This window comes from Sturnira hondurensis, unplaced genomic scaffold (assembly GCF_014824575.4).
Source record: "Sturnira hondurensis isolate 20B ecotype Veracruz unplaced genomic scaffold, ASM1482457v3 Scaffold0024400, whole genome shotgun sequence".
In the NCBI taxonomy this organism is placed as follows: Eukaryota; Metazoa; Chordata; class Mammalia; order Chiroptera; family Phyllostomidae; genus Sturnira; species Sturnira hondurensis.
Genome location: NW_028097031.1, coordinates 4,035,096 through 4,179,274, shown reverse-complemented (window position 1 = coordinate 4,179,274; position 144,179 = coordinate 4,035,096). Strand labels below are relative to the sequence as shown.

The following is a 144,179-nucleotide window of genomic DNA, read 5'->3' as shown; positions in this document are numbered from 1 at the left end:
CCTTGCAGGTACATCGGTCTGTTCATAAACCAGGACCAGGTGGCGCACTCACCGGCTCCAGCCCCAGGTGTTCTTACCGGAACAGAAAAGCGGCTTTCTGCCCTGATGAGAACTTGAGTGTCATTCCCTCTGTGGGAGTGCCCGCTTTTCTCTAGGGTTGCTAATTAACCCGGAAGTGTCCCTAATCTGCGGCAGTGCCCTGAGTGATTCTCAGCGAGGCGGGGCAGCGTCAGACTTGGTAAGGAATGGGCTGCCCGCCCCCTGGGTTTCCACAGCTTTGGGGCCCCGCAGCCGAGGCTTCGCACTGGGCCACTCTCTGCATTGGGACTCCTGAGCATGTGAAGGGTGGCCCTGACTGTGAGCACCTTTCGGTTTGCAGGCGAGACCCACCTCTTGTCTCCCCCAAACACATTTGGGAAGATCGTGACAAATGAAAAGACTCATGGGAAGCTGAGTGACAGGCCTCAAGGGAAAGGAGATTAAGTTTACACGGCTAACCACGAGCTGAACTGCCGCGTCCAGAGGGTGTTAGGGGGACGACACGTAGGTTCCTTATGTTTGGAAGACGGTGGCCTAGACACGCTTGTGGGCAGGTGGGCACCCTTCGCCGGGGAGTGTTGCGTTCCCATGAGCACGGCCGCTCTATACCCTTCAAAAGAAGCCTGGTGTAGATCTCAGGGCCAAGTCCAAAGTGAGTCGGCGGCAGACTGGGCGCACCCCATGGGAAGTTTCTCTGGAAAGCACCCTCAGCATCCCTGCCCTGGGCGACACCCATGAGCACATAGCTGGTCTAAGGCTGCCCCGCTTCTGCCAAGAGATACTCAGGCCACAGCTTTTAAACATGTGATGGAAGACACGTATGTGGCAAGTCCCCACTTACAACTCGAGTGCTTGGGTTCAGGGGATAAAGGAAGAGAAAACACAGGAGCCCTAACATGGGGCCCGTTTACACTGATGCATCGGGCGGGTCTCTGCCCCTCCTAACTGACCCACTGGATGCCAGGTCAGTTAACCTCAGGGGGCTCCAGGTCACCTCAAACCTGAGGACAGGGTTGCCTTCTGTAATTAATTATACAGAACATTGCAGACCTCCAGTTTTCTGCACCGTTCGTGGAACTCACGATCCCCTTTTGAGTTTTCAATGTTAGGGAATTAATTCTTGTGAAACTTACTCCTATGGGCTTTGAGGATGCTTCTAGGAATGCTAACTATTGCAAAAACCGAAGCTCACCATAGGGTTTGCCCATTTTCCAAAGAAGGGCCAGAGTAGGAGAGAGACAGAAACCCAAGTGTAATTCGCCTGTGGTGCCAGGGGGCACCCCGGCTTCCCCAGGTTGTGTGAAAGGGGAGAACAGTTGTGAGTGAAGAGCTGGTTTTACCGGACTCGGCTGCAGTTCCCAGGAGAACCCAAGCCCGCCCACCCTTGCCCAGCCTCCGTTTCAGGCCAAGACAATGCCAGGGGTCCTCTGATTCGCAGTGTTTCCCCGGAACTAGGCTGGGCTGTCTTCTCTTCAGTGACTTCTTAAAACTCTGCCCCTTCTCCGGGTCACCATCGTTTCTTCTCCCATTAGTTTCTAGACCCTTTTACTGGAAACTGTTCGGCACAGTGTCTCCCATTTTGGTCGGAGTAGCTCAGAGTCCCCACACTGATGCCCTGGCTGAGCCACAGCGAGTGGCTTCTCCTCGAACGTCACTGCGCTCCTGAGCTATGACGTCTGGTGAGCCCTGTCCTGTGGGTGCCGCAGAAACAATCAGGGCGACTTCACCAGGGACCCTGGCTCAGGGGCTGGCTGTAGCGCCAGGCGGGGAAAAGCCCGGTGCACTGGGGAGCACGCCTGCCTGCAGGTTGCTGGGTTGCTGCGGTGTTGTCCTTGTCACTCTTCCCGAGGGTCAGTGACGATTTGCAGCCCCGGTTCTGACCTCCAAGGGCTCTGAGCAACATGCCGCTGCCCAGGAGTCTCCCCTGGAGCTCCCACCTGGGCCCCGAGGAGGGCCTTTCCCGCATGGGAAGGTGAATCCTCACTCCTCAGCCCTTCCCCATGGAGGAGCTGGGGCGGAGACCTGGACGCATGCCCTGCAGCCCCTATCTTCCTCACCTTCTGAGAAGCTCTTCCAGACTAGAGGCTGCTCTGTTCTCCAGAAGTTCCCGGGGACTGAACCCTGCAGATCCCAGGCCTGTGGTTCCAGGCAGGAACCATCAGGCGAGGGCGTGAGGACTTAGAAGCTGCTGGGGCCACCCCCGGTTACACTCTGGCTTTATCAGGAGCAGAGGGGACAGATGCTCTTGTCTTCAGGTCCTTTGTCTACGTTTCAAAGGCTTTCGAGCTTGGAGGGGAAAAGAAGGGGAGTAATGGGCGGTCACTCTCCAGCTCCAGCCCTGCCCTTGGGAGTGAGGAGGGGCAGACGGGTGTGGGACAGCCCAGAGGACCCCGGGCACCCAGCAGCCAGCAAAGGCAGCGGGAAGGGAACTGAGGGCCAGCAGGAAGCCTGGGGAGAGAAGCAGCAGGACACAGGTGAGTGGGGCCCATCTTCCTTCCGGGGGGCTCAGACAGCAAGGCCAGGAGATAAGCGGGACGGGGCTGCTCTTGGAGTGATTAAACAACGGTGCTGCCCAGGATTCCAGGCACAGACGCTGGACAAGAACCACCTGTCCGCTCTGGTCACGGCGTGGCGTCATCCAGTCCAGGTGCTTATGATCCCCAGTCCCAGCACAAATGAGAGGCAACCAATTGATGACTCTCTGTTGCATGGATGTTTCTCTTCCCCTCTGTCTAAAAGCAATGAAATCATGTCCTCAGGTGAGGATGAAAAAGGAAACAGAATCACCTCCATCGCTCAGCACCCTCAGGCCCCTGTTATGTCTTTTGCAGGGCACCTGCCCAGCAGCTGCGGCTGATTCGCGCACGGTCTGTGGGGCTGGCAGGGCGGTGGCACTCGAGGTGGAATCGGGGATTTACCCCAAGTCCCCCAGACCCAGGGATCGGCCCTGCAGGGGGAATGAGAGGGGTGTTGGTGGTAGAGGGAGCCGGGGGCACCCCTCCTGATCGGAAGAGCTCACCCTAGGCTGGGGGTTCAGGGGAACTGCCACCCAAGTCACTTTCCACGATGGGCCAGGGTATTGGACCATCAGACACCCCACCCAGACAGGTCTGGGGGCAGCTGGGACTGCAGGAGGGTTCTGGGGAGCAGAGCCGCAGTCATCCTGGCCCAGCCACAGGGGTGGGGCGCTGCACTCTCCCCCGGTGAATTTGAAGCTCTGTCACTCAAAAGGCAGCCCTGGACCAGCGGCATCGGCACTACCTGGGACCTCGCTCCCCAAGCTTCTCGGGCCCCAGCCTAGACCTAGACCTACCGAATCAGAACTGCGTGGGAAAATATTCCTTCAAGTTTAACGTGCATAGGAAACACCTGGGATGCTGTGGGACACAGGTTCCAGTTTAGGGAGTCGGTGACAGTCCAAGATCCCGCTGTTCTAAGAAGCTCCCGGGGGGGCCCCAGGGATGCTGAGCAGGGTCCACACCCTGAGTAGCAAGACAGGAGAGGAGTCGACTAGCTACGCGTGGAAGCTGCTCCGAGAGCGGCGCCCCAGCTTCGAAGTGCTCTGTGGAAATGGTGCGGAGAAAGTTGCATAGGGCATCTTCTGGACATAAAAAACGTGGGGGTCCATGGGAGTGGCTGCCATTCACGGGACAGCCCACTAGTGACTGCCGCCCTCGGGAACCCCAGCTTCCGGTCGGAGCTTGGCACCCAGGGCACCTTCAAGGGGGAGAGTCTAACGAGCAGCCCACGGAGCGAGTGGGAACTAGCCCAAGCCTCACCTGAGACTGATTGGGAACGAGAACCAGTCTCTCCACTCGCTGAAATTAGAAATAACTTCCCACTGGGATCCCTCGGGGGCTAGTGGGTCCCTTCACTCCACAGATATTTACTGGCCTTCCACGGGGCGGCAGGCACTGTGCCGACCGAGATCTCAAAGTCTAGAAACCAGGTGGGGCCCTGCCCTCAGGGGACACCCAGTGTCCCGACCCTGACACCACAGGGGAGGGCACAGGGGTCGGCACCAGACTGTGCCCGCAGGCGCCTCAGTGGCCACGTGGCCCCAGGCCGCACATCCCTGGTTGTCATTTTGGAAATCCGACCATACAGGATCCCCTGGGAGCCGGGCTCGGGTAAAGCTGTTGCTGTCAGCGGAAGGGGGGCAGCCCGGGCCGCGCTGGGTGTGGGGTCAGGAGATGGAGATGGCAGCGGGGGAGATGCTGTGTGACGTCATGGGGCTGTCACACCAGCACCCACGTGAGAGATTGGAAAAGGTCCAGCTCTGGACAGGGACGTGAGCGGGGGTTGACCGCTGCGCTGTAGCCCTCCTGCCCCCACCTCCAGAAAGGCACTGCCTGTGTCCTCTGGAATGTCCCTCCCAGTCACACCCTTTGTCCACGTGCTCTGGGAAGGCGTGCCTGGCCTCGCCACCCGTATACGAGGGTCCTCGTGACCGGCATCAGGCCATGAGCTTCCTCTTGGAAGAGGTGCGCCCCCTGTTGTCAAGGCAGAAAGAGTTCTGTCCACATGGACTCCAGGGGCCCGGGGGCAGGACCACATTGAACAGCACCACTGGGGAGGACCTTGCACACCTCGGCAGGGCTGGGAGCACAGGACGCTCATTATTACCACAGCAGCCAGGAGGCTTATGGGGAAGCCACCATGTTGGGTTGGCCAAAAAGTCCGCTCTGTTTCCCCTATGATGGCCCTGTAGCACTCAGTTGTCTTTAACTCAGTCAAAGCAACGTTGTTAGACTGTATTGTGACAGCTGTCATATCAGCCTGCATTTAAAAAGTTATCAAAAGTGGTGAATTTTTGTGCAGCCAATTTAATATTGAAGATGGAAGAAAACACACATTTTCAGCATATTATGCTTTATTATCTCAAGAAAAGTAAAAATGCAACCGCAATGCAAAAACGGACTTGTGCAGTGCACGGAGAAGGTGCTGTGACTGATCAAACGTGTCCGAGGTGCTTTGTGAAGCTTCGTGCTGGAGCTTCTTGCGCTGGGGATTTCTCGCTGGACGATGCGCCATGGTCAGGTGGGCCAGGTGAAGCTGAGAGGAATCAAACGGAGACATTAATTGAGAACAAACAACTTTCTACCACATGGGAGAGTGCCGACACACTCAAAATACCTATCAATAAATGTTATTGGTGAAATGAGAAATGTGTCTTTTATTTTATGGAAGAAAACTGTAGAAATTTTGTGGCCAGCCCAGTCGTTTCCCCCTTGCAAAGACATGATGGAGACCATGGCTCACTGATGTTAAGCGACTTTATAAAGCTACAGGGTAGAAGATATCAGTGGAGAAGACCACGGTTTTCTGACGTCACACACCAAAGCCTGGTGGGAGGACGGTGAGAAGCAACAAAGAAATAGAGAAACTACAGAAAGAAAACAACCTATCCTTGTACAGCAGAGCTCAGCGACACTGAGGCTGGGTCCCAGACCATCACCATAAAGCGAGCGTCGCCATAAAGCGAGTTGTCATCTCTTTGCTGGTGAAGGGTCTTGTCTTCAGTGTGCTCTGGCCACGGGCTTCCTCTTGGGAAGAACTCAACATCGGAGAGGCAAAATAAAACGAGGTGCAATACCTGAGGTGTGCCTGTCATTGGGGGGGGTGTGAAACAGGAAACAGGTAATCGTCTCCATTGGGGCACACACATTGGGGCACTCCAGCCTCTTGTGCGGGGCACACACGACAGACCGAGAAGTTACAAAAGAAGGAAGGGAGGGCTGGATTCCTGTGGTCAAAGGAGAGAGCAGCATCGCTGCGGAAGCAGGACAAATGCAATGCACAGATGTCATCACACGGTAGCATCAGGCCGAAATCTACACCTGAGTGATGACAGCCATGTGAGGGGCCAGGCAGCAGGGAGGTGGGAAGCAGGTGTGAGGGCACTAAAAGAACTTACTAGAGAGCCTCGGGGTTCACAGCCACCAGAGAGAGGCACTGCCACCGAGGCAGCTTCAGGCAAGCTCGCTGGGGGCTGGATCGAGGCCTGCAGGCGCTCTGAGGTCCAGGACTGGAGGGGTGGAGAGTGGAGTTCTCTCAGGCGCATGGGGTTGGAAGGAGAAGAGGAGGGGTAAGGGAAAGCTCCACTGTAATGCGCAAAGAGAAAGGAAAAGAAAGACGTGAAAGAAAACCATGTGGACTTCCTGTCAAGATGGAGGTGTAGACAGACATGCTTCCCCTCCTTGGGCAAACACAGAGAGAGTTACAACTATACCTCAAAACAAGGAACAACCAGAACCACCAGCAAATCGAGCTGTATGGAAGTCCGACAACCAAGGAGTCACGGAAGCCACATTCATCCAGACGGGCAGGCGGGGAGGAGTGGCGGAGAGGCTGAGAGGTGCGGAGACATGATGTGGCCTGGAGAAGCAGTGGTGGCGGTGAAACAGGTGGTCCCACATTCGTGGGTGGTGGGCACAGATCAGAGGGTTGCCTTGGGAGCCGCTGACCCCAGCCCCAGGCTGGACCTCACAGCTCAGAGTTCCATCAGCAGCAAAACAAATCCCCGAGCCTCTGGCTGTAAAAACCGGTGGGTGTTGGGGCGGCAGAAGAAACTGCCAGACGTTCAGGGAGTTCGTTTACAGGCCTGTACAGACTTAGAACGTCCACAAACCCACCGGCTCTGGGTCTCAGCACCAGGGCAGCAGCTGGAAGGGCGCCAGTCACACACAGGAAGTGGGGGAAGTGACTGGAAGTGACTGGAAGTGGGGCGAGTGCAGCCAAACCTCCAGAAGCCAGGCAGCCGCACCGCCCCTTCTCCAAGCCCCCCCCCGCCCNCCCCCCCCCCCCCCCCCGCCACCAGAGCCACAGAGCATGAAGCAGGCTGCCCCACCCCGGGGCATACCTAAGGCACCACCCTACATAATTTACAGGTGCCTTTTATAGGGAGTCAAAGCAGCTCTACCTAGTATACAGAAACAAACACAGGGAGGCTGCCAAATTGAAGAGATAAAGAAATATGCCCAAATTTAAAAAAAAAAAAAAAAACAGAAAAAGAACTAAAGAAAACAGAGACAGCCAACCTGTCAGAAGCAAATTTCAAAACACTGGTGACCAGGATGCTCTGAGGACTCACTGAGAATGGCAACACAAAGGAAGAAATGAAGGTCACACTCAGTGAAATAGAGAAAAGTCTACGGGGAGCCAACTGTGGAGGGGAGAAAGCTGAGAATCAAACCAATGATGTGGAACACAAGGAAGGAAAAAGCATTCAATCCAAACCGCAGGAAGAAAAAAGAATTTTTTAGAAAATGAGGAGAGGCTTATGGGACAACTTTAAACGTTCCAACATCCGAATCATAGGGACGCCAGAAGGAGAAGAGGAAGAGCAAGATATTGAAAATTATTTGAAAAAATAATGAAAGGAAATTCCCCCAATTCGGTGAAGGAAATAAGTCCAGGAAGCACAGAGAGTCCCAAACAAGATGGACCCAAACAGGACCACACCAAGATACATCACGATTAAAATGCCAAAGGTTAAAGATAAAGAGAGAATCTTAAAAGCAGCACAGAAAAGGAGACAGTTACCTACAAAGAAGTTCCCGTTAGACTCTCAGCTGATTTCTCAAAAGAAACCTCACAGGGAAGAAGGGCTGGAAAGAAGTATTCCGAGTCAGGAAAGGTAAGGACCTACATCCAAGATGACTCTATCCAGCAAAGCTCTATCATTTAGAATGGAAGGGCAGATAAAGTGCTTCCCAGATAAGGCCAAATTAAAGAAGTTCATCATCACCAAGCCCTTATTATACCAAATGTTGAAGGGAATTACATAAGAAAAAGATCAAAACTGAACACCTAAAGGACAACAAAATCATAATTATCAACAGCCGAACATAGAAAACAAGCCAATCAAACAAGAACAGGAACAGAATCACAGAAGTGGAGATCACACGGAGGGTTAACGGCAGGGAGGCGGTGGGGGGAGAACGGGGAGAAAGGTACAGGGAGTAAATAGCATAAGTGGTAGGTAGAAAACAGACAGGAGAACGTCCAGAACAGTGTAGGAGACGGAGAAGCCAAAGACGTACATGCATGGCCCGTGGACAGGAGCTCAGCGGGGAAATTGCTGGAGGGAGGGGGTGTGCAGGCAGACGGAGCAAAGGGGGAAAGAACTGGGACAACGAAGAGCTGCATCAACAAAATATATTTTAAAAAAGAAAACCATGCACGCACTGGAGCACAGTTGGCTGAGCTGAGTGACATCCCTTTCCTTTGGTTTCTCCCGGGGGGTTCGTGCTAAGATTTCCCGTTCGGTTCAGTGTGCTCTCTGGCCAGTGGCAACTGCCCCTCTTCTCTTCCCACTCGACAGAGACCCCTGTGCAGCCTAAAGGGGGGATGACAATGCACAGGAACTGAACGGCGGACTGCTGGAAGCTGAGGGGGGTTCCTCACATGGCTGATGGATCACGTGGAGGAGGAGAGTCTAGCAAGGGGTCCATGTGCTGCTTCTACCGCGAGGCAGCCCCGCACCTGAGAGGAAGGGGGAGACCCCATGCACTGTCCTCTACTTTGTTTGGGTGCACAGGCGTGAGCATCTGCTGAGCAGGGAAGGCCTGCTCCTGGAACAGAGGTGGGCTCCCTCCCACTGCGGCCCGTATTCCTTCAGGCAGAGGTGTGACGGTTTAGGTCCCTTCCGTAAAGCGCTGTCAGTGGGCGGAGACACACAGCCCCGGTGGCACACCTGCAGGTGGGAGAACCAAAGTTCCACCACCCCCAAGCTGCCTGTATAGGGTCGTTGATTTTAAGCTGCTTATTAAGGAACAAAAGACTCAGAAAGGACAGGGAGGGCCCCCTTTCTGTCCAAGACAGAAAAACCTGCACAGGAAATCTTAGGAGGGAGGTACCTGTTACCCACAAATACTCTGTCCTGTTCTGCCACGTGTGTTCTGCTCTTCCTCCCCAACCTGCAAGTTGTCTGTCCTTATAACAGTGGGAATTGTCACGGGGGGGTTGTCACAGTGGGGTTGTCACCCACCCACCTCTTCTGACTGTTTTTCTGGGAGTGCCGACTTGGACCTGTCTGTAGCTCGTAGAGGAACAGCAGGTGCGTGTAAGAATCCTGGGACCTAACTTCAGAAGATCCGGGCCCGACCTTCAGGCATCCCAGCTCCGGGAGATTTGCTGACCTTCAGCCGTGGATCCGGGATGGCATGAAACCGGGATGGCCAACCAGGATGACATACACCGGACCGTCACTTGCCTCACCGAAGTGGACTGTGCTCGTTGGCACGTAGGGAACCTTCAACCCCTTCCCTAGATCTCTTTGTTCTGTCCCCCTCCCCCTCCTTATAGAAACCTCTGCCTCCTCTGAGAGGGGAGATGGGCTCTGAAATGTGAGGCCCCACCTTCCAGGTGGCCAGCATCTGAACGAACCGCTTCCCTGCCCATCAGCACCTGCCTCTCCAGCACTGGCTTTCATAGCAGCCGGCAGCCACACCTGCGCTTGGCTACATTCTCACTTCCGAAATCTCAGACCCCACGCCCCCAACCCCCCAGCTTGCTCCTTTGTCCAAAGTGCCTTGTGTGCCCACCGCTGCCCCACTGTCTTTGGAATTGCCTGCGTGAACGCCCTGAGTGATGTGCACGCACTCGGCGTGGATCCCCTCCGTGAATCTGTCTCTGCTAATCTGATTGCCAGTCCAGTCCAGAGGAGCAGAGGACATGGGGGGAGAAGGGTTCGTGTCTTTAGCCTCCGTACAAGGGCCAGAGATTTTAACATCATCACTCAGTTCAGCGCGTCAGAGAGCAGGGTCCTGGTGGCAGGAGGAAAACGCATGCCGATTTCCAAGGCAGCCAATGTAGCCCACATCTGTGAGCCCAAGGGGCATATCCATGTCCTTTCTCGTCACAGGCTGCAGGTGACAGCACCCGGGCCACCACCATAGTTCGGGAGGAGACAGACACCCACCCCACCGGTTCCCCTGACAAGTCTGAGACCTGGAGAACTACTGACCGAGAGGCACCCACCAGAGCAGCAGCTCGCTGCAAAAACACATTTTCAGAAAACGTCGGCACCCTCAGCAACCCGCAGCCTCCATGCAGTCAGACCGAGTCTGCAGGTGCGCCCGACCACAGGTGCGCACGTCGGAAGGGCTCACAGGACACAGCTGCATCACGTGCTGCAGCGTAAAATGGAGGCGTTGGGAAGAAGGGGTTGCTGGGGGTGGTCAAACGAAACAGCAGCAGCAGCAAGGCTGCAGGACACAGTGCTTGCCCAGCGACACTGAAGTCCGTGTCCCGGGAGCAGACAGCAGAGCAGGCAGGCTAGCGTGTAAGCCCCCACTCATGCACAGGGTGGCGGAGCACCTCCGCGGGGAGAGAGAGATAAGGAGTAAAAACTATTCTAACGGGACTACAGGTGGTGGGTAAGAAGTTACTGTCATTCAGAGAATTTTTTTGTCCTGACCGAAGGACAAGTTCATTGCTTTGAGAGAGAGAGGGAGGGAGAAGCATAGATCAGTTGCCTCTTGCACATGCCCTGACTGGGGATCGAACCTGCAACCTTTCAGAGTACATGACTACGTTCCAGCCAATGGAGCCACCCCGGCCAGGGCTCCTTCAGAGAATTCTCCAGGAGTGGGTGGAGAGGTCGATTTTAACATGAACTCTCTCGACTTCTAAGTGGTGGCAACTCGCTCGTGTCCGGGTGCCGTTTCCACAGGCCCAGCCCAGCAGGAGCAAGGCAGCTTGCGTCCCCGGGCTCCACTGGGCAGCCCCCCTCACATTCACCCCGAGAAGCCGCCCACCTGCCCAGTGAAGGAGCGCAGACTGTTTTGTTTCAGGTGTGGGAGCTGCCAGGAACGGGACTGAGCAGGCCAGCAGGGTGTCCCCTGGGGAGGCGGTGGAGCAGCTGGGAGCCGACCTTCGATGCCCTGCATCCTGGGGTCCTGCGTCCTCACCAGAGCAGCAGAAAGACCTTCCCACGGACCAGTGGATGTGCCTTCGGCTCCAGGCTGGTTGCAGAGTCTAGGCCGAGAGCTCCTGCCCCCCACAGGAGCCAAAACACTCGTGGAGCAAACTCTGCGTTGTCTGGACAAAAGTACCATGTCCTCCCATGTATCATGTGCAGGTTTCTGCCCAGATTTTTGAGGGAAAAATAAGGGTGCACATTATACTTGGGTAGTACCTGAAATACCTTGGATCTGTTCTTGTGTTTTGTGACTGTTTGTCACATAAAATTTCTTGAACCATAATATGTTCAAAAATGAATGCTGAAGTTCCTTTTAATACAGAAAACAAGTATCTACTATAAATAAACAATCGAATTAAAAATTTTAAATGAAAGATTTTTTTCTGGAAGTCTGGGCCAACAAAACCATGGGTGCGTCGAACACACGGGAGTGCATTACAGGCAGCAAAAGCGGCGGACAGGAAGGCAGAGGCCAGGGAGGTGGGCAAGCCCAGCCCCGGGGAGGGAAGGGCGGGTGGGGGGGGAAGCAGAGTGCAGAAGGTGGTGGGGACCGTGGAGCCAGCCACCCAGCCACCTGGAGCCCTCATTCGGCAGACGCCTGCTCGGTTAGCACCTGCTATGTGCCTGGCGCAGCTCTGCACGCTGACAACACGGTGGTGAAACACACCAGCCCGTCCCCGCACTGGTGGCACCGATGCCGCTTTTTGAGGCCCACGCCTCCCGTCCTTGCCCTTCTGCACGTCACGGCCAGCAGGCCTCTTTCAAACCAGAGCTCCCATGCGGTCACATCGCGCGCCACTCCCACCTCAGCCAGCCAGACCCCGGGGTCCCTCCCTGCACACTGTGGTCTTCGCAGGAGTGCAGGAAGTTCCGAGGCCCTCACCCCACCGCCGTCCTCATCGCAGGTGCATGTCCTGCTGGGGACTCACCTGCACCGCCCGGGACCCGTGTTTGCTTCAGGTTCTGTGCCCAGTAAAGCCGGCCCACTTCTCCCGAAGTGGAATTGCCAAGAGGGGTTTCGCTGCAAGTCTCCCCCAGCTACGATTTTGAAATTTAACTGAAATGTTCTCGGAGCAGATGTGCCACCTCGAGCCCTGGAGCTTCTCGGCGGGAGGTCTCCTGCCCCAGGATCCCAGCCGGGACGTGGTCACATGGAAGGTGAGGTCCTACCTGTGTGGACGCGCCAGCCTATTAGGAAGGACGACAGCGCTTCCCAGGAGGACGGGCAGAACACGCAGCGTGTGAGATACACTCCGGGTGAGTGCACGTCCTTTAGCAGGACAGAGTGTGAAGAGAAGCAGCTTGTGGGTGCGGGCCCGCAGCCTCGGCAAATCCCGCCGTTTACAGCTGCCGGGGAAAGTCTCTCCCACCGCGCGGCTGGGTGCGATGGCAGGTAATGGTGGGTAGATGTCGCCCAGGTATCGGCAGCAGTAAACTGTCTACCTCACATGCTGGGGGCGGGGGGAAGGGCGGTTAGTAACAGACATGGCTGCTCTTCCCCAGGGATTCGCTTTCTTTTTCCCTGTAGTACAATTTTCTCAAATTACTTTTAACCATAGCAACAATGACAAAATTCTACCTTGCCTGCTGAGTCCCCAAAAGCCCAGGAAATACGGGCTCACAGAGTGGGCACAGTGGCCTCACAGGGTTTGTGTTGCCCTCGCCGTACAGGTGAGTGGGCGGGTGCAGGCCTCCCATCCCACGCCCCACCTGGCCGGCCACCGCTCACTCCCCGCTGGAGCCCGCCCACTCCCCTCCACCCCTCATTGGCTTCTTGGCCTCTCCCCAGGCTCTCTAGGACAGAGGTTATTCCAAAAAATGTGACCTGTGCTGGGGGGGGGGGGCAGCAGAGTTTGGGGCCCCAACGATAGTTGCAAGACAGGGCAGAGCTGCTGGCCTTGCCCGCTGACCAGAACCACAGAACCAGGGACTGAAACAAGGCACGTGCCCCACCATTTACCCCAGCCCAGTTCCTCGAGAGCTCAGGGGACAGCCAAAGGACCATGTTCTGTCTCTGTCTATCCATGGGTTGCAGACTGGCCTTGCTCACTGACTGGGCAGCTGGAAGCCCACTGTCTGGACAGGCTGGGACACACTGACTCTCATGACAGTGGCCCCAGCAGAGCTGGGAAGACTCTGGGGCCCAAGACTGTCTCTCTGGTCCCGGGCTTGGCTCAGCAGCCCTGTATGGGGCCCCACGGGCGCTGTCACTAACCAACGGTTCCCCCCCACCCGCCCATCCACTCGCAAAGCCTGTGGGACTGTCAGGCATCTGTCCCTCTGTGCGATACAGAAGCAGATCTGGCAAGTCACCCATTTGAAGCTTCACAGGCCATGCCTTCCTTCTAGGAGCTCTTGTTTCTGAAGAGGAAGAAAAAATATTAAGTAAGCAAAGCTGTCATTTTTTAAAGAACGAGACAGCTGCCACCGGGACTGACAGGTGTCTCCTGTGTCAGCGCATCTGTCCTTCCAGGAAGTGCACGTGGTACTGTCCCCAGGTTTTCCTTGTGAATAGAACCCACAGGCCCATGGGCCCCTGTGCTTCAAGACAGCTGGGCCACCCTTAGTCTCTCCCGGTGACCCCGCCTCCTTGCCAACAATTGGCTTAGAGCAGGGCCTGGGAACCGGCCCAGCCAACCAGACGGGGAGGAAGTGTTTGGGGGGCGTGGGCAGGGCTCAGGAAAGCTGTCCTGCTCACACAGCGTGGAGGTCCCCGAGGCGGCCTTGACGTTTTGTCGAGTGGGGATGCTGTGGTGGGACTCCTGCTACCATCCTCTGCCCCAAAGGGGCAAGCCAACCCCCCCCCCCCCCCCCCCCCCCCCCCCCCGGGCACGGAANCCCCCCCCCCCCCCCCGCCACCGCCCCGAGGATGGCAGAACTGTGCGAAGACCCTGGCCCTTCATGACATCCAGCCACTGAACAAATCAACCCAGACGGCCGCCCCTCTGGCCACTCCTTCTCTGGGAAGATCAGACCCTGTGGTTTTCAGCCAGTTTCGGTGAAATCTCTGTTACTTGCGGCTGGAGAGCCCCAGGCAGGAAAGCCAGCCCTGGCCAGAAGGCCGCCCTGGTGTGAAGGAGAGAGTGAGGTGAGCTGGCCGCGCTCCGGCCGGGCCGGGAGCCCTGTGTCCGGTCATTTGTGTCCCTGCAGGAGCCTGGGCCCTGGGAGGGAGATGCAGCCAAGTTTAAACTGTCTTTTGGGGAACTGAGGAATCTTGAGGTGGATTTAAGCCCTGAGAGCTAAGGAATTTCTCCCAGGCTTCTACACTGGCCGTCCGTTGGGGGCTCTTGGTTCTGTCCAGAGGTGCCTTGGTCTGGGTTCTGACTCACCCGTCCTCCCAGCCCCCCAGGCTGGCGGGTGTGGGGTGGGTGCGGGGGCGGGGGGTGGCACAGGCAGGCAGGGAGCAGCTCCGACCCCACACCACTCCACCTGCCCTGGACCACCAGCCCGGGACTCTACTCGCACGAGGAAGCTTCCTTGGGGACAAATAGGGTTTCTCCTCTGCTCCCTGACCAAATGTCCTTTACATTGGCCACACTGTGTGTCAGAGTCGGATCGCTGCTGCAGTGGAGTGTGGTGATGTCAGACGCACCGTCTGTGGTTAGGGTGGGCTCCGTGTGTCTGACCTGAGGCCCAGGACGGCTGTGAATGTGGCCCAGAAGAAAACGTAAATTTGCTTAAAACGTGATGATGAGATTTTTGGTGATTTCATGTTGCAATGTATGTACTGTGCGGCCCAAGACAATTCCTCTTCCCCTGTGGCCCAAAGACGCCCAAAGGTCAGACGCCCCTGCTGGCGCACCCCCCACCAGCCTTTGCCGGTGGGTCCCAGCTAAGACAGGACCAGGCAGGGGACAGGCAGCGGCTCCCCTGCTGGGGCAGGGGCGGGAGCCTCCCGTTGGCTGCACTGGGGGCATGCCGCGCCTGGAGAAGGAGATCCCCAAGCTCTGTGTCGAGCACGAACAGGGACAGGCTTCAAAAGACACAGAAGGGTCCCCAGGTTGACACTCCCATGCAGGCAAAGTAAAGAAGGGTCCCTCGGAGGGTGTGCTGGTCTCTGATAGAAACGGACACAGAGAGGCCGAAGCCCCCACCGGAGGCCAGTCACTAGTTTGGGGACGGCCCGAGCGAGAGCCTTTTACCTGCCCATCCCATTTCAGGTGGGGGGCAGAGGTGTCTCAGACAGAGGGGTCACTGCTCAGGTCTGAGGTTCAAAACGGCACTCTAAGTCCACGGAAGGGATAGGAGCCCAAACACCAGGGTGCTTTGCTGTTTGGTCGTCAGGAGGCGGTCCAAAAGCCGGCTTTCTCTCTGAGAGCAAAGGTATGGAGGGGATTGCGGAGCTCACAGGTTACACTCAGAGTGGGACGGGCGCGTGCTGACTGCAGCCCAGGTGTCTGGGGGGCACGAGGGGAGACCCGGCAGCAGGGGGAGGGCGGGGAGGGCGGGGCCACCGGATGCATCGGGTTAAAGCTGCTCCATGTCCACCACCGGGTCCAACGAATGCACCCAGGACGAAACTCTGGGGCCGGGGGCCGGAAACTGCGGTCGGTGGCGGGTTCCCCTGATTCCCGCGGCTGACAACCGCTGCCCGCCTGCCTCCGCAGGGCCTGGCGCTGCGCCGGGGGCTTGAACGACGTCAGGGAACAGAACACAGGCCTGCCCTCCTGGAGCTCCCAATCTGAGCCGGAGGACAGATGAAACCGCTAACCACGCTCAATAGATTGTGTGCCTGATCTGGTGACGAGAGACAGAGGAGAGGAAGGCGAGGATTCACAGCCTGATGGAAATCCAGACCCGCACTCGTACCCGCTGCTCGGCCGTTCTCCATCAGAGCGGCTTGTGGTGTGGGAACCCTACAAAGAGCCTCTTTCCATTAGTGGCAATAAGCAATCATTTCCTGGGGCGAGGGAGACACATGTGTGACAGGCCCTGAACTTAATGAGAATCACCCTGAAAACACAAAGAGATGGGGAGCGGGCCCCCGGGAGGCCACGCCTCAGCAGAGCATCCAGGCCCTGAAACTTCCTCCCTGTTCTGAACTCTGCTTCTTTAGAAAAGAAGACACCCACAAATTAAGCCCGAGGCGCTGACCAACTTGGCCCGATGAGCGGGCAGAGGTGATGTTGGGTTCTCACCCACATGCTAGGGCACAGCCCCATCCGGCGGGGTCCGGCCCTCCCACCTCAAGGGAAAGCCCGCACGGGCCCCTTCCCGGCAGCCGCCACCTCCCTCGACGGCCGCTTCCCGAAACAGTCGCTGGGTTTCATTGTTCTCCTGTCTAAACTCACAACCAAGAGCCCATTCAATAAGTAAAATTACCCGCGACCATAATTTTATCCACATTTCTCGCAAAGGTTGTCTCCTCCAGTCTTCCACAGCCGGTGGAATCCCATCAGGAAGACATTACCGTTGTTAGGGATGTGTAAACAGTTGATTATACGAGCTGCTCATTAGCCTTAGCGTCTGGCAGGCTCCCCGCGTGCCTGAGGGTCCACGTGCACGCGCTGCATACACATGTGTGCACTCACGCACACGTGTGCACACACAGAATGTGGGGTGAGTAGATAAGCAGGCACTTTGGGCGCTCATTGGCGACACAAATGCAGAACTGACATGTAAATGTCTTCGCCACACTGTTTAGTCTAGAGGGTGACCTCCCCCCCTGGGGAGAGGGGATGACAGCCTGTGGAGGGTGTGTTGGTTCTGGGGGACGGATCCTCTCTTCACCCCAGACAATGACTGGTTCAGGTCTGACCAGTCATTGCCCTGCCATCTCCCTGTCACATGACTGTCCTGGGCCAATGGGAGCCGTGCTCAGGACTGGGGTCAGCAACGCCTGCCTGGAGGGGAGCCGTTCCTCCACTGGGGCTGCCAACCTGGGGGAGGGTGAGGCTGGCGCTGCCCTGGCCTCGATGGCCCGGAGGGATGTGGCAGGGGAGGGATGTGGGTCCTGAATGCTCTCTCGGGTCCCTGGCTGTTGTTCCAGAAGCTCCATGGACTTCCCAGGGATGCGAATCAATACAGGGCCTTCTCTGCTTCAGCAGCATTAAACCGGGTTTTGTCTCTTGCAACCAAATCAGCGCCGGTCCACACAAGGTCGTAAAGATAATTGTCACTCTCCACACTGGCCAGGAGCCAGACACAGTTGCGGGTGCTTCAGGCGCTGCCCTTCATGGTCCGACGTTCCTCTGTCGCCAACAGGAATGGAAGGACAGAACCTGAAGCCCAGGCAGGCTGTGCAAAGCGCAGGCTTAGCTAGTGCCTGGGGCGGGGAGCGAGTGCGGGACACTGGGCCCCTGCCCTTCCTGTCCTGTCTGCCCCAAGGCACCGACAGACTCTGAAAGTCACTCATCAGGGGTAAGTGATGATGCCACACGAAGTAAAACATATGACTAGGATTGCTGACTCTAAGTCTGTACCAATATTCTTTTTGTTAAAAGCAAATTTACCAATTTTTGATAAATTTATCAGTTTCAGCAGGTGTGTCACGCACACGCCCACCCCTTAGAGGCACCTCTTTCGCAGATAGTCCCAGCGCCCCAGGTGCCAGGCGCGGCGCTCCCGGCTGGGTGTCCGAGGCCGTGCCGTGAAGACCAGTTATGACAGTGCCGCCGCGGCGGGGGGCCTCGCGGATGAGCCCGTTGGGTGTCTAAGCCCGGTGTGTGAGGGCTTATCTACCAGCAGCAAGTCTTAGAGTTTGGGGTGCCCAGGGTGGAACGTCCCCACCTGACGGCAGGCCCCTGTCCCTGGATGGAGTTTGTTTCCCAGCTTTTCCCACCTTCCTTGATGACAGCAGTGTTCTGGTTTGTTATTTTTCCTCACTTGTTGTATGTGTAGGACTCATTCCTCTAGTTTGGGGCTTGTTTCTCCTAGAGGAAGTCATCCCACACACGGCCGTGGACGAGGATGCTGCGTGTCTGTGGGCGGCAGTGAGTTCAGGGTTGGCCGGCACCGCCACGTGGGGCCCGGACTTCCACATCAGTGTGTCCCCAAGGTCCCCCCACTGACACACGCGCCAGCACTTCCTTCCCTTCTCACGTCAGTAACTCTTGGCCTCTTTGGGAATTGAGGGGTCCTTCAAAAATCTCCCCGAATCTAAGCTTCCCTCTCCCTGCAAACATAATCACGTGACAGTTTCCCAGCATAGCCAGGTCCCTAAGTCCCACCCAGGGACCCCAGTGCACCTGTGTGTGTAAGTATTCATCGCGGAAACGTCAGACAAGACTTTAAATGACACTTCTTTCCAGTGACCTGTCCTTCCCACACACAGGTAACTCTGACGAAAATCAAACCTATGAGAGCATTTTCCATAAGGGGATGGATGGCTTTCCTGGGAACCTGCGCAGAGGGCAACTCAACCGCAGTAACGGCGGTGGGGGCTCGCTGGGCACGCGTCACCACCGCCAGTGACAGCTGCACGGGGTCTCTCAGGACTGTGTGCAGAGTATGAAGTAAGAACTATGTGCTGTTTACTGTGTAGTCAACTTAAACATGTACAGCCTGTTTATATAATAGACTATACATGATACAGGGAGGGCCCTGGTCAGAGTTTCCCGTCCCCGAGGAAACCTTACCCAGTGCGGCTGAGAAGACGGTCTTTCTTCTGGACCAGTCGTGTTGGGGTGCACAGTCTTGGTTGTCCACACTGTCCCCAAGCCCAGCAGTCTGCATGTGGACTGTGGCTTCTGCCCACCAGGACGCTGGGTGTGGGGGAGAGACTTCTTATCCTGTAATTAGGGTTAGGGCTTATCACAGGGTTGAAGATGGGCTTAAGATAAGAGATCCCTTTGACACACATTAATTATCTGTAGCTGACAGCAGGAAAAGGAAATGTATGTTACGTACATCCATTTAACATTTTATTTTTACTTAAAACATGTACCAGGTTCAGATAAGCATATGCAATACTGAGAGTCAACTATTTCTGACATGGAAATAGTACAATGAAAACAGTGCTTCCCTCGGATACAACCTAAAACAGGTACTCCTTTGAATGTAGTTCTTCTGACCAGGGCTGCAAATCACTTCTCCCGGCGTCAGCTGCCCCTATAATGTGTCACCTACAATTTCCGGTTTTGTTTGATGGAAGCAGAACAGCGCTGAAAGGAATGTGCTCTGGAAGAGAGCACAGGATGCGTCGGTAGGGTTTTCCTCTCCAGTCCTCTATCGCCGTGCCGCCCAGAATTCGACAGTGAGGTTTTTTCACACTCAGGTGTTGTGAAGCCCATCTGAGCTCCCAAGCTGACTTTCAGAAGAACAGCTCCCATCTTGCTCTCATGTTTTACTTGCATAATATTCCACTAAATTACATTATTACCGTAACGAGGACAAGATGCAGGCTCAGTTTATAAAACGTACTCCTAGTGAGCAGCGCTACTGGAGGCCCAGAGGTGGAGAGACGTGTGCAGGGGGCCTGCGAACTGCTGGTGTAGGAGAGAGGACAGACTACGTATGAAGATGTGCATGGAACATATGTGACCCATTACACGCAGTACAGTCACATCCAGGGCTTTGCCTTTTATCCGAATGTGTGGCTGCTCTGTGGGCTGGGTACCAGGTTTCTGCCGGGCTGCACGGAGGCTGAAGTCAGCCAGTCACTACATATTCAGAACACACACAAGCTCCCCTTTGGAGGAAATCTTTGCAGAGCCCTCTTCTGCGAGAACCGAGTTCCTTGTGGCAGAACCATGAGAACATTCACGTACGGATTTTCTGAAGCAAATGCCTAGGACCAGTTTCAGGCAACATCCCGGAGAGGGTCAGAGTTGTCTGTGGGGCATTTCTTTTCCACTGTCCCCCGCATTGTCCCCCCATCGTCCCCCTCATCGCCCGGTGCCCGCCCATCTAGGGTGGGATGGGATCCTCTCGAAGCTCCCAGCCTGCCTCCGCCCTGACTCCAGGCCTAAGGTAGCTTCACTGTGAACCAGTTTGCAGGTGCCAGGGCACTTCCACTCCTCTCCGATCTTGCTGCCACCACCACCTTGGTCCCACTGGCCACTGTGCCCCACTCGGACTTCTGCTGCGGCTCCTTACCGGTTCCCTGGAGCCCGCTGTGACGCGGCCCGAAGCTTTCGCAACAGAGCGGTCGCAGTGGGTCCTCCTGGAGGGCAGGGCTGCTGTCCCTTCTGTCAGAATGGAGACCAGACTTTGCAGAAGTGTCCTTGACGCCCCATGGGCCCTCGCCCTGGGTACCCTCGCTCCTAGGCCCCTGCCCCCTCTTCCCTGGCCTCTGTGTTCCAGGCATTCCACCTTCTCCCAGTCCTTTGAGCCTGCCATGCTCTTCCCGCCCAGGTTTCCTGGTCCCCGCCCCGACGTCGCCAGCATCGTCACTCAGCTGGGCCCAGGGGGCCCTGCTCTGACCCTGGTCTCAAAGTCCAAAGCCCCCTGTAGCTCCCTCATTGTGTTGTTCTTTGGACTTACTGTCCCAAGTCCAATATCTGACACCTGTAAAGACTGTGGGGTCCACGAGGGCAGGAGCCGTGTCTGCTGGGGTCATCGCTCTGTCTCCAAACTTTAGTGGATGCTACAGGTTATTTGTTGGAAAAAATGACTGCATACGGCACCCTTCTCAGAGTCACTTGGTTTTGGGGACTCAGGGTGACACAGAATCGTAACTCCAAGGCATGCCGGCAGGCCCACGGGTGAGGCATGAATGGGGAGGGACGTCTTTCACGTGCCGCCTTCAGTGTTTGTGTGTTTAGGTCTCTGGGCTCCTCGTAAGTGCGGGACCCCCACCATTCATTCAAAAGGCGCCGGAGAGAGGACCTGGGCTGCAGCAGCTCCGGCTCTGACGTGTGGCTCTCCCGTTGCGCAGGCTCACCTGGTTCTTGTCCGTCACTAAGCACGTTCCCTGGGAGACAGCGGGCACTGTTTCAGGTGCCGTGGACAAAGAGGCAGAGAGTGTCCAATAGCCAGAAAAATGACCTCTTCTGTCTATTTGGGAATTGTGTATCCCATTTCCATTCTGTGTTTAACATACGAACTTTCTTCCTTCTCTTTTACTTCCTGCTGTTCTTGAAACCTGTACCCAGTACCCTTCTGCCCCTCTGGCCAACAATGTCCCAGGCCCCGAGAGCACAGGGCGCTGGGAGGAGGAAAGGGGCATTGGTCTCGCGTCTCCCTGCCTCGCCGAGCGGCCTCAGGCCCCTGCTCGCTCCTTCATCTCCGACACCATGTGAGGCTGTGTCTTTGAAAGAGAGAGAGACGCAGAGAGTTTAACCTCATATGTTAAGACGGTTGCTGAAATGAGGTTGCTTTGGTGTATGGACGGCGTTTTCCACTTCATTTTCCATTTTAGGTCTCGTCGGTAAGTTTCTGCATCTTTTTTTAAAGCAGGCATCCTTGGCCAGAGAGGAACTGCTGGCGATTTAAAAATAGCCAGCTATCTGGTGATATTTCAAAGGCGTAATGGAGGGCCGTGACACGCTGCCGCGGCGCTGGGCTCCGCTTACGTCTTCCATCTTCCTCGGGCGGACAGAAGAATTAGTCTGGTTTACGATGAGTTTTGTGTGTGTTTATTGGAAAGTGCTCTGCTTCAAAGAGACCTTTCACCCCGGCCAAACGCACATCACAGGGAAGACACTCGGCACAGGCCTGCGTGTGCTTGCAGCGCGTAAATCTCAGACGTGGGCGTTCCGTTCCTTCCCCGGTGCCGGGGTGAAGGCAATTAATTCACTGTCTGTCGGCTGAGGTCGGCTCTGGCTGCTCACCGCTTACTCCTGATGATACACTCGCCGCACTCATGACTTTAAACAGTCAGAACACGACGATTCTAGGGGGAAAGGGCAAATCACCTGAAACCCGGCAGCCGAGGTGCGGTTCTGGCTGGAGCTATTGTTTAGGTTCATGCCGGTGCCTCATAAACCACACAGTCAGCGTTCAGTGCGTGGGAGCCGCGCGGAGGCTCCCCGTGGCTGACCTAGCCGGGCTCACAGTTGCGCCGCACGGTTCCCACAGAGACACTCCTGTCTCGGGCGCGTAAGGGGCCAGCCCAGGGCACCCTCCCCGGCAGACACAGCGGCATTGTTTCCGCATTCCCCTTGGGTGCCCGGCGCACCACCTGAAAGGCTCCTTTCATGGGCTCGGGCTGACGAGACAGGAGGCAGAGGGCGCCCCTTGGTTTTAGGCCTCCATCCCTGGGCACCTGGTTTAGATCCGAAATGACAGTTCACCCCTCTCGGTCTGGGACAGGCGAGCAGGTGCCCTGGCACGGGCCCTGTGTCCCTCTCCGTCTTCCCTGCGTGGGTCGGGGGCTGTGCTGCGCTTCCGCAGGGACCCTCGCTCAGCCCCCCTCTGATCGGGCAGGCGGCGTGGTTTGCTGGTGGCGAGGAAGCCCACGTGGGGAAGTGGCCCCGCGAGGCCGTCCTGGGCAGGTCACTGGGTAGGGTGAGAGAGGCTGCCGGCCAGGGAGGGCCTGGCCCTGAGAGGGTGTGGCAGGACATCACTGCAGGATGCCCGCGTGTCCAAGGGGCCTCTGGTGCCTGCGAGTCGGAAAGTGCCTGGCGAAGGCTCACGGGAGAAATTCAACGCTGTCGCCTTTGATCTGCCTCTCCGACTGATGTCTCTACCGAGCAGGCGGGGCTCCTCCAACACGCCAGTCCCATTCAGATACACGAGATTGAGTAGCTAGTGACCTTCCAGACCCATCGGCCCACCCAGGAGGCCTGAATGGAGTGGAAAAGCCATCAGCTTCCCCCCTTCCCTGTCGGTCTGAATGCCCTGCAGTGGTGCCAGAGGGGGTCCCTCAACCCTGTCCACCTCACCAAGGGCCCAGGTCAGTGACCCCTTCACTCCACGCCAGTTCCCAGGTCAGAAAGAGGTCCTCACAAGCCCCTTACTGTGGGGCCCTGGGGGAGCTGGAAGCCAGGAGGGGATCGTCATCCCAGGCCTGCCTGGCTGGTGGCTCACAGACTGTGGTCCTTGGTCTCCCAGGGGAGGCGTCTAGGGGTCACTGTGCAAGGGTGGAGGAAGCAGGGGTCCCTCTGTAGTCTGGGCGCTTTGCCCACTGGCCACAGAGTGTGTGGAGGGCAGAGGGAAAGAACACGGAGAAAGGGGGAGAGGGGGGAAGAGGTGCAAATGCAGGGAAAGGAGGCCTGGTTCGGAGGCGCCTTCCCCCTGCCACACTTCAGAACCCTTTGGAGGCAGGTGACATCGGGCAAGAGGTCCCCGGGAGAAGCAGAGGGACCCGTCTGCTATACCTGGGCACAGGTGCCTGCTGAGTCAGGGTTTCCGAGCGCCGCTGGCTGGTGAGGGCTGGCTGCCTGTGCAGGGGACAGAAGACACGGAGGGGGTGAGGGTTAGGAGGATGCCTTTGAACGAGGCTCTCCGACTACCGTGGTGGAGGGGGCCAGAGTCCGCTTATCGTTTCTGCCCCAGAGCCTGTTCTGTGGTGGTTCTGTCCCGGGCAGTGCCGTCTGTGCGCATAGGTGTCTGGGAGAGCTGGGCCCGGCGCCTCCCCGTGGTGACCCAGGCCAGTTCGTGGCCAGCTGTCCCAGGTCAGCTCTGCCACTGGCCTTCAATGAGGTCTGCTGCAGCTCGCACAGTCTCACCACACGCACAGTCTCGGTCACAGAAACCCCTTTCCTGAGTGGCGCAGGCACAGGCCACTCCCTGGATGGCTACTTGGTTCCGAACACTAGAAGGTGTGTGCCTCCCCTGGCGCCTACGCTGGCCGGGCGGCCAGCGGCAGCCAGGCCCAGCCTGTTCCCACGACCGGTGATCATAAACCAGACCACGAGTGACTCGCTTCAAGGCCACTCTCCGCACAGCCCCCGGGTGCATTTAAATGACTCTTACCTCAGAGAACCCACCCTGTGCATCAGCCCTGGCAAGCCAGGCCGTCACCCGGCATTAATAGCATCTCTTAATTAGACAAAGATGTTAATGAGCATGCAACTATGCTAAGGTAGACTGATCGGTCTCACCTACACTAGAGAGAACAGATGTGCCATTGTATACGAACATCCCTTCTCACAGGAATATTAATCTCGGTGGAAACAAATCACAGGGGTAATTATATCCAGGCGCGTAGCACATACATTGAATACAACCTTTGTCGGCATCGTGCAATCCATCGATCCTAATTGACCATAATTAAATATTTTGATAAAGAAACACCCACCAATAAAGAGAGTGGCCAGCAGAGGACCACAAACAAACTGATGCTCCGCACTGTTAGGGTTTCTCGAGTGCATGTTCCAACGAACACGTTCCGTGTACAAAGCACTTTGGTATTTAAACGGAATGCAAATTTCTACGCCAGTTTGATCCACCCTCTAAGGTTACAGTTAAGGAAAAGATAAGGACTGCCAGGAAGGGAGCCTAAGCCCCGGGGGCAGGGGTTGTGTCTAGTTTAACAGACAGGCTTTGTGTGGCTGGAGCCTTGGCCGGCACTTGCGATGGTATCACCTGTCCTGCCGGGTCGGCCTGCGTGGCTGGGCTGGCAGCTCCGGCTTTTGGCCACCCTCCTCACAGCTGCCACCCTCTGAGGGTGCAGGAGGTCCCGCTCAAGGGACGGTGACTGCATGAATGGGTGGGTTGGACGGCAGGCTCGCGGTGGCGGAGACCTGCATGCTAGGTCCTTCTGGGCGGCCTCGTGTGCTCCCTGCTTTCTCTCCAAGGGCCGGCCCGTCCTTGCACCCATAGACCCTCAGGAGGGGGTCAGCACGGCAGGGAGAGGCAGGGGGCCTGACGACTCCTCGGGGGCCCGCCCAGGGGGACGGAGGGCCTGCTGTCTGCGGGTGCACAGGACCGCCCCCGCCTGCCCAGTCACGGGTGCCCTTGCCGTCACCATACGTACTCACGTTTTTTAATTTCTTGTAATAAGAACTTTTAAAATCTGCTTAGCTACTTTCAAATATACAATACAGTCTTTTTAAATGTAATTTCTATGCTGTACATTCTACCCCCAGAACTTACTTATTTTATTAACTGAAATTTCGTACCTTTTGCCCCCTTCCCCCACCCATTTCATCCATTCCCAACCCCTACCTTCTGGAAACCACCAATCTGTTCTCTGTACCTATGAGAGGTTTTCGTTCGTTTGCTTGTTTAGATTCTACATATAGACAAGACCATTCAGTATTTGTCTTCCTCTGTCGGACTTATTTCACTTGGCATAATACCCTCTAGGTCCACCCCTGTTGTCGCAAATGGCAAGATTTCCTTCTGTTTATGGCCAAGTAATATTCCGTTGTGTATATATTATACCACATTTTCCTTCTCCATTTATCCATCGATGGACACGTAGGTTGGGTCCCTACCATGATGCTGTAAATGATGAGGCAGGAAATGTGAGGGTGCAGACATCTTTTTGAATTAGTGTTTTGGGGGTGTTTTTCAAATACATACCCAGAGTGGAATTGCTAGATCCTATGGTAGCTCTGTTGCTGATTTTTTCAGGAAACTGCATACTGCTTTCCACAGTGGCCAAACCGCTTCACATTCCCATCAACAATGCACCAGGGCTCCCTCTTCTCTGCCAACCATTGGTACCTCCTGCCTGTTGCTGGCAGCCACTCTAGGTGTGAGGTGACATCTCTCTGTGGTCTCCATGCACATTTCCCCGATGACCGATGACGTCGAGCACCTTTGCATGTACTTGGTTGGACATCTGTGTGTCTCCTTTGGAAAAATGTCCGTTCAGATCCTCTGCCCATTTTTTTAACTGAATTGTTTGGGTTTCACTATTGAGGTTTTTATGTATTTAGGATGTTAATGCCTTATCAGATGTGGGATTTGCAAATACTTTCTCTCATCTGATAAATCGCCTTTTCATTGTGTTAATGGTTTCCTTTGCTGCGCACAAGCCTTTTGGTTAGATGTGGTCCCACTTGTTCATTTTTGCCTTTATTGTCTTTGCTTTTGGTGTCAAATCCAAAAATTCATCTCCGCCATCAGTGTTAACATCTCTGCCTATGTTTTCTCCTAGGAGTTCCATGGTTTCAGGTCTCATGGTCAAGTGTTTAACCCATTCCGAGTTATTTTTTGTGCATGCTGTAAGACAGTGGTCTGGTCCCATCCTTTTGCACGTGGCTGTCCCACTTAATCAACACATTTTATTGAAGAGACTGTCTTTTCCTCATTGTACATCTTTGGCTCCTTCGTCATGAATTAACTGATGGTATGCATTCGGGTTTATCTCTGGGCTCTCCATTCTGTTCTAATGATCCATGTGTCTGTTTCTATGCCAATGTCATACTCTCCTAATTACTATAGCTTTGTAATATATTTAGGAATTAGGAAGCATAATGCCTTCAGCATTGTTCTTTCCAAGACTGCTTTGGCTTTTCAGTGTCTTCTGTGGTGGTATACAAATTTCAAGACTGCTCTATTCCTGAGTAGGATAAATATTTTAAAAATACGCTCCCAGTTCATGAGCATGAAATGACTTTTTATGTATTTGCAGCTTCTATTTCTTTTACCACTGTCTAATAGTTTTCAGTGTACTGGTCTTTCACCTCCTTGGTTAAAAACATTTAATGTAATAATTCTTTTTTAGACAATTGTAACTGGGATTGTTTTCTTATTTTTCCTTCTTTTGTATGAACTTTTGAAGATTATTGACTGGGGTGGCGTTGGTTAATAAGATCATGTAGGTTTCAAGTGTACATTTCTGTGATACGTCGTCTGTATGTTGCACTATGTGTTCACCACCCAAAGTCTAGTCTCCTTCTGTCACATATATTTGACCCCTTGACCCTCCTTACCTTCTCCCCACACCCCTTTCCCTCTGGTAACCACCATACAGTTGTCTGTGTCTTGGAGGTTTTTTTGCTTGTTTCTTCATTTGTTGCTTTCTGTTTTATATCCCACGTAGGAGGGAAATCATGTGTTTCTTGTGCTTTACCATCTTGCTTATTTCACTTATGTATGATATTCTCCAGGTCCATCCACGTTGTCACAAATGGCAGTGTTCCACCTTTTCTCACAGACGAGTAGTGCTCCGTTGCATACGTGCACCACATCGTCTCTATCCAGTCCTCTCTCACAGGGCACCGTGGGTGTCTCCATGTCTCAGCCACCGTGCATAAGCTGCAGTGGACATAGGAGTACATGTATCTTCACAAATGAATGTTTTTTCAAAATTTTTGGCTAGTACCAAGGAAAGAGATTACTGGGTCATGTGGCAGCTCTAGTCTTAATTTTTTGAGGAGTGTCCATACTGTTTTCCACATCTTCGTCAACACTTTGTTTCTTGTCTCGTTGATCACAGCCATTCTAACTGTGTGGTAGCATCTCACTGTGGTTTTGGCTTGCATTTCTCCTGCAGTTAATGAAGTTGGGCACCTTTTCATTTATCTGTCGGCCACTGCATGTTTTCTTCAAAAAAAGTGTTCTGGTCCTCTGCCCATTTTTTAAAACTGGATGGTTTGGGTTTTTATTGTGAGTTGTATGAGTTCTTCATATATTTTGGAAATTAACCCCTTACTGGAGGCATGGTTTGCAAATATCTTCTCTTCGGTTGGTTGCCTTTTTTGTTTTGTTGTTGGTTTCTGTTTGCTTTTAGTTTGATGTAGTCCCATTTATTTATTTCTCCTTAAGTACTGATGTTTTCTTCCATGTCTTTTATTGTTTCAGGCCTTATATTTTGGTTCTTGATCCATTTGAATTATCTTTTTTTTTAAATTATCTTTTTCTATATGGTGTGAAACAGCAGTCTCGTTTCATTCTTTTGCATGTGGCTTTCCAATTTTCCCAACACCATTTATCAAAGAGACTTCCTTTTCTCAATATGTTTTTGGCTTCTTTGTCAAAAATTAGTTGCCCGTATGCATATGGGTTTATTTATGGGCTCTCAGTCCTGTTTCATTAGTCTGTGTCTGTTTTTCTGCCAATACCATACTGCTTTGATTATTGTAGCTTTGTAGTATAACTTCAAATTAGGGAGAGTGAGACCTCCAGTTTTGGTGGTTTTTTTTCTCCCCAGAATTGCTATGGCTGTTAGGGGTCTTTTATTGTTCCATACAAATTTGATGACTTTCTGTTCTATTTCTTTGAAAACTGCCATTGGGATTTTGATGGGGAGTACATTAAAGCTGTGTATTGCATTATATTACCATATAGGTAATACAGCCATTTTAACTATTTTGATTTTTCTAATCCATGAACACACCATATCTTTCCATTTATTTGTGTCTTCTTCAATGTTTCCCAATAATATCTTGGAATTTTCAGTGTATAGGTCCTTTACATCCCTTGTCAAGTTTATTCCCAGATATGTTATTCTTTTTGTTACAACTGCAAATGGAATTGTTTCTTTTTCATTTCTTTTTCTGAAATTTCATTACTAGTATATACAAATGCGATGAAATGGGTTCATTGATTTTTGTATCCTGCAACTTTACTGTATTTGTTTAATGTTTCCAAGAGCTTTTTGGGGTAGTCTTTAGAGTTTTTAGTACAAAAAAATCATGCCATCTGCAAAAAGTGACAATTCTACTTCTTCATGGCTAATCTGGATGCCTTTTATTTCTTTCTCTTGCCTCACTCCTCTGGCCAGGACTCCAGAACTGTGCTGAGCAACACTGCCGAGAGTGGACATCCTTGTCTTCTCCTGGATCTTGGAGGAAGGGGATCCAGTTTTTCCCCATTGAGGAGGATGTTAGCTGAGGGTTGATCACGTCTGACCTTTATTATGTTAAGGTGTTTTCCTTCTATGCACATTTCATCGAGTGTTTTCACTATAAGTGGATGTTGTAGCTTCTCAAGTGTTTTTCTGCATCTGTGGATATGATCGTAGGACTTTCATCCTTCACGTTAATATGGCGCATCACACTAATTGATTTGCGTATCTTGAACCAGCCTTGCACCTCTGGAGTAAACCCCACTTGACTGTGATGTATTGTCTTTTCAATGCATTATTATATGTAGTTTGCTAGTATTTTGGTTTTTTAAATATTTATTTATTTATTTTATTTTTAGAGAGTGGGGAAGGGAAGCAGAAAGAGAGGGAGAGAAACATCAATGCGTGGCCACCTCCCACATGGTCCCCATTGGGGACTGGGCCCACAACCCAAGAATGTGCCCTGACTGGGAATCGAACTGTGACCCTCCGGTTCGCAGCCCCCGCCCAATCCACTGAGCCACACCAGCCAGGGCTTGTTCAGGACTTCTGCATCTATATTCATCATTCATATTGGTCTGCCATTTTTGTGTGTGTGCTGTCTTTGCCAGGTTTGGGTACCAGAGTTATGTTGGCCTTATCATATGTGCTAGGGAGTGTGCCTCTTCTTCAGTTTTTTGGAAGAGTTTGAGAAAAATAGGTATAAGATCCTCTTGAATATTCGGTGGAATTCACTAGTAAAGCCAATGGTCCTGTACATTTCTTTTGGGGAGGTTTTTGACGACTGTTACAATTTCCTTACTGTAGATCAGTCTGTTTAGGTTTTCCAGCTCTTTGTGATTCAGTCTGGAAGAGTTATGTATTTCCAGGAACCTAGCCATTTGTCCCACGCTATTGAATCTGGTGGCATATCGTCTTTCATAGTATTCTAGTATGATCCTTTGTATTTTTGTGATGTCTGTGGTGACTTCTCTTTCATTTCTGATTTTGTTTATTCAAATCTTTTCTAATTTTTCCTTAGTGAGTCAGAGATTTGTCAACGTTACTCATGTTTTCAAGGAAGCAGCCTTTGTTGTGTTATTTTTTCTATTGTCTTTTTGTTCTCTATTTTGTTTAATTCTACCATAATTTTTATGTTTCTTTCTTTACTGGCTTCGTTTGTCCTTTTCTAGTTCTTTAAGGTGACATGTTGGGCCACTTGAGGTTTTTCTTGTTTTTCTGAGATTGGTTCGTACCGATACCGACGTCCCTCTTCCCACGGCCTGTGCCGAACCCCAGCCCTTCTGACGGGTCGTCTGGCCGTTCGTGTTCGTCGTCGTTCTCAGTCCTCCTGTCTTCCTGTTGTTTAGTTGCCACATAGTTGTGGTTTTTCCCGCTTTCCTTTTGCGTTGGTTTCCCGTTTCAAAGCACTGTGGTCAGAGAATATGCTGATTTAGCACAATTTCATTCTTCTTAAATTTGTGGAGGCTCGTTTGTGCCCCAACATATGGGTCATCCTTGAGAATGTTCCATGCGCACTGGAGAAGAGTGTGGGTTGTGGTGCGCTGGGCCAAAACGCTCTGTAAATGTCCTCTATGTCCTTTGGTCTGATGCGCCATTCAAGGCCAATATTTCCTTACTGCCTTTTCATTTAGATGATCTGTCCACAGCTGTCAGCGGGGTGTGTAGGCCCTCTTCCTCTTCTCCGCACCTTAGACCCTCCCCACATTCGGTCCCGAGCAGGGAGAGGCCCAGTGCAGTCAGGTCGAGAACTGCCTGTCCCCTCTATCCTATTGGCCCCTTCACTTTACATGTTATTCTATCTGAGTCGCTACCCAGTGGCTCTTTGTACCTTTTTCTCATCACGAGTAGAAGGTGATCACTGTCAGAAAGAAAAAGGATGTTTAAGTTTTCACTACATTGAAACAGGCAATAACCTCCAGTTGGCAAACCCTCAACAAATCTCTATCAGGAGTCAGTTTCTGGGACACTCAGCTTTCCCAGGGGGCTCATCAGAGCAGCAGAGTCTTCAACGTAAAGTGTGCTGGGGCTTTAAGAAGACATCCCCGCCCTCGGCACCTCCGTGATTCATCGTGTTCAAGTCAGGAGTTTCGAAGGATGACCCACTGGAATAGGGACAGACCTGGCTTCCAGGAAAAAGGCCTGGGCCAGCCCGGAGGCCGCGGCCCGGGTGCCCTGTGGGGCCGCCGATGCAGACTAGATCCTTCCGGCCCCAGGGAGCACCCCCTTTGGGGTGCTCTGGTATGGCCCACAGACCAGCGTCTGCAGCCCGGATCACAGCCCGCATGGTGTCTGAGAAGTCTTCTGAAGGCACTGCACCGAGTCAGGGTGAGGCAAGGATACGCTGGTGGGACCGTTTAATGCTGTTTCAACATTTCAGAAAGTGCATTGGAAGTGAAACAATCGTTTGCGATGAGGCTGCCCGGGCCATTAGTCAATAAAAGCGTGTGTGCCTTCACCCGGTGAGTTTTTTTCAAGCTAATGGACTCAGGTGGGATCTAGTGACTCTGACTCGAGGAGCCTGTGAGCACCATCCCTGCGTTAGCACCTTGACCCCACACCCTTGGGTCCTGTTTCTCCCGGGGAGTCACCTTTATAGGACTGGGCGTTCAGAGCAGCAGCTGGTGTGGAAGAAGACCCTATAAGGTGGCCAGCACGCTCTCTGCTCACGCACATGTGCATGCGTCAGCACCGCCAGCGACGTTTCTTACTGTCTCCGCCACACAGGCCGATGACACATCTCAGGTTCAGTTCATTTCAGGGGCAAAAGAAAGAAAAAAAGTGCCTCGTCCTGTGGACTGATTGTTAATCTTCCGCCTGGTAGAGGGCGAGAACTCCATGGCCCACGGGTTGTCCGCGGGCTTGCACTGCCTAGTGTCTAAGACCAAGAGCCGGGCCCCGTTTCTGTGACCTTGCTTACGCCAGAGCTGTGGCTTGGGGTGGGATTTTCCCCCATTAAACTGGCTATGCGCTTTGCCCAGTGCTTATAGTTTGGGGTTTTATTATGCCTACGCTTTGATGCTAAGCCACCTCAAATCCTTTCAGAAAGCAGACGAGTAAAGAGTTAGGTGAAACAGCCCGATGGCTCTTTGGCTCGGGGCTCTGGGGCAACGACAGCGCCCTGGTGTGCCCCTTCCAGCCCTGGCGGTGACCTCACCGCAGAGACTTCCTGCTGTTCTTGTGTCTGGAGGGTCAATGGGAGGAGGCACTTGGATGGAAACTGCAGCATTTAAAACCACTTCTTTAGTTTTAAATGCCCCGATTCCCCTCCAAAAATCCTGAACAATGTGCACCTCTCCTGTGGGCCCCGGCAGACCCAGGGACCACCCAGGGGCCCCAGCCTGGAAGCCTTTGTCGTGGTGGCCGGAACTGCTGCCGTGGTCACCTCTGCTGGCCATGCTGCTGCTTTGACTCGCTTCCTGACCCGGACCGAGGCTCAGAAAGGGGTTCCTCTCCCCTGGTGCCTCCCAGCGGGCTGCTCTGCAGCCTGCCTGTCTGAGGACGCGGGGTTTTGTGATTTGCCGCCGCCCAGGGCGTCTCTGAGACAGTGAGGCCGCCCACTGCCTCCCGCCAGCAGCTGTCATCCCAAGGACACAGCCAGACAGGCCGTCTCTGCCGAGAGCATCCGTCCATTCAGTGTCGAAGGCTGGCCGCGCTCCAGGACGTGGGCAGACAGATACAAGAGGACAAGCAGGGGGACCGGCTGTCGGCAGGGGGCTGGCAGCCACACAGAGCCCTTCTCAGTGACGGTCCCGGACAGGCGACTGGAACCTCTTCCCCCTCCACCGATGACCTGTGAACCCTCAGTCTCTGGAAGAGCTTTGACATCAGGGGACCTTTGTGACAGTGCCCTCCAGAGACACGCGTCTTCTTCAAGGGCCAGTTGTTTGCAGGCTCAGAAATGTTTCTGCTCTCGCATCAGCCGTGGCTCCTGGCAACCTGGCCCCAGCCCCAGGATATTCCAAACCCGGCGACTGTGGAACGAAGTGAGCAAAGAAGCTGCCAGAGACATCGCCGACAGCCTGTGGCGCGTGTGGCGCGTGTTCCGAGTCAGGGACGTGGAGAGCAGAGGGAAAAGATGAGAGCTGAAGCCTTCCTGGCCTGTCTGTCAGGGTGAACTGAGAGGGCTGACATTTCTTTCTGTGCAAAGCTGGCACGAGGGACACTTTGGCCAGGAGACGAGAAGCCATGTCACAGACCCTGGGCCAAGGCACCAGTGCTGACGCTGAAGATGGAGCTCAGAACCTGTCACCTGGCCGCCCCACAGGCCGGAGGGGATAGGCCGCACTGCGGCGTATTTGCAGAAGTCGGGACTGAGGGGCAGAACCGGGAAGGGCAAGGCACATCTCAGTGATGTTTATGGGTGTTTGGAGGTCCAGTGTGGGGGCCACTTTTCTGTGCTGGAGACACTCCCTTCCTCAGGCCTGGGAACCCCTTTACCAGCCCCCCTTGCAGCCCGAGTCTGGCACGTGACTCGGCTGCATCACCCAGCATTTGCACAGGAAGCCGGAGCCACAGGAAGCAGAAGCCGCACCCCTGGGTGTCGGTGGCAGCGATCCCACTGGAGCGGCAGTCCTCACCACTGGGTGTCTGCTCCGGCCGGCTCTCCGAGGGCAGGCTCAGGAGGAGTTCTGGAGCTACCGAGTGCCCACTGAAACCAGGTCCTTTCTGCGTAAGCCAGCTGTCATTTCTGTGGCTGGAAAGTGAGGCTCCAGGCCAGGTGACACCACAGTCCCCTCCCCCGCAACATACCCAGCAGTTTGCATCAAATTCAGATTTAAAACATCAGACTCTTGATGCCCAGGCCTTTGCTCAAGGCCACAGCCGGGTCTGTCTATAGGAAGGGACCCAATGAAGGAAGAGGAGAAGCAGCGAGGAGGAGGGCATGGCAGGGACACACGGTCTGGGCAGGGGGCAAGAGCAAGCAGGTGACTGCACTCCTCAGAGTGAGACCTGGGGGTGGGGCGCGTGAGCAGGGAGAGGGGCTGTTTTTGACTGTCAGACTCAGGGGGTTGGGGGCGAGGGACTTGCCCTCCGAGGCCCAAACTGGTGGGGCGGGCCAGCCCTGAGTTACCAGAGAGCGGCAGGCTTTTCCAGGCGAGAAGAGCAGTGTGCTGACGTCCTGTGCATTGACATATCTGCCAGCGAGAGGCTGAGCTCTGTGCAACGATACATTCTCCTCTTCCCTGCGCTTCCAGGGCTGAAACTGGCCACCAGGGTCCTGCATGTTAGAGCAGGAGCCATACCAGCCCCTGCGGGAGAATGAACGCACCCAGGCCCTCCTCCGCCCGAGCTACATGGCACCCATAGGAGGGCCAAGGCATCTCCCAAGGAGGCAAACTCCCCAGAAGGTCCTCCAAAGGCATTCGACCTCTCTCCAGTCGGGCTGAAAGTCGGACAAATTCTCTGGGAGCGGCAGGGGCGAGGCAGGCAGGGCTGTGTCTGCACTGGGAACAGGCTCAGGTCTGAGCCCAGGCTGCAGCGAGGCCCCTCTCGGAGGAGTTGGGTCCCAGGTGGTGGGCGGCAGCTCCCAGCAGCTGGAATTAGCACTCTGGCTCCCGAGTCGGCAGCCCAGAGTCAGGGGCGTGGCTCAGGCCCTAGGGACAGCATGACAGGGACCTGGGGCGTCACTGTTCCATGGGAGGGTAGAGGAGCCCGTGCATCCCTTCACCGCTCATCTGCTCATCCGACGGGTAAGCGCTCTGGGGCTCAGGCTCGGTGCGGGCCTTTCTTGCTGTGCTCGTTGAGGTAATTCTCTTATTTAATCCGGAGACTGGGCCAACCGCAAGCCCGTCTTACAGGCAGAGAAGTTGAGGCAGCTCATCCACACTGAGGATGGTAAGACCCATGGGTGCTGCTGCTGCCCCTCTGGGGGAGCTCTCCGCCTCACTGGGAGAGCAAGATGGACGGAAAAGTAGGGCCCTCCCCAGCTTCCCTGGCAGTCACGGGGCTGGGTTTTGCTTTTGTGCTCCTAAGAAGTCACACACAGTTCTTGAATCGTTCCAAAGACGCTGCCTGGCAAGTCCAAGAGGAGACGTGGGGCTATGAGGAGTTTATGGCCCAGTGATCTTTGCCAAAGAGTCGGACTACTCTAGCTCAGGGATCCGTCCACATAGCCATCGGCACCGGTCCCCACTCTCTGAGCGGGGGAAACAGATAAACAAAACTTTTTGGATGTTCTTAACTGAAATAAGTGGTACAAAACAGGAGATGTGTACGAGTGTTTTCTTAGCCAGTGAAGCGCTTGAGAAATATTTTGTCTCTATTTAAAATAGTTCTAGAGATATGTGCTGGTGGAGTTATTTTCCCCTCTCTCCCTTTCCCTCTCTCCCTCCCTATTTCTTTCCTTTCCTTTCTTTTCTTTTCTTCCTCCCTCTCTCCCTCCCTCCCTCTCTCTCTCTCCCTCTGTCTGGACAAATGCCATTATGAATTCTAGTTGTGCCCTCCAACATCCTGGCTCCTGGAAAATGGTGCGTCTAGGGCTGCTGTGGGATCCGTCTTCCCCCGAACCCACGTTTCCGCGGTCCCTGCAATTACAGTTTCTCTGTGCTGCCCATGCAGGGATAGGGAGCGGAGCTCTTTTTGGAACTGGTGTAAGCGATGGACCTTGACCCAGCAAAATCCACAGTTATATGTCCTGCACTTTGTCCTGCAGGAAAGAAGGCAGTGGGTCCCCATGTGGCAGCCATTGTCTTGGGGACCCCGAGATTCCTTCCCGAAAGAGCAGGAGCCCCAGGGACAAAGCCCTTTGGCCCGTTCGATTTCACTTCCTGTGTGAGGCCCTGTTCGATTTCACTTTCTGTGTGAGGCCCTGTTCGATTTCACTTCCTGTGTGAGGCCCTGCTACGTAGTACAGCAACCAGCGGATCTGAGACTGGAAATACATTTCTCATGTAATCTTCAGATTTTCAGAGCGTAACTTTCACCTGGTATTTTCCCCAACTTTTCTTCTTGGAAATGTACTCTGGTCGGTCCTTCCCAACGAACTGGGCCGACCGAGTCCCCTGGCTCTTTAAAGAAGCGTGCATTGCAATGACAGGCGTCCCACCTTCCCTTCTGCCGCTGAGGGGACCAACAGCACAGAGTGTAGGTAAAGTCCCCACACGATTTTTAAAAATTAACTGCTGACTCGGGGGCCATTTTAGCTTTACAGGACAGCTGCGGGGATGGTACCGAGTGTCTGCCCACCTTCACCCAGCGTCCCGGAGTTGACACCTCTCATGCGCACGGCCCTGACTCCACGGGCAGGAGACAAATGCAGGCGCTCTCTACTCAGCTCTCACGTCTTTCCGCCGACATTCATGTCTCGGTCCGTTCAGGCCGATGTAAAAGGTGACTGTAGGCCGGGGGCTCATGAACAACAGAAGTGTATTTCACACAGTTCTGGAGGCTGGAAGTTCAAGGTCAAGGTGCTGACAGAGTTGGTGTCTGGGGAGACCCACTTCCTGGTACAAAGGCAGCTCTTCCCAAGCTCCCAGGGCAGAAGGATTCTCGGGGGTGGGGGGCACCCACGAATGTTCAGTCTATGGCAGTCCAAATTGACTTCCAAGGTCTAGTCAGGACACCACTTTGTATTTAGCTCAGATAACTTAAAACCTACTGTACCTGCCTGTCTGTTTTTTTTTCATTTCTGGTAATGTTTATTTATACTTCAGTTCTCTATCAACTTCACCAGAGGTTTGTATATGGCAGAGAGACAGACAGACGTGCACACAGTTCAATCCCTTGATTGTGTCATTCAAGTATTTTAGAGCTTTATCCAGTTCTTAGACCGCTTGATCCAGGAGTTTCTGAGAAAGGGACACTGAATTCTCCCCCGTGATTGCAGGTCTGTGCGCTGCTCTTCCGCTTCCGCTTCCTTGGCTTCGTGCCTTTGGAGGTTCTGCTCATGTGACTCACAGGGCCTGCTCCAGCACACAGAGCCCGGGAGGGTGGGCAATCGAGTCCGGTCCCCGGAGCTCAAACCCCAGGTTCACAGGGGACCTAGAGCCGAGACCGCTCTGCCCAGCAACTGTGTTGTTTAGAATCAAAGGGCGGAGAAAGTGCTTCCCAGACAAAGTGAAACCAAAGGAGTCATCACCCCCAAACCATGATTATGTGACATGTTAAAGGGACTTACTCAAGAAAAAGATCAAAACTGTGAACAATAAAATGGCAAAAACACAAATCTGTTAACGATGGAATCTAAAAAATAGACTAAGCAAACGAGAAGAACTGACAGAATCATGGATACAGAGAGTGTGTCAAAGATGGTTGTCAGATGGGAGGGGGGCGTGGGGAGTGGGTGAGGATGGGGGATTGAGAAGCGCAGACAGGGAGTCACAGAACAGCCGTGGGGGTGCAGAGTACAGCGCAGGAAATGCAGCAGCCAAAGAACTTGCACATGTGCCCCGTGGGCATGGACCACGGTGGGGGGATTGCCTGAGGGAGTGGGGGATGCTGGGTGGAGGGGAACAAAGGGGGAAATATCGGGGTAATTGTAATAGTGTAATCAATGAAGTATAATTAAAAAAATAAAATAAGATCACCTGATGAAAGGGAAGAGATTTCAGACCATCAGTGAGATTCTGGAAAATACAATGAGGCAGCTGATGGCGACTTGGGAGAACTGTGTGAGGTCCCAAGGTCCGGAAGAAGGGTACTATGTCCCCTACTCTGAAAGGGACTGAGGTGTCGTTGTCCTATGTACAGTGTCTCTTGTATCTTGTATCTCCTTCCGTAAATGTCTGTTTTCCATATTATGTGGCTGGATGCCTTCTGGACAGGCCTTGTATGTGATTATTTTTATATATGTAAAGAGTCTGCTTTTCTTCTTTTTGCTGCTAATTGGATTCACGAAGTGTTCCTAATTTTCCTTTTCTCTCTCTGCTTCTTTGGAGGTAATATCTCTCTCTCCTTTCTTATGATATTGTTCAGTTTCTGAAAGGCTTACGTGTTTTCCCAGAGTGGGAAGTCAACCAGAATCACCACCCTCCTCCTGAGAACCAAGACCCGTCGCCGAGGCTCCTGAGTACTGTCTACGCTCCTCTGTACGGTCTACGCTCCTGTGTGCGGTCTACACTCCTGAATGCCATCCACCCTCCTGAGTGCCGTCTACAATCCTGTGCACGGTCCACGCTCCTGAGGACCGTCCACGATCCCGAGTTCCGTCCACGCACCTGTGTGCGGCCTACGCTCCTGAGTGCCGTCTACGCTCCTGAGTACCGTCAACGCTCCTGTGTGCGGTCTACGCTCCTGAGTGCCGTATACACTCCTGTGTACGGTCTACGATCCTGAGTTCCGTCCACGCTCCTGTGTGCGGTCTACGCTCCTGAGTGCTGTCCACGCTCCTGAGTACCGTCTACGCTCCTGTGTACGGTCCACGCTCCTGAGGACCGTCCACGATCCTGAGTTCCGTCCACGCTCCTGTGTGCGGTCTACGCACCTGAGTATGGTCTACGCTCCTGTGTACGGTCCACGTTCATGTGTACAGTCCACACTCCTGAGTACCATCCACGCTCCTGAGATCCATCCACGCTCCTGATTGCCGTCTACGCTCCTGAGTGCCGACTACAATCCTGTGTACGGTCCACGCTCCTGAGTTCCATCCACGCTCCTGAGTGCCGTCCACGCTCCTGTGTGCGGTCTACGCTCCTGAGTACCGTCTACCCTCCTGTGTACACTCTACGCTCCTGTGTACGGTCTACACTCCTGTGTACGGTCCACGCTCCTGAGTACCGTCCAAGCTCCTGAATTCCGTCCACGCTCCTGATTGCCTTCTACGCTCCTGAGTACCATCTACGCTCCTGTGTGCGGTCTACGCTCCTGAGTGCCGTCTACGCTCCTGTGTACGGTCCACGATCCTGAGTACCGTCCACGCTCCTGAGTACGGTCTACGCTCCTGTGTACGATCCACGCTCCTGAGTACCGTCCACGCTCCTCAGTACGTTCCACGCTCCTGAGTTCCGTCCACGCTCCTGTGTGCGGTCTACGCTCCTGAGTGCCGTCTACGCTCCTGTGTACGGTCCACGATCCTGAGTACCGTCCACGCTCCTGAGTTCCGTCCACGCTCCTGAGTACCGTCTACTCTCCTGAATACCGTCTACGCTCCTGAGCACGGTCCACGCTCCTGTGTACGGTCCACGCTCCTGTGAACGGTCCACACTCCTGAGTACGTTTCATGCTCCTGAGTACCGTCCACACTCCTGTGTGCGCTCTACGCTCCTGTGTACGATCCATGCTCCTGAGTACCGTCCACGCTCCTGAGTACGTTCCACACTCCTGAGTTCCGTCCACGCTCCTGTGTGCGGTCTACGCTCCTGAGCGCCGTCTACGCTCCTGTGTACGGTCCACGCTCCTGATTGCCGTCTACGCTCCTGAGTACTGTCTACGCTCCTGAGTACCGTCTACTCTCCTGAGTACCGTCTACACTCCTGAGCATGGTCCACGCTCCTGTGTACGGTCCACACTCCTGAGTTCCGTCCACGCTCCTGAGTACCATCTACTCTCCTGTGTACGGCCCACGCTCCTGAGGACCGTCCACGATCCTGAGTTCCGTCCACGCTCCTGAGTATCGTCTACGCTCTTGAGTACCGTCCACGCTCCAGTGTGTGGTCTACTCTCCTGAGTACCGTCTATGCTCCTGTGTACGGTCCACGGACTTGTGTACGGTCCACGCTCCTGACTACGGTGTACGCTCCTGAGTTCCGTCCACGCTCCTAATTGCCTTCTACGCTCCTGAGTACCGTCTACGCTCCTGAGTACGGTCTACGCTCCTGAGTACCGTCTACGCTCCTGAGTACGGTCTACGCTCCTGTGTACGCTCTACGCTCCTGTGTATGGTCCACGCTCCTGAGTACGTTCCACGCTCCTCAGTACCGTCCACGCTCCTGTGTGCGGTCTACGCTCCTGTGTACGATCCACGCTCCTGAGTACTGTCCACGCTCCTCAGTACGTTCCACGCTCCTGAGTTCCGTCCACGCTCCTGTGTGCGGTCCACCCTCCTGAGTGCCGTCTACGCTCCTGTATACGGTCCACGATCCTGAGTACCGTCCACGCTCCTGAGTTCCGTCTACTCTCCTGAATACCGTCTACGCTCCTGAGCACGGTCCATGCTCCTGTGTACGGTCCACACTCCTGTGAACGGTCCACACTCCTGAGTACGTTTCATGCTCCTGAGTACCGTCCACACTCCTGTGTGCGCTCTACGCTCCTGTGTACGATCCACGCTACTGAGTACCGTCCACACTCCTGAGTACGTTCCACGCTCCTGAGTTCCGTCCACACTCCTGTGTGCGGTCTATGCTCCTGAGTGCCGTCTATGCTCCTGTGTACGTTCCACGCTCCTGTGTGCGATCTACGCTCCTGAGTACCGTCTATGCTCCTGTGTACGGTCCACGTTCTTGTGTACGGTCCACGCTCCTGACTACGGTGTACGTTCCTGAGTTCCGTTCACGCTCCTAATTGCCGTCTACGCTCCTGAGTACCGTCTACGCTCCTGAGTATGGTCCACGCTCCTGTGTACCGTCTACGCTCCTGAGTACGGTCTACGCTCCTGTGTACGGTCTACGCTCCTGTGTATGGTCCACGCTCCTGAGTACCGTCCACGCTCCTGTGTGCGGTGTACGTTCCTGATTACCTTCTACGTTCCTGAGTACGGTCTACGCTCTTGAGTACCGTCTACGCTCCTGAGTGCCGTTTACGCTTCTATGTACGACCTACCCTCCTGAGTACGGTCTACGCTCCTGTGTACGGTCCACGCTCCTGAGTGCTGTCCATGCTCCTGAGTACCGTCCACGCTCCTGTGTGCGGTCTACGCTCCTGAGGACCGTCCACGATCCTGAGTTCCATCCACGCTCCTGAGTACGTTCCACGCTCCTGAGTTCCGTCCACGCTCCTGTGTGCGGTCTACGCTCCTGAGTGCCGTCTAAGCTCCTGTGTACGGTCCACGCTCCTGAGTACCGTCTACGCTCCTGTGTACGGCCCACTCTCCTGAGTACCGTCCACGCTCCTGAGTTCCGTCAACGCTCCTGATTGCCGTCTACGCTCCTGAGTACCGTCTAAGCTCCTGAGTACGGTCTACGCTCCTGTGTACGGTCTACGCTCCTGTGTATGGTCCACGCTCCTGAGTACCGTCCACGCTCCTGTGTGCGGTCTACGCACCTGAGTATGGTCTACGCTCCTGTGTACGGTCCACGTTCCTGTGTATGGTCCACGCTCCTGAGTACCATCCACGCTCCTGAGTTCCATCCACGCTCCTGAGTGCCGTCTACGCTCCTGAGTGCCGTCTACGCTCCTGTGTATGGTCCACGCTCCTGAGTTCCATCCACGCTCCTGAGTGCTGTCCACGCTCCTGTGTGCGGTCTTCGCTCCTGTGTACGGTCTACGCTCCTGTGTACGGTCCATGCTCCTGAGTTCCGTCCATGCTCTTGAGTACCGTCCATGGTCCTGTGTGCGGTCTACGCTCCTGAGTACCGTCTACGCTCCTGTGTATGGTCTACGCTCCTGTGTATGGTCTACGCTCCTGAGTGCCGTTTACGCTCCTATGTACAGTCTACCCTCCTGAGTACCGTCCACGCTCCTGAGTACGTTCCACGCTCCTGAGTACCGTCCACGCTCCTGTGTGCGGTCTACGCTCCTGTGTACGATCCACGCTCCTAAGTACCGTCCACGCTCCTGAGTACGTTCCACGCTCCTGAGTTCCGTCCACGCTCCTGTGTGCGGTCTACGCTCCTGAGTGCCTTCTACGCTCCTGTGTACGGTCCACGATCCTGAGTACCGTCCATGCTCCTGTGTGCGGTCTACGCTCCTGAGTACCGTCTACGCTCCTGTGTACGGTCTACGCTCCTGAGTACCGTCTACGCTCCTGAGTACGGTCTACGCTCCTGAGTACCGTCTACGCTCCTGTGTACGGTCCATGCTCCTGAGTTCCATCCATGCTCCTGAGTGCCGTCCACGCTCCTGTGTGCGGTCTACGCTCCTGAGTACCGTCTACGCTCCTGTGTACGGTCTACGCTCCTGAGTACGGTCTACGCTCCTGTGTACGGTCCACGCTCCTGAGTTCCATCCACACTCCTGAGTGCCGTCCACGCTCCTGTGTGTGGTCTACGCTCCTGAGTACTGTCTACGCTCCTGTGTACGGTCCACACTCCTGAGTTCCGTCCACGCTCCTGAGTACCATCTACTCTCCTGTGTACGGTCCACGCTCCTGAGGACCGCCCACGATCCTGAGTTCCGTCCACGCTCCTGAGTATCGTCTACGCTCCTGAGTACCGTCCACGCTCCAGTGTGTGGTCTACGCTCCTGAGTACCGTCTATGCTCCTGTGTACGGTCCACGTTCTTGTGTACGGTCCACGCTCCTGAGTACGGTGTACGCTCCTGAGTTCCGTCCACGCTCCTAATTGCCGTCTACGCTCCTGAGCACCGTCTACGCTCCTGAGTACGGTCTACGCTCCTGAGTACCGTACGCTCCTGAGTACGGTCTACGCTCCTGTGTACAGTCTACGCTCCTGTGTATGGTCCACGCTCCTGAGTACCGTCTACGCTCCTGAGTACGGTCTACGCTCCTGTGTACGGTCTACGCTCCTGTGTATGGTCCATGCTCCTGAGTACTGTCCACCCTCCTGTGTGCGGTCTACGTTCCTGATTACTTTCTACGTTCCTGAGTACGGTCTACGCTCCTGAGTACCGTCTACGCTCCTGAGTGCCGTTTACGCTCCTATGTACGGTCTACCCTCCTGAGTACGGTCTACGCTCCTGTGTACGGTCCACCCTCCTGAGTACCGTCCACGCTCCTGAGTACGTTCCATGCTCCTGAGTACCGTCTACGCTCCTGTGTACGGTCTACGCTCCTGAGTACCGTCTACGCTCTTCAGTACGGTCTACGCTCCTGTGTACGGTCCACGCTCCTGAGTCCCATCCATGCTCCTGAGTACCGTCCATGCTCCTGTGTGCGGTCTACGCTCCTGTGTACGGTCCACGCTCCTGAGTACCGTCCACGCTCCTGAGTACGTTCCACGCTCCTGAGTACTGTCTACGCTCCTATGTACGGTCTACGCTCCTGAGTACCGTCTACGCTCCTGTGTACGGTCTACGCTCCTGAGTACTGTCTACGCTCCTGTGTACGGTCTACGCTCCTGAGTATCTTCTACGCTCCTGGGTACCCCCTATGCTCCTGAGTACTGTCTACGCTCCTCTGCATGGTCTACGTTCCTGTGTGCGGTCTGCGCTCCTGTGTACGGTCTACGCAGGCATCGGGCTGCGTTTTCAGCCCTGATCCCACTCCTTGCACCGTTTGTCTCCCACTGCCAATGCCTGGGCGGCTGTATGAATGTTTACACATTTACTTGTTCGTCTTTACCTCTGGCTCCTACCTGTTTGGTTCGATTTCCTTTTAGAGGAGGTCAGCTTTGCTGAAAAGCGTATTTATTGCTCTTTGCTCTTGAATGATAAGGATTTGGGGTAGGAGTGTTTTATCAGCAGTCTAGAGACCTGGTTACATTACCTCCTGGCCTCCGATGTTGCTGATAGGAAATCTGCCTATTTTAATGACTGTTTTTAGGTAGATGATCCAAATTTTTTCCTCTCTGGTGTTTTTAAGATATTCTTTGCTGTTTCCCATGTTTAGGTGTGAATTTATTCTTATTTATTCCACTCAAAACCTGTGCTGCTCCTAAGTGAAGCGATATATACTCACAGATCTTTCATCATTCTGGAAAATTCTCACACATGCTCTTCCCAGATACTCTGTTTCCTCTCTCCCCCGACCTCTGATCTGTTCCATGCTCACTGGGTCTGCCCCTCTTCCTTTTCCCTCGACGTGTCCAGTCTCTCCCTCCGCTTCATTCTGGGTGATGTCCTTGGGCCTTCCCACCAGCTCACCAATCACCCCTCCGGCTGCGCTAACCTTTAACCTGTGGTCTGACCTTCCTGTCAAGGTGTCTTGTTTGAAAGTCTCCATTTTTCACCGAGGCAGTTACAGCGGGTTCTTCTCACATCTTCCTATTTGCACAGAGCACCCTTCTTTGGCGTTTCTCTTCTTTGTTTCTCTAATCACCTGACTGACTTTCAACAGAGTCATTTTACAGTGTATTCCAGAATCTTCTCTCATTTCAGGACATTTCATACTACTCATGATTTGTGTGTGCGAGCTTCTGCCGTCTGCCTCGTGGGGGGCCGTGCGCTCCACCAGCACCATTCCCCTCGTTACGAACACATCTCCACCGGGGACCTGGGTATGTGTGCAAATCCCACGCCCCTGCACTGCACAAGCTTCAGCTCGCCTACCCGGCCTGGGGTTTCTCTCGAACAAGACCTTCTCCCGGAAGCTCTCCTCTCAGGGTGCCCGCTGCTTCTATGGGCTAAGGGCAGCCCCTCCCATTGTCCTACCACGGAGGCGGCCATCTCTCAGGTGGGGTTTCAGAGATGCTGAAGGGGTTTCTCTTCTGCATCTCTGTCACCTGTAGGCCCTCGGCCCCACGGGCTCCCCGACGGGCACGGCCCCTCCTTCTGCCTCCCGGGCCCCAGCCGCAGCCCATGGCCCTTGCTGTAAGCGCCCCCTGCCCTTCTGGCCACAGCTCCATTTTCTCCTTTTCACTCCACTATGTGGTTAGTAATTTTTATGTAGTTACTATTTTTTGGCTTGGGTTCTTTTTTCTGGCCCGTCTCTATGGGTGTAGCTGGACAGGGGTCTCCATCTGTCCGGAACTTCCAGAATTGCATTTGTGCTGGTCTTATCTCTCCCCCGTCGCTAGTGCCCACTCCCTGAAAGCCCTAAATCGCTGCGAGGCCTTCCCAGGCTGCTCAACAGGGAGCTGGATGAGTCGCTAATGCCGGGTGCGCCCTCGGTCCTGGGCCCCGGTTCATGGATCCCTCACACGGCTCCGCCAGTTCGCTGGCGTTACTGCCACCCCGTTTCCCAGATGCGGACAGTGAGGCGCTGGGGGGACGGACTCCTGTTCCAGAGTCACACCGCGGCTGGGTGTCGGAGCTGGGACTCACACCGGTCTGTGACGCCAGAGCTCAGGGTCTTAACCAGGGGCACGTGTTGCTGGGACCCTGTCCCAGCCTGGGTAGTTCAGTCACAGCTTCTCTTCCTTCTCACGCTGCCAACCACTCTTGCTCATGCGCCCTATGGTCCCACGTCCCCCACAGTCCTGTGTCCCCCATGGTCCTGTAAGCACTGTTCTGCTCCATCACCTCCACAGAAGAGATTCCCAGCCTGCTTTTGTGATTTTTTTTCTGGTTAGTAAAACTGAGAAAATGAGACATGACTGTTCAGGTTCTTTCCAATGCTGACACTCTGTATTGTAGTTTATTACCCATCTCTCTGCCCACTTGTTCTCAGTGTAATTGCTCTTTGTGTTTGCTTCTTGGGCTATAAACTTATAAAACACTGGGATAATGACAGGGGACACCTGCTGAGAGGGCTCCACATTCGTGGGGACATGATACCCAGGGCTGAGTGACGCCGCAAAGGCCGTGGGTGAGACAGATATGGACTGAAAGTTCAGTCCCAAGTCCATTAACCTACCTCAGCCCCGAGAGTCCTAAGCAAAGGCATGTACTTTTTATGGGTGGGGTGGAAGACAAAGATGAGAGCAGAAGAGACTTCAAAGAACATTGTCAACTTCTAAGCCCTTATTTCCAGTAAATGTTTAGGCAAAACACAGAAGGCAACTTAGCAAGTCTTGGGAAACAATAGACTTATGGGAAAAATAATTTGCAAATTACTTTTCATGTGTTAAAAACCATACCACCCATGCACTAGACACTCCACTCTGGTTTTACTTGGTTGCACTCTGACCTCAGGCACTCAGAGGAAGCGCTCCAGGCAAACCACCGTAGCCTGTGTGGCTGTCCACGCCGTGAGGCCGGACCTGAAGTCTGCAGTGCGCGGAGAGCTGGGAGCAGGGACGCTGTGCACCATGCCTCTGTCTGCAGTGACGAACACGTGCAGTGGGCAGAAAGCCACACAGAGTCTCAGCGAGGCTTTCAGAGAAGAAATTGCTGCGTGCTGTTCTCACACCCTGGGCATCTTCCTGTTCAGCTAAGGCAACTTTGCTTTTTCCCTGGATAATGGACAGCACTCTCCTATTCAAGCTTTTGAATTAAGATCCAGACATAGTTTCACAAAAGCAAAGCAGCGGGGGCAGCGAGCATCTCCAGCCAGCTCTGCGTCCGCTGTAAAGCCCAGAACTCTAGTTGCTATGGCCCAGCCAGGAGCTGAGCAGTGTGCGCCCCACCCCCACCTGCCGCGACTAGACTTCAAGCCCTTAATCCTGCGTGACTGCGTCAGCGGTCGTGAGGAGGTGACGGTGGTGAACTGAGGTCCTAAAGGGGCACCCCCGTCCTTACAAAGAGAGAGGCCCCAGAGCGCGCACACAAATAACAGGCCTACGAGAAGGAGGAGAAAGAGCTCATCCCGAAGCCCAAGAGAGCTCTTGCCAGCTGCCACCCCACAGCCACCTTGACCTTGGACTTCCAGCCTCCAGAACTGTGAGAAAATGCGTCTCTGCTATGCCATTCAGTCTGTACTATTTTATTGTGGCCACTCTACCTGATGAACACAGACTCCTTCCCTTTTATTGCAAAGTATTGTAGCAGCTAATGTGCAATATTTCATCTAACTAAACAAAACACAATTCAACCAAGCGAACACCAAACGCGAGCTGCCCCACCAGTTAGCCCGAACGGCACGCACCGCGAGGACCTTTATTGTAAGGTGGCGCAGATAGATCAACCGCGCAGCTGGGCGTGTTTAAAAGCACAGCAATTATTTCTCTCCTTCCAAAGCTGCGTGGACAGCTTTCTTCACAGAGAAACCGCTACTTATTTAAAGGGGCAAGAAAGTTGAACACTTTTTAACCTTCGTAGAAGGGAAGAACAATTATTAAGTCACTGAAAATCACTGAACTAATTTAAATCCTCATGAACTTGAGCGGGTGCGTGCACTTTGAAGAGCAACTATTCCAGCAAGAACCGGACCCGTGAGTAGTCCTTGCCCCTAACCATCTGGTCTAACAGACGTATGGACGTTTAAGTTCCCTCTGCAAGCCAGAGGGACCAAGAGTCTCTTCAACTGACCACAAAGGAGGTCTTTTGAAATATTAGATCGACACATCTCTGTTATACAGAATGCTGAGTTGCCCCCTTTTCCTACCCCAAAGAATGATGGGATTTGCTTTCTACTAAGTAGCCAGGAAACTAGACATTCCCATGTCTTAGTCCTAAGGCTGAAGTGGAAGCTGGTACTGGCCTGTGCCCGGAGCACGCAGCACCTCTCAGCAGCTCAGTCAGCACATCCTCTGGGGGGAGGTGCTTCCAAGCGGCGACAGCCTGTGTCCCAAAGGAAGGCCTGGTTTTATTTCTGTAAAGAACGATGCTCCCATCTCAGTCGGGAGTTGTCTAAGATTGAGTTTGCTCTTTCCCATTTGCTCTCCTTGCTGGCTGGTTCTCGGCACCGGCTGGGGGAGGTGCCACTGACCCGCCGCCTTAAACCCTCGCCCACGTGGCCCCAGTGGTGCCCACTGTGCCCGCCCTTCCCGGGGCTGCCCCTGCGCTTCCTCCTTGGGGGCTGGCGCTCGAAACTCTGTCCTGCCTCTCGTCATGGCTGCAGGACACCAGCAAGATGCTCCAAGAACTTACATGACCCAGTGACATGGTCCTTGGTCCTCTGGGGCCAAGGATGGCTTGTGCCTAGGTTCCTTCAGGACCTGGGCCAGCAGGAGAACAAGGCACATTTCTGACCTTCCAGGAGGGTTTACTCCCTCCAGGGCTGCCGTCTGGCTCCTTCCCCTCTGACCAGCTCACCGTGCAACGGTGCAACGCTGGCCGGGGGGCGGCTGTCCCTTTGGGAACAGCAGGGAAGGTTCTTCACCTGGGGTTGCGGTGCCAGGCCAAAGGGGTGTGCCCGCCCGGTCGGGGGCAGTACACACAAGTCCTACACAACCGTGGTTACACAACAAGCAGAAACTAGACTTTCTATCACCGTTCACGAATCATGAGGCGGGCAGGTGGCGTGTTTTGAAAATCTCCCCAAACAAACATCTAAACCCCCGGATGTGCTGCCCCACAACCCCAGGGCCTGAACTCTGCATGAGCGGTCAGCGTGGGGAGCGGGCTGGACCCCAGAGTCCGGTAGGTAGGGTGGCGGGGCCTGGGGTGCGATGGGAGGGGGCCGGACGGATGCTCTGTGTGTGCGGCGGGAGGGGCTGGAGGAGGTGCGTGTGGCCAGGGACAGGGGTAGGTAGTGAGCGGGAAGGGCTGGACCGTGGCCCGTCAGAGGCCTGAGCACTAGGGGCATTTCTCTGTGATACACGGACGTGCAGACGCTGAAATTACACGGACCGCTTCCTCTGCTGCCTGACGGTTAACACTCGGATCAGAACCGGAGCTACACTTTTCTTGTTCTCTCCGGTCTTCACTCCCGTGCCCCGAGGGGGCTGGGTCTGCCTGTCCATGACCCGCGGGTTGAAGGCCCGTCTCAGGCTGATGGAGAAGGACCGTGCCAACCAGAGCACTGTCAGGGGGCCGAACCCTGGACGCCCAGGGCGCTTGTTAAAGACAGATTCCTACAGCCCCAGACAGCGTGGGGTGGGGGCAGGAGAGCTGGAATTTCTACCTAAAACTAAGAATTGCAGTTAATTCTTGAGCACCCTGGCAAAACACACCCTCCACCTTGAAGGGGGGGACTGTCTGCTGCATCTGCCCTGTCTGGAAAGAGACCCCAGGTGAGGGGGGCCGGAGCTGGGGGTCGGGTTGCAGGGGCACCCTGGCAGAACTCCCCCAGAGCGTTGGGCATTCCGGTGTACAGACCAGAGGAAGCAGAAAGCCCCAGGTAGGACACATAGCGGGGGTCAGCGTCCGGGGGTCAGCGTCCGGGGGTCAGCGTCCGGGGGTCAGCGTCCGGGGGTCAGCGTCCGGGGTCAGCGTCCGCATGCAGCAGCAGCCCCAACCAGCCCCGACCAGCTGTGTGCTCGAGTTACACGCAGAAAATGTTCTGCACAAGGTTTCTTGCCTGTTCGATGAGGGCAAAGGTCAGAATGCATCTTCCAGACCTTGACCTAAACCATCTCTTTTTGTAAGTTACGGGGGTAAAAAACCCAGATTTCATAAATCCTTGGAAACAATATGGTTTGAAACTCAGAACTTGTTGTTCTCAACCATAATTCGAAGCTCAGATCAGATATTACATAGTGCCCTCACGGGGTCTAAGGCGACCCCATTCAGGCAAATATGTGAACTGCCCTGGAGCAAAAGCCGTGACCAGCTGGACTGGAGGGATAAATACACTGTAAGGAGTCTCAAGTCAAGTTTTGCTGCCAAATAAGATTTCTCTAACACGCCCCACACTCTAGAGGCTGCAGAGCTCTCTGAATTTCGGAGATTTGGGACGAGGAGAGTGAGCTGGCAGGAGCGCCCGTTTGTGTGAGTGGAAGCCCACACCTTCAGTGCAGAGAGCGCCTCTGACCTCGGACGCCAGATCACGAAAGAGAATCCAGCGCCAAGGGCGCCACAGCATCCCGTGAAGAAAAGGGCACTGGGGCTCAAGGTCGCCAGCCCAGCCCTGGGCTCCCCAGTGCTGACCTTGTGCGAAGGAAGCACCCTCTGCGTGCCTCACTGCCCAGCGGTGAGTCACAGGGCTGCGGTGAGGACGAAGGGAGTGACCACATTTTCAGCATCTATGACGCTGCTTGGAACATCCTTGGAATTGCGCTAAGCCTCCCCACTTCCCTTGCCTGTTTCTGCCGGGGGGTGGCCCTGGAACAGGCACCGAGAGGCTGCAGCTTGGCAGAGGGCCCTGGTCATTCTGCTTTTGTCACCCTGGTGTCTGTTCCCTGGTCCTGCCCCAGGAGTGGCACCCCCACCCCTTCCCCTCTGTGCTTGAATGTCCCCAACCATAAAACCAGGCCTGTCCTACCTGCTGATAAGATAATGTAAATAAAAGCAGATTAAACTTTTCAAAAAGCGGCTTTGTATTATTTTCCTGTAATGCAAGCTTATTTCTGTCACTAATTGTAGCCTAAGTGGATTAATGAGAAAACTTAGGGAAATCAGTGTGGGGAGGGTGCGGGGGTCTCCCTTTGCACTGAAACCGAGCGGCTGCGGCCCACCACGCATCCAGATTAAAGAAACTGCAAAACGACACAGAAACCCTGGGTTTCCAGGGCCTCACTCACCTCCCTCTGGGCCAGGAGCTTCTGCTGACCTTTGGAAGACCGCGGACTGGCGGCCTGCCTCCCCTCCGGCCCCGCAGTTCCATCCGGCCTGTGGCTTCGAATCAAATCACTGGTTCTGGAGTGGAACTTCAGTCAAAGCGAACACTTCAGCTCCCAGCAGGGCTCTAGGCTGGGGGCGGCGGGGCTCTGGGCTGACCTGTGAGCCGCCCTTTAACCGTGAAGGCCGGGCACCTTTTCTGTCTGAGACGGGGTCTCCCTTCCATCTGGTGGTCATGTGATGAAAGTCTTTCTTTTCTCCTTGCAGACATGCAGCTACCTGTCCAGTTAATCAGCAGCGCCAGGTGTCTGCGTGTCTATATGCACCTCCCAGGCCCCATGAGACAAGACTGGCGTCTCCCCGGCCATCGCGGAAAGGACTCGAGGGCATGGGTATCGTTCCACCAGGGAAGTAAGGGTGGGTGCGGGGGGGGGGGAGGCTGGAACGAGGGCGTTCTTGTCGTCTTTTCGGTAGAAATTCCAAAGAATACACTCACCATCACCCCATGGCCAGACATGACAAGGCTTCTAAAATAGAAAAAATTTTTCTGTGGTTTCAGCTCAGCCATTTTTAACCCTCCATCGCTGACTAGCGTAAATCGATTTTCCTTTTAAAAGCTGCTCTGGGCTAAAAATGTGGACACCAGCGTTCAGCCGCGAGCACATCTCCGATGTGCAGCGAAGAGAAAATGCCTGGAATCTTAACTGTACCGACGCTACCGGGAAACACTCAGTGTCTGGCCCTCTTCCGTTTGCCACAGTCCTGGCTTTGATTTATAGCTGTTTTAGCAAAGGCCATTAACTCAGAACCTTGCGCACATCCCACACAGAAAAGAAAACTGAGGTCATAACATAGGTGAGACTATTCATTCAGTGATTCTAAAACACTATGAATAAATTACAAACATTTACATTTCTCAATGTATCCATCAATGAAAGACATTTGAAAGATATTTCCTAATAAAGTAGAAAATCAGCAAACTACCATTTTTTAAGGATACGTGGGCAGGGTAATAATGACAGATAACAGTAATTTTAATTTTGAAAATCAGTATTTGCTTTGGAAAAAAATGGCCACAGCTGAGCAGACGCGCCACCACACCCCTCGGGCAACGGCAGGTCTGGGGGGCAGACCCGCCGGCTCAGGCCCCTTTTCTGCAGGTGCCATGCAGGTTGGGGGGGACGGGGGACGGCCAACCGTGCCCGCAGCTCCGACTCGGGGAAGGGGGCCCGGCTCCCGAAGGAGGGAAAGCTGCTCTGTAGATCCCACTCGCGGCTGGAACCACACTAAACCCTTTAAGGAAGAGGAGGCTTTGCCTCGTTTTGTGGGAGTAATTTCGGTGGTGTCATCGTGGTGTGTTCTTGGCCAAGATGCCGAGCCAGAGTCTCACCAGAACCGAGGACCAAGCTCTGTTTCAGCAAACGGGGGCCCCGAGGACGGGGGACCGACGGCAACAGCTGGAGGCAATGAGACAAGCCCGAGCGCACGGCGGCTGGAGGACGGGTCTGGCCTCCTCGCTAGTTCACGAGAGCCAAGAAATGGCTAGACCTCTTTTTTTATTTTTATTATTCATGTTCATACAAATGAACTGGAACAACATTGGGAAAATTTGAATATGAACTAGGTTTTAGAGTATAATGGTGAAATGGCATAAAATCTGAAATTTGTTTTCAACTACTCAAACAACACGCTGCCCAATATGTCCAAATGATACCAGTTGAATCTAACTAGAGCACCTAGGGGTCTACGGTGCTCTTCTCTCTACTTCTACTGTTGAGAATTTTCATAACAAAAACAAACAACATGAAAGAAAACTCTATAGCCTTCTTCAGAGATGTGCTCTGGGTCCTTTACACTCGAAGGCACTTGGACCCTAAATTTCATACCCGTTCCATCTTACCCTGCTTTCCATGGAGACAGATGCAGAGCACGCGTCATCGTAGCCTGTGGTTCTCAGAAGGAGTGGGCTGCGGACCCCTGCATTTCCTGGAGTCCTGCTCAGGAAATCCGTGAGGGCGAAACGTTTCACAGGGAAGGTGAGACGAGTTGTCTTTTCCCCGTGCGGTGGGCATCCAGGACCCCAAAATGGTGGGAAATCAAGGCGGGGGCACCGCCCATGCCGTTCGTCAGTGGGGCCTTCGTGAACGGTCAGTCAGGAAGAAGCCGATCATTCCCCTCGAAGATGTCTTTGATGGAGCTGTGAAAATGAACTTGACTGACATAGAAGCCTTGAGTGCATGTCTTTCAACACTGTGCATGATGAAGTGGGAAACACATTTGTTGCCAAGGGAAGGCGGATGGTCGCCTGCTGTCTCCTTTTTCATCTGTAGGGTCGTTAGTTTGGGTCAGTTTGGGTCCTCTCTTTTTTCCTTCGTTAGTGCGGCTAGAGATTTGTCAGTTTTATCTTTCCCATGAACCAGCTGTTACGTTTACCTTTCCTTTTGGTTTCCTGTTCTCTGTTTTATTTATTTGGGCTCTAATCTTTATTATTTCCTTCCTTCTGCTAATTTTGGGCTCGGCATGTTCTTTTTTTTTTTTAGGTCCTTAGGAAATAGAGGTTGTTTTTTAGTTCTGCTCACTACTATCTCACAGACCTTTGAGACCGTCCATGGTCTTCCCACTCAGCTCTTCCACCTGGATCTTCGCTATTGACCCTCTGCCAGCCACAATCTATGGCCAGATCCCTCCAATGAGCTTTCACTTCAGTTACTGTACTTCTTAACTCCAGTGTTTCTGCCTAGTTCCTTTTAAAAAATAAATCTATCTCTTTAACCATCTTCTCAAAGTGGTGACTATCGTTAGTATACTTTCCTTAATGCAAGACCTGAACCTCTATACAAATTGATCATATTGAATTTATAAATAAACTTACAGAAAACTGACATCTTTATGATGTTAAGCTGCTCTATCAAAGAACGAAGATAGTGTCTCATACGTTCAAGTCTATTTTGTGTCTTTCATGAATATTTTAAGATTGCCTTCAAACAGGTTTTGGACAGTTCTTATTAAATTTATTCCTAAACACTTTATCTTTTATATTCTTTGCGAATGAAATTCCCTCTCTCATCTAGTTTAACTTCCAATGGGCTACTCTACAGATGAACGCCACTGGTTGTTACTGTGGCGAAAAACACATAACGTAGAATCTGCCATCCTAAGCCTGTCCGACTGTGTGTCCTGCCGTGTAACGCATGTTAACGTCACCATGAGACAGAAACAGGCCCCTGACTTGTCATCAGGTGAGTCAAAACCTGTGTGTCCATTAAACAACCACGAGCAACCCCCATTCTACCCACCGGCTCTGCGAGTCTGGCCGTAGTAGGTACTTCGAATAAGTGGCATCACGCAGAGTCTGTCTTTCCGTCGTGGGCTTATTTTGCTTGGCAGGGTGTCATGAGGCTCATCCACGCCATGGTGGGTGACAGGACTTCCTTCCCTTCTGATTGACTAATGGCCCGCCGTGAGCTGGCACCACGTGGTTCATTGGTTCATCTGCCCTCGTGCCCTTGGGCTGCTTCCACCCTCGGGACACTGGGGACGGTGTTGCTGTGAACACAGGCCCACAAATCTCTCTTCAAGCTTCTTCTGCTTTCAATTCTCTTGGCCACATACCCAGAAGTGGGATGGCTGAGTGATACGGGGGCTCTCCTTGTAACGTCTGAGGAGCTGCTACACTGGTTTTCGTAGCAGAAGAACCATTCTACAGCCCCACCATCAATGCACAAGGGTTTCTCCTGCCATCTGGACGGGAGAAACAACTTACACGCTCTTTACATGGTCCACCTAAACTGAAGTCCCTCAGAACTTTCACAACTGCCAGATGTCCTGAGCCCTAAACACGGCTCCGATCTGCCGTTGGGCTCCAGTGGACGGGGTGGCATCTCTGGACAAGCTCTAGAGCCCCGGACAATGTCGCACCCGCAGTCAGTGCCAATGTATCGCACACTTACCATTCGTCCAGAAGACAGACCTCACGTTAACTGTTCTCACCAAAACATCTTCTTTAGTGAAAAGATGGAAGGAGTAAACTGCTTCAGAGCCACTGCAGCAGGAAGATCCCACCATGCTGAGGCATCACTGCACATGTAGCGCTTTGGACAAAGTCTTTCTGGGTCAGATTCTCTGGCAGAAGGAGACTCAGGCCACACCCCACGCTTGCAGAGATCTGACTGCTGTCTCGTGTATTCCCGATGGCTGTCCCAGGACCATTCTTCTGCGAGAACTGACAACTGAAGAAACATCACTTTTTGGTCTGAGGATAACTCTCAAATTTACAAGGGGCCTCAATTTTATTCCTAGTTTGCTTATTATTTTTTCTCAAGGTATAACTGATATATAACATTAGATTAGTTTCAAGAATACAATATAATGATCCATTATTTGGGTATACTGTGAAATGATCACCTCAGTAAGACTAGTTAACCCCATCACCATGCACAGTAACACATATTTCTTGTCTTGTGATGAGGCCTGTAGCATGTACCACCTTAGCAATGTTCAGATGTGCAATACAACGTTACTAACCACAGGCACCCTGCCATTCATTACCGCCCCAGGACTTGCTTGCTTTATAACTGGAAGTTTGCACCCTTTGACCCTCATCATCCATTCTGCCCACCCAACATGCAATTCTGGTGACCACCAGTCTGTTCTATCTATAAACCCAGTTTTTTGTGTGTGTTTTTCTATAGACTGCCACATACAAGTGTGTGCGTACCGTATTTGTATTTCCCGTCTGACTTGCGCCACTTAGCACAAAGACCTCAAGATCCATCATGTTGTTGCAACTGGCAAGACTTCCCTCCCTTGTGGCTGAACCATATTTCTGTGTGGGTGCATGTGTATCTCACATACTCTTCATCCATTCATTAGTTGATGGACACTTAGGTTGTTTCTTTATCTTGGTTATTATAAGTAACACTATAATGAACTTGGAGGTGCATACATCTTTTTGAGTCACTGTCTTCGCCTTCTCTAAATAATCACCCAGAAGTGGAATTCCTGGATCACGCAGCAGTTCTAGCTGTCATTTTTGGGTAAACCTCCATACTGTTTTGCATGGTGGCTGTACTGACGTACGTTCCCACTGACAGTAAACAATGGTTTCCTTTTCTCCATACCCTCACCGGCGTTCATTAACTCTTGCATTTTTAATGCCGATACTCCAACAGAGGTGAGGTGACATCTCACTGTGGTTTTGAGTTGCGTTTCCCTGATGATTAGTGATGTCGAGCATCTTTTTACGTACTTGTCGGCCATCGGTATGTTTTCTTGCGGAAAATGTGTGTTCAGATCCACTGTTTCTTGCTGTTGAGTTGTGTGAGTTCTTTATGTATTTTGAATACGAGCCTCTTACCAGGCACATGGTCTGCAAATGTTGTCTCCCACTTGGTTACGTTGCTTCTTCATCTGGTGGATGCTTTTCTTTTTTACTTTACAGCTTTCGATTTTTCGTAGTCGTACTTGTGTTTGTTGCCTTTGCTTTTCATACCAAATCCAAAATAACAGCAAGACCAATGTCTAAGAGGTTAGTATGTTTTCCTCTATGAGTTTTATGGTTTCAGGTCTTAAGAAGTATCTACTTCATTCTGAGTCAATTTTTGTGTAGAAGGTAGTGGTTTGGTTCTTTTGCATTTGGTGTCCAGATGTCCCAACACCTTTTATTGAAGAGACTGTCCTTTCCCCACTGTATGCTCTTGGCTCATTGGTAATATATTAATGGACCCTGTATGTGTAGGTTATTTGTGGGCTCTCTATGCTGTTCCATTGACTTATGTCTGTTTTGATGGCAATACCACATTGCTTTAATTATTATAGCTTTGAAATATAGTTTGACATCACGGAGCCTGATGCTTGTAGCTTTGTTCTTCATTCTCAAGACTGCTTTGCCTGTTGAAGGTTTTTCTTTGTGGTTCCACACAAGTTTCAGAATCATTTGATCTATCTCTGTGGAAAATGCTATTGGAATTCTGATACGGACCCATTGACTCTCTAGATTGCTTTGGGCAGCATGAACTTTTTAACAACACTGTGTTAATTCTTCTAGCCCATGAGCATGGAATACCTTTTCACTTACCATGTCTCCTTCCATTTCTTCCAGCAATGTCTTAGTCTTCGATGTATGGGTCTTTTACATCCCTGATCAAATTTATCTCTAGGTATTTTATTCCTTTTGGTGTGGTTGTAAATAGGATCATTTCTTAATTTACATTTCTAATAGTTTGTTGCTGGAATACATACATACACACACACACACACACACACACATATGGTTTCTACATATAATATCACATCATCAAAAAGAGTGACAATTTTACTTCCTCCTTCCCAATTTGGATGACTTTTATTTCTTGCTCTTGCCTAACTGCTCTGGCTAGGACTTCCAGTGCCACACTGAACAGAAGTGGTGCCAGTGGGCATCCTAGTCTCGTCCCGAACTTAGAGGAAACGCTTGCAGCTTTTCACCACTGACTATGATGTCAGCTATGGGATTTCCATATATGACCTTTGTTATGTTGAAATATGTTTCCTATATGTCCACTCAGTTGAGAGCTTTTAAAACCAAAAATCAGTGTTGAATTTTATCAACTCTGCTTTCTGACTCTATTGAGATGATCATGTGAGTGTTATCCCTAATTTTGTTACTGTGGTGCATCACATTAAAGATTCGCAGTTGCCGAATCATCTTTGTGTTCCTGGAATAAACCATATTTGACCAGCACATGTGGTTCTTTACTGTATTGTTGAATTGGGTTTGCTAGTACTTTGTTAGGGACTCACATCTGTGTTCATCAGAGACATCGGCCTGCACTTTTCCTTCCTTGTGGTGTGCTTGTCTGGTGTTTGTGTTAGGGTGATCCTGACCTTGTCAGATGAGTGTGCAAGTGTTCTCAGCTCTTCTGTGTTTTTGGAAGAGTTTGAGAGGATTAGCATTAGTTTTTCTTGAGTGTCGGGTGGAATTCACCAGAGAAGACCCTGGTCCTTGACTTTTGTTTGTTGGAGTCTTTTGTTTCCTGATTCAGCCTCCTCAGAAATCGTTCCATCTGTATTTTCTGTTTCTTCGCAATTCAGTCTTGGTAGGTTTTGTTTGAGAATTGATCTATTTCTTCCAGGCTGTCCAATTAATTGGTGTATAGTTTATTCATAATATTGTCTTATGATCCTTTCTTTATATGTCTGTGGCATTAGTTGAAAAATGTCTTCCTCCATTTTTGTCTTATTTATTCGAGCCCTTTCTTATCTTTTCTTGGTGAATCTATAATGATTTGTCAATTCTGTCTATCTCCTCAAAAGAACTGTTTGTTTCATTGATCTATTCTATTCTATTTTTAGTCTCTCATTTATTTCTGCTCTGAACTTTGCTATTTACTGCCTTCTACTACCTTTGGTCTTTGTCTGTTTTTCTTTTTCTAGTACTGTGTGAAATTAGGTTAATTGAGATTTTTCTTGATGTGGGTATTCACAGCTATGAACTTCCTTCTTAGAATTGCATTTGCTGCATCCCATTAGTTTTGGTATGTTGTATTTACATTTTCATTAGTCTCACGGTATTTTTTCAGTTCTTTTGATTTTTTTCCCTGACCCATTGGCTGTTCAGTAGCATGTTGCGTAATATCCACATGTTTATGAATTTTCCAGTTTTCTTCTTGTAATTGATTCCTAGTTTCATAGCATTGTTGTTGAAAAGATGCATGATATGATGTCAACTGCTTCAATTTATTGACATTTTGTGGCCTCACATCTGATCTGCCCTGGGGAATCTTCCATACGCACTTATGAGGATGTGGATTCTTCTTTCTTGGAAGAGAATGTTGGACCCCGCTGGTCGAATGTAACTTTAAGGCTGACGCTTCCTTATTAGTTTTTGTGTGGGTGATCTGCCTATGGATGAAAGTGGAAAATATTAAAGTCCCCACTACCATTTCACTGCTGTCTGTTTCTCCCTTTATTTTTGTTAATATTTGCTTTCTGTACTTAGGTGCTTCTATTTTGGTTGTATAAATCTTTACAAATAATGTGTTCTCTTGTTGGACTGACCCCTTTACCACTGTGTAATACCCTTCTTCTTCCCTATTACTTTCTTTGTTTTAAAGTGTATCTTGTCTCCTGTAACTACAGCTGCCCCGATGTTGTTGTTGTTTGTTTCCGTTTGCATGGAATGTCTTTTCCCACCACCTTGTTTCCGTCGGCCGGGGCTATAACACCTGAAGGCAGAATTCTGTGGGCAGCAAATAGGGGAGTCTTGTTTTTAATCCGTTCAGCTACTATGTGTAATTCTATTGCAATGTTGAGTCCACTGACGTTTAAACTGATTATTAGTAGGTTTGTCCTTACTGTCATTTTGCTGACTACTTTCCAGCTGTTTTCCAGTTCCTCTATTCCTTTGTTGTCTTGCTTTATGCCTTAACTTTCTTTAGTGGTATGTGTGGACCTCTTTCTGTTGATTGTTATAATACGTATTCTAGGTTTCTGCATTCTGATACCATGAGGCTTACATACAACAACTTCTAGTTAGTAGTCTGTTTTACAGGCATAACTTAAGCGTGGATGCCTAAGCTGTAACGCCATTTCACGCCCCCAACACTGTTTGGGATGCCACACTTTGCATCTTCTAATGTGTGTCCCTTGACTGATCATTGTACTGACAGTCGACTGACTCACGTGGTTTTCTAACCTTCACGCTCCCTCTGCTTGAGACTCATCCCCCACCTTCTCCACATTCTCACCTTCGCCAGAGCAGTTCTGCTTCCCCGTTTTCCTAAAACGAACTGGCACCCTTTCTTCTTCGCTCAAAGACCTCCCTCTACCATTTTTGTCAGGCGGTGTAATGGTGATGAACCTTTAGCTCACGCCTGTCTGGGAAACTGTCTCTCCTTTAATACTTTTCTAGAAGTTACCTTTTCATTACAGTTGACATACGATGCTGCAGTGGTTTCAGGCAAACCACACGTGGTTGGACACCGGTGCAGCTCATGAAGCGGTCGCACCGCAAGTCCAGTGCCCACCTGGCCATACAGTCATTGCAACATGGACGATATCCCTGTGCAATACTGTACATCCCCACAACTATTTTTGTAACTGCCATACATTACTTTTGAGTCACTTGCAAACTGCCCTTTTTGATAATCATTTGATAGTTTTCACATTTTCAAAATGTTTCCCCTACTTAAAGAATTGTAAGCTGATGGTAAGAACTGTTTGGTTTGTTTTTCCTATTTGTGGGGTTTAGTTGCCACAGCACGAACAGTTGTTTAGACTGCCTGGGTCGTGTTTTTGTCAACTGCTCTCATAATCACATGAAAATAATCTGTGTAAGAAGCTACCCCACCACAGGCTGAGTTTGTGGGCACGGGAGCTAGCACTGGGCCCCCCTTGCAGGGCGCTGGAGGACTGACCTCAGCCATGGGGACTGTAGCCCGGGCACAGCCTCTGCGGAGGGCCAAGGTAGGTGGGGCACCCCAGGGGGTGCCAGAGGGGAGACATCACACCAGAGAGGGCCAAACTTGAGTCTGAAGGGTTAATGTTGTCTGCCCTTTGAAGTTATGCACATACCTGGGAACCATTAGCCCTTCCACCTGCCCTGTGTCCCTCCTGGAACGCAAACGTCTGCCCTGCTCACACACCACCAATGTGCTTGGGAGTTGTTTGGTTTCTCACTGGTCGCTCATAGCTGGAGAGGAATTCGCCTCCGGATCAAGCAGCCGTGTCCAGGCCTCAGTCGGATGATCTGGATTTCAGATGGACCTTGGACTTTAGGGTTGAGGCTGGGGCAACTGAAGACCTTGAGGGCTGTCGGGATGAAATGCACGTATTCTGCATTCAAGAAGGGGATGAATTTTGGGGGGCCAGAGGTGGAATATCATGAACTGGATATTTGTGTCCCCCCCAAACTTGGATGTTGACATTCTAACTCCCGAGGTGCTGTACGAGGAAGTGGACCTTTGGAAGGTGATTAGGCCAGGATCCTAATCTCAAGATCCCCAAGAAGGGGATTCGTACCCTTGGAAAGAGCTCAGAGAATGCCGGCCGTCCCCTCTGCAGGTGGAGACACAGCAAACGATGCTTATGAACTAAGAGTAGGCGCGCACCAGGACCCGACCACGGGACTCCCGATCTGAGCTTCGTGGACTCCCGAACTGTGAGGGATAAACGCTTCCTGTTTGTACGCCACTGCGCTTGTGGCGGTTCATCAGCGACCAAACTGACAAAGACAGGCACGCGCGGTACACACCACTGACGGCAAGTGATCGGAGCCCAGGATGCAGCCATTCGCACGTTCTGGCTCAGAAAACCAAACAAGGCGCACCTCCTGGAGAGAGAACTGCTCGTTACAAGCTAAGCTCCACGGTGTGTCTCCTCTTTTACTTCAAATCAATGTAATTTCCTTCATTCGTGCCTATGTTATCATTTTAAGAATTATAAAATTTTCAAACCCAAAGAACTGATACTTATTTACTGATACTGAAAAAATATCAGCAGGTATACACTGTAACCTATCATTGTTGGAGATTTTCTTTAAATTTCATTTAAGAGTAAATTTGAGTTAGATATTAAGTAAATTAACTAGATCATGTTAATGACACACATTCATTGCTTCCGTTGCTTACCCATAAACCATGGATTAATTCACATATTCACAGCACATCAGTTAAGTACTATTTATTCTCAATTATAAACACAACTTTAAAAGTTAAAGTCCAGGGGTGTCAAACTAATTTTCACCGGGGGCCACATCAGCCTCACGGTTGCCTTCAAAGGGCCAAATGTAATTTTAGGACTGTGTGCACGCAACTTCTCCTTAACAGTTAAGCGAGAGCTCAGTGAGAGCCGGATAAAACAAGGTAGAGGGCCGGATTCGGCCGGAGGGCCTTGTTTGCTGCCTGTGAGTTAAACTGCCTATTACTTTACCTGCACCCTCTCACAACTGTAGGCGATTTTAAACATTCCAACATATGAATCATAGGGGTTCCAGAAGGGGAAGAGGAAGAAGAAGAAATTGAAAACTTATTTAAAAACATAATGAAGAAGAGCTTCCTAATCTGGCAAAGGAAATAGACTTTCAGGAAGTCCAGGAAGCTCAGAGAGTCTCAAAGAAGCTAGACCCAAGGAAGCACACACCAAGGCACATCATAACTACATTACCCAAGATTAAAGAATCTTAAAAGCAACAAGAAGAAAGGAGAGAGTTACCTACAAAGGAGTGCCTGTAAGACTATCTGCTGATTTCCCAAAAGAAACCTTGCAGGCAAAAAGGGGCTGAAAAGAAGTATTCAAAGTCATGAAAGGCAAGGACCTACAGCCAAGATTACTCTACCCAGCAAAGGTATTATTTAGAATGGAAGGGCAGATAAAGTGCTCCCCAGATAAAATCAAGTTAAAGGAGTTCATCATCATCAAGCCCTTACTATATGAAATGTTAAAAGAACATATCTAAGAAAAAGAAAATAAAAACTATGAACAGTAAAATGACAACAAACTCAGAACTATCAACAATCGAACCTAAAAAAACAAAGACAAAAACAAACTAAGCGAATAACTAGAACAGGAAGATTCACAAAAATGGAGATCACATGTAGGGTTATCACTGGGAAGAGGGAGGGGGAAGAATTTGGGAAAAGGTACAGAGAATGAGAAGCATAAATGGTAGGTAGAAAATAAGACAGGGAGGAGGTTAAGAATGGTATAGGAAATGGAGAAGCCAAAGAACTTACATGTACGACCCATGGACATGAACTAAGGTGGGAGAATGATGGTCAGGGGGGCGGAATACAAGGTGGAGGGGGATGAAGGGGAGAGAAAATGAGACAACTATAATAGCATAATAAAATATATTAAAATTTAAAAAAACACTTCTTGTCTCAAGCAGGCCTAAACTTCACCAGTCAGGTCAGAATGCACGTGGGACCATTTTAGGGAACGACTCAAAAGGGCAGAGTAGAAGGCCTCATTGTAATAGAAAGCTGACTCTGCGAGCCTTGAGCAAGTTCCTCCCTGCTCCGCAACTTGAATTAAGATCTGTCATCTCTGACCATCTAAAATGTCATCAGTCCTTCACAGAAATCCTGATGACTATAAACCACCAAACAAACCTCACAGATAACTCGACAGTTTGCAGTGAGGGGGTTCTGGGCCCTTTTCCTGGCTTTATTTTTCCCTCGTTTGGATTATCTGGGAGCAGTCACTGGAGTCACAAGTGTCCTGCCCAGTGAGAGGCAGCGGGGACTCGGACCTGAGGGGAGGACAGTCACCACAGGACTAAGGCAAGATGCTATCGGCTTTGAACGTGGAGGACGAAGCTACAGGTCAAGGAAGGCAAGAGATGCAGCTCCAGGATCCGGCAAAGGCGAGGGCACAGTTTCTCCCCAGACCCTCTGGATGAGGGCCCTGCCAACGCCTTGATCTTGGCCCTCCAACATTGACTTTGAAGGTTTGAACTCCAAAGGTGTAGAATACATGCATGTGGTTTTAAGCCACAAGTTTGTGGTGATCTGTTCCAATGACCATACAAAACTAATAGAAACTAGGAAGCCTGGGGCTTATAGGAGAATCACCTCTCTAATGGAAATTGCATCTGGTTTCATTCAATTTCCATTTCTGATATTCCAGTCACCTTGATCCCAAGCACCAAGCTACCCACAAGGAGGTATGTGGCCTTCGAGCTTAAAAATCACCCTTTTCATGTAAAAAAATCCTTTACTGGCATCCTCTATTCCTTGTTTACTCTCTCTTCCTCTTCACCAAAAATATCTTTCCCAAGAAACTGGCCTTGACCTCTCCTCTCTCTGATCTTGTACTTGGACTGTGTTCACTGCCATAGTGTTAGCTATTGGCCCCCGGCTCTGTTCTCGGCCTGCAGGCCACTGCCGACAGCCTGCCTCGGCCTGCAGCCGGGTGGCTCTCCGGCACCTGGCGTCAGTATGACTCGGGGCAAATTCATCTCCCCGCACATAAACACAACACCACATCGCACCAGAGTGAATGCTCCCCCAAATCAGGTATGTTAAGAATTTTGTTGTGTTTTCTTTTACACAATAATGGAAAACGAGAGAAGTGTCTTATTTTTTTTTGGTTTTTTAGAAATGTCACTTGTGAGTAATGTTTCTTTCCAACATTTCTTCACGTTGCCTTGTTCCACATGGACCATCCTATTGACAATGCAAATGAACACAGGAATGGAAAATCTGACTTTCGGACCACTTTGTATATGAATTCTAACAACACAATCTTGTCAACCAAGACTCAGAAATATCATAGCTGTTTATCTGTCTGTCCACTATAAGGCACAACAAATGCTCTTTAATCATGTATATCGTAAGTGTCGCTCTGACAGAACACTGAGGTTTTTTAAATGTCCCCATCAATTTTTTGACATAACTTCCATACACTAACATGCACAAATTAAAATTTTTTTAACTTTTCAATCACAACTGGTACATACGCGAAATCCTATGGTATTTGTCTTTTTCTCTCTTATTTCACTTAGTATAATACCCTCAAGATCCATCCATGTTGTCACAAATGGCAAGACTCACTCCTTTTTAACACCCAAGTCATATTCCACTGTACATGCACACTACCACTTTCTCCATTTTTCTGTAGCACGATGAGCTGCTTCCACATCTTGGCTGTTACACATGCTGCAGTGAACGCAGGGTGCACACATCTTCTCGAGTTGGTGTTCTGGATTTCTCCGGGTAGAGACTGGTACGTGGAACTGCTGAGCCGTGGGGCAGTTCTCCTTGTCACCTTCTGAGGCATCTCCATAACTGGTTTCCACAGTGACGGTGCCAACTGGCGTTCCCATCAGCAGGGCACGAGGCGTGCCCCTCCTCCGCACCCTCACCAGCACGCACCGACCTGCTGCAGCCATTCTGACAGGTGCCCGCGGTGTCTCACTGGGGCTTTAGTCTGCCCTTCCCCGATCGCCCACGTTGAGCATCCTTCCATGCATCCGCTGGCCATCTGGGTGTCCTCTCTGGAGCAGTGCCTAGGTCCTCAGCCCATCTTTAGCTGACTTTTTTTGGTGTTAAGTTGTATGAATTCATTATACATTGTGGGTATTTTCCCCTATCAAATGCACCATTGGAGGATTATCTCCCACCATTCATCCCTTTTATATAAGTTGGTGGTCTAGTTCCCTTTTTTATGCATCTGTCCAGTTTTCCCGACACTGTTGACTGAAGACTGCCTTTATCCCACCATATAGTGTCGCCTCCTCTGTCACAAACGAACTGGCCACGCAGGTGTGGACTCATTTCTGGGTTCTTTATTCTGCTCCATTAATCTACGAGTATTTGTGCTAGTACAACACTGTTTTAAATACAGCCTGGTGGTATAGTTCAGTATCAATTTACCTACAACATTGTTCTTTCTCAAGATGATTTGAGAAACACCCCTCAGTGATTTAGGGTGTTTTGTGGTTCCATGTACATTTTAGAATTATTTGTTCTATTTCTGTGAAAAATGCCATTGGTATTTTGATAAGGAAAGCATCGAATCTGTGGGTTTCTTTAGGTGGGACAGACATTTAGATATGTTAATTCTCTCTCTCCACTAGCACGTTGTAGCTTTCCACAGATTTGTCTCTTCTTCAAAATCTTCCAGTTTTCTAAGTACAGGTCTTTCCCTTCCGTGGTCAAATTTATTCTTAGGTATTTTACTCTTTTTGATGCAACTGCAACTGAGATCACTGTTAGTTTCTCTGTGTGATAGTTTGTTACTGGTGTATAAAAATGTAACCAATTTCTGAATATTAATTTTGTATCCTACTTTACTAAATTCCTTTATTAGTTCAATAGCTTTTCTTTTGGGTTACCTCTATATTGTATCATATCAGCAGCAAATAATGACACTTTTACTTTACTTCCTGCTCGAATACTGTTTCATTTTCTTCTCTGATTGCTGTTGCTAAGACTTTTAATACTACGTTGAGCAAAAGTAATGAAATCAGACATCCTGTCTTGGTGCTGATTCTAAAGAAAAAGCCGTTTTTCACTGTTGAGTGTATCAGCAGTGGGTCTCTGTCATACGTGGCCTTTATTATTTTGAAGTATGTTCACCATATTCCTACTTTGATGATAATTTCTAATGAAAAATGGATGTTGGACTTTGTCAAATGTGTTTCCTACAACCTATCAATATCATGATCTTTATCCTTCATTTTTATAATGTGGAGTATCAGATTAACTGATTTGCCAATATTGAACTAGCTTTATACCCAGGAATAAATCCCACTTGATACTGGTGTATGATCTTTTTAAGTATTGCTTAATCGGGTTTACTAATATTTGAAGGACTTTTATATCTATGTCCATCAGCGACATTAATGCCTGGCTCATTACATGGGTTTTGGAGCCTCCCCCTCTTTAATTTTTTGAGGAGAGTAGTAATTACTCTTTGAACGTTGGTAAAATTCATGTGTGAATCCATCTAACTGGTCCAGGGCTTTTGTTTGTTGGAAGTTATGATTACTGTTTTGATTTTATTAGTAATTATTGGTCTGTTCAGACTGTTTGATCCTGATTCAGTTTTGGAAGACTCTGTATTTCTAGGAATTGCTTGCTCTCTCCCAGGATGTCCCATTTGTTGGCATTTATTGTTTGTAGTATTTCCTGATCATTCTTTTATTTCTGTGGAGTCAGCTGTCTCTCCTCCTCCTGGAGTTCCATGTGCACTTGAGAAAAGTAAGTCCCCCTGGTCTAATGTGGCATCTGAGGCCGCTGTCTCCTTGCTGACTTTGTCTGGATGACCTGACCTGCCCATTGATGCCAATGTGGTGCGAGAGCCCCTTCTGCCACTGTGTTGCTCTCGGTCTCTCCCTTCACGCCAGTCCCGGTTTGCTCTACACACTTAGGTGCTCCTATGCTTGGTGACAGGTGGTCACCAGAATCACGCCCTCTTGACGGACTGACCCTTGTACGATTACGGAACACCCTTCTTTGCCGCCTGTCATCGCCGCTGCATTCAGGCCTGTTTTGTCTGATATAAGTATTTGCTGGCACAGCTTTACTTCTGTTTCCACTGACATGCAGTTCTTCCATCCCTTTACTTTCCATTCAGTGTGTGTCTTTCAATCTGAAGTGACCTTCTCGTAGGCAGCATATCTACAGGTCTTTCTATTTATTCATTCAGCCGCTCCATGCCTTTTCATTGGAGCATTTAGTCCAAAGTAATTACTGATAGGTATGTAGATTGTTGCCATTTTATTAATTGGTCTTTGATTGTTTTTGTAGTTTTTCTCTGTTGGTATTCTCATTCTCTTGTATGTTGATGACTTCATTTTGTGGATTCCTTTTTTTAATCTATTGTAGATTGTTTCAGGCTCCAAGTAGCTTAGGGAATATAAAGTTCTAATTAAAGAGAACCCCAACAAGACTTGGGTTTAGTTTTATCAGACTGCAATGTAAGCATGAATTTCTCTAACCATGATAAAACAAAAGAGTTTCTAAGACATGTTTTAATAATGGTAGCAAGTAGTTCATGAACTTGAGAATGGCTACAAAAAGTGCATGACTTCAGGCCTCCAGCTGCATTCTTTGTTAATGGATTTTAAATACTGACACTTCCTAGAGGTGTCACACCTCACATCTCCTCTCTGTGTCAGGAATTGTAACATGTTCAACTTGACACATCAAAACACATTTAAAACAAACACCACAAAATGTATCTGCAGTTGAAAGGTCAGATTTATTAGGAGACGCAGAGATGCATTATACACGGACTATAAATACGGCCCAGCTGACTTGACTCACAGAGACTGAGTCGGTGCCCATCTATTTTGTGGATACTCTTGTTCTTTTGTTCCAAGAGAAGTTTGCGCCATAAGACTTGGACTTGGGTTTCGGAACCTTCCTCTCCTCAATGTCATAGCTCCACCCTAGAAAACAAACACAGACTTACAGGAACAGAATTAAGGAGTACCCCTGAGAACCCGGCGAGCAGAGGCTCGTGTCCATTTATCATCAGGGCATGTCAGCACATCTGAAATAGAAATACTCTCTCAGTAATCCCTTCCCTTAATATCCTGTGTGACCAGCGGGTTCAAAACATTGCCTGAAGATGATTGCCCATGTCTTAAAGGGGTAACCCATCACGTGATTTCCTCTTGTTGATATTCTTTGTTCAGTCAGCGATGGCGAGATAAGAAAATCTCCACTCCTTCCTCTGGTTCCCTCACTATGTGACTTCCCTAATAGCTGCCTAGAGGGCCCTGACCAAGACAAGCCCCTGTCTCTGAATCAGGTGCCTTACAACAGCCGGAAGCTCACTCAAAGGCACCGCACACGCACGCACACGCTCGTCTGGGTAGGTCACAGTTGGAACAGACCGCGGGGGTCACTCTGTGCAGCCCTGGGCTTTGAGAGGCTCCTGGTGAAACTCAGAACGCTTCTCAACAGTTGTTGCAAGGCCGTCTGCAGCAGCATCCCATGGAGGTGCCTGATAATGCACTTTCCTGGCCCAACCAAAGGCCCACTGGGCCAGACGCGCTGGCAGGAGCCTGGGCGCCCGCACCCCGCGGCTGACCCGCGAGACCGCCGTGCACAGAGGTTGGGGAAGCACCGTCCACAGCGTCCGTCCTCTCCTGAGGGAGGCCCTCGCAGCTGCTGAGGCCTGGATCTACGTCTGGGTCTCCTGCTCACGCCCAGTCCCTCGGCTTCCTCACAACACAGAGAACCACCACATGCACACCCTCCTCCTCACGGACCACCAAGTCCCTCCTCTATTCCTAGTCTGCGCGACCTCTGTACCCTTCGCTTTTCCTCCCAAGACCCACTACCCGTCCCTGCAACTCATCACCCTCGCTCTCAGGACATCCTCACACAACTCATCTTGACACGGCCGGTCCAGGGCTGAGCCTCGCCCCCATGTCCAGAACGTCCAGAACGAGTGCTGCGCAGCCTCACCGAGGACGCCCCTGACCTTGGGCGGCGTCCTGAGCCCTGTGCTTCCTGGTGTCTCGTGCCCCTCAAAACCCCATGCCGCCCATTAGTGCAGCCCCTGCAACGCAGGCTGTCGGAGGACCCCGCCCCTGCCGCCACGGCGCCCTGCAGCAAGAGGCGGTGACGAATGGCCAACCCCACTGCCGGCACACCTCTCCGCTCACCACAAGACGCGAAGCAGCGGAAAAGCCAATGACACACCAGGACCCAGGAGAGGAAACCCTGACCCGACCCACTTGGCTAACGCAGCCCTCCCTGTAGAGGAGAGGGCGCTCTGAGCGCCCCCGCCCGCGGACGGCCCCACACCAAGGACACTGCAAAGCTCCGGCTCTGTGCGGGGCAGCCTGGCACGTGGCTACCGCACTTCAAAACCTGACCGAAGGGCACCCATACCTGCCCACTCCACAGCCTGTCCTGGGGATTAAACAAGCTAATGCCTGCCAGGTGCTTAGACAGCATCTGATCCTCAGTACGTTACCGAGTCACACGAGAAAGGTGCTTTTCTGAAACCTTGGTCTGTTCGAGGAAACTGAGGCACAGAGGGCTGGGTGAACAGTGCGAGGCTGCACCCTCACCACCCCGTCCCCTGTGGCACACAGCAGGCACTGGACAGATGGCAGCCCACGCTTTCCCCTCAAATTCGATTTGTAACTTACACCTTCCATGTGATGTATTAGTGTAAATAAAGTTCTATCACATTGGAACCCATAATTCTGAATCTGTAGTGCTCTGGACCTAGTTAGGTATAATTTGGCCTGGTCAGTAACTACAGAGAGGAGCTCTGGTAAGCAAACCACTACTGAGACCTGGGCATGATACTGAAGTAACTGTAACATCATGAACTTCTCGGGTACTGCCTTCATTAATCAACGAACAATGATGGTAACTGTCAGAAATACTCACTCAGTAGAGTAGGTGAACAATGGTAACATTTAATGAGCATTTACCATTCACTTACTAAATGGTACTGACTGCCTACTCGGGGACCGCTTAGAGGCCAGAGGTAAAGCAGTGAGTAAACAAGGACTCTCCAACTCCGCGGCAGCAGAGGCGGAGAAGTCAGCAAGGGGGTGCATTACCCAGATGCCGGGACAGCAACACCGACGGTTAGACACGTGCCTCACGCGCTCACGTGCACTAAGGAGCACACACTGAGTGCAGGCAGCCCGCCGAGGTCACACGGGAGCGAGGACCTGCAGCGAGAGGGCAGAGCCCGGGTCCCGCAGTGTCTGGGCCCAGGACTCTCAAGCAATGACATCGGGTACGCGGGCCTTGAGGCAGAAATGCCTGCTGTTCTGCGCCCCGTGTCCTCTGCCCCAAGTGCCTTAAATGTCTTGTTACTGAGTTGTAAAATTCAGTTCATAGGTTGTGTGGCTCATGAGGTAGGCACTATGTGACTCCAATTTTATATTTAATTATGAGAAAACAAAGTGTAGAGAAGATAGGCAGCCCACAGCCACCTGGCTACTAAGTGACAATGCCAGGACTTTAGCCAGGTTGACTTTAAAGCTATGCACGTAACCGCCTCACAAATAAAACCACTTCTACAAAAACGTCCTGTAATGGCAGTTTTTATCCACGCCACCCATTCATTTCCATCTCGGTGACTTCGTAGCTCTGTTCCCTTTCACCTTTGTAAGTGCTCCTGTCCACTGCCCACCAGCTGGGGAGAAAGGAGGCAAGGGTTTCTGTGCAGGCAACGAGAGGGCAGTAGGCGGCCCCAGGCCTCCCGGGCCCATCCTCGTCAAACACTGGGCAGAGCACGCAGGCTCCCTGCCAGCACGCACCCTCCAGCCCTGCTGGGAGGAGCAGGGCCCGAGGAGGCCCTGTGCTCCGATGCAGCCGGGATGGCGCCCCCCACACACCTGGTCATTGCTCTTCTGCTCTGATGGCCTGGCTCCCTGCCGCACTGGGGAGGGGGCGCTGATGCTCCCCTGCGTCAGGACACAGGCCCAGCTCTAGTCCCAGGTCTGTGCGTGAGTCGGAAAAGCCACGAGGGTCCCTGGGAGGCGAGAGGCTGGGCTTTAGCCGACAGAACCACAGGCTGGGCCCCTGCTGCCCCGGGGCGAGCTGGCTCGCAGGCACGGTGGACGGTGGCCAGACTGCGGCTGCCCTGACGGTGAAAACAACGGTGAACAGTGTCATGGCGGAGCCCCTGCAAGAACCACCAGACAGATGGACATGGGGAGACCCGCGCTTGCCAACAGCACCCACCTCCAGGCTCAGCTTGTCACAGCCGCCCTAACCGCCGGGGGTGGGGGGGGGTGCATGGTGTTTCTTTCCCTTGCACTTTTCTGTGAAAACGACAGTGTTCCCAAAGCCACACAAGCCACTCCGCCTCCCGGGTGCAGCTGAGGCAAAGGTGGGCACGGGGACGCGTAATGACAGTTCAGGGCAGAGACAAACTCCGGTCCCTGTCCAATGCACCCCCCTTTGGGTTTCTGAGCGGGCACACTCAGAAAACGTGCCCACCGTAGGACTGCCATCATAATAACCGCCGCCCCTCTTCTGACCCCGCCGAGCACCCGAGCGCGTTTCCGAGCCTCCTCTCCCAGGTGCCCGCGGGAACAAGCGCAGACACGTCCCGCTCTGCCCGCAGCCCACCCCTCCCAGACCGCGGTCGCCACAGCCCAGCACAGGCTCCAGAGTGAGCGCGCCTGGCGGGTGGGACAGACTGCGCTGGCTGTTGGATTCCAGCACCCAAAGACACGCTAAACGTCTGTCCCGAGTGGGGCACACTACCTGGACTGGACTTCCCCTTCCTACTTCCCACCTGAACTTGTTACTGGAAAGAAAGAGCATGATATGAATGGCAAGCAATACCATGCAGAAATTTTACAGTGGACCTTCATGAAATGTTTAGGTTTCTATGAGAACTTCTTTTCGGCTGCCCTTGTTGTCAAAGCAGCATGCTTATGGTAAAACCTCTGGTAAACTTAAAATGAGATCTGTAAAATGCTATACTCCATCCCCCCACCCAGAAATACACCCACTGGTTTTGTCAGTCTCCACACTGTGGCTGGGATATTCTGCTTTCTAGAAGAACATTTGCCATATTCTTTTCAAATGCCACCAAAACTAATAAACTAAACATAAAACCTCTGAGCAAACCAGACCACAACATTTAACTTGTGAATTCCATGTGTGAGACAGAAAAAGAAAATCAATTCCATTTATTTTAATTCACAGAACCATCTTCTACTTGGCCCAGTAACACGAAGACACAGAGACACTGGTTAGGGCTTTACTGCTGGGCAGTGCGTCACCCCTGGTGACCCGGAGCGCACCCTCTCCTCTAGCAACTCAACCCCAAGCCCCAGCCTTGGTTCGGGAGCAAGCGGTGCGATGACTGGTGTCCTGCTGCCCGTCTGTGTGGCCTGGATGGACAGGGCCCTGCGGTCAGAACAGCAAAGGGTAGGGGGCCAGGGTGAGGCGTGCTGGTGCCTGGGGGGCTTGAGGATTCCTCGCCAGGCGATGCACCCACAGCGTGCCCGGGCGAGGTGGAGCGTCAACTAAAAACGCAAGTTAAAGGGGGAGGTGGCTTTTTAGGAAGTTCACTTCACAAGTCCCTCTGCTTTGAGACTCCCAGGTTTCTGCTCCTTGGGGTGGGGAGAGTGGGGGTTTCAGAACAATGTACAAGTGTCTTAGGTCCTCTTCTAGAAAATGAAATGGAGGACAAGTGTTTTGGATACACTGGCAAGGCGATTCTTTCCACGGAAACTACATGAAATGATTTATACTAGCAAGTAAGGGGGCCATGGCAAGCCCGAGACCTGAGAGCAGCAGCCCCCACTCAGCCACAGCTGCAGCCCCCCAAAGAGCCCCGCCTGCGGCGGCACAGGCAGCTCCACCTTCAGTTTGGTCTTCCCACACTCACTTGCCGTCCAGTATGGTTCAAATACACCCAAAGCAGTGGTAGAACCACGTCGCTCAGAATCTGACACAAAACAAACTGGTTCGTGTTCCAGAAGTACCTTTGAAACTCAGTTACTAGAAATTTAAGACACATTTTCTACAGAAAAGTCTGTACAACAACGTGGATGTCCAAAAAGCACGCTCAGAGGCTGGTCTGGGTGGAGTGAGCACACAGGGACCCCCAGAGCCCTGGGAACCTCGCCACGCTACGTGGAGAGAAGGACCGCTACGGGAGGTCACTGCAGACTTCCAGCGGCGAATCTCGGAATTCACCTCCCCGAGGGGCCCTGGTGGGCAAGCTGAACGTTCCCCAGCCTGGAGACTGGGGAGGGGGAGGAGGAGTCGTCAGGAGTCAGTGCAGGAGACGGGTTCCCGCGGAGAACTGTGCAGCCGGCAGATGTGGACCTGAGCCCTGTGCACCGCCTGCGAGCCAACTGCGCCTCTGCCGGGGGTAGGTGCTGGTGATGCTCATTATTCGCAACAGTCCCTGTGAACTCCCTGGCTCACTGACACGTGTGTGTGAGCCCAGACATTTACAGCGCTCCCCTGGCGTTCACGACACGCTCAGAGCAGTGACACATCTGTCACCCCGCCCGAGCATGTTCCCAGCTGAGGTCGTGCACAGCAACGCCCTGCCTTCTGGAGTCACCTCTTGTGCTGTGAACAAGTGTCCTTTCCACGGTCTACTTACAGACACATTCTCTCCTTCTGTGCTCCTTGGTGGTGATGTCGCCGTTTAAACTAGGCCCCGAGGGCAGCGCGCACCAGCTCCCCAAATGCCAGAGGGCACCTCGCTCGGGCAGGGGTCACAGGGTTCATGGGTCAACCGTGCACAGGTAGACAGAAACCCTCGTGAGGACAAAGTGTGGGCAGGAGGCTCACAGGAAGCTGATGCCGCTTGTCCCTGGGAGCAGGACTACGGCAGCGGCCCCTTCAGTGGGCATGGTGACTTCGCAGAACACAGCTGCCCTGACCAGCAGGGACCAACTCTAACCGGCAGATGTCTACATTCTGTCCCGTCTGGTCACTGCCCTCCTCCCACCCCACCCCCCAGACCAGTGCGTCTCCATGCGCGACTCACCTCAACACTCCATCTCTAAATCTGAGCTGCGCTGGCTCTTCTGTGAACTCATGGTAAGACTTGCCTGGCTCCCTATGTCACAAGTAACATAAATTCTCCAACATATGCTCATTTATAATCATAAGTCATCATTTTATCTCAGAAAACATTCTTTTATAACAATTTTGATGGTTCTGCTGAGATGCCTAATAGAGTCACCGCCCGAAGCCAGGCCATCCTCACCAGTGGTGGTCCTGTACTTTTTCTAAATCCTCACCTGAGAGGTTCGTGGATCTCAGAGAGTGAGGGAGTGTGGGAGCCCGCCAGGCCGCAGGGGACCAAGGACAGAGCCCCCACTGTGAAAACGGTGGCGGGACTTGGTTTCTGGTCCCTGGAGCCGGCGGGTATCTTGACATCTTCCGGACCTTCTCCTTCTCAGCCTTGAAGGAAAGAACAAGGTCTTGGCATGTGCGTCATGTTCCAAAGAAGTGATAGTCATGAGGACACTGTTATCTGTGGGCCAATGTTCTCAGGATGTGAGAACATCTTGCCCTCTTGATAGCCTTCGGGAGTGTACAAACTTTTGTAAAACAGCATTGTTCTCAGGCCACTGCAGTTCTGCATATAAGCCAGCAGTTCCTTGAATAAAGTTGCCATTTGCCAGCTGAGCACTTGGACCTCTCCATTCTTTTAATTAAGTTAAGTCCATCGCCTCACCTCGCGACCACCCTTGCTGCCGCGGGCGGCGGCAAGGGAGGGGTGGAGGGAAGGAAACACCGATGTGAGAGACCCTGGTGGACCCCCCCCACGCGCCCCCCACCGGGGATCGAGCCCACGACCTTTTGTTGCACAGGGTGATGCTCCAGCCACGCGAGCCGCCTTATTCCTCAGCCCAGGCACGTCTTCTCTGGGCTCCGACAGGTGAACACAAGACAGTTTGCTGGCTGGTTTTCCACTTTTAATCTTGTTCTTACTATTCTTAGGAACTGGTTTTCCAATCTGATCATTTGATGATTCCTATACACAGATTAACGGTTTGTTTTAGAGACCTATTCTCTGCGGTGTGAGGGGAAAAACCCCCAGAAAATACGGTTTGTGAGTCTTTCCTGTCTGAGTGCAAATAAATGAAGAATTTGTACACACCGAGAGGCAAACAGATCCTTAATATGAACCACTGAATTTCATAATTCTGCATTTACTCATTAACCAATGGCTAAAATTTTAGAATCAAAGCTCTAAGCTCTCTATGTGACTGTGTGTCTAGCCCCAGGTCTATCAATCCGCGTGTTTTTCTACCTTCAAGTGCTGTCAATCAATTATATTATACAATCTCTTTCGGGGGCTCTGTTCTGTGCTTAAATAGATTACTCCTGAAATTCTCAAAAAAAAGAAGGAAATTAAACCTTGAATACTTTTGATGGGCTACATTTAAAAAGTATTCTCACAGGACCTAACACACATTTAAGAGTTCAAGTTCAGATAACACAGGTCCATCTCTGGCAAACAAACTCAATCATGTCGGCTTAAACAAAGAGCTCTGGCCTCCCGACTCACCAGCTGAAACACGGCACAAGCCCCGGCCTCACGCCGCTCCCCTACGTGAACTCACTAACGCGCACGGTCACTGGTCAAGGAACCGGTGCCACTCGGGCAGCATCAGCAGTCCCGAAAAATCCAAGTTTGTGTTCACCCAAAATGACTCGTTGTTCTGACAACTTTATTTCAACAGAACTATGTCTTGTAGTGTGTCGCTAAAAAAGTAATTTCCAAGATTTGGGGTAACTTAGAACCTTGGATATTAATGAATATTATTAGATACCTAGAGCATTTATAAGACTACCAAATGTTGATTACTAAGCAAAACTAAGTTTATATACCTTTGCTTCTTGTTTTTATATACTTCAGAGAGGATCTTTGGGTTTCTTTTTTTAAATCCCCACCTAAATGTGTGTACTGATTTTGGAGAGAGAGAGACATCAGTTGGTCGCCCCCATGTGCATCCCGACTGGGGACCGAACCCGCAACCTTTGGTGCATGGGCTGGTGCTCCAACCACCTGAGCCACTGGCCAGAGCTCCCTGAGCTTCTTAATGGACATATTCATTTTTGCCAGTTGGAGAAGTGGGACTCTAAAGGATACACGTGATTGTAGAAAGTTGTGTTCTGTGAACTTAATGAGTTTTGTTAGCCTTTTAAAATGCTGGTGTGTAAGTTTTCAATTACTTATGTTTTCTCTACGAAGTGAAAATAACTTTGGTTAAAAGATCTAACTAAGTAACCCATACAAATGAAACTCTGCCAGGAGCCAACAGTGCCAGGGGGCACAGCTCGGCAGGTCAAGTAATGGGACGGGGTCTGTCGACCCAGGGAAGAACGGTGAGGCCCCACAGGAAAAGACTGAATCCTCCAGGAGAGAAAGACGCATGAGAGACACGCCCGAGTGGACACAGAAGTCACGTGCGGCCCTGGCCGGGTAGCGCGGCTGGTCAGAGCGCTGTCCAGATTCACCGAGACTGCGGTTTTGAGCCCTGCTCGGGGCACACACAGGCACTGCCCAACGATGTCTAAGTGAGTGGAATCAGTGCTCCCCCTTTCTCTCGGTAAACTCAGTAACTTTTTAGAAAGTTACATATCATGGCCCTGACTGGCGTGGCTCAGTGGGTTGGCATCACCCCGCAAACCAAAAGGTCACCAGTTCGATGTACCGGGGGGGGGTGCACGGCGCACCGATGTTCTCTCACACATTAATGTTCCTCTCCTTCCCTTCCCCTCTCTCTAGAAATAAACAAATAAATATCTTTTTTAAAGTTTTATATTATTTACAAAGAGGAAATTTTGTTTAATAGTATGGCCAGACATTCTGAACAGCTACGAAATGTGCTTCGCCCCAAGCAAAGTCAGCTCAGGTCCGATGGGCGAGTGTCCCGGGGCACTGCTCGGTGCCTGTGCTCACCACGCGTGGGACACGCTTTCCATCTGCTCTGCCTGGACAGTACACGTGCGGGGGCTGCCGGAGAGCCTCCGTGCTGTGCGCTCGCCCTCAGCGGTCCCGACACCTTCCCCGTTCACGTCTGTGACTTCTGCTGTCGCTGTGAGATGAGCTGCCCAATGCTGTTCCCTGGACCCCCACGATCCTGTTCGCACCCCAAGAGCTGAAAGGTTCGGAGAGAGACTGGTTTCTGCCTCCCCCAAATCACATCCGAAAAGTAACAAAGGAAAACCTGAGGCATCTCTCTGAGATCCCACAGGGGCCTCTGGGAGAGCACCAGGACGTGTGCTTCCAACCTCATGCGGCCTGGCGCCGGAAATGACCAGGCCGACTCGCGACATCGCTCCCGATGAGCTGCCCAGAACAGCTGTGGCGGCAGAAGCTTCGCCGCCCTGAGGTCCCGCCTGCAGGGCAAACTGGTCCCTGCCTGTCCTTGGCTGGGCCGCAGCATGTGTCAGAGCCCTGAAGCTGCTCTGCCTGAGACGAGACATCAGTCTAGCCTTTACTCCTTTCGTCTGGGTCTTGTGTCTTCTAGGCCAGTACATGTCAATCGGGAACAAATATCACCTAGTGATGGGGCTTTACCTTTATTCATATATTTTTAAGCATAGTTAGTATACAATATTAGTTATATTAGTTTCAGGTATGCAATGTTGTGATTTATAACTTTTAAACCCTAAACTATGACCACCCACTCATTCTAGTGGTCCTCCATCACCACCCAAACTTATACAATACTACTGACTACATCCCCTTTACCTTTTTACCCACCCCGCAGGATGTCTCCCTGCTGGCAGCCATCCCTCTGGCCTCTATGAGTTGGTTTTTGTTCGTTTGTTTTGTTCTTAAGATTCCACATATAAGTGAAATACATCATTGTCTTTCTCTGACTTATTTCACTTAGCATAATATCCTCTAGGTCCATTCATGTTGTCTCAAATGGCAAGATTCCATCCTTTGTTACTGCTGCATAATATTCCATGGTATATCCGTACCACACACTCATCTACTGAGTCTCTTAATGGACACACTCAGAAACCGAGGCCACTCCCATATCTTGGCTGTTACTAACACACTGCAACGGACACCAGGGAGTGCACGTCTTTCCAACCTCAGGTCGTCGTCTCTCCAGGTAACGCCCAGAGCGAGGCAGACCCAGCTCTCTGAGCAATGGCCACACAGGCTGGTCCGACGAGTGTTCCCCCCGACACTGCACACTGGCTGTTTGACACCCGCCATTCGGACCAGGGCAAGGGTGTGGAGTTTCATCAACACACAGGTATCTAGGGCCCACTCCACACTGAGTTAGTCTCTTCTCCTAGTGTTCCTGAAAGGTATTGGAGTGTTCATATTGTACGTTTGGCACATTCATGGTATATTCTGTCTCAAGATCATTACGTCGTATCTCAGTATGTGAAGATTATGATGTCATTCTCTGTAAAAATTACGTTCCTCCACTTTATAAGTTAGTGAACATTCAATGTTTTCTTTGAAAATAGATTTAAATGACTGTTTGTAGATACTGTGTCTATAACATTTTTGGGATGACTTCTAACTGGCATTCTTCTTATCATGAACTCCTGTCCTACAGTTCTGAAGTCGATCATGCATGTTCACATGGGCACCACGCCTCTTATAACATATGCACAGATTTCCTTCTCTCCCCAAGGCTCTTCTGAGAGCTCGCCGGCAGGCCAGAAGGCTCTTTGTCTCAGCAGGAGGAGCCCCGGAGCCCCAAGGAGGGGGACCTCAGGAAGGATTTCTGGGACAGGCTTCTCAGGCCAGGGGATGGGGCAGGGTTCAGAACTTTGGTTGAAAAGCACACGAAGATGTTCAGTGAGGCAAGAATTAATGACACAGAAATGAAGGATGATGAGAGAGGATTGTAGTTCTTGTTTGCAATATTTTTTATATTGCTTTAATGTTCTGTTTTCTGGACGTATAAGAAAGTCCTTTATGTTTCTTCTTGGGGTATGTGTAAGTCATTACAATGTAGCAGACTCTGCTTTGTAAACTAAAGTCTGTATCATTTGTGAAGGACGCCTCACTCCCCCTGCACGACAGCCACACAACTCAGGACCTCCTGCTGAGTATTGTCAAGTTCACACTTGTGCAGTTATTCGTATGAGATGAACGCCAGTATGCTGCCTTTTTTTAGAACACAACTGGAAATAGTGGTTGTACAAGCAAAGCCTTCACTGGAATTGTGTGAGGATGGTGCTCACTCAATCAGACAGGACCAGACATGCTTCAGGAACCAGAGTTGACCTCACACTGCCAATGCGTGCGGAGTCCTTCTAGGAAAAGCGTCCCGGCCCAGGGTTCTCAGTTCCCTAAGGCGGTAAGGAGCCTGAGGGCATTCTGAGGGCCTCAGTGTATTTGGGGGACCTTAAGATGGAAGGAATGTGCTCAAATTAACATGGACCACAGGAAAAATCTGATGGCAAATTACTGGTTTGGTTTCCTAGTCTCGAGAGGCTTTGAAAAGAACAATTTGAGATTCCTTATGAAAATTTCCATCCAAGCGAATGTAAGAAAACTTATGTGCTAAAAGGGAGCAGAATGTCACCCCAAAAGATGCCCCTTTGGCATAAGAATGCCTTATACTGCTTACTTTTGACACAGTAAATACAGAAAACTCTGAAAACAGAGCCAAAGCCGCCCTTTCGTGAGAGACAGTTGCGGTGGCCTCCTGCTCTGAATCGGAAGAGGAGGACTCGGCCTCTAGAAACCCGCATCACTGGAAAGGCTGGGAACCAAGTCTGCCTCCAGAAACTCTCCACCCGCTCCGCCTCCTTCTGCGTCAGGCTGGAGGCAAACCTTCAAGGGGAGACTGGGCCATTTTGGGGAGACTCGGATTTCCCAAGTCTCTTTATGTAAACAGGAGGTGCACACACCATTAAACTTCTGTTTTCCCAGGTTCTTCTCTGTGTTACGGGGAGTCTCAGCAAAGAACGTGCAATGACAGATGGGAAATTCTTTCCCCTCCCCTACGGTGGTGTGGGGAGGTCAAGTTTTCCCTCTCTTTGGTTCCCTGCCTGGCCTAAGAGTTAAATCAACACAAGACAGATTAACAGGGGAAAACGGCTTCAGATGAGCAAAGTAGAGGCTAGGGTGCTGGGGTCTGTTCTGGAGGGGCCCGGAGGGGCCCCGGACACCAGGGCGCAGTTGCGGCACAGGTTTAAGTCTGTGCCTTCTGCACTGACAGCAGTTTCGGGGACAAGGCGCACACCCCCTTCCAGGCCCAGGTCCCGGTGGGTATGTCTTTACAAAGGGCCACTTCTCCTGGGCATGCAGCGCTTCCCCCACGACTGGTGTTCCTTCAAGTTAACCAGCCTGCAGTAATTCTTCTGGCGCAACCCATTTCGAGGTGACAAAGTGCAGTGGAAAATTAACAGTCCTGCCACTTGGCTTGATGATTAACCTATGTAAATCACCAGGCCAAATAGTAGCCCCATCTCATTTTAGGATCATAAATTTTGGAGATTTTTTTTAAATCAAAATGTGGGAAGGACACAGAAATGAACTGTGTTTCAATGTAAAAAAAAACTGTTATCGTCTATAGCGTGTCCTCACTGGTTCTCAGATTTCAGCTCAATTCTTTCTTTCGGCCTAACTTTTAAAATTGTGTACGACCGACAGATATGCAAATCACGCCGTGTCCTACTGGGAGCGACTCCACTGCCTGCCCTCTCGCCCCCAGTTCTGTCTCACATGCACCCCCTTTCCTCCGCCCCAGCTTCCCTCTTCCCAGTTCCTGCTGCTCTGACTCTCACTGTGAAGTGCTAACACCACCTGCCTAGCTCCTTGGTAACAGAATAAATTCTTTAACACATTTTATGTCTGTATGAGGGTCATAACTCGTGTTTAAAAGTCGTCTCTTAACAGATCCGTGGCTGTGAGGTGGAGCCCCCTCGTTAGAAAGGTCAAGTCGCTGCTGGTGTCTGCTTCCGGCCCGATCTCCAGTTACACGCGAGCTTCTGGGCCCCGGACCCAGCACTCTGCTTCCGCCTGTGGCCACTGGTCACTGGCCACTGCAGCAGTGGCCTCCTTCCCCAAAGACCCTCTGGGAGCAGACTGCGGTTCCCAGCCTGCCCTCTGCCCTCTGCCCTTCTGTTCTTGAAAGAGATGCTCTACTTTGAGAATTCTGAAAACTTGTTATAGCTGGCAACAATGAGAAAACACCCCGGGGGTGGGGCTGAACCCACACCCCCGAGGACAGTCACCCCAGGACAGTCACCCAGCAGGGAGGCCCTGCGAGTCCATCAGCAGGGAAATGGTGGGCGTCCCCTCAGCTCTACTGCCCTTTTCTACAACTGCCCTCCACACCCTCTCAGACCCTTCTCCTCCCGCCCTGAGCCCTTCTCCAAAAGCAGACAAAGCCACGCCAGTGAGGAAGGTGGGTCTTTTCAACACACAAAGAAGGAGAGTCAGACTCATCTGCATTTCAGAGGGGACTCCAGATACCCTTCCTTTATAACCAGAGAAAGGCAGCTTCCTGGGAGAGTTTCTCAGGTCAGTCTGCCAGGGCCACAGGGAGACAGACCTTCAGGGCTAGGGCGGGGTTCCAGCCAAAGACACAGGAGCACCTCTATTTCCTCTGGGGGGCTGGGGACAAGTGGGAAGTGGGGCCAGGGAGGGTGCGGAGCAGGAGGCAAGGAAGCCAGCGGAGGGCGCTCTGTTCTTCCCTCCCACTGCCAGGCTCCCAGAACGGGCCTTCCCCAGAGCGAGGTCCGGGAGGGAGGCCACAGCAGGAGGGTTGGAAGCAAGGGTAAGCTGGAGGAATCGGCAGTATCAAGAGGAACAGAGATGAGCGCATTCTTATACAAAAAGATGGACCTGCACAGTACCTTACTTATTTGGGGAAGAAACTGAAAATAGGTGATGAATGGGGATTATGTGATATAACAGGGGTGGGTCTCCTTTAGCTCTTTTATTTTGTTACTGCATGCAATATGAGTTTCCACTTTGGGCCGTACTCAGTGCCTGAAGAACAGATCTATTTCTTCAGTGTAACACTGCTGTTTCCTAAGTTGGATGGGTTTTCTTTCCTATTTTTACAGTGACCACAGGATGTCACAATGAAACACTTAGAATGCACGCGTTTTGTGCGCTGCTCGGCACTCCAGACCGGCACTGCCCGACGGGATGCCCCACGGAAGCGCAAGCGCACCACGCGCACAAGACAGGCTCTCTGCACAGCTGCGCTGAACAAGGACTAGAAGGAAACAGACAAAACTCATTTTAATGGTTTCCCTAACCCAATATATCCAAAATATCATCATTTCAAGATGTAATCGATATAAAAATCACTAGACACCCTGTACGCTTCTTACTGCTGTCTTGGAAACCCAGCATGCGTTTCACGGTCGCAGCACACCCCAAGTCAGACCAGACACGTCCACAAGCTGCCCCACCCCCGGGGGCCCCCTGTGCGAATGAAGGGTATTTTTTGATTTGTAAAAATGTCAGAGAAAGAAAGTTCTTAGTACTGAGGCAGTATATATAACATTTCAGCCCAGGGGTCAGTAAATATTTTCTGTAAATAACCAAATAGGAAAATATTTTTAGACTCTGGGGTCTCTGTTGCAACAATGTAATTCTCCTATTGTCTGTGTTCAAATAACACTGCTCACCCACTTAAAGGTATGTGACCTTGGTAGTTAATGTTGCTTAACGTCTGTGAGACCTCAGTTTCTCTGAACTGTAAAATAGGATGACGGTTCCTGCTTCATGCAGTTGTACTGAGAGTTAGATTAGAGTGAAAAGACTCGGCACAGTGCCTAGCTCGTAACTCAGTGTTCATCAGTGGCAGCTTTTGTGATGACAGTGGCCATCACCTGAGTCTGAAATAGTTAGGAATGTTCGCCAGAGAGCAACTGGCTCCGGAAGCCTGCTCCTCGTTACCCCGACTCTACAGTACAAACTTCTGTATCGAGGGACATGATGGTTCTGACCTTTTTTATTTTTCTAACCATTTAAAAGTAAGGGAAACAAGAAAACTAAGAAGGGAATAAAGGCGGGTTTTCCATTCTCAGAACAGCCCCCAAATAAACAAACTGTGTGCATGCGTGGCGGCTTTACCCTAATCTGTTTCTAGATGCTGAGAAAGGCAAACAATGCTCGCAAACGGATAACCTCCCCCAATCTCAACACAAACCCACCTCGCCCTGTGGGAGCAGCTGGCAAAGCAGCCGCCGGCTCCGCAGCAGAGAAAGCAGGGGTGTGTTCGGTGGCCCCGGGTGCACCACCGCTGAGTCCACAGCTGCCGGGCGCTGCCCAGCCCACGTCTGTTCCAAAGGCTGCGCACAGTGACTAGAGACCTGCTCGAGCTCCTGTGAGCGGACGGTAATAGCAGGAGGAGCCCAGTTACTAGCCACTTAATCCAATAGTCTTTACACACCAGTGCTTCTGAACCATTTCTTCCTCATGCCCTTCCTTACTGGACACTGGTTCACCCGCCGTGCGCCAGCGCCGGCACCACGACGTGACATGGCCACGACGTGACATGGCGTGTGCGGGGAGGACGGTGCCACAGATCTGCCCCCACCATCAGAGCAGAGAGCGCGATGGGCGATTTCGAACCCCCTCCGCCCTGTGACTCTGTCCCACTCACTGGTATTGTGGACTTCCCCACACAATAGCTACAGAAACAGACTGCTGAAAGACACGTAACCCTGGACGTCAAACAAATCCAGCAGAGCACAGTACTAGAGTGGGTCACGGCGGCGTAGTCACTGAGGACTCTCCCAGGAGGCAAGAGTGGCCGCAGATTCCCGAGTAGGGAAATGCATTTCTGAAAGTCAATAATTTGGCCAGACATCGAATATCCATTATATAAGTTTTGTGCTGAGTACTGGGGACAAAGCAGCGGAGACAGATACAGCTCCTGCTACCTTGTACGTTAAAACTGTGACCCGCTGTTAGCTTGGAGTTTCGTGCCGGACTGTCGCTGCGTTTTTCAAGCTGCACCGTGTACTGCACGGGACAATGCTCCTCAATTCTCTTTCCTGGGGGAAAGGGAGCAGGACTGGAAGAGCACCGACTCCAAGAGCAGCAGTGGCGAGTCCACGCCTGTGACTCACACTGACAGCTGCAGTCGCGCCCTCGTGACCACGCAGAGAGACACACCCGGAGACTCCCACGGCTCAATTAGGGTTCCTGTCACTACACTCACATCCCAGACCGCAAATGAACACTTTGAGGTGCCAGACGCAGCAAACGGTAGGCTGCAAACACGGAAGATGTCAACGGAACTGGTTGTGATAAGCCACATCACAGCAAGGGGAGCAAGACACTGACCCCACACACACCACCCTGGCGCGTGCATGCGGCCGGCAGTCAGGCCCCGTGGAGAGAGAACACCTTTTCCCTCCACCTTCACCACCTCACAGGACTTCAGCTGGGCGGCCGAACCCTGAAACAGAGAGATTACCAGAAAGAACTGGTACGTGAGTAACCTACCCGTATGGCAGAACGGACACCTGCTCTGAGGGTCCTGCGAGTCCCCTGCTCCCACTTGGGAGCCCCAGGCCCTGTCCCATCCCTTAAGCAGGATGGCACAGGAATCTCAACCGCATGGCCCGTCCCTGGGTCTCATATTCTTTCAGGGCCCCTTTATGTGTGTGTAAATTTGTTTTTCTCCTGTTAATCTTTCTTAAGCAATTGTATTATTGGAACCTAGAAAGGTAGACCAAAAAATTTTCCTCCCCAACAACAGTGTAAAGGGAGCAATGTTAATTTTAAGTCAAAATAATATTTTCAAGACTATGAACACTTTTGAGAACAATTATACAATTAAGAAACGTGAAAACTGCCAAGAAGGTGGGAATAAGGAATTACATGATGTAAATTGTTGAAAGTTGTTAGATGTCAACTACTAATAGGAGACATTTATGTACTATCATCTAGCTACTGAACTACGTGCTGCATGCTTTCCTTTTAACTGCCTCGCTGCGCCTCTGACACCCCCCACTGTGCACGGGGCGGGGTGGGGGTGGGGGTGGGGAGCACCAGGCTGTCCCGATGGCGAGACCCCGTGCAGGCGCTCCCTGAGGCCTCGAGGCCTCAGACCCTGGTCACAGGCTGCACAGTGCGAACTTGGGGCGAAAATGTGGATGACCTGCACAGTGCTTTCACATTTATATGTCAAACAGATTAGCGAATACTAATAATCTTTTAAATTTATATACTGCCTTATAGCAACAGAAGACATAGATATCACCTCATTCAAACAAATAACTAGATTAAATTCAAATTCTGTTTGACCAGCTGGAATGACAGAATGCATTGGGCACCAATGCACAGCCGTGCATTCAAATCCTAGAGACAAACAGCAGAAGTGGTTACTGAGTGTCTATCACGGTTGTTATTTCAACAATGAAAAAAACATTAAGTTCACTATAAAATTAATACAAAATTATAATTAGGATTAGAACTCAGATGAGTCTAACTGCAAAGCCTTTTTTCATACTGTGCTGCAGAGCTTAATAACAGAAAATGAGAAAAAAAAGACATCTTGCACTTTCTCGATAGCAAGATCAACATAAACCAATATAGGCACGCGCCACTTAAGGATGGGGACACCTTCTGACAAGTGTGTCGTTAGGTGACTTGCTCTCTGTGAGGACATCAGAGAGGCACTTGCACAGACCCAGATGGTATGGCCCACGACACACACAGCCTAGAGCGCCCAGGCTATGGCCCCGCCCGGCACATCACTGTGCTGAACGCTGCGGGTGACTGTAACGCAGCGGTACCTGTGTGTCTGAACATCCCTCACACCCGGAAGGTGCAGTGCAACTAGGCTATGAGAACACAGGGCACCCACCCTGGATGGAGCCTGAAGGACCAGAAGGGGCGCTGGGCGAGTGAGTGAGTGGCAAGCGGACGTGGAGGCTGGGATGCTAGGGTGCACCCCCGCAGACCCTGCCACACTGCGCACTGAGACTACACTGAGGCTGTAACCAGCGAGAGAGAAAGGGGCGCGATCAGAGGCGGGCGTGCAGGAGCGGGCCCTGCAACGGTGCTGCAGCAGCCGAAGAGCTGTTAGGTGGGACGGCCTGGGGTGTTGGCGCGAAGTAAGAAAAGAGTAAAGAGGTGTCAAAACTGAAAGGTTCAACTGGAGTTTAAACCGAATGTGAGAGATTTCGCAGAGGGATCGTAAAGAGGGCAGGAGACAGGAGAGCAGTTTTGTTCCCTGCCTCTACTTCCCACTAGAGCAGCCGGGCTTTTCCCCGTGTGGCGTGGGCATTCCATCTCAGATTCTGCTCCTTGGAAGGGGCAGAATTTTACATTTATGCTGTAAAAGTCTTAAAACTACTGGATTAGATACACTGAAAAATTTCTTTCAAGTCAAATTCTATATCCTGTGGTTCTGATTAATGTTCAGAACATAAAATTATGTCTTCATTTTACTTACTAAAGCCAAACAAAAACAGACCAAACGTACCGTTTTTTTCTGCGAAGGCAACTGCAGCTTCTTTAGTACTAAAGGTCAGAACCATGTTGGACAAGGGGTCCGCCCTGTAAGAAACAATTAGTTTCCACGATTTAACCTTAAGTTTTGGCTGAAAACACAATCAATACTTAAAATAAAGTAAAATGTTTAGAAAATAAACAGTTGCTATAATATCAAATAAGTACACTACTGATGAAGGATTTTATTTCAGATAAACTCTTTAAAACTGTTAACTGTGTGGATATGAGATTGCTAACCATTCCTCTAAATGTGGCCTGTATGTCCCAAAAGGGACAAAAAGCTGTGCCACCCCCAACCCCCCAAGTCCCTGCCTCTGGCTCACTGATTTTAGGCTGGTCACTACAAAACAAAAGACTCAGAAAGAGGCTCTGGATGGGCCTCTTCCTTTCCCACCCCCAGAGTCTGGGAGCAAGTCTGCTCCAGGGAGGAAACCGGGGACTTCTGTATCAGCCCAGTTCCCCCGGGTGCGGCGGCCAGGAGGGCCCCGAATGGCCTGGTGGCTGGATCTCCCCACACCCCCCCCCCCCCAGGTTACCTGGCAGAGATTTGCCTGCCATGCTTGTTTCACTGTCCTCAGTCACCTGTAAACTGTCCATTTTCCTGAAGTCTAAGGTCCTGGCCCCTCTTCTCCCATTTGTCCAACACAGAATACATCCCCACCACTTCCGCCCATTACTTAACTGTCTGCTAGAACAAAACTCGTCATATTGACACTGCTGTCAATGAGATACGCACAAGGAATAGAGAATTGACAGAGTCAAATCGTTTTTTCAAAACGAGTCAAAGTGTTACTACTTACACACATCCGCACATAGCACGGAGCGCGCTCACGTGTCAATGTCACGCTAGCACAACGTCAGTCATTTCAATCCCACTCGTGGTGCCCAGAAAACAACCGACGCTACTTTGGTTTGTTCTGCTGGGCCACACTTACACAACTGAATACGCACACCCTATGTGACTACAGGCTATGTCTTAGGACAGTGACACCTACACGGAAAGTGTTGTCCTAAAGCACACTGCACACGAAGGAGTTCCAGAATCAGCATGTGTAAGAGGAGAGCCTACATGGAGAGGGGCGAGGAGGGCCCTCAGATGAAAGCACGGCACTCACGTGGACGCCCAGCCCATCAGAGGGTTCTCCCAGCGCTCCCGGGTGTCGAACTCCATCTTCCACTTCTTGGTGTTGTTCACTCCAGACTGCATGTTGTTGCGAGCGGGGACGAAGATCCTGACTTTGCGCGTTTTGATGTGCTCGTCGGGAACACCGGTAAGAGTAGTGATGTCCTACGGAAAGACGAGCAGACTCGTTTCCAGCAGCCCGCACGCGCCCTGACGCTGCCTTCTGCGTTCAGGCACCTCTGCTCACTTGTAAACCCAGCTTTGTTCAACGCTCTCTGGCTTATCTCACTACTCTGCTATTTTACAGTCAAAACTGCTGCTTTTATTTGCAAACTGTATATTGGGGTGGGGAGAGGTGTTAGGGTGCAGTGGAAAAGGCTCATAAAAATGTTTGGGTGATTTCTGAAGACTCTGCTGGTACAAGAGCCCGCAGTCAACAGACTCTTATTTCATGAGCAGGTACAACTAACCGGTCAGCACAGAAAAAATGCAAAGGATATTAAAAAGGGGACCGAATTAAAAAAAAAACTACCAGAGGTTTCTGTGTCAAATTGATTACAACAAGGCGCTATGTTCAGAGGAAGGCCTCAACCTTTGTGCAAACAATTAAAATCAATTCACAATTTTAATTAGTATTTTAATGTATCTCCCTTTGGTGAAACCTGCTAAAAAGAAAATGATATATCAAATCTACTTGCAAAAAATAAGCCAAAAAAGTTGTATGATTTTGCAGAAACTTACTCGGCTCTCTCTTTTTTCATAATTCATTCCAGTATCAAATGCTTAACTGATGAATGCATACAATTTTGATGCCCCAGATTAGATTTACTGATCAAATTACAGTAGTAGAGAGGACACAAAAAAATAAAGCAATTTCGACTTTAAGTCACCACTTAGTAATGGTTAAACACTTTAGTCTATCAAAGATCACATCAGAGCTCACCACACCACTCTGTTTAAGAAGGATCATAATGAAGGTTTAAAATCAAGGGGCGCCTACTGCTCCAAATTTTAAATACCTGGTTAAGACTTCGGTCAGTGTGTTGCAGAAGTTAAACCCTGCACAAAGACACATGGAAACCACAGCTAAATCACAGCCCGCACGGAGAACCTCTGTAACTAAGGGCGGAGACACCACACAGGCGGGCCCCACATCAAAACTCGAGAGGAGTGCCCTGGCTGCAGAATCCCCCGGAGAAGGAGTGAGGGGCCGAGAGTGGAACCCCGCCGAGGGCTGGCTGTGGAGACTGGCAGGGCCTGTGTCTGAGTGAGACGGGGCTGCTGGAGAGCTGGGTGGTAGAGGTTTTAAAGGACCCAAGCACAGGCTCAATGGCTCACTTTGGGCTCCAAGGACACACAGGCAGGAACTAAACTGACAAGCTGAAGGCCAGGGCTAGAGGAGAAGAAAGGGTTGGGACAGACCCTTCCAGGACTAAAGTGCCTGCAGGCCCCACGGTTCCCTTTTAGTCCTTCCTACACCAAGATTGCCAGAGACCCCACCCAACAAGTGAGACAACCTGGAAGAAATGGGTCAATTCCTAGAAACATACAATCTTTTAAAGCTGAATCAGGATCAAACAGAAAGTCCAGACAAACCAATTATTGCTAATAAAATTGAAACGGTTATCAGAAACTTCCGATAAACAAAAGCCCTGGACCGGAGAGATGACTTCACGGGTGAATTTTACCAGCATTCAAACAGTAATTACTACTACCCTCAAGAAATGCCAAAGAAGCCAGGACGGGGAGGCTCCGAAACCCAGTTTCCGAGCCCAGCCCCCTCCCGTCCAAACCAGGCAAGGACACTACACAGAAAGAAACTCACAGGACGATGTCTGTGATGAACATGGTCACAAAAACATTCAGCAACATATTTGCTAACCCAGTTCAGCAACACATTGTTAAAAAGATCATACGCCAGTACCAAGCGGGATTTATTCCTGGGATACGAGGTTGATACAACATCTACAAAGCAATTAATGTGATAAACCACATAAACAAAGTTAAGTATAAAAGTCATATGATCGTATCAACAGATGCAAAAAAAAGCATTTGACACAGTCGAACATCCATTTTTGATGAAGAACACTCATTGAAGAGGGAACAGAAGGAATACACCTCAACATAACGAAGGCCACATGTGACAAACCCACAGATGACGATGTGGGGTGGGACTCAAAGAGCTGGGAAATTTTAGTTTTAGGTAACAGTCAATAAGCTTTTTAATCAATGCATGTAAAAAGCAATTGTTCCAGGAACAGGAGGTGTGACCCAGGAGGACTCCAGGAGACCCCAAGCAGTTCCACCTTCGTGCCTGGGAGGGACTGCAGGCCCTCAGGACGGAATCTGAGCCATTGTGCTCCCAGGACACAGATAACGCCCACGGCCAGGACACAGATAAAGGACCCAGACCAACAGATGACACACGCGGCAGCTTTTGATCTGACTGACCTTTCCCTGAATTCCAAACCCCTTGCCTACACTTTGTTCTCTTCAAAAAAAGGCCGGTTTGAAATGGAATGTAAGAGGGTCTGCTAGGGCACAAACCCGCCGTCTTCTTAGGTCACTGGCATCTGAGAAAAGTGCCCATGGAGGTTCACTCCCTGTCTCTGCTTCTTGGGTCTGGTAGCAACAGGCAGCATGAATACCAGCTTTTTCAGTAACATCATCCTTAACAGTGAAAAGTTGAGAGCTTTTCCTTTATAATCATTAGGAAAACAAGGGTATCCGCTTTCACCTCTTATTCAACATAGGAAGTCCTAACCACAGCAATCAGACAAGGAAAAGAAATAAAGTCGTTTAGATTGGAAAGGATGAAGTAAAACTGCCATAATTTGCAAATGACATGTTACTCTACACAGAGAACCCTAACAATCCACCAAAAAACCATTAGAATAGATAAAGTAGCAGGATACAAATTGATACTCAGAAATTGGTTACATTTTATACTCCTACAACAAGCTTTAAAAAAAGAGAAGTTAAGAAAACCATCAAAACAACTGCATCCATAAAATACAATAAAAATACCTAGGGATAAATGTAACCAAGGGGGTAAAAGACCTATACTCGAAAAACTAAGACACTCAAGAAAACAACTGAAGAGGACGCAAATGAACGGAAGCATATCCTGTGCTCATGGACCAGAAGAGTTCTCATGGTTAAGATGTCTATGTACTACCCAATGCAAATGCAGATTTAATATGACCCCTATAAAAATGCCAATGGCACTTTTCACAGAACTAGAACAAATCACCCTAAAATTCATGTGGAACCACAAAAGACCCCAAACGGCCAGAGCAATCTTGAGAAAGACTGAAATTGGAGGTGTCATGCTGCCTGGTACCAAGCTCCACCACACGGCCATCGTCACAGACACAGCACTGGCACAGACACGGGCACACGGGCCAAGGCACAGAACAGCGAGCCCGGAAATACGCCCACACCCACACGGTCACTAATGATGACAAAGGAAACAGGAGTATACAACGGGGTAAGGACAGTCCTTTCAGTACATGGTGTTAGGAAAACTGGACAGATAAATGCAAACAAATTAAAATGGATCACTTTCTTACCCACATTCAAGAATAAACTGAAAATGGATTAAAGACACTTATGTAAGACACAAAACCATAAACCTCTTTAGAAAATATAGGAAGTAAACTTTTTGACATCACTCGTAGTATTGTTTTTTAAAATATATCTTCTCCAGTGAAGTAAAAAACAAAAAAATAAATAAATGAGACTACAGGAAACCAAAAAGTTTTTGTACAGTAAAACAATGAAAAAAATCCTACTAAACAGAAAAAGATATTCACCAACGATACAACCTATGAACACTTAATATCCACAATGCATAAGGAACTCATACAACTCAACACACACAGGAAACCAATCCAATGGAAATGTGCACAGGACCCAGAAAGACAGCTTGTAGATGGAAAACAGACATGTGAAAAGATACTGAACATCGCTGGTTATCACGCACACGCGAAGTACAACCACAATGAGACACCACCTCACACCAACACAGCGTCCACATACTGACAAGCACTGGAAGGAACACCCGTGCTCTGTCCGTGGAAATGCAGGTCGGTGCAGCCGGTACGGAGGCACCTCAAAAAACTAAAAAACACCTGGCTGGTGTAGCTCAGTGGATTGAGCACGGGCCTGTGAACCACACGATCGCGGTTCGATTCCCAGTCAGGGCACATGCCTGGGTTGCAGGCCGGTTCCCAGTAGGGGACTCACGAAAGGCAACCATACATTGATATTCCTCTCCCTCTCTCCTTCCCTTCCTCTCTAAAAATAAATGAATAAAATCTTAAAAAAAAAAAACTAAACTAAAAAACAGAACTCCCAGAGACCCAGTCATCCCACTTCTGGGCATTTATCTGAAGAAACCCAAACACCAACTAGAAAAGACGTCTGCAGCCCTGCGCTCCCTGCAGCATTATTTACAGCGGCCACAATCTGGAAGAAACCTTGGTGCTCATAAATGGACAAATGGGTAAGGAGGAAGTCACACACACACACACAGTGAATACTACAGGAATATAAAAAAGAATGAGCCCTGGCTGGTGTAGCTCAGTGGATTGAGCCCGGGCCTGTGAAGCAGGTCACCAGTTCGATTCCCAGTCAGGGCACATGCTTGGGTTGCATGCCAGGTCCCCAGTAGGGGATACATGAGAGGCAACCACACACTTGATGTTTCTCTCCCACTTTCTCCTTCCCTTCCCCTCTCTCTAAAAATAAATAAATAAATTATATATAAAAAGAATGAAATCAGGCCATTGGTAACAACACAGACAGGCCTAAAGGGTATTTTCCAAAGTAAACTAAGTCAGATGTAAAAAGAAAAACACTGCATGGTTTTGAAACTGGAAACGCCGGTGTGTGCGCTTGCCTGTCACCACCAGAACCAGTGAGTAGAGAGAGGACTGAAACCTTCCTAGGTGCTTTATTCAGACACCAGCGATCTGAGAAGATGGTGGGTACCCTCCATGTGAACCCCTCCCCAGATGTCAAGTGTCTTAACACCTCGTCCCCAGCTGACCTGTTTCTAGGGAGAGAAAGGGCAGGGCGGGGGTTTGGGAAAAGTTCCATCAGGTAAGAGTCGAGGTCCTAGTGTTTATCTGTGGATCAGCCTGTCTGCGTCTGTGTCAGAGACGTCGCTCCCAGGACACAGCGGCTCAGACACCTCCAGGGCTGGGAGGCTGCACATCAGACCTCCTGGGGTCACAGGTCGCACGTCCCAGTTCCTGGAACGGCAGCTCTCCACGAGCACTAGTCACTTACATGCCTACCGACTGGGGCTGAACTCTTAGTTCCCCTATCAATTTCACTTATATGTAGAATAAAAATTTAAAAAAAAAACAGTAAAGATTAAACAAAACCACCAAAACAGAAACGAACGCATAAATACAGAGAACAAGTTGATGGTAGCCAGATGGGAGGGAGGTTAGGGAAATAAGGTGAAAGTGGTGAAGGAAATGAGAAGTACAAATTGGTAGCTGCAAAAATAGTCATGGGGATTTAAAGTGCAGCGTAAGGAATATAGTCAATATTACTGTAATAGCTATGACTAGACTTTTGGGGGTGATTACTTTGTAAGGTAAATAAGTGTATAATCATTATGTTGTACACCTAAAACTATAAATTGTATGTCAACTATAACTGGAAATTTTTTAAATTATTTTTTAAAACCTGGTATACGCGTAAAGAGAATATTGATTTATAAAATTATTATAATAATGTCTAATTCACTTTTTAAATTATTTTTTAATCCTCATCTGAAGACATGCTTAGAGGGGAGAGAAGGGGAGAGAGGGAGAGAGAAAAACACCCACCAGCTGCCTCACACGAGAGCCCCCACAGGCCAGAACCAAAACCCAGGCATGTGGCCTAATGGGGAATCAAAGCGTTTACACGATGATGCTCCAACCAACTGAACCACCCTGGCCAGGGGTAATTCATGGGGGTTTTAAACAATCAAGATGCTGCACGACAGGAGTGAAATGAATGAATGAATGAGTGAATGAGTGAGTTGACGGTTAAAAAGAACAAAACCAGCATGAAAATGATCACATCAAACCTGTGAACACCAGAGACCCCAGTTCCTTTCGTGAGTTTGCACTTCACGGTCACACAGCCTCTAATCTGGAGGCTGGTGCTCATTTGTGTGGATCCCCGATTCATGCCACGGACCAAAGTGAGTGTAAACACTCAGCACCAAAACACACACTGAGGACACAGGTAAGTGTATTTCTGACTCAACTGCTCTTTCCGCCTGCAGATCAAAAACACAAGCTTTGAGGTGGTCTTAGCCGACAATCAGTCCTCCGCACCAGTAATTAGGTGTGGTCACTCTGCCATCCCCGACTGTTTGGGAGGAGCCGGCGCAATGATCCGAATAACTATTTACACAGGTACGGACTGGTGGTATTTGCCTATACTTTTTAAAAAATGTCTTTTTATATACGATAAACTTAAAAAAGAGTGAGTGTAATTGGTACACACTTTTAAAAATACGACTGTAAGTTTTAATTGGTGATTTTTAATTGTCAAGTTCAACTTCGAAAAGAGTAATTTCCAGTATTACTGCATTTAATGACTCTCTAAAACACATCACTCTACTACTCAAGAACTTGACAGGGCCTCAGCTCCCGGAGTCCTCCACACTCACCTCTCCTCTCGACACCCTGCAGCATTCGTCATGGGTCACGTTAACACACTGCTCAGCACTGTGCATTTTTACACTGACGTGTGTACGCTCCCTCTGCTCCAGTGCCAGTGGGGTACACAGAGGCAATGCGTGGGCCACAGGATCACAGGGTGCGGAACCGTGTCCAAGGTCCCAGCAGCCCCCACCCCAAATGAGCGGAATCTGTGATGACCTGGACGCTCTCTAAATTAAGACTTGTAGGGAGGGGAAATGCTCTGCACACTAGCTACCTCAGGAACGTAAGAACATGGGACACAGACTTTCTTTATAAACTTCAGTAAGTAAGACATATATGCCAAAGTAATTTAAAAATTTTTTAAAAATGGAAATCATATTTCCTGATTTGTACTACCTATTAAAGTGCAATGGGATAGAATGATTTTTTTAGGATGGAAAACCTCTTTAAAGAAAGCTACCAAATGCTGCTCTTGTTATTTTGAACTTTTAACTGCTGGCTTCCAAAAATTGCGGCATTTATTTGTTGAAACCTCCCCCCAAGTTAAAGCTGGCCTCCTGCGTTTGGAAGCCCATGCTCTTCTGACCTGACTCCCTGCGGGTCAGCACTCGGGTCAGCACGCAGCGGCCGCACAGCCGAGGGCTGTGGGAAGGCTGGCACCTCCCGGCGTCTGCCGCGGAGGGCAGAGCTCCGAAAGGCCTAGCCCCTGGGCACACTCTCAGTCCAGACCAACCGATTTCTCACACTTCTTTCTCACACTTCTGGCATGCACTGCAACACTCTATTGTTCTCACTTCCTCCCCACATCCTCAGCCCGGGACAGAAGAACCTGTCCTACAGGCGACATTTCAATGGGCCCCAGGACCCACTGAAACAAAGTAATACTTGAAAAGAACTACAAAGTTCTCACTGACCTACCTGTGACTCAGCTTCTGCAAAACAAACAAACAAACCTGTAAATGATTTAAACCTTACTGAATAACAGTCTCTCTGGATTTCCACTTCTGTGTCATTCTAGGGACCATCTGTCACTTTTTAAAAACCTACTTATAAAAGATACAAATGCTCTGAAGATGTCAATATTGCATTTCTACAGATCTCATTTTACTGGTAAAACAGAAAATTTATAAATATTAATAAATTTCCTAGGATTACAATAAGTTAAATTTGATAAGGTATAAGAAATCATGTTAGCACCTCAAGACTCACTGGCTAATAATTATCTATAAATTCTAATAAAGCAAGTTATTTTACATATACACAGATGTACTGAATTTTAAAACTTTGAATTTTTAAGTGTTTGGGTCAAATATGAAATTCCTAATGTTAAATAATGTCACTCTCTTAATAGAACAGAAACACGATGTCATGTAAACACGCCATTTTAAAGTGGCAATGAATCGGATCACTCCAAGATCAAAGGGCATTCACTCAGAACTCGCTACTGAGAAGACACACACCCTGCTCTCCCGAGCCCCCCCACCGCCCCCGGGGCCCAAGGTGAAGGCTCATCTGTCTTGTCACACGTGGGCCTCGGGGGAAGAGAAATTTGAAAACCTCTAAGGAAGATATGCCAGTGTATACAAACAGTCTTTATTCTTTCAAATACCAAATTTCGTTACGAAATACTAGTTTTCTGCATGAAAACTGTATGATTCGGTTATCGACCATTCCCATTTATCTTGTGTGAGTTCAACTCTTTCTTTAAACAAAGGAAGCAGAGAACAAGCAATGGGAAGTTGGTGTCAAATGCAGACAAACCTCCCAGCAAGCTTCTCTCAGCCACCCAGGATTTGGAGCCTTGCTGGCCGCTCCCTTTTCAATACCAGAATTTCACACATTTCAATGACTATTATGACTTCAAAGAACCAAATTTTCATCACTGTCCGTCTCCGCCCGCTGGCTTGTACAGAGGAGCTCTTCTGCAGGCACTCCACACAGAGGCCACCCCACTTCTGTGGCCACGAACCAAGTTCAGAAGTTTGGTCTGCGACAGTCGTGTCCCCGGTAAATCAGGGTAACACTGAAGGGGTGCAGATGCTTGGCAGGACCCTCCTTTCTGGCATGATTTCACTTAAAGAAAAACTCAATAATTAGCTTCTGCCTTTATTAAACCACAAAAATACCACTGGCCTTCGTAATTCCTTCCAGTTGCCCCACCCACTTAACCTCAATAGTTCACACTTGTCATAAAGAGAAATAAATGAAGAAGGTTTTTGCCACTTTGGACGAATTTTTGATAGGTCTCCCCGCACACTCAAAAGAGCCAAAATTGTTGTTACCAGGCATTTTTAGTAATAAGTTCACTAAACTGCTTGTTATTAGAGATCAGTCGAATTATGCGCCTGAAAGCTGTCCAATTTTATTAACCAGCACCACCCCAATAAATTCAGTAAAAAGGGATTTAAAAAAAGGGAGGTTTCAATAAAGGGTACATTGGAACACCACGAGTGCTGCTTATAGAAACTCGTTCTACTGGAGGCTATCGGTTATCAATTCCGTGTTTAACTTTATTTTAGAGCTGAACTTATTTAAATGTGATGACTGCACTCATATTCTACTCCAACCACGAAAGGTGCTGAAGCGAACAGTCTCAGATCTGCGACACAGACTCTAAGGACCCTACAGACGCCTAACACAAGAAGCCCATTAAACGGTCTCATAAACAATGAGACATTTTGTAAAATAAATTTTGCAATTTGAAAAATACAAAAAGTGGACAGCATACTGTATGTATTTACTTAACACACAAGAACTTTAAACACTTCTAAAAAGCTAGTGGCCACAGTGACTCAGATGCAATCGAAGCTGTAAAAGCGAAGGAGCGCCTGGAGAACCCACTTCTGGTATCACAGCAGCACATTGACACGAGAGCCTCCCCAGGCAAGTGTTGGAATGTGACTTCCGCGCTCTTTTGCATACTGGGCAAAGCTATCGTGCAACCAAAAGTTACGTTTTAAATGGAGTGTCCTCAAGATAGAGAGAGATCATGCAAACGATACTGCTAATCACATTAGGAGTGAATAACTAAGAAACCAGACCGAGCCTCAATCTCAGACCACTCACCATTCCCAGCTGGTCCTGTGCAGGACAGAGTGCGGAAGAGCCGAACGCAAGGGCTGAGGCAAAACCAACTTACAGTCCCAACTCACAGCTTTGGGCAAGCACAGACTCCTCCAAATTTACCATCTATAAAACCAATTAAATAAGGTGTAACGGACTAAATAATGTATGTAAAATGCTAATCTTGCACAATAAAAAGAATGTGTCTCATTAATTCAACCCACTTTGCAGGACCTACCAATGTAGTAGACACTGGACACAATGCTCAGCAGTATAGACATGATCTCTATTCTCATGAAAATTACCACGGAACTTTATGAAAAGGACTAAATAAATAATAAAAAGTTGGTGTCAGGTGCAGAAAATCTCTTGAAAAATATGAGTTAGTAAAGTATAAAAAAGAATTTTGCAATTTGAGTAAGTTGCTTCAAGTCTGGAGGAGAGAAAAATCTAGCTTTTCTTTTTAAATAAGGGCGGATATTCCATTTCTGATATATGTCACAAACACTGAGTACCATATCTGATAAATATATTTGTTTTAATAAGTATACAACCACATGCTGAAAACCCCACAGCACTGGTAAGTGTGAAGGAACAGGTAAAAGTTACCTTCGTTCGGTCCAGTTCGAGGTGCAGGACACTGCTTGCCACGCTGCAGGCATTGCTCCTGAATCTGAGAGCTCTGTAATCGCTGTGCCCGCCGGAGGGGGTGTGGGGGTAACTAAATGACCATGCTCTGACATACAGCACTGACTGAGGGCGAGGAATTAGGGTGCAGACAAATCTGGGGGAACTCAAGCCCCATCGTTTGCTACCTGTGCGGTACTGAAAAGGGTCAGTGCCCTTTTGAAAACGTCCGACAAGACCTACGTGATGGCACCATTTGGAAGGACTGAACCGGGATATGAAGGAAAGTGTGATAAACACCACACACTTGGTTTTAAAGGTGAAAAAGTATCAGAAGATACCTGACCAAAGAGGGAGACAGTCAATTCTTTCAAGTTACCTGCTGTCTTTAAAAGACTGTTAAAACATTATAACAACATTAAAGAGAGATTTAAAAAATATATCTATACGCTTAACACGTTAGCAGCTGTTTTCTCATCCCCATTATCTACCACTGATTACCCGTGTGTGTATCCGTTTTATGTCATTGCAGCAAAGTCACTCTGCACTGATTCTCTCCAAGTAGCGCACCCTGACTTCTGCACGGACTTGCCCAAGTCTTCATATTCTGTGTTTTAATGGCCTCGATAATAATCTATGAAGTTGATGTGACGGAATTTTAGCCCATTCCTTGTTACTGAAACACCAGATTATTTTGTTATCATTCCTTTTTAAATACAGGGTATACTGCAATGGAATCTCAGTAACCTAGTTCCTTTAAGGTCAGCCACTGAGGATGAAACTAACTGCGTCAAAGGTTGTGAGCACCCCATGGCCCCTGACACGTTATCAAACCGCTTTCGAAATGGGGGTAGAACTGGATGCTGCTGCCCACAGTGGAGGCCGGATCCCCATCCCCTCTAACGGCACAGAGAGACACAGGCACATGCTAATTGGCCTGACTTTATTGAGTGTGTGTTCTTCCACACTGCAAGGAAGTTGGTTTTTGACTTGTAAAGTCACATAGAAAGTTAACAAATTTCCTCAAAACTGACCCAAATATCGTGGTTACTTTCTAAGAGCTGCTACCAGATGAAACAGGCATGAAAAGGTAGTACCTCAAATCTAATTAACCGCTGATAATACACAGTAACTCCAGAACGTCACACATGCACAGCCTCTTTGCAACAGTGGGGGAGCCGCAGGCAGGTGTTTCCAGATTCCTACTGCAGTTCTGGGGGTTCGGAACAAGCCACCCAAGATGTACCTCCGAAGTATGCAGATTACTTTGAACTAAAGGCAATTTTAGCTTCAGGCTCAGGAGAAACTTCTCTCCTCCATTAAACTTCCTGGAACTTAATTAGCGGCCTTGTCCGTAAGATTATCCGAGATAACTTTTGGCCTATGTATCAGGCGGGGCAAACCTCTGTTTACTAAATGTCTGCTCTTCTTATCACCCTGCAATGACCTTTTGAAGTCCCCAAAGCACCTGACCTCACCCTAGCTCAGGACATTGGACATAGCTCCATCCCTCTTTCTATTTCTGAACCTCTCAGGTATGTGGGGGGTCTCTGATTTCTCATGTATGGGGGCTTCCCATGTGCATGACCTTAAATCTGATTTTCTCTTGTCCTTGGCCTACTGGTTTGATTGTCTGGCCATCCGAGAGAATCAAAGATGGGAAAGGGGAATACCTAGGACAGATATCTGCACATCCGTGTCCACAGCAACACCATGTACAACAGCCAACAGGTAGACACGACACACGCCTATCGATAAATGGATGAAAAAACCTGGCATGCACATACAACAGAATATTACATAACCTTAAAAAGGAATTCAATTCTGACACATACAATATGGATGAACCTTGAAAACATCACACTGAAGGAATAAGATAGTCACAAGAAGACACACGGAGGATGATTCTGCTCGTGTGAGGCACCTACAGTTGGACATTCTGAGGCAGAGGCATCATAACGATGAGCAGGTTTCCGGAGAAGAAGGTAATGGGGAGAGTTACTGTTTGACGGGTTCAAAGTTTCTGTTTGGGGTCATTAAAAAGCTCTGGAAATGGATAGTGGTGATGGTTGCACAACATTGTGAGTGTGCTTAATGACAATGAGTTGTACACTTAAAAATGGATGAAGTTGTAAATTTTGTTATGTATATTTACAATTTTCTTTAAGATTTTACTTATTTTTAGAGAGAGGAAGGGAGGGAGAAAGAGAGGGAGAGAAACATCAATGTGTGGTTGCTTCTCAGCCCCCCCTCCCCCACTGAGGACCTGGCCTGTAACCCAGGCATGCACCTCAATTGGGAATTAAACCAGTAACCCTTTGGTTCTCAGGCTGGCACTCAAGCCACTGAGCCACACCAGTCAGGGCTCTTTACCACACTTTTTAAAGAAAATGAAATGACATTTTATAAGTGCTTAAATAAAACCCTTCAACCTAGACGCCTAGACCCAATAAAAAGGCTGGTACGGACTAACTTCCATTACATTGAATGTCCCCCCCAAACCCCCAAATTCATACACTGAAGACTCCCCCCCAGTATAATCATATTTGAAGATAGGGCCTTTGGGAAGCAATTAGGGTTGGAGAGGTCACGACAAGGGCTCCTTACGAGGGTCAGCGCCTCTGCAAGAAGAGACACCAGAGCGCTAGGCTGCCCTGCCCGGCCGCCTACGGGCACAAGGATATGGCAGCAGGCTGCCTGCCAGAGCGTCGGACGGAACCAGAAACCAGCCACGATGGGACCTGGAGCTTGGCCTTCCGGCCTCCAGAAAGATGGGAAAACAAACTTCTCGCAAGCCACTCGGTTTATGGCACTTTATTACGACAGAATGGGTTAAGTCAAGGTCTTTCAAAAGCAGATGCAAAAGCAAGACATTTATAGATAGAACAAAGTTCGGAGATTTTGTCAAGAGACCTGCACTGTAAGAAATGTTAAATGAAATTCTTCAGGCTGAAGGAAAGTATACAGGTATAAAAAATTGGAACAACACTGTTAACCAACTTAAAGCTTAATTGAAACATGAAGAACTAACCCCCAAACTGGAAAAATGCACATTCTTTGCAAGTGGACATGGAACATTAATCAAGATAGACCACATTGTAGGCCATTAAATAAAAGTCTTGAGAAATTTCAAAAGTGCAATCATACAGAATGTGTTGTTGACTATAATGGCCTTAAATTAGAAGTCAGTGATGATGCAGTCCCTCAAATAAACGATGAAGTACTGCAGACATGTTAGTGCGTGACCACCTGGCTCGGCTCTGGAGAAGGTCTGTAACCAGACGGAAGAGCACAGACTGACGTAAAACCAGAAGACTGTTTCATAACTTCCACAGATAAAATCTTTATTGAACAACTCTGTTACAATGCATTACGAAGTAACAGTAATAGTACTAATAGTACCGGTACGGTACTATGCATTGCTATGCATTGGCCTAATATTTTAAACATTTACAACAGAAACCTCATCAACCCATATATTCACTAACTGGCGGTACGCTGGTGGCTAAGTTCATGACGCTAACCCCTAAACGAACTAAGCTCTCAAGTACTTTCTACATCAATGCTACATCACTTAAGTATTACATGCTTTGCTATTTTTTAATTCCTAGATATATGGTCTTTATCTATATAAAGGTCGACTGCGTTACATCAATGTGTCAGAGTGTGAAAGGCATCCAGGGAATTGGACCACATACACTGGAAAACAAGCACAGGCTATGAAGGGCCATATCTCTCAAATCATATGGGGTTAATGAGAAGTATCTTTATCACTTGTCCTTACAAGAAAAATTTTAGTATTAACACTAAGCCATCTGATCTAGTAATCCAACTCCAAGGAATCAATCCCACAACAAAGACAGCATCAAAGATCTGACTCAAGTATAAAGGTGTTCATTCTAACATTGTATATAATTGGGGGAAATGTGCTCACTTCAGCAGCACAGATAAATGTGAAAAAATGTAAATAATCCACTGTATAACCAATAGATGCTTCTATGATACAGCCATACAATGGGAAACTCTGTAGCTACTTACAATTATGTTTGTGAATAATTTTAAAAATAAAAATATTCACAATGTAATGCAAATGAAGTAAAAAAACAGGACATCAAACTATAAAGTATGATTTGTGTTAAATATAAATATTTTGGAAGTTGGTGTGTTTAAGTTTCATATAAAAAAGAAGTAAATTCACCAACTCTATGAAATTCAAGGTGATTTTAATTTTCTCTATACTTTGCTACTTCTAAGTCAATGTTTCTACAATATGTATGTTTTACTATTAAAAAGAGTAAATAAAATCTTTAATTATATACAGTTTAATGACCAAATACAACATAGAATAATATGAACAAGGCCTTCAGAGACTCCTTTACAGTAACAGAGTTTAAAATTCTCACCATGAAAACTAGATTAAAAGTGCCTAAAATTTTTTTTTGTTGGAATGATAATTATGCAGCAAAACATCGACGCCCTGGCTGGTGTAGCTCAGTGGATTGAGCGCGGGCCTGTGAACCACATGATCCCAGTTCGATTCCCAGTCAGGGCACATGCCTGGGTTGCAGGCCAGTTCCCAGCAGGGGACTCACAAAAAAGAAGCAACCATACATTGATATTTCTCTCCTTCCCCTCCTCTCTAAAGATAAATAAATAAAATCTTTTAAAAAAATTTAAATGTATGTTAAATTTAAAATCCTGTGTTTAAAAAAAAAAACATCGACACAACTGATTTGTCAGAATCTATGTAGAGAGTAATATCATAAATGACTTAGTAAAATGCCATTAGAAAAGACCAGTTCCATGACAAAAACTTAGGTATCAATTACACCTACACATACGAGTACCGACACAAGTGGATACCTCACATAAGACCATTGCAATTAGGGCCAGTATTCTGCTCCAAGATCCCCTAGAACCCAGCATTTGAATAGCAAATGAGTCAAAACAGTATTCTCAATTAATTCTGGTTCAATGTTTAAATCCTAGCGCTTCTTCTTCCAGTTAGTAAATGTCTTCAGAAGTCCTGTATGTTCCCACGGAGGAAATAAGACCCGAGAGAAGATGCAATTAGAGGGGACGGCCAGCTCTGCCTCTCCTCCTGAAGTGTGTCTCACATCCTTTTGGGAGGGAAAGAAGAAAGGAGCAAAGGAAGAAGAAAGAGGACAAAAGCTACAAAAGGCTGCGGGGGGGGGGGGGGGGGGGAAGGGGAAGAACCAGGGGAGTAAAAAGATGATCACAGCCAAAAATCTGGCCAGAGAGCTGGAGGCAGGCAGGCAGGCAGACAGACAGACAGAGGGACAGGGAAGAAAAGAAGTCCTCCTGTCGATGGACGGGAGGGCTGAAGAGGTGGGGGCAACACAAGCAGCCAGAAAAGGAGATACAGGCAACTGTCTGCTACACTGTCAGCAAAAAAGGAAGAGAGCCACAAAGAGAGAGAGACAAATCCCAGGCAGAGAGGGGAGGGGGGGAGGAGAGACAGAAAGTCCAAGGAGAGTCCCGGTGAAGGTAATGGACAGCTGCCACCGGCAGCCCCTGGACCCGGAGGAGCGGAGGAGTGGAGCAAGGTGCAGGAGCTCAAACACATCCGTGACAGTCAGCACCAACTCGGTGGACAGCAGCTCAGCCAATTTCTCCTTTACCTGGATGACAAATCAGCAACTTTCCATCCTTTTTAGGGGTGGGGAGACGGGGCTACTGCTGCTGCTGCTGCTGGTGATGGTGGTGGTGGTGGTGGTGGTGGTAAGGGAAGGAGAGCCATGGAAGGTGGGGGATTACAGGAGTGGGGTGAACTCCACATTACAGGTCCCAATATGACCTTTTCCAAGAAGCAATTTCAAAATCAGAAGTTTCTTTAATAGAAGAATCACTCAACTGTCACGCCATATATAAAATCTAAAATGCAAAAACAAAAACTGGGATCCTTTTTTAAAAAGTAGCTGTTGGGGAAAGGGGGACCCTAGTTCACTGTTGGTGGGATTGCAGACTGGTACAACCACTATGGAAAACAGTATGGAACTTTCTAAGAAAACTAAAAATGAACGTGCCTTTTGACCCAGCAATTCCACTATTAGGAGTATATCCTAAGAACCCTGAAACACCAATCCAAAAGAACCTATGCACCCCGATGTTCATAGCAGCACAATTCACGATAGCCAAGAGTTGGAGGCAACCTAGATGCCCATCAGTAAATGACTGGATCAAAAAGCTATGGTACATTTACACAATGGAATTCTATGCTGCAGAAAGGAAGAAGGAGCTCCTACCTTTTGCAACATCATGGATGGAACTGGAGAACATTATGTGGAGCGAAATAAGCCAGGCGGTGAAAGACAAATACCATATGATCTCACCTTTAACAGGAATCTAAACAACAAAACAAACAAGCAAACAAAATATGACCAATGACACTCAAATCCGGAGCAGGCTGACAGGGTCCAGAGAGGAGAGGGGAGAGAATCATAGGGGAAAAGGGGAGACACTCACATGAATAAGTATAAAGGACACGTGGACAATAATTAAGGTAGGGGGTGGAAATGGGAGGGAGGTGGGGAGCACTGGGGGGGGCAGGGCAGGGAATATAAAACAGAAAACTGTACTTGAATAAGAATTAAATTTTAAAAAAGTAGCTGTTAAAAATGTAATCACTTGCAGAAAACTATAAACATTATTCCAAGGACATCCAAACAAGGCACATGAGTAAAACTCTTACCTGGTGTATCCCCCCCGCCTGCCTCCCTGATCAGCTCCATCTGACGTCACAGCCCCCTGCTCCTCCGAGCACTCTGCTCTGCACTCTGCGGCGTTACCTCTGCCTGGCACACTCTCACCTGGGACTGTCACATAACTGGCTCCTGCTCACTATTCAGACCTTAGCTCACACAGCACACCTTTCTCAAGGTCGCTTCCTTGACTGCCCTATAAGAGACCCCTGGGACATCCAACCCTGCCACCGACTCTCTAGCCCATCGCCGTGCTTGACTCTCTTCTAGAACATTAATCCATGAAGTATTTTAAGGACCTACAAATACAGTTGGCATCTGCTCACACGTGAGAAACGTAAGCTCTCAGGGCAACGGTATTCTCCTTAGTTACGGCCAAGTCCCCAGAGCACACAGCAGGTGCTCGAGTGACTGAACAAAGGAAAAAGAACAGTAATATTCTACATTATAATCAGGGTGAGAGGTAAAAACAAACAAACAAAAAACCCTTGCAGGATCTGCACAGACCAGAGACTGTCCTGGGAGAAGTCTAAATCTCTAACCGCTCTGGGCTGAGGCCACACTGGCCACTTCCGAGCATTTAACACATCCTGATGCTGACTAAGCCAGGAACCTCATCTTACTCTTGTGAATGTCAAATCTCAAACTACTCAATTAGGGTTAAAAATCTTTTTAATTGATAGGTCTTAATTAGAACAATATAGACTCAGTAGTCATTGTAATAGATGCAAATCAGTACACTAATCAGATCCTCAGGTCCCCGAGTTTAAATTAGCGCTTTCCGAACAACATTTTGGTATCTGTGTCCCACATGTTGCTCAGAGAAAGCCAAGACCATTTTTAATAGCTGTTTTTATTGGAGGCATTAAAGTAAAAAAAAAACCCTAATTAACTAATATGCAATATACTCAAAACTGAAAGAAGCCAAGTATCAGACAGGCACCAGAAACTGAACAAAGAGCCTATTCACGCATTTCTTGAAACGTGTGCCTTGTAGAAAGGCGGGCTTCCGCGGAGGCACGCACTGCACACCGCATTCAGCACAGCGCCCTCACACTGCCCTGGCTTCTAAACTTGCTCATCCCGGGAAACACGAACAGCAAGCTCGGAAGTGGAGCAGGGAAGGGCAGTTTCTCCGCAGACTGAGTCACGTCAGAGAAGAGAGTCTGAGAACGCAGAACAGAGTCGACATTTGCCAGCCTCGGATTGGGAGACCTGCCCTCTCCTTTCCCAGAGACACATGACAGAAAGAGGAAAATGACTGTCACCAAAAGATGGCACTCCTATGTTCTTCACTTCCTCTCACCCCTGCCTTCATGAAAAAGTTCCTACTCGATGAGGGACATGAGGCTTTAACGGGTTCAAGGTGGGTATTTGGATGAATTCTTAAGTTCTAAATCACCTGGCAACTGGCCAATTAAAAAAGCTATATCCCTAAAAGCAAATACTCTTTTTCTACTACTAAAGGAACAACATAAAAACCAATGTATACTCAAATACAGTATAAAATAAAGCATCGGGTATCTACATACTCTGGTATAAACTTTGATGGTTTGTTTATAATTACATTCAGTTAAATGAATAAAATTAAATAACCAATTTCCAGGGACATAATATACAGCTTATAAACTCTGAATTCATTAAAGAAAAATAATGTATTTCCACCTATAAGTTGTATAATCACTAAAATATGACAAAACACAATATAACATCCAAACACATAAAATATGTTCGAGTCTTCTTTACTGAGAGCCGAGGCTCCTATATAATAACAACAGAAGTTTTAAATTCTTGAAAGCGAGTGTCAAGGGCTCTCCACAACCTCCCACACAGCAGGTAGGAAAGCAGGAAAAGACGTGACCCAGTGACTGTCCTTAAAAGAGACACAATGGAGACTGTTACGCAGCACCGGCTTGGTCACGTCTACGCATGAAAGATGTTGTGGCTACTAACAGTTCAAACCTTGACTGTATTTTGCTAATTGGTAACAGAACTTTAAAGCTTTTGAGAGACAACACACTCCATCCAGTTCAGTTCTCCAGCACTGTTCGAGTATTCCAAGTAGGAACAACGAGGAAAATAAATCTGCTTTAATTGCCAAAGAATCGCAGATAATGGAGACAGCTGAACACTGTAGAGGAAAGAGCTTTTGTTCCTGAAACAATTTTAATACACATAGATCATTCTCTATTCTAAGTTTCAATGGCCTTGTCTGCATATAAAACCTATTATTACTATTCATTTCCTCTATAGTATTTAATAAGTACAAGTTTTATACAATGTGATAATGTAAAAATAACTTTTAATGGGAGAACATTTTAGAAAACAAAGTTCCCTATCAATATAATTTTATTTTAAATAATTGTATGTAATAAATGATCTGATTTATTTTCATCAATGTTAAATGAATTATCTGAAGTTGTTTTAATACTAATAATATGTCACTGAGTAGAAATATGGCTATTTTAAATAGTCAATTCTATTTAAATAAATTTCCAGTAATTTTAACTATGTTTACCCATTAAACATAAAAAAAAGCTATTTTAATATTAGTTCATGTTTAGGTGTATATGTCATGTGATAAAAATATTAAATATCATTTAATATTCTAAATATACAAGCAATTATTTATTGTGTGACTAATGTTCTCAGTTCCTAGCACATTTATTAACCTATCCCAAAAGTGTGGAAAGAACATTCACTTTCAACTATATTGTCTTAACATATTTCATTACTTGAGTTTTTGATAATTTTTCAAAATAATTATCTCCCCCCCTTTCTACTTCCCCTTCCATAGAATCTGAAGAAAGACCAATGGAAGAATGTACATTTGACTATAACATTTACACTTCCAAAATCATTAGTCATTACTCCTTTCATAAAATTTTAAGCAATACTATTGCTACAATCTTAAAGGCTATTCACCCACCCCCCCTTTTTTGGTAGCTTCTGGGTAGTGCTAAAAACCAAAAAAGAGCAGTACATTGCAAGTTTTTAAAAATAAAACTCTCTTCAAACTAACATTTATAATCAATGCTTTTTCTCTTTTTATTTTAATAGTCTCATCTAAACACAAGAATATAAATAGGCATCCGCAGACTGAAAACCACGAAGAAATGTCACTCTATATTTAGAGGCCTTGAAAAGAGAACCAACCGCACACACTAAACTGCCACCACAGAAGGGTCTCAAAGGCCGCTGCTCTTTGATGTAAAATGAAATACTACTTAGTGAATAAAACATAAAAAACGCCTGTCTACCCTTCAAAGAGACATATCCTTTGACCCAGTGCTCCAGACTAAAGCCTTGGAATTTTTGCACAAGAATGCTGCGCGAGCCAGGTCCAGACAAAACAGACACTTGAGATGCTGGGAGGCTGTGAGCCCTAATCACAGACACTGGGCCTTCCAATAAGCCGGCAGAGATAGCGCTGCCACACACCAAAAGAGAGTAATCTCGCCACAGAAAACTGACCCCTTAAAAAAAAAAGCAAGCAGTCAAAGCAAATGTAAGCCTTTAACTTAGGTTTATCTTTTTGTGTAGGTCACCTCTTAATGGTCGATTTTTAATTCAAGTCTGCAGACTCATACAAAGTTTTCATCTATAAACATTTAGTATGTTAGGAAGTATGTGTAGTAAAAACAACACAAAACCAGTACTTGAGTAGCAGTTATAATTGTTTTATTTTGAAACAGTTGCAAAAATCATTCATTTTTACAAATTTCTTACAGCAACTTCAAGGAACGAAAACATTTAAAACATGTTAAAGTGACAAAAAATTTCTATTAAATAACTTGCTGCTGCTTGCAGAAACTCTAAAACAGCAACATCATCACTCAGTTGGCTAAGTGTGCTAACACCAAGTGCTTACTCAGATGGCAATCACTTCCTGCAAGTCCACAAGCAGCGAAGCTTGGCCTGATGCGCTACTGCCGTTTGGAAGAAACTGTCACACAGTAAACAAATCAGCAATATTCAAAACACCACCTCTATTTTACAGGCACACTTAATTTTTAAATAAAGGTATTAATACAAACTATTTTAAATCCTATTAGGATCTTACATTAAAGTGTTCACTATTTCTCAAAAAAAAAAAAAAAACAACTTAGAAACGATAGCCATCCTTCCCCACCCCACAAATTTGAGATTTGCAGGTTGCTAAATTGTTCCCTTTTTTCATCTGCATTTATATTGAGGACACAGATATAACCACCATGATTAAAACAGGTGATGCTCAATAGTTTTTAAACAAAACAACTAGGCACCTAACTGAAAATAAACCACTGAAAGTATCAATAGAAACACCAAAGCACAGTGCCTTGCACACACAGGTGCTCAATAAGTATTTGTTGAATAAACAAATGAAGGACAGATAGCAGCCAACTTATTTCACAAAAGTAATATACTAATGTCCAAACTATTAAGGCTTATTTGACATTATTTTTACTAATTGAAATAGTTCTTGCATTTTGAGGGGGGCTTTCTATCTTTTGTATTTAAATTTTAACTACAGTAGTAGTTAATATAAGATAAATGTGACAAACAGAAATTAGTATTTCAAAAATAGGTAATAAAAACTATAAAAAAGCATTTCAAAAACATTCTATGGAAGTCTAATTTGTGCTTTGCTTGTTTTGCAAGGAGCACCTTCTCAAAACCTTTAAAGAATACAAAATTGAAATTTTAACTTCTCTATTTTGTACAGTCCATGTGAATATAAAAAGACAACCTGTTCTCATCAAGTCTACTGAAAGGAGGTTGGGGTGGAGGGTGCAAAGGGAAAGAAGTTTCTCTCTCAATAAAGCACAAAGGCAAAGACGTTCTCCACCCCACCTCCACGGCACAGCAGCCCCGCAACAAAAGCCCAGGGCCGAGCAGAGCAAAGGGTCGTTGGTGAGCTCCCTGTGTTGTCTGCAGAAAGCACCACGTGTCTGGAGACGCTGCTGGTACAGCCACAGAAAGGTCTTCACACATTGTGCCCGGACATCAGCTGACAAAGTTAGTGTAAGATGCTGTGATCAACGCTCTGTATCTTAATTTTTATTAATTCTGATGGTAAATGAAAAGGATACTAGCAGTTTATACACAACAAATAGAGAAGACATTCTTAAGATTGCCTGATGAGAAATCTACCACGTGCTCCGCATAAATCATTCGCAGTAATCCAGGGGACACGACAACTTGATTTTCTGAAGATCTGTCCTCTAACTGTGCCAGCACTGCATTTAGTTCTCAAGGAAAGAGCAGAGTCTTTAACACTGAAAAACGTGAGGCAGACTTTCCCCGTTACACTCTCTGCCTGAGAAAAGATAGGAATTAAATAAATTTTAAAAAAAAGAAAAGAAAAGAAAAGATAGGACACCTGTCGTCAATACACAATAGACACCCAGATACAATGTCCTTTTCTTTGTGCTTGCAATGGTGCTGACACCCATGACATGCTATAAAAACTCCTTTAATTTCTTATGTTCTGCATATTAAATTCTGCCCGTCAAATGAAATGCTAAAAAAAAAAATTAAACTCTACTTGTTGACATGCCCACTGAACTGATCCGAGAGTAACGGTGGAAACTGTGGAAACTGAGCTCGTTCACCTAAGGTGGAAAACCGAAACGCGGCCTGATGACAGCAGCGCAGGTTAGGAGGGTCGGAGGCCGCAGCTCCCCACAGGCTCCTCCCAGGGAAGAGGCAGGGGAGCTGGGGTGTGACGCTGCCCGCCCAGGGCTGCTAGATCGAAAGGGTGGGGGCGACACACCTGGAGCATCACAAGAAATCCCGGCAACTCCATTTTGAAAGGGATGCAGTCAAACTTCACAATAATCAAGATGATGAATTAACTAGAATTCACATGAAATGAATCAAAGCCCTGGGGATGTTTAACTGAAAAAAGGGAAGACTTGGGAAAATGATTCTCAAACTTTTTGGTCCCAGGACTCTTTCCACTCTCAAAAATTACTGAGTGGGGGGCCCAGGATGCAATACACAGACGATGCATCACAGCACTGTACACTTGAGACCTATCCAGTCTTATTAACCAGCGTCACCCCAACAAATTTAATTTTAAAAATACATGAAAAATAAAAATTATGGGGATGCAGAAGAGGTTTTGTATATGAGATATATTTGCATACATCTGCCATTCAAGAAATTAAAAATAGAGAAAAATCTGAATTTATACTGAGTTTAAAATAATAAACCAATTATATTGTAACATTATTATGAAAAGTAACTATTTTCAAAAACTAACAAGGTTAGTGTGCAAAGCGGCACTAACATGCATTTCTGAGAATCTCTGATGTCTTAACGGCAGGCAGCGCAGTTCTCCCCACGGTCCCTGCATTGGAACTGCCGGACTGCGCGGTCCTGGTTGCAGTGCGTGACGGGAACCCCCTCACATGGACTCAGAACTAGGAAACGGGGGGGGGGGGGGGGGGGGGGNCGGGGGGGGGGGGGCAGGTGAACACCTGCATTTTTTCACAGTCACAAACACTGTTCTCTCTCGCACCGTGAATGAAAGTCTTACCCACACACGACTTTATGACACCGTACACTGGCCACACGGAAAACACCAGCTCACGAGAGGCGCACAGAGCTCCCACATTTAACGTGCTCCACAACACGACATGCTCGCCCGCATTCGGGAAAAGAACCCCCATCGCCACCACAGGATCTGAACGAGGGAGTCCCTAAGCGCAATCCGCTCAGTGGCAGACTCAAGTTCTAAACTTTATCCTTTTTTACCTAGAAGCTTAAAGTTCATCATGAGTAACAATTCCTTCAAGTAACGGGTTTATTTTCTAGAACATGTCTGCCACGTACCGAAGCCTGAGCAGCCACAGTCTGCCTGTCATCGGTGACTGGTTCCCCAACCAAAAAGGCGCTCGGGACAAGGTGCTGGGCTCCGCCCGCAGGGCAGGAGGAGGCGGTGCCTTACGCACGGTCTGTTTCACACGTGGGGAATGAAAAGACGGTGTGCAGGGTGAGGGGTTGTGCACATTAGTAATTTCTGCGGGCTTTAATAAAGCCTTTGCGTGACTGGGGGAACAGCTGGACCTTGTAAACCTTCCACAAGGGTCCTGGGCCCCCGCCGGACTGCTCTTTGGGAACCACTGTCTGGGGGACGCTGACACGTCTCCCTCACGCTCCTGACCCTCACCCTGCAGGGGCGAAAACGGCTTTAATCTAGGTTGTTACTTGCTGCATCCCCGACACAGGGTGTTTATGAATAAAAGGCTAAACAATTTTTAAATGAAAAATACAGTCAGAAAATCACCAGTGACATGTAAAGTTATCCTCTGGTTTTAATTCCAAGGATCTGAAATTAACTCAAAAACTGATCCCCAACTAAGTTTAGTCCACTTGCTTAAGACCTGGACTTTAGAGCCATCACCTGTATTAATTTTTAAAGTACGTTATATAAGATATCCAAGAGAGCCCTGGCTGGTGTAGCTCAGTGGATTGAGCGTGGACCTGTGAACCAGACAATCGTGGTTCGACTCCCAGTCAGGGCACATGCCTGGGTTGTGGGCCAGTTCCCAGCAGGGACACACAAGAGGCAACCATACATTGATATTTCTCTTCCTCTCTCCTTCCCTTCCTCTCTAAAGATAAATAAATAAAATCTTTTAAAAAAGATATCTAATAGAAATCATGACAATGGCTAACTCCCTCACCACACAATTAAGACTCTAAATTCCATTCAGTTTCAGGTACAAATATAACAATAATCTAGTGTTGAGTGGTTAGTAAAAATAGTATCCTAAGTTAACAATATAATAGTGACATTAAAATGTTGTTTCTACATCTTTCAAACTACTTGTAAGAACTTACTTCACGTTTTGAAATTTTTCCATCATTAATACCGATACGCATCTGTAATCAATTCTGTTCGAAATGCACGTGGAGTCATCCCAGTGGCTCAGCGCTTCCCGAAGACCCTGCAGAGCCAGGCCCTGCACTGCGCTGCCGCCCAGCCCTCCCCGACCGCGCAGAGGCACAAGAGCCCCCGAGCCCCTCTCAGCAGCTACCGACACAAACATGTACTACTTCTGTTTTAATGTAAGCCTAATTGGAGAGCTATGGGTTTCAGTTACATCAAGTACTACTTCAGTAACTATGAATAATCATACGTAAGACTTCTACTGAATTTAGCCGAAACACGACACCTACATTTTGACTAGCGTGCAGTTCAAGGAAGACATTAACACAGCTGGAGAAAGTCTGCACGGGGCGACCAAGCTCAGTGAAAGTGCGTGGCCGCCTCCGAGCAGCAGCTGGAAGCCCAGACCCGGAGCAGGGCGCACTCTCGGTGTGCTTCCCAGCGCTCTGTCCAGGGCAGCAGACTGCCGCCAGACCCACGCATGCGCCAAACCAGAGCGCACAGAACCCGGAAGCACTACGAAGAAGCTCTGCACAGTTGAGAATGGTAGAGAGTAAACTCTGTAGCACCAGGACGACGAGGTAATCTCTCGGGGCCTAAAGGAGACGGGCCCTGGAGAAATGAAGCGCTTCCTCATCGACTGCTGCATACGGGGCCCGTGTGAATCTTTCCCCTCCCTCCCTCCCTCTCTCTTTCCCGAGCACGCGCGCGCGCGCGCACACACACACACACACACACGCACCCCTCAATCCTTTTCCACCCGAGGAAACAAGTGACATTGACGAACACGTGAAGAACAAGTCGATGGGACTGAAGGAGAAGCTGGGGGACTGGTAACAGGCGGCTGGGCAGAACGCACGGGACTCTGAGGGCCCGGCAGCGGGGAACAGCGGTAGCTGGAGGTGTGGTGCAGCTGGAGACAGTGGCGCCCAGAGACCCCGAAGGCCTCGCCGGGCCAGGAAGAAGCACCAAAGGAGTTTTCACAAGAGGATGACAAAACCAGCATTTCCGTAAGACTCTTTTGGTTATTCTTTGGTTTTAAAGTTAAAACCAACCAGCATTAAGTAAAAGATGTGAGATTTCCTTATTTGTTTATTTACCTATTTACTTTCCCATTTAAACCTTTAAGTGTGGCCTATTACCTGGATTATGATCACAGGCTCAAATTGAGTAATAAAAAGATATACAACAATTAGGAAGAGAGTCTACTTGTTCTTCACGTGTTCATCAAATGTCACTTGTTTCCTCGGGTGGAAAAGAATTGAGGGGGGTGTGTGTGTGTGTGTGTGTGTGTGTGTGTGTGTGTGCGCGCGCGCGCGTGCTCGGGAAAGAGAGAGGGAGGGAGGGAGGGGAAAGATTCACCCGGGCCCCGTATGCAGCAGTCGATGAGGAAGCGCTTCATTTCTCCAGGGCCCGTCTCCTTTAGGCCCCGAGAGATTACCTCGTCGTCCTGGTGCTACAGAGTTTACTCTCTACCATTCTCAACTGTGCAGAGCTTCTTCGTAGTGCTTCCGGGTTCTGTGCGCTCTGGTTTGGCGCATGCGTGGGTCTGGCGGCAGTCTGCTGCCCTGGACAGAGCGCTGGGAAGCACACCGAGAGTGCGCCCTGCTCCGGGTCTGGGCTTCCAGCTGCTGCTCGGAGGCGGCCACGCACTTTCACTGATGAAAATGAAAGTTCGACTACACATTTTCATTGGCAGTCTCAGAAGATCTACAAAACTTGTTACTGTACAATATAGGTATAAATAACAAGTTGCATCTGAAGTAACCCCGCACCTTGAAAAGTTCTGTAAGTCTGGTTACCAAAACTCCACCTGCCGGGTTAACAGCACAGCATCATTCATTCGTTGCCAACTGTGATCTCTCACGTGCGCTGTAGAAACGGGACGCGCACCCAAACACACTCAGTCACAGGAACAACCGATTGCAGAAAAGCCCAACACACTTCATTTTAGACAGTAATAGCACCTTACAACTTAAACAGTAGTATAACTGAGAAAGTAAAAAACGATATATGCATTACAAAAGTAAAAATGTTCTGCTATTTATAAACACCACAAAAGGAAGGCTTTTATCATTTTAATTGCTCAATATTTGTGTGACTTAGTATTCATTTATAATGCTTAACACAAATTATCTTTTCGTGACAAATATTTAAAATAAATTTTTAAAAATTTGCATCACTCCAGAAAGTCAAATTCAAATCACTCTGAAAATCTATTGTACCAAAACAACCCTGAAAGCAGAATCCTAGCAGTGTATGAAGAAAACTCTTACCAATTTTTCATCGACTGTGATGAGCTGCGCCTCTCGAGTTTGGTCCGGCGCCAGTCTCCATGTGGAAGCGCTCAAGGACCTGCAGTGCAAGATTTTCAATTTAAAAACAATCCGTGCAATGAGAAAAGAGGCAGACAAACTTCCCAGAGATGAGCTGCTTTGACACTGTCTGTCTTACAAAACAGAAAGAACAGACAGAAAGAGAGGAGGGCACACAAGTCCTTTCCCTCCCCAGTGGGTTCCGCCCAAGAGTTGGGTCAGACTCCCCAGACAGCCATGCTATGCCCGCGCGGTCTGCCAGCCTCCAGGCGCTCGGCACAGGCAGGCCGCCCGCCAGCATCCAGGGCTGTTCGGCTGTGCCCCCAGGAGTGTGCGGCCGGCTCACAGGTCCCGGGAGAAAGATGCACGGCTCTAGCAACTCTCCCGGAACTCAGACTCCTCAATGATGGCATCAGAATGCAAAAGAAAAGTCTGGATTGTCTTCTCAACATCATAAAGTAAAAGTTACAGAACTTAATGTTAACAAAAAGGTTTCTTCACACTAATTTCAAAACAAAAGTAGTTTAAATAGGAGTAATTTGTATGATTGTTTTTAATTAATGTTATTAGTTTAGTCCTGAATCCCACTCACAGAAGTGAAGAAATTCAAACTAGTTAAAATAGAACCCTGTCAGAAATGAAAGCAGCACAGGGTCTAGCTCCTTCACATTAGCATCTTCCAATGGTGATTTCTCTCACCCTAAGAAATTACTTAGGCTAACAGACTTTATTTCATCACATATACAGTACACTCTGTACTAATGGATCTCATAGCTATCACTGTAACGATTTACATTTTAGAGTTTTCCGAAATATGAAGCAATCCCACGTACTTTTCTCTCTTCAAAGTTAGTATATACAATTACAATGCAAATCTCCAAGCCGACCGAAGAGAGAGTATTCAGTTCTGCAATGTAACCACCATCATTACTTTGATGCAATATAATCACCAATAACTAACACAGAATTTCAGATCAAAGGCTCAACTTTCAATAGCTATGATGCACAGCAGTCCCCTCCTAATGCACAATTTTCCTTTCTGTGGTTCCAGTTATCAGCCGTCAATAGCGCTCAAAGAATAAATGGACAATTCCAAAAATAAACACTTCCCAAGTGTTAAAGCACACACCACTCTGAGTAGCATGGGGAGACCCAGCCACCACCCAGCCTGCGACGTGGATGCTCCTGTCCCTCTGCACATCCACCTCCCTCCGTCTCCCCACTTGGGTGCAGTGTCACCTACATCCCCAGGAGAAGGGGGCGAGTGCAGGACAGTACGACAGTCTGAGAAAGAGAGAGAGAGAGACCGCACTCCTGTAGCTGTTACTACAGTGTAGAGCAATCATGGTTCTATTCAATTGCTATTATTGCTCATTTCTTACTTTGCCTAATTTGTAAATCAGACTCCATCACAGGTACGTGTTAATAGCAAAAACCAGGGGAGTCTCAGGACACCCCCTCTGTGGACAGGAGGGGGACTACTGTACACGGCTTTACGGGAAATCTAGGTACTGATGACACAGCTTAAAGGTGACCCACAAGACAAAAGGCTTGCCTCATAAACACATATTTTAAAAATCTGCCATTTATTTCCCAAAATTAATGTAATTCTTTATCACCACAAATACACTGCTCTTAAGTTCCACCTACACAAAATATAGCCACATTTTAAGATTTTATTTATTTATCTTTAGAGGGGAAGGGAAGGAGAGAAAGAGAGAAATGTCAGTGTGTGGTTGCCTCTTGTGAGTCCCCTGCTGGGAACTGGCCTGCAACCCAGGCATGTGCCCTGACTGGGAATCGAACCGCGATCATGTGGTTCGCAGGCTCGAGCTCAATCCACTGAGCTACACCAGCCAGGGCGGAATATACCCACATTTTAAATTATTTATACAGACAGTTAAGATACATGTTCTGGTTGTTATAACACTTAAAACGCAAAATTAGCATTTGTTCACTAATGATTACAGACTAGTCGTCCCTATCTGTACATGTAACTTTCTAATATCATGATACATTGCCCCATAAAATGACTGCTAATATTTTGGCGATGTTTGCCCTTGGCTATTGTGAATGACACTGCAGTAGAATCAGTGAGCAGACGCCTGTGCAAGCCCCTTTGTCCGGGTTCCCATTTTTGAGAAGCTCAGAAACTTGATCTGACTCACGAGCTCACCTTCCTGTCTGCTCATGTTTTGTTAGCTGGCCTGTTCACGCTTCCAGGTCTTGGTGTTCACATTAATTCTAGGCCCACAGGATAAACTCTAAGGGCTCTGACTGGTATTGCCCGTTATCATTATTACAGTATACAAGCCATTTATTACATTTACTTTTCCTGTACAGTTTCCTGTTAGAAAACGAGACATCCTGGAAATGGACACCAAGAAGCCTTGTTTCTAACTCTGGTTTGAGTCCTCACTAGTTGTGTCCATGAGCCACTCACTGAACCTCTCTGAATCTCAATTTCACTCTGTAAATTTGTACAATGCTCTAAAATTCCATCTAGCAATGAGTCTGTAATTCCAATAAGTGGAAATGAGTATAGCTCTAATTTAATAACCCCAATGGAAATGCTACATGATAATTTCTCAACTTATAATCTCTTTTTCTTCAAAAATCTAAGGAATGAAAACTTTCAAAAACATATACACATTTGTTCATCCATTCATCTGCTAGACATTCATGTGCAAGTTTTTGTGAGAACGTTTGCAACTCATTTGGGTAAATCTCTAAACACAACTACTAGACTGTATGTTCTAATGAACAAAATGAACTAACAAGCAAAATAGAGACAGACTCAAAGAGAGCAGGCTGTCAGCTGGTCCGGGCAGGGGGAGGGGCTGAGGGCTGAGGGCTGAGAGTAGGGAGGGACTGAGCCAAAAGAGAAAGAGCAAACTCATGGACAGGGGTAACAGTGTGCTGACGGCTGGTAGAACGGTGGGGGGAGGCGAAGGGGGTATGGTGGGTACGTGGCGATGGGAGGAGACTTGACTTGGGGTGGTGACCACACCTTATGGTACACAGATGAGAAGCTGTGGAATTGTGAACCTGAGACCTGCACAGTTTTGTTAATCAGAGCCACCCCAGTACATCCAATGGAAAGGGAAAAGGGGACTTTGTTTAGCTTTGTGTGAAACTGCCAAACAGTCTTCGAGAGTGGTTGTGCCACTTTGCATTTCCACTGGCCTGGACGAGACTCACTGTTCACTTCATTCTTGCCAGGGTTTAGTGTCGTCATTGTTAATATTGAATGTTTTGGGTCTTTTGACTTTCTACATAAAATAAGTGTGTTCATGTCCACAAAGTGCCTCGCGGAGGTTCTGATACGGATGGCACTGAATCTGCAGATCAAGTTGGGAAGAAGTAACACCCTAACAACATGGAGTCCTCCTGTCCATGTGCATTTATGAGGGTCTTTTTCATTTCTTTCATCAGTCTTCTAGTTTTACTCACGTACATCTTGCAGATACTCTCTTCAATACTTCACATACACTTTTCAAAAAGTCTTAATGGTGAAAAAATAAAAGAAGCCATTTGCACTGGAAGACAGAACCTGAACAAAAATAATACTGCTGTCTCAAAGTTTCGATATCATCTTCCCTTTGAAGCGAATTATCCTTACCAACTGAGAACGGCCAAACACCCACACCGTCCCAGCAGTCTGAAAGCGTGGCTTCGAACTGTGGGCACTCTTCCCCCCATCAAGAGCATGAGGTCCCTCTTCCATAACCCCCAAATCTGAGCTCTGGGACTGCTGATTAATCACAACAAAAGCGAGGCGAAGCATTCTTCCAGGTTCAGGCCCTGACAAACTGGGGACTTCCACCTCCTCTTAGAACACTGTTTCCTGGGATGTTTGCTCTCCTGGACCAGCCTCCGTACCAGGGGGACAGCCAAAGTGCCCCCAGAGAGATCCCCTTGAAGAGGAGGAATCAGTAGCCAGTCCCACTCCGCCAGACAGGTGAGGGGGCGGCTAGACTCCACGCTAGCCCCGCCCCCACCCCTCCCCAGGCCACCCAGCAGACCCCACCCAGAGTGCTGGTTTGTGAGCAAAATAAATGACTGTTGTTTTAAGCCGCTGAGTAGTGGGGTACTTTGTGTCTAACTACAGACAGCAAAAACATTCCTATAAACAACTGAATACGGGCTTTATAAACATTAAAATTGAACCATCTACTTCAAAGGACCAGAAATGTTTTGCTAGACTTCTAACAAAGTAGAGTTACTAATCCTATGGAAATTATTAAGGAATCAATCAACTCTCAGCTTTTTAGTTAAAGCCAATTATGTTTGTCACTTTATTGCAAAATGAATTAACTCAAACTCACATTAAATCAGAAAATGTTCAGTTCCATCCTAAACCATAAGACAGTATTACTGAGTTCTAACTGAAGTAATAAAATATACACAGCCTCTATGTCACAATAATTGTCTCAATCTTCAAATATGTTGACATTTGAGTCAATCACCTTCAAACTGATCTTAAAGCTTTTCAGTATCTTGAAACAACAAAGAAAATTTAACTTGTCTTCAAAACACTGTGCTCACTAGGAGAGGCACAGAAGCCCTGAGTGTTAATGGGCAAATGAAGGTGAGGGGTCGGGGCTCTACTTCCCACTCTGGAAATTATGTGAAGTGAAAGGGCGAGATCCAACAAATGCTTTAGTTAAGTTCTGTGGAAATTAATGTGAAGATATTTGATAACGTATTCACAAATAAATCCTTTGACTCTGACTCAGAGTTGTTACTTTAATTTCTAATCTTTAAATACAGTACTTAATACTGACTTTAAATGTTCAACCGGCCAAGCAAGTAAAGAGGAGTGATGTGCTGTTGTTCCCAGACGATGCCCTCCCCCACTCTTCGGAGCCCACGGGGCCCAGAGTGGCCGAGGGCAACCGCTCCCGGACACAGCTCCAGGCCAAGCCTCACACTGACCCTCTGAGTGCCGTCCGCCGGGTGGAGGAGAGTCTTGTGCAGAGGGGTGAGGGTGTTCAGGCTCACACACTGGACTCTGACATGACATCCAGGGGGATAAGGAGGAGGACATGGCCAGGATGCCAAGTGTGGTCACAAAGAAACTGGAGGGCGTGATGGAAAATGTCAAGTAAAGGAGAAAAAAAATACATCCGCGTTTATAGCACCAGGTTATCAAAGTAAACAGAAATAAGGTGAAAATAAAGGGAATAAGAAATACAGACGTCCTAGTGATGACAGTCATTATATCACAAAACACAAGTACACTCAAAGTCCACATCTACAAAGGCTAAATTATTGAGCCCTTCTGGCCACTGAAGAGTAATTCCACTGGCTTGGAATGGGATTGAGTTGCTTGCTTTCTAGTGTGTCTTGTAAATAAGTGGAAGCAAATTTACCGCAAAGATGCCAGCTATTAACCTATAAATTAATTATAATAATAATTTCAACTGGATTTCATAAAATTAAATGACTGTCATATGGAGGAAAAATTCAGGAAAACAGCCAAGAAAATCTGAAAAACAACTACAGGATGGGACTCGCCGTGCGGGCCAATCGTGAGCAGCACTTTAAGTGCGCTAGGGCCCCCGCGCACACAGAGCAGACACACCGCACGGGCCAGAACGCAGAGCCAGACTCTGGGGACTGCCGACGCACCCTGGAACCCAACGACAGGTTCAAATCAGCGGGGAAAGGCTATGCAGTAAATAATACTGAGACGGCTGGTTATCTTTTCAAAAATGTTTAAATCCTCATAAAATATCTACATCTCATACCACAGAATCCTAGATGGATTAATAGACAAACACAGTGTGTTGTGTGTGCACATCACTGGAATAAAATATACAAATTTTTGTAAGTTTTAGAAAGAAAAGTTTTCTTAAGACGCAACACCCACAAACGGAAAGAAAAACAACTTCTGAACACCAAAAAGCACTACAAATGAGACAAGGAATTACCAGAGGTAGTAGGTACAACACACATGGCAGATAAAAGACAAATATCTACAATATATAAAGAACTCCCAGAAACCACTCAAAACAGGAAAGCGAGCAAATAGAAGCATGGGCACATACCAGCTATATCACTAATCACTTTAAATGACAATGGTCTAAATATACCAACTGAAGGGAGCCAGAACCCAAAAGAAACCCACTTTGAATGTAAAGACACAGGTTAAAAGTAAAGAGAGAGAGATGTACACCAGGCTAACAGTAACCAAATGTTACTGCAGCAGTTACATTACTCTCAAACAAAGCGACTTCAAAACAAAAGAAGAAAAGCATCAGGAATAAAGAGCAGCACTATGTGAAGATACAGGGGTCCGGGAAGACATCAGCAACCCTTCGGCACACAAGCCAGACGAGAGAACGTTAGAGCGTGCGAGGCAAAGCCTGAAAGCAGTGCGGGGAGAGACGGACAAATCCATCATCAGACCTGGAGCCTGCGCCAACTCTTCCACATCAATAAGGCACACAGCTGAACTGAACAGCTCCACCCCTTAACCGGATTTCATTGACACTTACGGACCATCTCATCCAACAGCAGCAGAAGACAGACTCTTCTCAAGTACACATGGAACGTTCACTGAGATGGGCCCAGGGGGTGGGCTACACAACACACCACAACAGTTTAAAAGACTGGAAATCACAAAACGCACTCTCCCAGTCAACAGTGGAATTAATCTAGAAATTAATAACAGAAAATTGGAAGATTCACAATTATTTGGAGATTTAAAAACATTACTTCTAAACAATTTATGGTCCAAAAAGAAGCCTCAAGAAAAACTAAAAAATATTTTGAACTAAATGAAAATAAAAATACAACTTTAAAAAATTTGTGAGACACGGCCCTGGCTGGTATGGCTCAGAGGACTAAGCGCCAGCCTGCCAGCTAAAGGATCGCAAGTTCGATTCCCAGTCAGGGCACATGTCTGGATTGCCAGCCGAGTCCCAGTAGGGGGCGTGTGAGAGAAAACCACACATTGATGTCTCTCTTTCTCTCTCCCTTCCCCCCTCTTTAAAAATAAATAAATAAAATCTTTTAAAATAATTAAATTACCGCTTCAAGTCATGGTGATACTCTCTTCCTGAGAATTTTCTTTTTTTTAATATATTTTACTGATTATACCATTACAGTTGTCCTATTCCCCCCTTCATTCCCCTCCACCCTGCACACCCCTCCCCCCTTTAGTTTATGTCCATGTGTCACAAGTTCTTTAGATTCTATATTTCTTGCCCTGCCCCCTGTGTATTTTCTATAATATACAAATGATGTATTATAGAACTATACACCTGAAACTTACATGATTTTTAAACTAATGTCACCCCAGTACATTCAATAAAAAGGAGAAAAAGGAAAAAATAATTAAATTAAATTAAAACTTCATTTAAAATTTTTTTGGTTGGAAAGACATGCTTTTTTTTAAAGAAACAGACATCAATTTGTTGTTCCATGCGTTCATTGGTTGATTACTGGAGATGCCCTGACTGGGGACTGAACTCCTAACCTTGGCATATCAGGTTGACACTCTAACCTACTGAGCAACCCAGCCAGAGCATAAATTCTTTATTTAAAAAATATGCTTACTTTTCCCCCAGTGCTTCTTATTTTGTCTCTTCTTAACTCCCTTCCAGTAAATGAAATTAAACAGTAAAATTTAACAGTATCTACAATATTCTGAAATGCCTTAAACCCTAGATTCTACTTTTTATTTGCTGTTATTTCTAAAATAAATAAAACTGAACAAATTTAACTAAGTGAAATCATGTGTTCAATGTGGACTATGCCGGGGAATGTTAATCCTCAATCTCAGAAGTCAGAGTTTACTCTGTATATGAAGCACTCTGTGTAGCATAATAGCTACACAGCTATTTATTACAGAGCAAATTTTTTTTACTTTACGATTGGCGATTATTTAAATTTGTAATACATCTCCATCTTTTCCATTATTTGGTAAAAAACTGTGAAGTACTAGTAAAAACCCACATCACATAAAAAGCTGACAGAATCCCCCTTAAACATTTTAATAAACACTACAATACAATTATTCAATATAAGGAAGCAGGGCACGTGATAAAACTATACAGGTAAGTCATCATTTCCAGTGATCTGTAACATCACTGTCCCCAACAGTTACATTTAAAACCTACACGGTACGTCATAAGGAGAATTAATATCTCACATGCTATCCTGCTTAAGAGGTTATGAAACATTTTTTAGATTTATACATTATTCCGTAATTGATGAATGCACAGATGTCTGCTGAGCACCCAGGGCATGCTCATCACGGCGTTCTGCTGTGAAAACACAAAGGCGGAGAAGCAGCAGTCTCCGCCCTCAAAGCACTCGAGTCTAGTGGGAGACACAGAGGCGGCAGGCAACCGCCATCGCAATGAGGCACAGAGGTAAGGACACATGGCTCTGCTACCACTACCAACGCCTGAGAATCAAATAGCGCTCCTTAGAGAGTGATGCTTAAAGGGGCCCCTGAGGCTGAACGGAGGTGAAACAGGCAGAGGGTTTCAAGGTGGAGCAGGGCAGGGAAGACGGGGAAAGCAGAAGACACCACGCAGACAGAACCCTGGTCAGGCGAGCACAGTGCGGGCGCAGGATTACTGGAACCACACACGGTGTGCGCCCATGGGGGCTGGGCCAGAGGGCCGGCGGGGGAGCCAAGAGCAGAGGAACAGCACAGAGGGGCTCTGTGCGGCCTGCTGAGCAGCCAGCCTCTGTCCTGCAGGCAACGAGAAGAACAAATGCAGGCTGCGGACAGGGACAGGGGACCAGCGAGATGGATGGGAACTCGGTGAGTGTGAGAGAGGGCTCCGAGATGGATGCCCTGAGAGGGAGGAGACGAGAATGACACACCACCGGTAGCGGTGACTGAGGACAGGTGCAATGGAGGCGGAGAGGACCACCAAATTGTGCCAGATAAGCTGAGTGCAGAGGGCCTGGTTAGCTCTCAGGGTAAAAATTCAAGAAAAAGACACCGAGTCGCATCTGACATGAAGAGTGGGTCCCACAGTCAGTGTGTGGGATGAAAACTGCAACAAGAAAAGTCCTCTCTGAAAACCCTTTAGGAAGTTCCCCGACCCCGGCGGAGACCCATCCCTCGCCCCACAGTCATCCGATCCCCAGCACTGGAGTGAAGTGCTGTTTCTTCGGTGAAGCACCAAATGATCGCTAAGGAGAATCATGAGAGGATTTACTTGAATTTCCAACTGTTATAAAAATATTTTCTACTCTCTTTTACTTGCCAGGTGTATGTGTTGACTTCCTTGAGTGAAAAGTGTATATGATGCAAATTAAATGTCCGCGTTTAGGTTTTGGTGTAAACGGATGGCAACCAGAGTCACGGTGGACAACGGACAGGAGAGGACGTTGCTTCCCCATTGCTGCGGTAACAAAGCACCACGGAGCTGGTGGATGAAACCACACAACTCACTCTTCCAGTTCTGGAGGTCCCCGCCCAGAATGAGCCTCCCGGAGCCTGCGTCCGTGTGGAAGGAGGACGTGCTGCTTGTCTTCCCTGGCGTTGAGGGGCCATGGTCAAGGCTCCCAAGCTGGCATTCCTGTCGCCTCTGATTCCTCCTGCACGCCTCTTAGGGGACGGTTTGATTACACAGGGCCTGCTAAAATAATCTAGGATGACCCCGCATCTCAAGATCCTCAACCTCACCACATCTGCAAGCCGCAGGTTTGGGGATCAGGACGAACACAGAGGTGGGGTTACCCAGCTCATCACGGAGAGCATGCAAAGAATGAAGATCCTGCTAATTCTCTAGTTCTTACATTGGATGGTGGGTCCTCGCAAGTTCATTTTGCCATTATGCTTCCTAACATATATGCGACATGTATTCACGTGTATATAAATTATATAATGTAAAACATTTTTTAAAAATAAAGAGCCATAAATAAACTCAGAAATACTGACAGTCCAAAGAATGGGCACTCAGAAGGAACTGAGAAGAAAAATGAAACAGAAATCAAAGGAAAAATCTTTCAAGAACGAGAAAGTTAGCTTTTGGGGCTGCAAAGGTCACGTAAGATAAGGAATAAGCAGGGTTATCCGTTTAGCAGCAGGGCCACTGACAACCCTGACCAAAGCGGACGTGGGATGATGGGTGCCGAAAACTGACCGTGAGATGCTGAGGGATACGTGGGAGGTCCCAATCTGGGAGAGGCCGGGTGCAGATCACTCTTACAGACTCGTGAATAAAATACTGCTAATAAACAGACAAAACCCAAGATGCTCTGACAATCCAAAAAGGGGAACTAGAGTCTAGGAAGGATTTATGAACGGAAAAAAAAAAGGTAAGGAAGGGAGAAAGAAACAAAAAGAAAAAAAAGAAGCCATAAAAGAAAAAATAAAGATGATGGTGATGTTACAATTTATTAGGCACTTAGCTTCTGCCCCACACTGTCCTAAGGACTTCATGGACTTTATGAAATAGATTATTAAGTCCATTCTATAAACATAAAACAGACACAGAGTAGGCGGAGATAGGAAATATCAGAGCTAGGACTCAAACACTGGGAGAGCTGACTTCCAAATGTGCGCTCCGACCGCTCTGCTGTACCGATGTGACGGACCCAATGGAGTGGTCTCAGTGTCAGACCACACGTGCGCTCCGACCGCTCTGCTGTACCCAGTTAATAAATGGAAAATCTCTGGAAAATAGTTTTTCCCAAAGTTAGTTCAAGGACAATAGTAAGAGATTATTAAGGAAATTGGCCACATCAACAGCTTGAATTGGAAGCCAATAAATGACATATTAGATTTATATTAGCACACTCCCCCAAACGGGTTATCGTGACTCTGGGGTCATGACAGAGCCTGAGATCAGCACCTCCAGAGTGCACCCTCTTGGCCCGCTTGTCATTTCAGGTGTGGGAGGTCAGACTCAGGCCACCCCCCAACATCCCGCCCCAAGTGATCCTATTACACCTCAGGTTCTTCAGGAACTGGACAGAGCTCCAAGTAGTAAGAGTTAACACCTCCTGCAGCCAAAGGGGAGTCAGGCCAGTGGACAAGTGTTCAAGCCCCCACCTGACACAGGGACAACATGGAAGGGCATCCTGTGTACTTCTGCAGGACTCCAGGGGGGCGGACCTCTGCTGCTCACCAGGGCAGTCTCAGGACCCTCTGCTCCCCCTTCCCGGCCTCCTCACTGGTAGTTCCCAGGGCCACACCCACATCCCTGTCTCAAACTCAACTCCAGGGAATGCCAACCCAAGAGAAAGCCCGCACACGGACCCTGAGAAACAATCCCATGGCCTTTGCTTGAACACGTCCACCTACACAGTCACCCTCAAAGCAGCTGCTGCGAGGCCGTACCTCCTGGTCAAGTCTGCAGGAAAGAAATACAAATATTTGTTGACTGAGTGAACAGACTTCAGCAAGCAAAGGCTTAGAGTCCATTAGGAAAAAAGTTCATAGGTCAGCCCAAACAATATATACAAACAGTATTTGTTCCCTAAAGATATCTCCATATAAAATAAACCTGTCTCTAACTTCTGTTCAGGATGGCCTACCTTTCATTACACCGGAGTTCCTACAGCCTACCTGAGTAGGACATGGCAATGTAATCAGCATGACAAATACTGCCTGTATTACAGCAAACCTCACTGTAACTGAGTCCTCACTTCCCCAAGACTTCTTAAACTTAGTACCGAAGACACGGATCTTCAGTCCCTACCTGGTAATAAAGTTACATAAGCCCGAAAACCTTCCATCAGGCATGCTATCTGCCACACGGGAAAAAACACTGTGAAATGGCAGCTGTCATTCTGACCGTTGTCATTCTGACCATGGCCTTGCCCGCCCTTCTCACTGTTTGGTGATACAAACCAATCCCCTCCGCTGGCTGGAGCCAGTCATTTGAGTTTCTAGGTTTTTGTCACTTGTAACCAGAAGGTCTAACATAAGAGTCAGCATAAATGAAGCGCCGCATAAAATCCCATACTCTCTACAGAAGGGCTACAGAGTCTGGGGCCCATGAGCACCTCCGAAACTCAGCCCCGGTTTAACATGCGCACGCACACACAGTTCTAGAGAGCAGTCACCGACACTTGGACCAGCTGTGCAAAGTAACCCTCTGACTCCCACACTCTCAGCGTAGTTAAGGTTTATGGGTTGATGTTCTAAACCACTGACTCGATGTACTTTTCTACCCACTTACATGCACAACAAACTTGCATCTTTTATCAATTGCCGTGATTTTCAACTAAGGGCACATGTATTTTGAAATCCTTTCTTTGCCCCATTTGTAAGATTTTAGAATGTGAACTCCTCCCTCTTCCCACCACAGTTAAGAATTAATGGTTTACAATCTGATCAAACAAAGAACTTTTTAAATCATCTTTAAAGGTGAGACATAGTAGCAAGCGCTGCCCACCCCGCCCGCCTCTCCTGGGAGTGGGAAAAGCCAGCCTGGACCTCTGACAGTACACAGTACACGGTCAGGGACAGTCACCAGAATCCGAAGGCCCTCGCCCCCAGCAAAGAGCTTACCCTGTGTTTTCCCTCCAACACCCCCTGCCTGAACTAACTAAGCCCACAGCAGGCACCTCTCCAGAAGCACTGAGTCCTGAGGAGCTGGTAACAGATGAAGAGAAATCACCCGTATTTTTCCCTCCCATTCGCTCCAAAAACATGCACCATAGGCAAGCCCATGGCCACATGGAAACCTGCTGGGGCCAAATATCTGAGGCCGGGAAATGTTCCTCTCCACTCACTGAAGCCGTGTCTCCAACAAGGCAGGACGGACACCCACTGTTCCTCTGTGTCCCCTGTGTCCTTCCGCCCCTCAGTCACTGCTCTGCACACAGACACAGGCCTGCTCTGCACAGCAAGGCGGCAGGAGCTGCAGGTCTCCGAACGGAACCAGGCAGTGGGCTTTCAGAACATGATGGCATGAAACTAGAAATCAGTTACAGAAAGACAGGGAAGTTTTCAAATACTTGGAAACTATATAAAGCATCTCTAAACAACCCATGCATCAAAGAAGAAGGCTCAAGGGAAATAAGAAAATATTTGGAAGCAAATGAAAATAAAATGCAATATTTCAAATTTGGGGGGGATGAAACTAAAGCAATTCAAGATGAAGAGACACTTCCCAGCTCATTTGATAAGTCCAAATCTAAGCAAATACAGCGTAAAAAAAGAAAACCACAGACCAATATCCTTCATAAATATTAAACATAAAAAATATTAGCAAATCAAATACAGTGATATATAAAAAGAATTAAACAACATGACCAAGTGGAGTTTATCCTGTGAATGCAAGACTGGTTCAATATTTGAAAATCGATCAATATAATTCACCATATTAACAGTGTGAAGAAAAAAATATATATCAATTGATACAGAAAAGGCATTAGACAAACTAACACTCATTCATGACAACTATTAGCAAACTAGAAGCAAACTTCCTCGATCTACAAAAGGCATTTCTACAAGAAAAAAAAAGCTTTCATATAACATTATACTAATGGTGAAAAACTGAATATTTTCCCCTAGGATTGCTAAATGGCAAGAATGTCTGTCATCACTTTATTTAACATCCTTCTGGAAATCAAAAGAAACAAATCTTAAAGATCAGCATAAAAACTAATAAACTGACCCTATATACAGACTGCATGATTACCGACTCAAAAATCCCAAAGAATATAAAAAATGCTTACAGAACTAACGGGTGGGCACAGCAAGGCTACAGGACACAAAGTTGGCGCATGAAAATCCATCCCATCTCCGCACACAGCTACATGTCGTTAGCACTGAAGTTTTTGAACACTATTTACCACAGCTCCCCGAACTGACATACTTAGACATACATCTAACAAAACATATATAGGATCTGTACATTCAAAACTATGAAACACTACTGAAAAAATGAATAAATAAGTGAAGAGTATACCATGTTTATGGAAGACTAAACATAGCCAAAATAACAACTTTCAAATTAATGAACAGATTCAAGCAACGCCATTCAAAGTTCACCCTGGACCTTTTGTAGCTATAGGTAAGTTGAGCCTAAATTTTAGGTAGATAGAAAGGCAAGGGGAGCAGAATGGCTTCAAATATACTGAAAAAGGAGAAAACTGGAAGAACTGCAACTAGTTAGTTACAATACATATTAACTATAAACTGCAGTCACCAAGAACGTGTGGCACTGCCAAACGAACAGAGTAGAGAATATAAAACAGATTCAGACAACTGTAGCCAGATGTTGACAGGTGCAAGAGCAATGGAAAAGGATAATCTTTACAGTAAGTGGTACAAGTGTGCATCTACATACAAAAAACTTGACCTCAACTCAAATCTCACACCTTATACAAAACTGCACTTGAAATGGATCAGCGATCTGGATGTAAAGCATAGTACATCAAAACTTCAAGAAGATGACACAGGAAAAAATCTTCATGGTCTGAAGTTAGGCAAATAGTTCCTAGATATGAAAATAAAAGTATAATTCATAAAAGCAAAAAATCTGGTAAAGTGAACTTTATCAAAATTAAAAACTTTTACTCTATAAAAGGTACTGTTAAAAAAAAGAAAAAGAAAAAAACAGATTGAGAGAAAACTTTTGCTAACTATGTATATAACAAAGGACTTACATCCAGAATATTTTAAGAACTCTCAAAGCTCAACAATAAAAAAATGATATATATAGTTCAAAGAAAAATACTGGCGAAATGGCACACACTCTAAGGACCACCAAGGAGAGGTGGTCAAGCATTAGGAAATATGGCCGAGAGTAAAGGGCTAACCAAGCTGGAGAGGCGAAGCCAGGAGCACAGACTCCCAGGAGGGTGAGCGGGTACCACGTCCTTCATGGTCGGAAGGGCTGGCGTGCGCAGGGGCCGGAATCCTTCCGCGCGGTATTAATAGGGAACATCACTTCCACCGAGTCTACAGGTAAAGAGGGTTTTCTAGGGCTGCCAAAGAGTCACCATATATTCCTCAACTGCTAAATAATCAAGAAGCAGGAATTTCTAGACATTCTTGCATTAAATAAAGGTGGAAAAGGATGGTCCTAGAATGTTCTTCTCATACATAACATGAATCCATCAACTATAACTTTTAGAGCTAACCTAGCAAAGTAGAAGGCATTGTACATCAAAAAGGTATCCCTTCCTGCCGAAATATCACCTTTTGCTGCACAGAAATATTATAAAGCACTTTAAGTTCCAATTTTAAAAGACTAAATAAATAATAAAATCTTAACAAAAACCATGTTGAGACTTACTTAATTCTCCAAATCTCACTTGCACTAAGAATATTAAAATTAAGTTACTAATGTCTAACTACATCTCATTTCATTAGACTTAAAACACAAAAGGTACAAATTTCATGCAAATTTCTGTAAGTATTTTCAAGAAACCCCTTGAAAAAGAAGTGGCCTTTCCCGCGCGGAGTGTAGTGCTCAGAAGAGCCGAAACATCTGCACTCACCCTAAAGCTCATCAAGACAGACTGACATTTTTAGGAGAAGCATATGGCCTGCTGAACAGTCACCTAGAACAGAATCTTTTGTCTGGGAAGCCCTATTCAAGGTCCATTTACTTATGTATGGAGTGGCTGCAGAAAGAAGAAAACATATTTTGAGTCCTAAAAAACACAAAGAAATAAACCCTTCGTCCTGCTTCGTGAAGCACACAGCAAACACACCACAAAAGCGGCCGGTGCTCTGCTCTGGGCATCTGAAACAATTCTAAGAAACTGCTGAAACAAAAGAACTCTAGAAAAGCAGGACACTTTCTTAGAGCACTACATCCACCAAAGGCCACCTCCCTAAAAGAGGCATTTCCATTTTAAAGGGCAAAACACTTTCTTCTTAAAACTCTGAAGGGCAGAGTTCAACAGCTGCGTTGTATTAAACCTGAGTCCTTCCAAAAGGAAGGACGGGGGTCTCTGGAGAGAGCACAACGTGGCCGCCGGCCTCCCTGCTTTCTCCAGCGTTCTCCAAATGCCTGTCTGCCTCCAAGCAGAGTTTCTCCAAGAAAAAGCCTCTATCCCATGCATGGGTGAAAAGCACAAAACAATTCGGATTTGGAAAACTTGTAAACATTAAAGCTTTTTTGTTTGTTTCTGGTAATCTCTGCACATCCCCCACCCCAGGAAAAAGTGCATTTTGAAGTCTTTCGAGATACAGCATTAAAAACTATTTAAAAGAAAAAAAAAACACAGTAGTTTTCAGCCCTAGCTTCCCATCGGAATCACCATAAAGCTAAGCCTCAACCTAAACTTAGCGAACCAATATATACTGGGACCAATGCACCTGGATTTTTTACGTCCACAACAGGTGACCTTGATGCAAGGGTTTAAACCCCACCGAACTGAATGGCGCGATCCCTCAGAGGAAAATCAGGGCTATCGAGGGCCCTGCCCGCGTAGCTCAGTCGGTAAAAGTATCACCCCAATATGCCAAGGTTGCAGTTATACACAAGAAAGAATGAGCCAATGAATGCGTCCATAAGTGGAACAAATGGGTTTCTGTTTCAAACTCTCTATCTCTAAAAGTAATTTAAAAAATTAAGTCCAGGAAGTAAAGGCAGAAAGAAAAGGTCACATCTGAGCAACTAACTAGTTCTAAAGAACCTAAGGCTGTATTCACTTATCAAAATAGACAATAGAAGGAGAATTTGAAATAGAATTTTGAATTGCTCTCATGCCATTACTTAAAGGACAAAAGCCTTAAAATAGTTTGCCAGAATACCCAAATATTTAGATGAAAGTAGTTATGAAAAATGTGTCCACTGAATAATACAGGTCCAATAAGGTTCCATCAGAACCTTTGGAAGCTAAAACAGAAAAGCTCTGAGTGCATGCATTGTCTGTGATTATCTGTCAACCTTAAAGAAGCCCCAGGCTTTAATCACCATCATCAGAGCTTCCTTTTCTCCATTTCACACAAAACCTAACAGGTTCACTTGCTTGATATTCACAGCCACGACAAGCCAGAAAGGGGAGTGGAACTGCTAAAGGGGAAGCAGGCCAGGGCAGGAAGGACCCCAAACACATTACATAGCAGACACAAGAACTCAGAGAGCACAATGGACACTGGACAGTTTTTAAAGGCAGCCGAATAAAGTGACTGTTTTCCCTAATGACCAGTGGAGCAAGACACAGAAAGTTACGTTCAGTATGCCTTATTCCTGCAGACATTACGTGTGTTTTATTTAAGAGGGTGCGAAAGTATAAAAATCAAGTTACCTGTAGAAAGTCTCTCACCAAAAATAATTACAAAATTTATAGGGAAAAACCCTAACTGAAAAATAAACAAAAGGAAAAAAACCCTAATTTCTTAGCTGGAGTCTCTTGTTGCACAAAAGGAACAGTGGAGTGGAAGTAAAGAGCACCAGATAGTCTCTCAAAGAACACACCTCACCAACAAGAACAGAAATCATGGAAGACACTGAGGTTTTAATTTATTATTATCAGACATAATTCTCTCTGGATTGCTAAATCTGACGATTTCCTAGGAACGTACAGGCACCCCTTGGAGATACTGCGGGTTGGGTCCCAGACCACCGCAATAAAGTGAGTCTCATGATAAAACGAGCCATAATCTTTTTGCTCCTGGAAGATATTGTTTTCAATTTGTAAAAAACACAGCATCTGTTAAGTCCAATAAAGCCATGCACGATAAAAGGAGGTATGCCTGTAAACTGAAAAACCTGTTTCCTCACCTGTATCTGCTCCTTGTCTGAAAAAAACAGAGACTAAGAACACCTGAGTTCACAGGATTCCTATGAGAACTACATGAGATAATAATAATACAGGCAGTTTCTGGCACAGTGGCTAATACACAGTGAGAAATATATGTTAGCTGCTACTCTTAATTTGTGTTCAGAATAAATACCGTAAAAATGATTCTCAACTCTCACCATGGGCTACATTTCAGAAGCTTTTCCAAACTGCCTTGCTCCGCACCCGACCCACAACAACCTGAGGCCTCTACTAAGCTGTATTATGAGGGGGCAAAGCTGCCCCTCCTTCTCCACTGAGTCCCACGGGCCACAAACTCGTAAACATTTCACACAGAGCAGCTTGCAAAGAACAAGTCTAATGATCACAGTTAGCTATGGCTATTCCAGAAAGCTCTCATGTTCCACGAGTGCCCTTTTCCAAATACATTCATTTACACTTTTTAACTTATTTTTTAAAAGATTTTATTTATTTATCTTTAGAGAGGAAGGGAAGGAGAGAAGGAGAGAAATATCAATGTATGGGTTGCTTCTTGTGAGTCCCCTGCTGGGAACTGGCCTGCAACCCAGGCATGTGCCCTGACTGGGAATCGAACCGCGATCACGTGGTTCTCGGCCCGCGCTCAATCCACTGAGCTACACCAGCCAGGGCATTTACACCTTTTTTAATTTGAGTACAAAAGAGGAGTCAGGAAATGTACGAACACAAAAAAAATCTAGGATGTCAAACGAGAACTAACCAGTTTGGGGTGAATACCCAATTACAAATAATTAGAAAAGAATAGGTGTTTTGTAAGTACTTTATATTCACATTTATTGGGTTGACCAAGAAGTTCATTTAGTTTTTTCTGTACAGTGACTAGTAGCACTTAGTTGTCTTTAACGTCATTTGAAACAATTTTGTTAGACTGTATCATGAAAGCTGTTACATTAGCGTGCATTTTTTAAAAAATCAAAATTGGTTAATTTTTGTGCAGCCATTTTAATATTAAAGATGGAAGAAGATAAGCAACGTTTTTGGTATATAATACTTTATTATTTCAAGAAAGGTAAAAATACAACTAAAAGGCAAAAAGATCTGTGCAGTGTGTGGAAAAGGTGCCGTGACTGATCAAACATGTCAAGAGTGGTTTGTGAAGTTCTTTGGTCACTGCTGACATTTCGGCCAAGTGACTCCTTGCTGTGGGGCCGTCTCATGCATTGGAAGGTGTGGACTCCCACCCACCAGAAGCCAATAGCGGGAGAGAGCCGATGTACTCAAAATATATCCAACTCAGTCAAGTTACTAGTGAAAATGAAAAATGTCTTTTATTTTATGGCAAACACAGAATGGACTTTTGGCCAACCCCAAACATAGGTCCGTATCTACGTGGCTTTCACTTATGTGGCTACTGATGGCTTCTTTTTTCCCTCACAATCACAGCTCTAAACTCGTACTATATTTGCTCATCTATGCACACATTTACCTGTGAGGTACAGGACATTACACTAGGTGCCATGAAGTATACAAAACTAAATGAAGTTGTTTTCCAACCCTCCGAAAGCCTGCAACCTGGCTCAGCTGACCTGCTCCTTTGCCAGTGTGCACGTGTGTGTGTGTGTGTGTTACGCTGTGGGGGACAACAGTCCACACACCTTGGTGGCACACAGCAGAGGCTTCTTTCTCAATCGCATTGCATTTCATGTAACCCGCAGGCTTCTGCTTTGCTCCCTGTTACCCTCATCCCAGGATCTGGGCTAAATGAAAAGACCTGACTCAGGATACGTCCATCTCAGCAGAGGGACAAGACACACAGCAGGCCCTCGGAGCACTCCCCAGGCTGCTGCTGGACAAGGCATTCCAGTTCCAGTAGCAGTTCATTGGCCAAAACAAGTCACTTGGCCAATGGGGTGGTGATGTATGATCCTGTCACAGGGAATGGAAATGAATATTTTAAGAATTCCATCTACCACTAAGATTAAATAAAAATACTCAAATTTGAATTAACATAAATTAACATGTATTTAGGTAAGGTTTACTATGTTCCAGACACTACTCTAGTATTTATTAGTATTAGAATAGTATTTAATTTTCCTAAGAATTGTTCAACAAAAATACTGCTACTGATAAAACAGAGCAACTAATTACGGGTTTTTAATGAGGAAAATAAGCCAAACAATGAAACCTATTAGCAGGTATTTAGGGAAACAGTTCGAGCTCACAAAACCTGGCTTTGATGTGTTCCAAAGACAGCAAAAATAGCTGCCCTTCAGAGAGAAATCTGTTTATACAGCACATCTGAAGTAAAGCCAACGCACTGGTTTTAAACCAGGGTTGTCAAACTCATTTTCACTGGGGGCCACATCAGCCTCAGCATGGTGCCCTTCAAAGGGCCAAAATAATTTTAGGGCTGTATAAACGTAACTACTCCTTAACTGTTAAGGAGCTAAAATTACATTCAGCCCTTTGAAGGCAACCTCGAGGCTGACGTGGTCCCCAGTGCAAACGAGTTTGACACCCTTGTAAATTTAAACGTCCTAAATGTTTTTCAAATTTGGGCTGAGATACTTCCCCAGCAAGGCGTCTAACGCCCAGAACTCTCGAATCCTCAGGGCCTCACACTCCTCGGAGCTTCCTGCACACTCAGAATTTCATACTGGCTTAGGTATCTAGTGCTGGAGAGAGCAAACAGAGCAACTGGGCAGAGCCGGAGACTGGAGCACAGAAGCAGCCTGAACCTCCCCAGTCACCACGGCAGTCGTCAGCCCCTGCTGCGGACCAGAGGTGCTCCGTTCCAGGTGAACGCGAGACTCAGTCCAAAGTCAGGAGTGAAGAGACCGGACTGGCTGAGAGAAGTGTGTGTGTGCAGGTAAACCAGAGCAAGCCCGCTGAGCCCTACGTACTGCTACTCTGAAACAGGGTGCCGTGGTCTCTGGCTTTCGGATCAATACCCTACGTAGTTAAGCTCACCCTGGACACCCCCTTAGGAAAGAGGGGGAGACGCCGAGCCCATGGAGCCAGCAGACTCACTCTAGAGCCCGGGAACTAGACCAGGCGGATTCAAATGATTTCCTCTCTCGTGTGTTTTTGAATTGTCTGCTTTGCTTTTGTATTTTTTACTGATATAATTAAATTCATAAATTAACGCAGCTGGACATACCTTCTCTCCTTCCACAGACAGCTCCCTTCCTCCAGTGTTTATGTTGCCCTCCCTAATTGTCCTCGAGCCATCTGAAATGTACCTCATCTGCAAACGTTTCTAGACATCACTCGTTCTCCTCCACGACTAACCCCCTCAAACCCTCGCTGCTCACAAAGCGCAAGGGAAAGGCAGTGCTTGCGGATGGACAGCAAATACTGCGAGAGGGAGAAGGGCCAGAGATGTCCCCTGAAATGAGACAGTGACATGAACATCATAAGCTCTTTGGGTAATAAATAAATAAATAAATAGGTACAGAAAGCAATAAATGTGTCACTGGACTTGTGTTTAACATGTTTCCCTTGGCTTTTAAGGTTTTTTAAAGTGTGAAACAAAAGTCCTCTTATGTGACCTAAATTTTTATGTGCTTTCCAAATCTCTTCTAATACACTTGCAAGAAGAAACTCTTTAAATCTGGATAATATTAATTATCATCAAAGTTTCCAGAATGTAGTATCTTAACTTCAACTATTCTACTGCTGACATAGCCGTGTTTTGACCAGCCATGCGCCAGTGCACCCTTCGAATCTGTTTTCAGTTCCAGGGCCACTGTGGATACAGTATTGCTTGGGAATGCAAAATTAATGTCCAGAATGTCTAGGAGAACAAGAGCTAAGCTGACTGGACTCCTGTCCAGCCCCACGCCACTCCATGAAGCACCCGGCCTTAGAGCAACACTCGCCGTTCCTCGGGTCCTCCGAAGGCAGACAGTTAACTGCAAACTCACTGGCCTTTCCCCATTTGCAGCATCATTATTTTCCAATGACTGTACATTATCCACTGTCTGGACTACTTACTGCCTGCGAGCCTTTATATGACCCACTAACCTCACCTAAAACCCCCTATTTAAAACCTTAATAAAAATCACCTCCGATGATCCTTTCTAACTCACTCCAGCTCTAACCCTCTGCATTCCCTTTTTTAAATATAACACTAAATTAATTAGCATTTTAACGACTCTCATGGGTCCCACACCCCTTACACCAGTCCATCCAGTCCTCCTGTTCTTGTTCCCAACATTCAGTATGGGGCAGGACACACTCTGTTTAAGCCCTGGTTTACATTTATATTGGGTTGGCCAAAAAACAAACAAAATGTGTGTTTGTTTTTCCATAGATGGCTCTGGTAGTTGTCTTTACCCTCATTTGAGACAATTTTGTTAGACTGTATTGTGGCAGCTGTCATATCAGCGTGCATTTAAAAAAATCAAATTTGGTGAATTGTTGTGCAGCCATTTTAATAGCAAAGATGAAAGAAAATACACAACATTTTCAGTGCATGACACTTTATTGTTTCAAGAGTGGTAAAAATGCAACTGAAACACAAAAAAGATCTGTGCAGAGTATGGAGAAGGTGCTATGATTGATCGAACCTGTCAAAAGTGGTTTGGGAAGTTTCTTGGTACCATCAACATTCTGGCTACAAACTGGGGCTGTCTTATGCATTGCAAGACGTTGAGCAGCACCCTGGCCTCTACTCACTGGAAGCCAATAGCGCTAGATAGCTGACTTACTCAAAATATACCCAAATCAATAAGGTTATTAGTGAAAATTAAGATGTGTCTTTTATTTTACAGAAAAAAAAACTAAACAGACTTTTTGGCCAACCCAATACTAATAAGCTGTGAAAACAACGATAAAACATAATAATTATTTGCAGATAAGAATGCTTGTGTGTGTGTGTGTGTGTGTGTGTGTGCGCGCGCGCGCGCGCGCACGCACAAGTGCTGTGGTGTTAGGACTACAATAAAGTTTTGAAAATTCGGGGAAAAGGGAAATGAAGGATTAAGTAATGCAGTCACAAATAAATGTCACCATTACAAAAATGCTGCAAGACAAAGCAGTAACAGCAAAACTGAAGAGGGTTTAATAAAATTCTGGATGGGGAACATCCCAGCGTGACAACCAGCCTTTGAAAAATTAACCTCTAATATTTTACCAACACTTACTTAGCACCAAGTGTTCCTCCCAAGCAGATAGATGGATGCATAAAACCATGTTTCAGTTCAGAAACCAAATCCAAACGCACTCCAAGCGAAGAGAAATTCACACCCCCGCCCCCCTTGCAGGTAAGGGCCAGCGAGGCGGGCCTGGAGCTGAATTCATCCTCCAACTGAGGACGGGAATGAAAAGCCAGCAGGTGACTTCGCCCCCCTACCCCAGGTAAGGAGTGGAGTGAAGGGCTAACGGATAACTTCACCCCCCGCACGTAAAGACCAGATTAACAGGACAGCAGGTGAATTCGCCACGCAGGTAAGGATGGGAGCAAAGAGCCAACAGGTGACTTTACCCCCCAGGTATAAACCGGAGGGACGGGTCAGCAGGTGACTTCACACACACACACACACACACACACCCCAGGTAAGGACTGGAGTGACGGGCTAACAGGTGACTTCGCCCCCAGGTAAGGACGCGAGGGACACGCCAGCAGGTGAAAAACAGAGGGTGCGGGAACCGGTGAGGCTCCGCCCCTTTTCTAGCCACCGCCGCAGCCCGGGGACAGCCCGCCCCGAGACCTGCCCCGAGGCTGCAGGGCACACAGCCCCAGGAACCCGGACGCCCCCGCCGCTGCCGCCCGGCTCGCCGGGCCCGCGACCTCCCCAGCAGCGCCGCTCGCCCTCCCCCAGGGACGCCTCCCCAGGCCTTCGCCGGGGCCCAACCACACAGAGCCCCACAGAAGAGGAGGAGACGCCCGAGAGCCTGAGGAAGAAGCCTGACAGTCCTGTTACCTGGTCGGAACCCGGGAAACGGCAACCGCAACCACAGCCGCTGCCCTTCCACCCCACAGCGCTCGCCCCAGTGCCTCTGACATTGAGACCGCCGCCATGTTGCCGCACGCGAACGCCGGACGGGTGCCCGGGAAGGACAAACATCCTCCGTTCTCAAGCCCGCGCAATCGCGACGCAGTGGGGCGGGGCTCTGTTCTATTTATTCTTGTCTGGTCTTTTGTTAAACACTGGAATTTAGAAAAAGAGGTGAACGGTTTGGTTGGAGAAAATGCACAACAGCTTTGAGTGTGAATAGTACCCCCATCATTTTTTGTTGTTGTTATGACCGCTTATTTAATAAAAGAACACAAGAAAATACTTGAAAATTTAAACACCTGCAACTCATAATTTTTTCAAAGGACTCCACATATTTAGGGCCGAGCCCACTGGAAGAGCCAGAGGGCCTTTTGGCTCTTGAGAACCTAAAGTACTACTTTTGCAAAGTGTTGCCAGATTGAGCTCGCCGGGCCCCAGGACCAGACTGCGTTCTGAGTGATGCGCTCTGTTACTATAGAGTTTCCAAACGAACTCTGCACACGTGGCCTGGCACAGGGTTATTATTTTTCTTTCTTTTTTGATGTGTGCAGGTATATGAAAAAGTCATGGAGGGTAATACTGGATGTCATGCATTCCCAGCGGTTTCTGAATATGTGATCATAATCCACAGACACCAAGAATATTATTAACTCTCTGTCCATATAAAACAAAAAATCGTCTTCGGAGACAAGTGTGAGGAATGTGTTTGTAGTATGAGCTACTGACCTGAAGAACAATGACTGTATAAAATAAAAAGCAGGTTCGTTAGTGGGGTTTTTAAAAAGAGTTTCTAAAACCAGGATGATGCTGCTTTTAGAACTAAGCACCTGGAAATATAACCTTTATTAAAAGAATAGGGTTAACAGGAGGGTGGGGAATGACCTGCTTCTGTATTGTGATTAATTGAAAGAAAACTTAATACATACAGAAAAGAGGGAAAGAAAGAGACTGAGGAGTGTTAGCGCCTAGAACCGAAGAGAGGAAACTGGTCCAGGGAAAGATAATACGCACAGAAAGATAAAGGAAGATGAGGGAGAGATGTCTTGGAGAATTTTCTATAAAACTTTTTATTTCACAATAATTATAAATTTCACAGGAAATCGTAAAAATAGCACAGAGAGGTGTTGTGTCCCCTTCACCAAGTTTCTCCCATTGATTGCTTCCTAACTAACACAACATCAGAGCTGGGAACCAACATTGAAACAAAGTCCACTACTCTGTTTCCATTTTTATAATTTTGACATTTCAGGAATGGACTCATGCAGTATATGACTTTTTGCATTTGGCTTCTGTTGTACAGCACAACATCCTTTAGGTCCACCTAGGTTATTGCACATATCAATAGATCATACCTTTTTATTGCTGAGTAGCATTCCAGGATGTGTTCATCAGGATTTCCCAGAAAAACAAAACCAATAGGATTTAGCCCGAGTTGCTTCACCTAATTTGACAGGCTCCACCTGGTATGTGCCCCGCCCTCCTCTCAGGCCTGTCACTGGGTTTCTGCCCTGCCTAGAGCCTCTTACAAGCTGCTGCCTGCGGGAATGATCTTCATCTTCCATGCTTTATCTAGGCAGCTACCCTGCCCTTAGGGTCACAGCTGAGAGGCAGACCCTGGGGAAGAATCTGCAGGTATCGCATCACATTTCCCACCTACCCCTTTCTGGCCGACAGAGCCTCCCTGACTCTTACTACGGACACTAAAAAGTGTCCTGGATTTGTATTCCCATCAGCTCTTTCAGCTAGCCTAGGGCCAACGGGGTCTGAAATCCCATCCGGGGGAAAAAAGAGCTTCAGAAAAAAAGGGACAAAGAGAAATGCCTCTTTTCCTGCCTTTGGCTGCAAGAAAATAATGTGGAAATAATGCCTGGAGCTGTGGCATCTTCTCAGCATGAGGGGACAGATGTAAGAGCCTGGCCAACGAATGAGAAAGGACAGGAGAGCAGAGAGAGGCAAAGCGCCTAGGTCTTTCATGGCATTGTTGAGCTTCTGAATCAACCCAATTAAAATGCCTCCAGACTCTTTGGTATATGAAATAAATGGCTTAATTGTCTAACCCTCTATTGGTGAGACATCCTGCCGCAAAAACACGTTCACCGGTGCTCCCGCACAGAGAAACTTCTGACTGCCCCGGCCACCTTGACTTCTCTTCCTGTGACCATGCCACCCCCCCCCCACCCACCCACCTCATGTCTTTCTCCTTCAGTACTGTGATTTCAGTGCAATGTCATTGTCTCTTTCTCCGAAATGGGAGGTTAAGTTCTCTGAGGACAGAGATCATATGTTTTTGCTGATCGTTTTCCCAGTACCCAGTCCAGTCCCAGACACAGAATAGGCCCCAAGGTAGGTATAGAATGTATGAATGGATGGCTGAATAAATGAGTGAATGAAAGAATCTAACTGAAACTTTTAAAATGTCAAAACTAAGTTAGGGCAAGTGCCATTTCTTTTTTGTTATTTTTGCTTAGAGAAACCTTGTACAATTTTTTAAATTCTCTCAGTTACAGTTGACATTCACTATTATATCAGTTTCAGGTATACAGTATAGTGGTTAGACATTTCTATAATTTACAAAATGATCCCCCCAATAAATATAGCATCAACTTGACACCATACATAGTTATTATAATATTATTACCTATATTCCCTGTGCGATTCTTTACATCCCGGGGACTATTTTGTAACTGCCGATTTGTTGAACAAATTATTTTTAATGTGATTGTTCTCTCAGGTCTACGGAACTTATTGGTTTCTAAGATTTCCTCTTTGATCAAGTGCCGTTTCCCGAAGACCTTGGTGGGATGCTGGGAGTAGGGGCCTGTGTTGCTTGGCAGGAGACCTGAAACCATGAATCTACCTTTTACTAGACCTGCCTTTTAGAAAAAAATTAATAACCCTTTCATTTCCTTATTTCTCACATTTCAAATAGAGGATATAGGACTTTCAGGAACAGAAATAATTTGCTATGGGCATTTATTTATTTAGTTAGTTAGTTTTACAATTTCACCCAAATTATAGATTCTACCACTAGGCTTAATAGATGTCTAGGTCCAAATACCATTTTAATATTTCAAATAGGAGTATTAAAATGTGAATCAATTTTACTTTTTGTTTGCATTTCAAGCATGGTGGCCAAAAGAAACATTTAGTTTAGTCTTTCTGATGGCACGGGAAATTTACAGTGGATCCGAAGTTGTCTGGTTTTAATTTTTTCCCCTTTGCACATGGGTCTCCAATAAAGCATCCAGAAGAAAATAAATTAAAACCAGACATTTCTATCAGAAGTTTCACATGCAGTTGCCAAAGACTTGAAAAAATTTCACCATCACTTATTGGCTACAAACTAATATTTTAAATCGCATTTTATTTTTCACTGCTAATTTCATTGACAAGCTTGAATTAATACGTTATCATCTTATAAAATTATTATGACGCTTGGCAGGGCTGCTGAGTCTTTGGCAATCAGAGAAATAATTTCTACCTATTGGGAAGAACGGCCACTTGAACTTATCTTTGGAAAACAAAGGGTCCAAACAATCAAAATTCTGAGGAACTCAAGGAATTTTCCTACATCAATTTGATCCCATGGCCCATCACAGTCTGGCATTCCACCCAAAATTCTCCAACTTAAGATGTAGAAAACCAAACTAATCTACTCCTTCCCTTCCTTTTACCCAAAGCTAATCTGTTCCTCCTATCCAGTATTCTCCGTCTTGGCAAAACACTATCATCTTTCTTCCAACAGAAGATGTCGTCAGCTGTAAAATGCACTGTTAGTTTTTCTACAAGAAAATGCAAAAATTAAACCATGACACACTACCAACTATATATTATATATCCCTATTTCAGAGAGGTAAAATGTGGGGAAATGGACATTTTAGGAGCAAATAAGTATAAGTATTGCCTAACCCAACATATTTCTTTCCTTTATGCTTATTTGTTATTTATTGGTTTTTGGAATAAAGACTTTCTTCTTCCAGCCTCTCTTGATAGCAATAGTCATGTAACTAGTTCTGACCAATGAAATGTAAGAAAAAAGGGTCATGTGACAACTTGGAACCCTCCTTTAAACCTAGATGGTAGTTGTGCCTCCTCTCCCCACCCTCTTCTCTCTATCTCCTCTATCATCCGGCTCCCTGGATGTGGAGGTGGAGACTCAGATCATGAAGACAAGATGCCCACGACCAGCATACAGTGGGGTGGAAGGAGCCTGGGTCTGCCAACCATCCTTGGATTCCTTAAGAACTGCCTGTCCTTGGGTCCTTCCTCCCTTGACCTGTTCTGCACTCTCTTGAAGAGGATTCTCCCTCCTTATCCAAATTAAATTCCATGGCCAATTATTATCAACAATTTTTTTTGCGTACACTCACAACTCCCTTGCCTTTCTCACTTTCTTATACTCAGTGAAACTGCCACCTAAGCCAGCGATTTTTTATATCCTGCACCTGCGCCCACCCACGCAGCCGAACGCAACTGGGGGAAAGAGCACCAGACCAGACTCATTTGGCTCGGTTTGGCCATGAACCTCAAATTGGTCCCTGATTCTCCTCAGCAATCCCACTAAACTTTTCTGAATTCCATATTCGTGTAATCTTATCCTATTCATTTTCTCACTTCATTAGATGGCTCGCACTTTCTTCTCACTGCTCAAACATCTGTTACCTTTCCTCCTAACCTCACTTCTCGCTGATGGCTTTCCCACGCCACCGAGAAAATGGAATTAATCAAAAGGACACCTTTTTAGGCACACACCAGCAACTGCACGCGCATACTGTCTTCCCTCTGTTACTGTAGGTGAACTATTCCTGCCCCCACTGGGAGGGAAGCGCTCCACTTGCGCATGAACTAGGTCCAACCCTGAAGCACCCACCTGAGAACAATGTTCCAGCACATCCGCCCGTTCTCTTCTACACCTTAAACCTTTTCCTAGTTCCTGGGACATCCTCCTCAGTTCACAAGCAGGTGATCATTTCTCCCATTTAAAGGACAGCCATGGCTGGTGTGGCTCAGTGAATTGAGTGCCCGCCTACGGGCTGAAGGGTCGCTGGTTCGATTCCCAGTCAGGGCACATGCCTGGGTTGCAGGCCAGGTTCCCAGTAGGGGGCACACAAGAGGCAACCACACATTGATCCCACTCTCTTTCTCCCTCCCTTCCTCCTCTCTAAAAATAAATAAATCCTTTAAAATTTTTTAAAACATAAAAACAAACAGCTGACTCAGTTTATCACACCAACTACAGCTCCATCTCTTTGCAACAACAGTCCCCTGAAGAGCTGCCTGTGTGTGCTGTCTCACACCACATCCACCACTTCCCTGCGGCTGCTCCTTCCAGGACTCCGATGTCCTCCCAACTGTAAATTCAGCGGTCAGTGCACAGGCTGATGTCAGGTGCCCTGTCGTTGGCACAGCTGATTTCTCGGTTCTGGATATACTTGCTTCACAGGGTTGCAGGGTTCCCAGGATGCTGTGCTACTCTAGGCTCCTCCCACTTCATTTCTCTGTTCCTTTGAGCAGGTTCCTCCTCCTTCTCTCCCAAAACGCTGATGATGGATGGTCCCAGGACCCAACCCTTGGTCTGCTTTTCTTCTCCCTCAACAGCCTCATTCAGCCTCATGGCTTTTAAGTGTCATCTGTTTACCAACAGCTCCCAAACCTTCATCTCCAGCTCTTTCTTTTCTCATGAATGAGAGACTTTTATTTCCACTGCTTACACGCTTTCCTCTTTTGGATAGTTAATAGCTGCCACAAACCTAACGTGTCCCCAGCTGAACTCCTGATCTCGTCATGGTCAGTTCCCCCCACCGCCTGCCCCGTCTTCACTGATGACAACTTTGCTCCTCCCATGTTCAAGCTTCGGAGTCCGTCTCGACTCCCTGTCTTTGGTACACTAACTCTGAGTCACGGCGGGATGTTTCTGAAAAATGATTTCACACTACCGAGTATGCACAAAGGCCTTAAACAGGAAATTAGAAAACAGGCAGTTAAAGACATGAAAACAGTTACCAGTAACTCCGGAAGACAAACGTAAGGGAAAGCAGAATGTGTGGCACACAGGCAGGTAACGCAAGGGCTCTTGGCTGTCTTGCATCCGCCCAGCTGGATGCCCTTACAGCATGGGAGTCCTCCTTCGTGCCTTTCTCTCTCTCACCCCACCCAGTTCCTCTGGCTCTACCTGCAAATCACAGCTGCCTGTATTGCTAGCTCGAAGGTCAAAGCTACCATCATCTCTTGTCTAGAGTGATGCTTGAGTCTTTTTTTCATCATTTTCATCTTTGCCCCTAGAATATATTTCAACACCGCTGCCACACTGACCCTTTAAAAATACAAGGCCATGCATGTCATCCCTTCCCTCAACCCCCTCCCCGCCTGCGGGTGGGTCCTCAGGTTGGAGATCAGATAGCGGCAAGATTTCTCTGACCCTGGACTGCCGTAGGCCCCTCCCTCACCCCGTGTTTGCCAGGCCTTTTCTCACCAGAGGGCCTTTGCAGGGATAGCTCCCTCCGCCTGGAAGACACTTCCCCCGAGATATCAACAGAGCTAACGCTCTCCTCCCTGAAGTCTTTGATCAAACGTCACCTTTTCAATGAGGCCTTCTCAACAGACATACGTATCAGTCAATGTCCTGCCAGGAAAACAGAAACCACTCCAGATATTTCAACCGGAGGAAATTTAATTCAGGGAGATGTTTACACAGGTGATGGAATTGCTGAGGAGCCAAACAAGCCCGCTCAGGAGACAACTCAGATAACAGAACCGGCAGGAGCTGCCGACACCCCCCGGGGCTGAGCACCGCAGGGAAGGAGCTGCCCCAGAGCTGGATCGTCCAGGGGGATCTGAAACCGGAGCACAGGATGCAGAGTGGGGGCTGGGACCAAGGAGGGAGGGGCAAGTAAGCAGTGCAGACTGGTGGAAAAGGGCCAGAGACCACCCCCAGCTACAGAGGGGAGCTGATAAACACCATGCTAGGAAGTACAGGTCTCATTTTCCTCCT

The 144,179-nt window shown here is 48.3% G+C and overlaps 1 protein-coding gene across 2 annotated transcripts; it reads right to left on the bottom strand.

Moving 5' to 3' along the window:
- Positions 1 to 66,395: 66,395 nt before the first annotated feature.
- NDUFS4 (NADH:ubiquinone oxidoreductase subunit S4) lies at positions 66,396 to 137,290 on the bottom strand. 2 transcript variants are annotated; one of them, XM_037038499.1, is made up of 5 exons: positions 137,114 to 137,252; positions 113,478 to 113,556; positions 86,226 to 86,398; positions 85,082 to 85,155; positions 66,396 to 66,604 (listed from the first exon to the last, which is right to left on the bottom strand). In XM_037038499.1, exons 1-5 carry the CDS (start codon positions 137,209 to 137,211, stop codon positions 66,501 to 66,503), a joined length of 528 nt encoding a protein of 175 aa, XP_036894394.1. In that variant the 5' UTR covers positions 137,212 to 137,252; the 3' UTR covers positions 66,396 to 66,500. The 2 variants fall into 2 exon arrangements, with proteins under 2 accessions (XP_036894394.1, XP_036894395.1); XM_037038500.1 differs by lacking the exon at positions 113,478 to 113,556 and having other exon boundaries at positions 137,114 to 137,290.
- Between the last annotated feature and the right edge of the window lie 6,889 nt (positions 137,291 to 144,179).

Bases quoted from the DNA above. Each gene is read 5' to 3' on its own strand.
- NDUFS4 (XM_037038499.1), bottom strand. From the start codon at position 137,211: ATGGCGGCGGTCTCAATGTCAGAGGCACTGGGGCGAGCGCTGTGGGGT. The intron at 86,399-113,477 runs GTAAGAGTTTTC...GTCTTTCCGTAG, and splicing joins TCACAGTCGATGAAAAATTG to GACATCACTACTCTTACCGG. The intron at 85,156-86,225 runs GTGAGTGCCGTG...TGTTTCTTACAG, and splicing joins CTGATGGGCTGGGCGTCCAC to GGCGGACCCCTTGTCCAACA.